Consider the following 144,179-nt stretch of genomic DNA (forward strand, 5'->3'; position numbering starts at 1 on the left):
TGCAATAAATTCAGTGCTTGTTAAAAAATAACAATCTGAAAATGAACACCATGACCAATATGGAGTTTTATTTCGGTGGCATTGTTCTATTAGCTTCTCATTATTAGGAAGCACTTGCACTACAAAAGGTAGGGCTGCATTTTACCAGAACTTTAGGCATGAGCTGGGAGTTGGAACAATGGTGCAGGAAGATGACGGATGACCTGTGTATCACCATCATCCCATTGTTATGGCATTTTGTCAGTGGTCAGAAAAATCCCCTCCATTGGTTGGTACCAGAGATTAAGTGGTGGATTCATCACCACATGGGGAGACTTAGTAAAGCCTGGCAGATTCCCAGCAGATAGCTGTGGTGGTGGGGAGGGGCTCGTTTTTTGATAATATGTGATCCCCAATGACATTAAGAATGATGTTACCTGCCTCTCTTAGTGACCTACCCCTTCTCTCTCACGAAGACATTCTTACCTGGACCCACTTACTTGACTTTGAGGATGTACTATCATCAAGGTGTTTCCATTTTGCTGCTACAGCCCCAACAGCAGCCACCTAAGTGATCCTGGTGCCCACTTAAATTAGGTAAATCTTTCCACCCCACTTCAAGCACTGGTAGAATGTGAAATTTAATTCACAGACTTGAAATTTTCCACTTCAGGTCAACGTTGAAGTCTTGTAAGATAGGCCCTCATCTTACTGAAGTGAAATAATCATACTAGAAAACATATTTCAAGTCTATGAACATTGGATCTCATGGCCAGTCAATAATGAGTATAATACTATGCTTTCCAAATCTGAAGGAATGAGACTCCGTAGCTATAATATAGACAATTTTCAGTGTCAAAGAGTCTGTTCCCAGTAATGGACAATTATTACATCATTAAGAAGGTACTTAGAATTTTGAATCACTGAAATTAAATATCTACGGCTTGTTTTGCCTGTATCGACTGTAGTTCAGCAACTTCATGATATTTAATGTTTAACAGTGGTAAGGTCGCTCAGGAAATTTTATTTCATGAAGCTGGTAAAGAATGGCTTCTTTGGCTCACTAAGGGCCTGTCAAGACAATGACTACCCCAATGATGCCTGCCTTCAGCTACCAGACCCTACTTCCTTCACCAAGGTCAAGAAAATCAAACACAGATAATGTTTAACACTTATGGGATGTGGGGATATGCAAAGGGTATGCTTTAAACCTGCCTCTTTAAGTGTGAGATGTGCTGGAGAGAAGGGCAGTACTGGTAGTGAGATCAAGAGACAGACTGTGATTCATTCACCTCAGACTCAGTGACTGGTGAAAACTTCAGTTTAACAGAAGGTCTTATGAAAATTAACACACATTGTAACTTATTCTCTAATTTTGATTCCCCCCTTCTGTTCTGTGGCAGGTTTTATAACTGCAAAAGAATGTCAAGGCACAAGATCTAGGAATGTAATTAATACTGAAGTTCACTTATTAATATAGAATGAATAGGTATATGGAATATACACAATCACCATTGGCATGGACTTGAGCAGTGGCTTCCTCTCTCAGGTCTGGGGGAAACAGGATGCTACTCTGCTGCATCACCCTGTTCACCAGGATCTCCAGGTTTCTGTTTGTAAACTGCAACACCAATTTCCATTTTCTGGCACAGTCAAGTTACTTGAAACATACAGGGCAGCCCCAGACTGACAGTGCTTGATCAGGTGCATAATGCCTTTTTAAAGGTGCTGCTGGCTTTGGAAATCAAGCAGTGGCAAGTACTTCTACCTATGGTCAGGCACCACTAGAGTTTAGGTGAGTTTGGACCAATAACACAGGAAAATTGATGAGGCCTCATAAAAAGAAATCCTCCACAAAAGACGCTAAAATAAATTACTTAGTTGATTTCTAGTAAGCGTTAGCCACTCATATTCCACCATGTTCCATGCGCCATCTGCTGGAAAAATAAAAACTACAACAGAACGCTGAATTAATGTCAGTGGATTTGTTTTAAAAGGAAGAGGTGAAACTAGGATAGATGATAGAATCACAGAATGTGACAGCACTGATCAAGCCACTTGGCTCAATGAGCTGATACCTGCATTTTACGAGTCACTACATTTTTATTCATTGTTTTTCTCTCATTGTAACACTACAAGCATTATACATATTCCAATATTAATAAGTTGGCCTTGGATTTCTCAACTGTTTTCCTCATTTGTGCATTAGTTGATCCAACAGGATTTCAGGCAGATAAGGAGGTCATGAGACTAATCTTTATCTCGGGAATGGAATTATTGAACAATGAAAACTGCAGCATAGCATTTAACACCTCAATTTTACCACAAAACTGGTCATGAGCATTTAGTGGAAGCCTTGAAATTAACAGACCTCATTACTCCCATGAATAACTTCATTATGTCAATACAGTTTTGTTGCATTTTTAAACTATTGATGGGAGGAGTATATGTCGATAAGCTCTGCTGACTGGTCCTTGATATTGAACAGCCTAGTCAGTGATTCAAGAAGAGACCATTGGAGGCTATTCTGTGCCAAGTACAGTGGGAGTGTTCCTCTACATCTCATAAGAATCGAACTTCCCTTTCTATTGCCTGGAACTCTGACAGTATCCTTCTCCTTCAATTCCTTTTTTACCCTCAAAATGCAGATGCTCCATGTTTCTGATTGGTGATGCACTTTCACTTAGCTTTTGCAGCTTATCCATTATATTTAAATAATGCCCATATCAGAAAACAAATGTCCAATCATGTCATGAGAAGCAGTGTATTTACTGTGTCCAAAGTGAGGAATTACATTAAAAAAATTATTCCAACAGATACTGAAAGAGCTGCAGATGCCACAGATGCTGCCAGGCCTGCAGTGTAGTCAAACAGCTGAAGGGGCACAGCAGTGTGATAGTGAGAAAGGGATTCACTGAGTTCATGTCTGAGGGAGGCAAAGAACTTCTTCAAACTCCTTTGAAGAGATTTTGCAGTAGTACAAACTTAGAAATTTTAAAAAACTGTAGACGTTGGAATCCAAATTAGACAAGCAGAAAACTAGAAGGACACAGAAGGTGTGACCAGTGGAGTGCCACAAGGATCGGTGCTGGGTCCTCTATTTTTTGTCATTTATATAAATTATTTGGATGTGAGCATAAGAGGTACAGTTAGTAAGTTTGCAGAAGACACCAAAATTGGAGGTGTAGTGGGCAGTGAAGAAGGTTACCTCAAATTACAACAGGATTTTGACCAAATGGGCCAATGGACTGAGAAGTAGCAGATGGAGTTTAATTCAGATAAATGCGAGGTGCTGCATTTTGGGAAAGCAAATCTTAGCAGGACTTAAACACTTAATGGTACGGTCCTAGGGAGTGTTGCTGAACAGAGACCTTGGAGTGCAAGTTCATAGCTCCTTGAAAATAGTGTCGCAGGTAGATAGGATAGTGAAGGTGTTTGGTATGCTTTCCTTCATTGGTCAGAATATTGAGTACAGGAGTTGGGAGGTCATGTTGCAGCTGTACAGGTTAGGCCACTGTTGAAATATTGCATGCAATTCTTGTCTCCTTCCTATTGGAAAGATGTTGTGAAACTTGAAAGGGTTCAGAAAAGATTTACAAGGATGTTGCCAGGGTTGGAGGATTTGAGCTATAGGGAGAGGCTAATCAGGCTGGGGCTATTTTCCCTGGAGCATTGGAGGCTGAGGGGAGACCTTATAGAGGTTCACAAAATCATGAGGAGCATGGATAGGATAAATAGGCAAAGTCTTTTCCCTGGGGTCAGGGAGTCCAGAACTAGAGGGCATAGTTTTAGGGTGAGGGGGGAAAGATATAAAAGAGACCTAAGGGGCAACTTTTTCACACAGAGGGTGGTACGTGTATGGAATGAGCTGCCAGAGGAAGCGGTGTAGGCTGGTGCAAGTGCAACATTTAGGATGCATTTGGATGGGTATATGAATAGGAAGGGTTTGGAGGGATATGGGCCAGGTGCTGGCAGGTGGGACTAGATTGGATTGGGATATCTGGTCAGCATGGATGGGTTGGATCGAAGGGTCTATTTCCATGCTGTAAATCTCAATGACTCGATGACCAGGCAGCATCAGGAGATGGAGAAGTCAATGTTTCAGGTGTAACCCTTTTTCAGAGTTCACTTCCCCATTTCCTGGCTTGCTGTGTTCTCCCAGCCTCCTATTTGTCTATAACAGACCTGTTGAGCTTTTCCAGCTATTTCTGTTTTTGTTATCCCAAGAGACAGTTGGCTGCTGGAACCACATTGAGAATTGTTGTAAAAGTATAATAAAGCACAAATGTCTAGAATCACAGCACTTATTGCATTCCTTTGAATAAAGAAACATTTTCTTACAACTTGGTTTGGAATAAGCAATATTCATTGGAACGGATCCCTGGCAATTGAACACAATGAACACTGAACATACTCCTGCCCCTAAATTCTATTTCCTACATATTTTACAAACAAAACAGCTGATGAAAGCCAGAGATTTTAACATAGTGCCACAGATCGAAGATGTGCAGGTTAATGTGAAGTGGCCATTCTAAATTCCCCAAAGTGTTCAGAGATGTATAGGCTAGGTCCATTAGTTAGGGAAATGTAGAATAACAAAAGGTAAAGGAATGAGTCTGGGTGAGATACTCTTTGGAAAGTCGGTGTGGACTTGTTGGGCCAAATGGCCTGTTTCCACACTGTAGGGATTCTACAGCTCTATGATAATCAAACCTATGTTATGGTTACTATTCTGTTGTGCACTCATTCCCACAAAAACAATGCATTCTTTTGAGTTCACCGTTAAAAAACACCCTGGACAGAACACGCAACAGTAAGAATTGGAGGAAGAAAAAATTAAAATACAAATGTTTTAACAACATGACATTAACCTGAAAAGAAATATCTCTCAGAATTAAGAAAACTATTCAAATAATTCAGACAGTAAGAGATTTAATCACATCATGTAATGTATGAAGCCAAATAGATAAAATATAAGATATAAAATATAATCAATTTGACAAGAACTTCTTTACATCACAGGTGCCCCCAGAAACTATGGAAAACTATATTGTACTCTAGCATTATGAACAGTCAAACCTTAAACAAGCAATACTAGTTTAAAAAAGTATATCATTCATTTTTAAATAGCTTTTTAAAAAAAATCCACTTTTTTGTTCTGTGATATTCTATGTACCATATCAGGAATACGTTTACAGATGCTCTTGTTTGCAAGCCAGCATTGTTGATTGACCTGTGATGGTATAATTCTTTTATAAAGAACTTTTAGGATTCCAACAATTGGGATTAAACCAATTGTTTAGGAAACTCACAGAAGTAAAATCTGCCTGGAATATTACAAATAGCTTTTACAAAATTTTCTGGCACCAGCCAGAGCCTTTCATTACATCAGCAACATGAACGGTGCAAGTAAGTAAATTGAAATATTCATTTCTAAAAGGCATGGGAAAAAACTTGCATGATCTTGTTTCAATAGTGCCTTATCATACATTCAAATATGCTTACTCAACTACAAAAACAAAACAATAAATCTTTATATCCAGCTGAATAGTTAAAATAGAAAAGCTATAATTTTCTCCATTTTGTGCATTAATACAACTACAATATCATGCAACTTAGAGTAGCTGTAAAATTTAAGCAATTAACTGCTCCAGGTAGGTGCTTCACCTTATAGAATTTTCCGCAAACATTACGGTTTTCTATATCAATAGAAAATTCCATGTTAGGAATTTATATCTTTCACATTTCAACATCAGTAAATCATTATTTGAAACAGGAGAAAGTTTCTTTCAAGTGGTTTTTTTTGGTGTAAGAAAATCCATTTCAATAAGTGAACGAAACAGCTTCTTCTGGTCAGGAGGTCCTTTCTCAATGGCACATTTGCGTAGTCATCTCCTTCTGTTAAAGAAACAAAATTTTTTTTTTAGTGGTCAAGATAGCCAAATAGCATTTATGCAAATCCTTTGGACCATGGAATATTTTCTAAAGACAGGAGTTGAATCACAGATTGTTTTTAGATATGTTGCCCTTAAAGGGCTCAAAGGAAGAAACCATGACTATGGACAGAGAGTGAAACAATACAATTTGCTTTGGATTACTGTCATAAAGAGCTGGAACAGGCATAATGGGATAACTAACCATAAGACCAAAAGATAAAAGGAGCAGAATTAGACCATTCAGCCCATCATGTCTGCTCCACCATTCAATCATAGCCGATATGTTTCTCAAGCTCATTCTCCAGACTTCTTCTCATAACCTTTGAAATCCCATTACTAATCAAGAACCTATATCTATTATAAATACACTAAATGACTTGACCACCACAGTCTTCTGCAGAAATGAGCTCCACAGATTAGTAATCATTTTGCTTAAGAAATTCCTCCTCCTCTCAGATGCACTGATTTGTCCCTTCACTGAGTCTATGCTTTCGGATCCTAGTCTCTCATACTAGTGGAAACACCATGTCCACTCTATTCAGGTCTCTCATTCAGATCCTCCTCATCCTTCTAAACTGCATCAAGTACAGACCCAGAGTCCGCAATCGCTCATTCTCTGACAAGCACCTCATCCTAAAGATCATTCTTGTAAATATCGTCTGGACCCCTTTCACGACCAGCACATCCTTCCTTAGTGGAGAGGCCAAAAACTGCTCATAATATTCCAAATGCAGTCTGACCAGAGCCTGATACAGTCTCAGTAGTACATTCCTACTTCTATATTCTAGCCCTCTTGAAATGAATACTAATATTTCTTCTGCCTTCATAACTGACAACTTAACCTGTATGTTAACGTTAAGAGAATCCTGAACTAGGACTCATAAATTCCTTTGTGCTTCAGATTTTCAAAGCCTTTTCCCATTTAGAAAATAGTCTATGCCTTCAGTGTTCCCAGCAAAATGCATAACCTTACCCTTTCTCACATTGTATTCCATCTGCCACATGTTTGCCCACTCTCCTAAGCTGCCCAAGTCCTTCTGCAGCCCAGTCCTTCCGCACCTCCTCAATACTGCCTGTCCCTCCAACTATCTTTGTGTTAACTGCAAATTTAGCAACGATGCCCTCAGTTCCTTTTTCTAGTTCAGTAGTGTTTAACATGAATAGTTGCGGTTCCAATATTGACCCCTGTGGAACTCCACTAGTCACTGGCTGCCATCTTGAAAAAAAACTCCTTTATGTCCACTGTTTGCCTTCTGCCAGTCAGCCAATCTTCTGTCCATGCCAGTAACTTGCCTCCAGCACCATGGCACCTCATCAAAGGAAATCCAAATAGATACCACCCACTGGTTCTCCTTTGACTATCTTGCTTATTACCTCCTCGAAAGAATTCTGACAGATTTGTCAGGTATAATCTCCTTCTGATGAAGCCCTACTGACTCAGCCCTATTTTACCATGCACTCCCAAGTATTCCACAGTCTCATTCTTAATAATGGACTCTAAAATCTTACCAATGGCCTATAATTTCCTGTCTTTGGTCTCCCTCCCTTCTTAAACAGGGGTGCTACAACAACTATTTGAGTACTCTGGGACGCTCCCTGAAAGATCACCACCCAATGCCTCCATAATCTCCTCAGCCTTCTCCTTCAGAACGGGGGGGGGGGGGGGGGGGGGTGTGCAGTCCATCCAGTCTGGGTTATTTATCCACCTCTGACCTTTTAGTTTCCCCGGCACTTTCTCCTTAATGATGGCCACTGAATTGTAATACAGTTGCATCAGATTCAAGCTTGTCTCTCTCAAACTGCACTGTGAATTCTGTCATATTACAGTCACTGTCCCCTAGGAATTCTTTCACCGTAAACTCCCTAATCAGATCTACCTCATTACACAGAAATCACCAAATCCAGAATTACTTGTTCTCTCGTGGCTCCACCACATGTTGCTCCAAAAAAAATCTCAGACATTTCATGAATTCCTTTCCTTGGGATCCACTACCAACCTGATCTTCCCAGTCCACCTGCATATTGAAGTTTATCATGATTATTGCAATAATGCCTTTCTTGCATATGTTTTCCTTCTCCCAATTTATTTTCTGCACTATATGAAGATTACAGCTAGGAGGCATGCAAGTAACTTCCATTAGTGTCTTTTTTTCCTTTGCAGTTCCTCAACTCTACCCACACAGATCCCTTGTCGTCTGACTCTCTATCGCTTCTTACTATTAATTTAATCTCACTACTTATTAACAAAGCAACCTTGCCCTCTGCCCACCTGCCTGTCCTTTCAATTGGATAGATATTTTTGGAAACTTAGTTCCCAGGCCTGATCCCCTTGCATCGACAAATGGTCTAAAGATAACTATGGTTCTTCAGTAAAAAAACAGAATTTATATTTTCTCAATAATTTGTGAAATGCTTTTTCATATGATTTAGTATTTGAAAATCAATCACAATAAAGAAAAATAATGTCTAAGCAGTAATTTCCAGAATTTTGTTTTGTTGATGTTAATAGAAAGTACCAACAGAATCACATGCAGGAATTTTGGCTTTCCTTTTTGCTGCATGATCTAACCAATGAAATAAGATATAATTATTATAAGGTATGATTGCTGTGAAATTATCCACAGTACATCCTGGCTCAGACTGTTATTAAAAGTTGTCAAATAAGACAACAAACACAAAATAACACAGGCAGGGACACTTATGGACAGTTACAGACAAATTCAGTCAGCTGGCAAAAAGAAAACATGTGTTACACTTTTTACCTGAAGGCTAACTAATGTCAGTGGTGGGGAAACTATCAGAAGCAAATTAGGGATAGAATTAATATGCATTAGGAGAGGCAGGGATTATGCTTATTACCTTCTCCAGGATACATGAACACCAACCAGCCACAAAAAGACATGACCCACTCTCACTAGTATCCTCACATACAGATGAGGAAGGACACCACTTTGACTGGGACAATACATCCATCCTAGGACGAGCCAAACAAAGTCATGCACAAGAATTCCGAGAAGCATGGCATTCCAACCAGAACTCTATCAGCAAACACCATCGAGTTAGACCCCATCTACCACCCCCGAGAAAAGGGACAGGAAGCGACTTCACCAAGGGAAATAACATCACTACAGGAAAAGACATCACCAACCCAAAGAAACCCAAACATATAAATAGGAAGCAGGAATTTTCAGCATGAGGTCAACTGAAGATGTTACCTAGTAAGGTAACGAAACGTCTGGAAATGAACCTTTCAGCTCAGTGAGCAAACCTAATCCAAAACCTCAACCTGAGCTACAAATCTTCTCAAAACTCACTAAGGCAGAGATTAATCAAGAACAGTCAACATGGTTTGTTAAAAGGCGGTCATGTCTGACCAATGTGATTGACTTTTTCAAAGAGGTGACCAGGTGTTGATGAGGGCAATGCATTTAAATTTGATGTAGTCTACTTGGACTCTAGCAAGGCTTTTAATAAGGTCCCACATGGAAGAATTAGAGCAAGGATGAGAGCCCATGGGATCCAAGAATATTTTGATGCTGGATGGCAGGAGCCAAAGGGCGATGGTCAAGGGGTGTTTTTGTGCCTGGAAACCTATATCCACTAGAGTTCCACAGGGACCAGTGTTGAGGTCCTTGCTGTTTGTGGCATCTCTTATATACTCCTGTAAAAGTCATTTTTTAAGGTTAAATTTATGAGGTCAACTGTTACATGGATACTACTTTTGAGAGGCTGAAATTCACGCACAAGTTCCAACAGGTTTATTTGGAAGTATGAACTTTCAGAATGCTGCTCCTTCGTCAGGTAACTAATTGGACTATAACTTGGTGTTGTGTGATTTTTTAACTTTGTCCACCCTAGTCCGACACTGCCCCCTCCACATCATTATAGAAGGATATAGACAAGTTGAACAGTGACAAATGGAATTCAATCTGAATAAATAGGAGGTGATGCACTTTGGCAGGACAAATAAGGCATGATAAATAGTTGTACTGTAGGGAGAACCAAACATCATAGGGACCTTAGTGCACACTTCCACCAATCTCTTAAGGTAACAGATCAGAAAAATAAAAATACTAAGAGGATAAATGGACACTTAAACTGAGGCATAGGATTTAATAGCAGTGAGGACATGCAGGAATGTATAAACCGCTGGTTGGGCCACAGATAGAGTACTGTGTTCATTATAGAAGAGATGTGCTTCCACTGGAGAAGGTGCAGAGGAGATTTACCAGGTTGTTTTCTGGGCTGGAGAGTTTTACTTAGGAAGAGAAATTGAATAGATTGTAGTTGGCTTCCTTGGAATAGAAGACATTATTGAGATGTATGAAATTATGTGGGGCATAGATAGGGTCAGCAGGAAGGAATCTTTCCCCTTGGTGAAGAGATCAATGACTAGAGTGCATAAGCTTAAGGTAAGGCACAGAAGGTTCAGAGGGAAATAGGTTAGGAAATACGTTTTCACTCGGAGGTTGTGGGAATCTAGAAATCACTGAATTTAAAACTGGTAGAGTTAGAAACCCTCATAACATTAAAGTAGTATTTAGCTGTGCACTTATGATGCCAAGGCATACAAAGCCTGGGCCAACTGTTAGAAAATAAGGCAGGAATAGTTAGGTGGTTGCTTTTGATCAGCACAGAATTGATGGGGGAGGGGAGCTTTTTCTGTGATGCCGACCTCTAATACCCTTGATTTGGAACCACATGCATTCATGTAGAACTCGGAGCTCAAAAACTGCATGAATTTATGTAAAACACCGTTATCTCACTTTTTAGATTAGAATCAATCTAAGCATCATGACATAGATAGAGAACACAGGGGGCCAACACCTTCAACATATTGTCTAGCTATCACCATTGTTAACAGCTAACCCAAGAATGCAACTTTTTAAAAAAAGGTTTTGTGATTTACACATGAAAGAAGTGAAACTATCACTGTATTCTAACAGATGAAAGGCTTAACAGACAATTTTTCAACATATAATTTCAGTTACATCACACTGTAAATTTTTGCTATAAATTCTGTTACGATTGAGCCCTCCACTATCACCTGATGAAAGAGCGTCGCTCCGAAAACTAGTGTGCTTCTAATTAAACCTGTTTTTAACTCTAATACCCTTATCAGCATTAAAGAAAGGAAACTGCAGAAGCAAGATGATGGTATTGTACAGCCATATATTACAGAAGAATTAACAAAGCTTGAACAAGAAATATTTTAATCTACAGATTTTTGTGGCCATCTCACCGTTGGGATTTTAATTAACATTTCGTTCATCATCTGGTACACAAAATGTTCCCAGAAAAAGAAATCTGAGAATAAATCTTGGCCAGCAATTTACTGTTAACAAAACTTATAATTAGCTGATGAGATAAATGAGAAAATCTGTCATTTGGATCTGAACAACAAACTTAAATTCTGGATTAAATATATACACTGATAATTTAAATCAATTCCATGGCTAATTCAGCTCCTACAGATTCATTAATTTCTATATCACAATAGTAGAACTCCTGTGACAAAACACTAGCAGTAATCTGTGAAAAGGCATATCTTTAACAGAAAGTATCATTTCTAAATTGAAATAATTAAAACTTCTTGCACATTCCTTTTCTTTCAATGCTGAGCTATCTATTCCTTATTCCCAGTATGTCCTTAATTTAAAATGTAACTATTGTGCTTGCGAACGTAATTCTGGAAAGCTTCCTATTTAATAAAAATACTTTGCAAATTATTAAAAAGCCCAATGAAACAATCCAAATCTCCATTTAATCTGGTTTCATGCAGCATCATTTTATTGCTTCAAAACAATTATGTAAAGAGAATTGCAAGCCTATCATTTGATATATGGGGGTACTCACACATTATTTACAGCAAGTAACCCTCCTTAATATTTTATATCAACTTGCACCAATGTTTACTAACGGAACTGGCTTCAGTGACATCCAACAACTTAATCAAGAAAAATAACTTTAATAAATGTTAAGATATACTAGCTTTGCTTCTTCATGGGATTACACAGAATCTGAAGTTCAGAGAGACTATTCCACATAATAAATCTATGTCAGTGTTTATCCTCTACCCACGTTTCCGCCCAATCTTATTTGAATTAACTCCATCAACATATATTCCTACTTCTATCTCTGTTGCTTCCCCTTAAATGTTCCCACAACAACTCATTATAGTAGCAAGTTTCACATTCTCCCAATCCCAGGGGTAAAGAAACTTCTCACAAATTCCCTCCTGGATTTACTAGTGACTCTTCGATGTTTATGGTTCCATGAATGTGATGAAATTCTGTTTGGTTGACAGTAACATGTTGTTGCACTGTGTTTTCAAAATGTTTTTAGAATTAATAAAATTTAGTGTTCCAGACTTCCAGTATTTAGAAGTTAGTGCAATTGTAATTTGTCATCGAGTTGAAATGAGCCACTAAGCTACTTTAGAAACCTGGGTCTCCGACTGGTCGAACCTGTAACATACATTATGCACCAATGGTTTGGTTGGTGGTAACCTGTACATTTTATGCAAATATTTGCCGCTCACCATACATTTATAATAAGGTTCTAATTCTTGCCCTCTGACTCATTCAAACATGTCTAGTGATCAACACCAGTATATAATTATGTAGTGCCCTCAACATAATATGTTCTTAGAGTGTTACCAAACAGAATTTGACACCAAGTCACATTTGGGAACATTAGGATAGATGGTTTCATGAAACCTAGACAAATGCAAACAAAAACCCCATCTGATAGATATTCAATAGTTCCAGCGCCTTTTTGACCAAAGGTTCAAATCTGTGCATGTTTAAAGATGAAAAAACATTTCCAAATCTGAAATCATTAATTTCTCAGAGTTAGTTAATCCAACCTTATCTTCCCACCAGCCTCAATGTTATAGTCTCATTTTTTACAGGAACCAAATTATTATCTGCCATTATTAACCCCAATTAAAATTACAAAAAAAAAAGGCTAATAGAACAGAAAGCTCTACTCTGAAAAGAAATCTATCAAATAAACCTCATTGTTAAACTGAGCTGTAAAGCAACATACCAGTGGTAATAATTCTTTGTTGTCTATTAGATGGAACTCTGTAACAAAGTAGTAAAAATGCTTGTAACAAGTATTAACGTGCGCCTCTGCACCCATTAAGTTAATCCGGTCAAAGTGGTGGATGTAGACATGGACAAAAACACGGAAAAGGCGAGAGAGGATCTTCTTGCAAACTTGCAGGAAATTCCTAGGAAAGGGGGTACCTAAGAGAAAAAATTATATATAATTTACATTTTTGTTAGTGTTAAATGGTGTCAAAAGCTCAAAATTTCTTTGTATAGACACGAACTTTACAGCATTTTAAAAATTCATGATTATCAGTATTTAGTGAATAACAATTGGAAATAAAATGTTAAACCTGCACTTTTCAAAGTAAATTTGCTTGAACTACTCTGCATCAGATCAATCTCTCAGTATTACATAAAACAGAATATTTGTATTGCTGGATTCAAATCTTAAAACATAAGAAGGATTTAAAAAAATAATTAGTAATTTTTTAAAAAGTAATCAGTAACTGTACATATCCAATTTTGACTGTATGGAAATCTGGAACTGCAACCCAAGTTGAGAGTAAGTTTGTTGAAATTTTCAAAACAATTTTTTTTATAAGAATAAGGAACATTGCAGAATTATGAGTTAAGAAGCAGATCAAACTGGACAATGGAACAGGCTTGAGGCTGAATGGTCTACTCTCGTCCCCTTGATTATGTTTTGCTATTATAGGTATTGTGCACTTCCAACATTTTCTTTTGCTTTGTCTCTATAGTTTACAGTCCACATACCATTTAGTATAGCAACAGATTAAACTGTCTGGCAAATGCAAAGTGAATTACCCCAAACTGTTTACAGGGCAGCCACCTTTTTTTAAAGTTACATTGCTTGGTTCCTCTGCTGAATCCAATCAGAATCCCGAAAGTGCAGAAAGAGGCCATTTGGCCTGTGGGGTTTGCACCGATTCTCGGGACAGCATCCCACCCATACCTACCCCTCCACACTCATTCTTGTAATGGGGTTTTTAACCATGGCTAACCTATCCAACCTGCATATCCCCAGACACTATGGGGCAACATTTAGCATGGTCAATCTACCTAAACTACATAACTTTGGACTGTGGGAGGAACCCGGAGTACACAGAGCAAATCATGCAGACACATGGAGAACATGTACACTCAGTATTGCAATGATGGCAAGTTGATCAACATTATTGAAATGTAAAACTTTCTTTCATCAGACATTGCTTCATCAATTAACATGTAGCTTATAGCTGCCCCCTCTTTTGCCCTACTATCAATTCAGTTTTAAATGGAATCAACGACTTACGTGATGTAACCTGATTGAACCACTTAATCATTTACAAAATAAATATCAAAAAAAATGAAGCTTTTTCTAGCTTGTTGATAAAAGCTGCGGTTTAGTTAGTAGTTCAAAATGACATTTACTCAGAGAACACTGACAAGAACAAATGAAAAGCAAACTCAGTGGTAGTATTTGATGTTTCAGCTCACCAACATTGGTTGGAAAAATGCTTTCGTTGTTCACTTGGGTTTCAATCCAATCCATAAGGAGACTCATATATTGCGGTGCTGACAGTGCAGTAGGCTTTTTGTATTTATTCTCATCTTGCCATCTGTATTCATATCTAGGTCCTCCTGACATTATTGGGCAAGTATCATTCGTACAGAATTCTGATACCGTTCCATAAATCAGATTAATACGGTTGAAAAAATCTACCACATGTACAGCTACCCAGTCATTGAGATCCTCGTTTGAAGGGAGCTGCACTGCCAATTTCAGATCTAATCCAGCATTCAGCGATGCTTGCGCCCTTTTGTGCAATTCAAACCTCTGCGTGCCTGGCTCAAATTTACGTTTTGGGCGAAAAGTCTTATCTTTATTGAACACCTGTTTCAAGGACACGGCCATAGTAAAGTATCTGTAAAAATGATCAAGAACAAGTCTTCACAATAAGATTGGCACTCAAGATAATTGATGTTGCTTGCAAATCCAAAATTTGTTGTAAAGTTGTTTGCATTCAACAAGCCTTCAGTTCTGTGAAAAATATAGAAGACAAACTTAAGTCATTTTAGAATACTATAATTCTAATTTAATTTTATCCCAGTCAGTGACACATTGAGAATTTAGATTGTAGTATTCTAATTTAGTCTTCATTTTTTTTAGCCCTTTCAGGACCTTAGAACAGAAGAACATACAAACCACACTAAAGAAATTATCGTCAGTGGACAAGTGTACATTACTTTTAAAAAATGATTTACTTGACAATATCACTGTAATAACATTAACAACAGAACTGCTTCTAAATAAATCAAGGTACCTGGAGATTAGAATTTGTTTCATTGCCAAGTTCTTAAACTGAACAAAAGCAAACAAGTAGACCACTGCACCTTCAAAATAAATTGGAGAGGACTTACACTCACTGTTGGTACTTGGAGCATAAAACTATACATAATGACAAAGGATTTAAAGATTACTGAATAACTGAGCTACTACAATGGAACTAGGCAATTTTCATGTCTTTTCTTCCATTTCATCTTATCTTTACTGAATACTGGGTTCCACTTCAGCAAATGATTCGAGTGGAAATTATACGAAGTATTAGTTAGACCGCAATTTGAACACTGCCTACAGTTTAGAGCATCGAATTTTCCCAACACTATCATTTACAGCTTGGTTCTTGAAAATGTTGGATTAATCAGAATACAAATATTTTGTTATGTGCACCAAGAGGCTTTTGAAACTTATTACAAATTATTTTAAAATATAAATAAAAAATGATTTACTGTACTCTTGAGGCGAGATGTTCATTTTACATGTTATGGTACATTAGGTATTTAGTGATAACTACTGAAGAGTCAAATATGTAGAAGTAACAATTTTAAAGTTTTTTTCTGGCAGATTAATTTCTACTTTTATAAATATTATGTTACTTTTGATAACTTTGAGATGTCTATTCCTTAAGCAGCAACTGGGTGCATTTTTGCACCTTTTATTTCCAGCCTATTGATTATTTAAAAAATCTCCACTAAATTACAAGCAAATCTTAAGAATTTACATGTTTACACAGCTTCAAAGCTTAATCCATTACGAAGTTCTCCCCAGGATTTTTAAACTTGCCCTTATCTTGTAGTCAAACGATGAATCACCGTTCTCCAGGCCATCAAGCTCTTTTTACTGGAAAAGCTAGGTTTTTGGTTAACAAGCAATAACAACTTTTTAGAGATGACAATAATATTTCAACATTAGAAATGATGCAACAAGCACCTACCTTCTCATGCAAATAACTCACTTTCCCTATCACCAGCATTTTTACAACAAAATTTAAATTTGAAAACAACATATTTATGTTTATCGTTTTTCCAAAGATTAATTTTACGTTCTGTTGTGTCCCTAAATAGAAGTTGTAATAATAAAGGCCAATCAAAAGGATGGAGCAAATAGCTCACACACTATGCAACTGCTTTTGACAATAATGTGTGGCCTTCCTGGTTTCTCTATGCTTTATAACTCTGATTCTCTTACATAATTATGAATGATGTAATATGGAGGCATGGAAAAACCCAGGTACCAGTTTAGCTTATTAATCTGGGGAAGTTAGGGAAATTCCCAGTTGAATTGCTTCTGAGAAAATTTCAATTATTTTCTTAAGCAGGTTTAGAGTACACTCCCAGTTGGTCTTTGTTGGCTGTATAAAATACTCAGCCCAATCACTAGGAGGAAACAGCACAAGTGTCTGACTACTTAGATTTATGGAATCATTTTTATATTGCGGACAGTTATAAAGAATACTTTAATCTAAATATTGTCTTAACAACCAATCATTTCATCTTGATCTACTTGCTAATGCATCAACAGCCTTGATATATTTAGACACTTGCTTGGTAACTGCCATGAGTTTTAGAGTCATATACGAGTGATTGGACAAGCTGAAGGAGCTATCAACTTAATGACTTCCCTCAGGGATCTGTTCTACCATCACTCCTTTTTAACCTATACATAAATGACCTAGCTGTGACCAGATTGTGGAGGCTACATCCGAGAAGCCACACTAACAACATAGAATTTACAGCGTAGTAATGCCCTAAATGGTGTCTTCAACCAAGTAACACAAAGATTGTATATTGTACTATATTTTTCACTTGTGTAATGTTAGTGCTTCTCAAGTACTCAGTCTAAGTGGTCAAATTCTTCTGACCATCTACAAAAACAAACTGAAAACTGCAGAGAAAGCTAATCGTCAACCACAAAGTTCTCCTGAGAGCAAACGTCCCAACATTCACTTGTGCAGGTTGTTATTAATTTGAGTAGTATTATGTTTTCACACTTTGATAGTGGATACAAAACTGTACATTCAGAGCATCTTGTGTCAGATATATCACAGTTGTCAGACTTTGCAGCAGCAAATACAAACCATGTTATTAGTCCAACCAACTGGTAACCAACACACTTTGATTAGATTAGATTACTTACAGTGTGGAAACAGGCCCTTCGGCCCAACAGGTCCACACCGACCCGCTGAAGAGCAACCCACCCATACCCCTAACCTAACGCTACGGGCAATTTAGCATGGCCAATTCACCTGACCTGCACATCTTTTTGGACTGTGGGAGGAAACCGGCGCACCCGGAGGAATCCCACGCAGACATGGGGAGAACGTGCAAACTCCACACAGTCAGTCGCCTGAGGCGGGAATTGAACCCGGGTCTCTGGCGCTGTGAGGTAGCAGTGCTAACCACTGTGCCACCATGCCGCCCACTTTACATTCGTGTTAACAAAATGTTTTAAGATGGATGGAATGATATGTTAAGTCTATATATGCTAAGCAAATCTTGGCAATAATCTAAGCAAGCGTATAGGCACTAGAGTATAGGGATTTTCTTTAAATTACTGAGAATCTTTTTATGAATCATAGGATTCCCCACACTTTCTAAAAATATTAAATTGATAAAAGTTTCACTTCACTGACAGGGCAACAAATTTCTGATCTCAGTAGAATCACACTTGCTGCAAACATATCAGTGAAGGGAGACAAAAAAAATGTAATCTCAACCAGATGATTTGTAGGTCAAAGATGAATCTGTAGCACTTGGTTGGTTACTGCAGTAAGAAAAACATAAAATCAATGGTATTGGAGAAAGGAATGAGAATCCAGATATACAGTTATTGTATATGTGCATGTAAAACAGAAATTTATATGCACATGAGTGTGTATTTTTGGGGGGGGTGGTGGGGAGCGGGAGGGACACACAGTGCAAAGCACAACTTACACTTGGGTTATTTCAGCATTCCAATAAAGCAACATCACTAAGTACCCAGCTCCTTGGTACTGCATTTTAACGGAAATTGCACCATTCCTCCAGTGCTGTGATAGTTAGTCCAAATGGTATAGTTAGCAAGTTTGCAGATGATGCCAAAATTGTGTAGTGGGCAGCGAAGAAAATTACAATGGGATCTTGATTAGATGTGCTAATGGGCGGAGGAAAGGCACATGGAGTTTAATTTAGATAAATGTGAGGGGCTGCATTTTGGAAAAGAAAATCTTAGTAGGACTTATACACTTAATGGTAACATCCAAAGGAGTGTTGCTGAACAAAGAGACCTAGGAGTGCCGGTTCATAGCTCCTTGTAAGTAGAGTCGCAGGTAGATAGGACGTTTGGTATGCTTTCCTTTATTGGTCAGAGTATTGAGTATAGGAGTTGAGAGGTCATATTGCGGCTGTACAGGACTCTGGTTAGGCCAATTTTGGAATATTGCATGCAATTCTGGTCTCCTTCCTATTGGAACAAAGTTGCAAAACTTGAAAGGGTTCAGAAAAGATTTACAAGAAATGTTGCCAGGGTTGGAGGATTTGAGCTATAGGGGGAGATTGAACAGGCTGGGGCTGTTTTCTCAGGAACATCAGAGGCTGAGGGATGACCTTAAGGAGGTTTATAAAATGGACAGAGTAAATAGACAAAGCCTTTTCCCTGGGGTGGGGGAATCCAGAACTAGAGGGCATAGGTTTTGGGTGAAAGGGGAAAGATATAAAAGAGACCTAAGGGGTAGCTTTTTCATGCAGAGGGCGGTGCTTGTGTGGAATGGACTGCCAGAGGAAGTGGTGGAGACTCGTATAGTTGCAACATTTAAAAAGGCATCTGGATGGGTATATGATTGGAAGGGTTTGGAGGGATATGGGCTGGGTGCTGGCAGGTGGGACTAGATCGTGTTGGGATAACTGGTTGGCATGGGCGAGTTGGACTGAAGAGTCTGTTTCCGTGCTGTGCATCTCTATGACTCTAAATAATTACCGTCAGTTTAAACCACGGATAGGCAATAGAAAGTAGAAACTTGCATTTATACTGTGCCTTTCAAAATCCCTGGATATCCTAAGCTGCTTTACATTCAATTAATTATTTTTAAGAATGCAGTCACTTTTGTAGTTTGATCAATAAGTAAATGGACAGGCGATGTAAAATCAGCAGTGGGAGCAAGAACTGAAATCAGGAATAAAAGTTTCTATGTAGCAGCCAGATTAAGAATAACAAAGCAGATAAAAATGTGTTAAATGAATTAAAAACAGATTAAATTATTTATACACACTAACTGAACAAAAATGAGAACTTTAGTGGATAAAGGTTCTACAATACTGATCTTTACATCGTTGCTTTTGGGAAAATGGAAAGAAGTATCTTAAAAGTCGACAATGTAACATAGGAATATAAATGGTATATAGGAAAATTGAGTTAATAGTGAACTATAATAGCCATAATGCGCTTTAGTAAACCAAGAATGATTTACAGACCAAGAGGTTGGGAAACAAATATTAAAATGGAATCCAAACAAGAAGTTCTATTGCAGAGACCATCAACTAAAATGCAAAGGAGAACTGATCAAAATAGAGAGCGAACAAGGGTAAATAATTAAGAACTTTCTTCCAAAGTATAGATACTTTTAAATAAGACAGAATTATCTTATAAAGGAGTTAGAAGCAGTTGACAGCCCAAAGTTCTTTCTATGCAGAAAATACCAGTTAGTGGGAGTCAAACATTATTTAAGAAAGGTGAAGGCTGAGTAAGATAGCAAGAGTAACAAAACTGAATTGTTACCCTTTTTGACGTATGAACTGATTCTCTGTGCAAATAAAGCTTGTGCCCGACATTAGCTATTGTGTGCTTAATTGACGTTTTTTTCTGTGAACCAAAGATGGAAGGAGGTGGTCTGAATACAGGTAAAAATATTTTGTTTCAATCCTACCCAATTCCTCATTTGTCCTGTAGGTCATAGGTGAAAAGGACATGCTCACTCAACAGTCAAAACAAATCATTATTGTGAAAAAAATGAACTTAGGCACGTAGCAGAACATAAAAACATTTTCTCCTGCAACTTGTTATGACATTGCTGTTATAACGCAGTAAAGATGTCGCAAAAGTGGTCAATAACCCCTTGGGACATCACAGCTCTAAGGCACACTAGAAACCTCCCAATGTAAATAGCAGATAAAAGCATTTCCAAGTTTAACATAGTACAAACAACATTTCAATGAACCATAGTATAAAGTCAAGGATAGAACTTAGCACTATTAAAACAAGGTCCTAAACCATAAAAACCTGATCATCCCTTAAATCTGTTGAATGTCTGTACTCTTCTTTACAAAATTAGTATAATTGCCCAAGGAATGACAAAAGACCTCCCCCCTGCAGTCCAATCCAACTTTCTTCTTTGTTCTCTGAAAGGCAGCCACGCGTGCCAAGTTGTAGACAACTTAAGAATTCTCATAAAGGGACATTTATCAAGAAGGTCAATTATTATGGGGAAGGCAAAATCTGTCTCCACCAAACATTCCATCATGAATGTTTCAGCTGAGGATACTGGATTGCAATCTGGATTGGAAACTGTAACTGGTACAAACCTCTATAATAAGAAGTAAAACAGAATGGATGCTGGAAATTAAAACTGAAAGTGCTAGAGGAACTTTGCAGGTCTGGCAGCAGTATTATTATTCCCTTTCAAACCTGTGCAGCCAGAAATCAACTGGCGATTCCTAAGCACCCAAACGCTACAGCTTCATCATGAGTTCAGAACTGACAGCAATTTCTACAGTACACACAAGCAACAGGAGCAGTAGAAGACCATACAGCTCGTGAAACCTGCTCTACCATTCAATATGATCACAGCTGATGTTAGACTTCTACTTCACTTTCGTGCACACTTCCCATACATTGAACATTTTCTGAGACCAACATTTTGTCTATCTCAGTCTTAAACATGTTCAATGATGAATCATGCACAACCTAAGGGTAGAGAATTCCAAATATTCATTAGCTATTGAGTCAAGAAATTTATCATCTCAGCACGAAGTGATGCTAGCTCACTGTGTTTTCGTCACCTAATAGAAACACCTCTTACCGTCTACCCTACCAAGCTGTTTCAGAACCACGTATGTCTTGAAGTGCAGAAATCTGGAAATTTCTGTTAGTGAATCTACACCTTTCCAAAGGGTGAGTCGTTGAGGTTCCCCGTCACATGGTAATCAATTATAAATTACTGAACCGAGAAGAATTTCCACTCGGGAGTCACAGTAAAAACCCTTGAAAAGTCACACTTCGGTTAACCATGTCTAACTGAGTTTTAAATGGGATACTAAATTTATTGTAACTCTAAGTTGCCTCACTGGTACTGAAACACTAATTACTCCACAATTATTTGGAAATTCCACATAATTAAACGTATTTTTTTGTGATATTTAGCTTCTATTTTTAGCTATGTATGACCTAATCATTTTTTCACGATCTACAAAATTCAAAACTTTAAAGCAAAAGGGTCTAAAAGTGGTTTGCACTTCCTGGTTTGCTGTCAGCGAATATTTCAATCTGATTGGCTAAAGCCCAGCTTCATGATGTCATCGCTGACCATGAAAATCAGCCGTTATTTCTGCAACATTTCAGAAATTCTCTTTCATACCAAAATTCTGTACTAATCAAGGTATAAAACTGAGCCAAGTAATGTAGAGATGTTCAGTGATAAGCAACTTAGATGCTATGTTTTTGAATCTTTTCTCACAACCCACTACACAGAACCTGCAGACATGCAACAATATATTATTTCTCCATTGTCATTTATTAATCATAAAGAACGAAGTGGTAGCAGAGTAAAAGAGAGCTCACTGGTATGTTTTCCCTGCTGCATTGAAAATCTCTTTTAATTAAGTAGGTATAATATTTAGGGTCCAAATTACTAAGCATCTGTTTGAATTTCCTCAATCTACATTTACGACACTTCCCTCTTACACACAGAACAGTGGTCATATTCATCTATATTGCTAATTACCATATTTATTTCAAGAGGAAGTGAACAAGTAAGTAAGGGTGTTATGTTTCAGTTAACAGGACATTGGTGAGATCACATCTCCAATAGTGTGTGCTGTATTCAGTCTCATTATTTAAGAAAATCAGAGGCGGTTCAGAGGAGGTTTACGAGATTGATCCTTGGAATGAGCAGATTCTCTTACAAGGAAAGATTGTACAGACAGGACTCTTTCCACTGGAGTTTAAAAGAGCGAGGAATGACTTGACTGTGGATTAGGCAGTCCCAAGATGTGAATGGGTCCTGTTCTTGAGTCCATTCATAAGTCAAATTTGTTTGCAAATTGAACACAATGTAAGTCAACATAAAATAGCTGTTCGTAAGTATGGATCTTTAAAACTGTACCCCTGTATGGGCTTGGAATTCATAAGTACGAGCATTTATAAATTGGATGTTCGTTAAATCAAGGACCCCCTTAGCATAGCATTGTGAATGATCTTGGTAAGGTTTAAACAGAAGGAATGTCTTTTCTTGTGGAAAAGACAAGAGCCGGAGACACTGTTAAAATCAGGTTGGCATTTTAGGATACATCAGATTTATTCTTTCTCTCAATGAGTTGAGAGACTATGGAACTGTGCTTCAGAAGGTGGTGGAATCAATGGTGTTGAATATTTTTAAGTAGGTAGGTAGGTTTGTATTGGGTATGTACAATTCAAAAAAACAACTAGATCAGCCATGATCCGATTGAATAGGGGCCAAATGGTTGTCTCCTGCTCCTAATTCCCGTGTTAAAGGGTAACCGCCCTATATAAGGAATTTTATTGTGTCGAAATCATTAAATTTATATTGTGATGCAGACTTGGCTGCATGGAACACGCTATGTGCACAACAGACCTAAAATAAGATAATGTATTGACAACATGTCAGCTTTACTCATCTGCAATAAATATCTGGACGTACTAATTTCTTAAAAATTAATATCAATATGTGTAAGATGCAAGTTAAATCACCAAAGAGTCAGAGTATCATAGGGCTGCTCTCATTTAAAAATAATCATTCATGGGATGCGAGTGTCACTGGCTAGGCCAGCATTTATTGTTCCATTTAATGCACAGAGAGCAGTTAAGAGCCAACTATAGGCCAGACCAGGAATAGACAACAGATTTCACAGAATTTCAACAGTGTGGAAGCAGGCTATTCTGCTCATCAAATCCATACTTACCCTCCAAGATACACTCTACCCAGACCACTCCCTATAACCCTGCATTTCCCATTGCTAACCCTCCTAGACTGCGTATCCCTGGACACAATGGGCAATTTAGCATTGCCAATCCACATACTGTGCACACCTTTGGACTGTGGGAGGAAACCGGAGCACCTGGAGGGAACAAACACAAAGAGAGAATGTGCAAACTCGCGCAGGTAGTCACCCGAGGATGGAGTCGAACCTCGTCCTTGCTGTTGAGAGGCAACAATGTTAACTGTTGAGCCACTGTGCCATCCTTTCCCTAAAGGACATTAGAGAACCAGATGGGTGTTTCCTGACAATTGGCAATGGTTATCATTAGACTCTTATTCCCAGATTATTATTGAATTCAACTTCCACCATTTGCTACAGCAGGATTTGAACCCAGATCCCCAAAATATTACCTGGGTCTCTGGATTAATAGTCTAGTGATAATAACACAATGCTATCATCTATCCTTAGAGAGAGATGACTGAAGGTCAAGGTGAGGGGAAAACTTGAGAAGGAAAGTCCTCATGGTAACATTAGCAAGTCTAGGATCTCAGTCCACATTGTTGACATCAGTCATCATCGCAAACCAGTTGTTCAGCCAACTAAGCTAACCAACCCAAGTAAAATACAAACAGATGTATAACAAAGCGGGGTCTCTTGTGACAAAGCTGTAAAATCCCTCTTTCTTGGCCAGGAGGCCTGGCTTCAAGTCCCACCTGCTCAAGTGATGTGTCATATGTATAAACAGGTGATGAAAAATATCTATAACAAATGGGGCACAAAGAGGAAACTAACAGTCCTTAAGATCCAGTTTTAAAGCTCAACTGGTTATTGAATTACTTCCACACACAACCATTGTGCATGTTTCAACTTCTATAATCTGTTATAAGGTGAAATAGAAAAGCAAGCACACAGTAAGATTAGATGGAACAGTAGGTTAAATAGTCACTTTTCGTTTAGAGTCACAGAGAAGTACAGCATGGAAACACACCCTTCGGTCCAACTCGTCCATGCCGACCCGATATCCCAAACCAATCTAGTCCCACCTGCCAGCACTCAGCCCACATCCCTCCAAACCCTTCCTATTTATATACCCATCCAGATGCCTTTTAAATGTTCCAAGTGTACCAGCCTCCACCGTTTCCTCTGGCAGCTCATTCCATACACGTACCACCCTGTGTGTGAAAAAGCTGCCCCTTAGGTCTCTTTTATATCTATCCCCTCTCACCCTAAACCTATGCCCTCTAGTTCTGGATGCCCTTCATGATGTTATAAACCTCTATAAGGCACCCCTCAGCCTCAACCTATTCAATCTCTCTCTATAGCTCAAATCCTCCACCGCTGGCAACATCCTTGTAAATATTTTCTGAACTCTTTCCAGTTTCACAATATCCTTCTGACAGGAAAGAGATCAGAATTGTACACAATAGTCCAAAAGTGGCCTAACCAATGTCCTGTAGAGCAACAACATGACCTCCTAACTCCTGTATTCAATACTCTGACCAATACAAGGAAAGTATACCAAATGCCTTCTTCACTGCAACTCTACTTTCAAGGAGCTATGAACCTGCACTCCAAGGTCTCTTTGTTCAGCAACACTCCCAAGGACTAACAAAACCAAATAAATAGAAGGAAAATATTCTCAACTGGTATCGAGCTACAATTTAACACTAGCATAAGAAAGCAATGATCTTTATGTGATAAGCTATTTCATTACTGTTAATATTTTGTACTAACTTTATATTTAAAGCAATGAAGGGTAAATATTCAGCTAATTTAGATGGTATCATTACTGAAGTCCATGCAAAAGATCCAATTAATCAGTTATTATTCACTTCTGTCTAATCATCGGCTTGTGCTCGCTGCTTGTTTATTTTATCAGAAAACGTTTTTCAACAGTTCCATGATCTTGATTCAGAGTATAAAAATTTCTATCTATTGGGATTTTGAAAATTTGCATCAGTCCTGTTTCAGCGTTCTCAATTTGCATCTCACAGCAGAGCATTCAATTGGGTCCAATGATAATCATTTCATGTTTCTTCCAAACTCCTGCATTGCAAATTACTATGGATTCCTATGGAATTGCTCACAATCCATTAGAGATTAGTCCATGAACACACAACCTAGTCTCTCCTGTCACTTAAATCAAAGCCACAAGTCTCGCTGGCAAATCAGTGAAGAGGTTATTCCTATCACAGACAGCCTCAGTTCAACCAAAATAGTTTACAGTATTTGCAAAGAGAAGTTGACTTATAATTAGGAGATGGTAGTAATTTAAAGTAAAAGTAGGGACTTTACATCCATAATTAATGGTGATGTCTGCATGTGACAGAGGTTGAGAAAATTCTGCAATGAAGTTTTGATGCGGATGTCTACATGGCACTGCCACAGGTTGTACAAAGTCCCTGGCACTGTCCATGGGTTGAATACGCAGTCCCTGGAACTACCCACAGGTTAATTATGGAGTAACAGGCACTGCCTACAAGGTTCAAACACGGTTCCTTGCACACATCACAGGTTTGTACGCCATTCCCTGACTGCCCACAGTTTACGACACACTCCCTGACACTGCCCACAGGGTAATACACACACCCTGGCACTGCCCATAGGTTTAACCACACAACCCCTGGCACTGACCACAGGGTTACACACAACCCCTGGCACTGCCCACAGGGATATACACAACCCCTGGCACTGCCCACAGGGTTATACACAGGCCCTGAGCCTGCCCACGGGGTTATACACAGCCTCTGGCACTGCCTACAGGGTTATACACAGCCTCTGGCACTGCCTTCAGGGTTATACACAGCCCCGGCACTGCCCACAGGGTTATACACTGCCTATGGGGTTACACACATGCCCCTGGCACTGCCCACAGGGTTCTACACAACCCCTGGCACTGCCCACAGCGTTATACACAACCCCTGGCACTGCCCACAGCGTTATACACAGCTTGTGGTTATACACAGCCACTGGCACTGCCCACAGGGATATACTCTGCCTCTGGCACTGCCTACAGGGTTATACACAGCCCCGGCACTGCCCACAGGGTTATACACAGCCTGTGGTTATACACAGCCACTGGCACTGCCCACAGGGATATCCTCTGCCTCTGGCACTGCCTACAGGGTTATACACAGCCCCTGTGGTTATACACATCCCCCTGGCACTGCCCACAGGGTTACACAAAGCCCGTGGTTATACACAGCCCCTGGCACTGCTCACGGGGTTATACACTTCCCCAGGCACTGCCTAAGGGGTTATACACATCCCCCTGGCACTGCTCACGGGGTTACACACAGCCCCTGGTTGTACGTGCAGGTTAATTGCTCAGTTGGACTAAGATGGAGGGAGGGAGGGACTGAGCGATGACAGGATGCACAACTTGTCTTAGTCACCTCAGGGTGGGGCAGTGCAGCTTGGATGGACGGAGCGAGACAGGAGGCGCCTGATTACATCCTCCTCGCCAGGAGCTCCTGCGAGCGTTAATGAAAGCGGCCGGTTACCTGTGACCTGTCCCGGGGGCCGGGGGCGGTAACCGCCCTCCGAACTCCAGCCTTGACACTCCCGCCAGAAACCACCCTCACTCCTCCTCCTGTGATATGGCGGAAAGCTGCTGCCACCACTTCTCATCATCATTAATCCGACGCAACAAGTCGCGGTCACCCCCTTTAACCTTCTGCCCCTCACTCACCCTTCGTCCTGTCCCTCCTCATGGACACTCCAGCCGCACCGGGCTCGCCGCACTCGCTACTGCGCATGCGTCTAGCCCCGCTGAACGCAACGCCCCCTGGGACCTGTAGTCCTCCGGTGGGAGTCCACCAGTGATGAGCCCAGGGAAGGGCCAAGTATGCCAGAGTTAACCATCTGTAAGGGATAATTGTGGCACAGTATTATTCTCACTACTTCTTTCCCCTCGGGTGAAGTTCCACTTCCTACTGAGATGCGTCATAATTTCTGAACAGATTGATGTAGAAATATCTGAAAGCAGAGCACCAACATGCTCAAGCCATCAGGTCTGCATCTTCTCCCCTATCCAATTTTGCCTGTTTGCAGAAGAGGCTATGGAACATCTCCCTAGCACAAGTTACTGAAACAAAAGACATTTTGAAGAAGTAATATATTTGAAAGAAAGGGGAATAAAGCAATTAAGAAAAAAGTCCTCACAGTTATTACAGCTGAACAATTACTAGAAGTGTAGTCACTCTTATGTTGTAAGAAATGCAACAGCCACATTTGTACACATCCACCAAAAAGCAGCAACATGGTTTTATGCTGCTGACTAAAGGACTAATATTGGCTAAGATAATACCCCTGCTTTGATCCACATTCATGGGAAATTAATGAAAAACTCAACATACTGAAAATTGGCAAATCCTGATGCTTTCATCCCAGAGCATCAGAAGAGATGGATGCATTGGTAATCATTTTCCAAAATTTTATAAATTCGGAAATGGGGTTTGGAAGGTAACAGATGTAACTCAATTCTTCACTAAAAGGAAAGCAAAAACAGGGATTTTCAGATTTATTGGCTTGTTGTTAATAGTAGGGAAAATGCTGGAATCTATTATAAAGGATGTGATAACTGAAAACAATGTAGTATTGGCACTCAATATAGATTTCTGAAAAGGAAATCACATTTGACAAGCATGTTGGAGTTCTCTTAGGGGAATATAGGAGAAACTAGGAGAATATATGAGGAAAAACCAGTGGATGTGTTGTATTTCAATTTTTAGAAGGCTTTCAGTAAGGTCCCACACAAAGGTTGGTAAACAAAATGAGATCACAGGATTGGGATCATATACTGTTATGGATTGAGGATTGGTTAATAGACAGAATGGAATAGGAACCAATGGGTGATTTCTAGATTGTCAGGTTGTGACAGAAAAATATTGCAAAGATCCCAGCTACTCAAAATCTATGTCAGCATTTTGGATGTGAAAAACTAACATCTTTAATATTTTCAAATTTGCTGATGACACAAAACTAGGTGGGAATGTCCATTTTGAAGATGAATGAGGCTTCCAGGGGATTTACAGGCTGAGTAGGGAGGAAGATAACAGATGGAATACAATGTGTAAAAATGTGGTTAATTAACTTGGTAGGGAATACAGAAATGAGTATTTTTTAAATGACTGAAGTTTGCAAAATGTCGATGTCCAAAGGGACCTGGTAGTACTTGTTTACATAATAACTATCAAATTACAGAACATATTCAAGAAAGAAATAGATTTTTTTAGATTCTAAAGGCATCAAGAGGTCTGGAAAGAATGTGGGAATATAGTATTGAAAAAAACGAATCAGCCATGTTCATACTGATTGGCAGAGTGGACTCAAAGGACTGAAAGTGTCTCTGTTTCATGAGACATTAAAAGTTAACATGCAAGAAATTTCCTAGGCGAATACTATAGATATTATTTATTTACATCTTCAACACCCAATTATGTCTGGTCCAAAAGCCCTACCTCTGGCTTCTTCAAAGCCCTCTAAGAAAAATCTACTGAATATTCAGGTACTTTACTGTAAAAGAACACTGGAGAAGTTCAATTATTGAATCAACACAGATCTGGTGAACAGGTAGAGATTGAAAAAATAACATACGAATCTTGCCAGATTAGGCATTTGATGTTTAGGAATGGCCCATTGGTGATAGTAAACCAGAAGCTGCAATCTGGGGCGACCTGAAAAATCAACTGAGCAAGCCAAACACAGATGGTCATCTCCTCAACTTTAGTTACAAAACATTTGAGATATTATGGACAAAAATATTACACTTATGTATCTTTAATGTTACATTGGACTTTATTATTGAAAGGCTTGAGGGGTAAAGATACCTTGCTGCAATTGTGTAGAGCCTTGGTGAGTCTGCACATTGAGTAGAATCCAGTTTTGGTTTCTTCATAATCCCTCCCACTTTGGTTATACTCTCTTCTGCCCTTTTCCATCAGGTAGAAGATATAAAAGTTTGAATATATGAACAAATAGATTCAAGAATAGCTTCTTCCCCGCTGTTGTCAGAGTTTTGAACAGACCTCTCACATTAATTCTGATATCTCACCCTCTGCACCTGTGACACTGTAGTCAGCATGCTGTTTTGCTATATTGATGCACTTTGTATAGTACAATCTGCCTGCATAGCATGCAAAACAACACATTTCACTGTATCCCAGTATATGTGACAACAATAAATCAAATAGTCATCTAAGGAAAGAAATGCTTGAAATATAGGGAGTGCAACAAAGACTCATTGCAGGGATGGTAGGATTGCCCTATGTGGAGAGAAGGTCTGAGATTAGAAGAATGATATAATCGCATTGAAGAATATAAAATTCTTATATGGTCGATATAGAAAGGATATTTCCCTGACTGGTGAAATATAGTTCAGTTCCATAAATTTTAGAGCACAGAAGCCCGAGGAAGGACCTGGCTGAGGCGTATTAGCAGCATGGACAGGATGACTAGGAAGCAGTTGTTCTCCTCAGTTGAAGGGTCAATAACAAGAGTTATTAGTTATAAGGCGAAAAGCAGGAAGTTCAGAGAGGATTTAAGGAAAAATGATTTCATCCAGAGTGGTGGTAGTAATCTGGACTGCCATCTGGTAAATCAGAAGCTGCAGTTGGGATAGCTTCAAAAATCCATTAAGCAGGTCAAACACAGCACAATCATCTCCTCAACTTTGGTTACAATAATTTTGAGAAACGATGGACAAACATGTTGCATTGATATATTATTCATGTTAGTAATATTAAAAATGAAGTTGAAATTCACTAACTACTATTGTAAATTTATCTAACAGTATTTAAAACTCAATTGGATTCATAACTGATCTCACAGGTACTAATTAGTGCATCTTTCAGTAAAACTCTCATAGAATGTAGAATCCCTACAGTGTGGAAACAGGCTAATAGGCCCAACAAGTCCACATCGACCCTCCGAGGAGTATCCCTACCCTATCGTACATTTACCCCTAACTAATGTACCAATACATCCTTGAACACTATGGGCAAATTAACATAGCCAATTCATCTAACCTGCACTTCTTTGGACCATGGGAGGAAACCAGTGTACCTGGAGGAATCCCCACGCAGACACAAGGAATATGTACAAACTCCACACAGTTAGTCACCCGAAGCTGAAATTAAACCTGGGTCCCTGGCTCTGTGAGGCAGCAGTGCTAAACACGAAGCCACCATGCCGCCCTCTCTAGAACATACTGCAAATTCAAAACTGTGAAGACTGGTGAATGCTGCTGGAATCTGGAACAAGACCTTTACCTGCAAGATTGTGACTTGTCACTGTAAAGCAAAAACATGAAACTTGCCAAAGCTGGTAACCTGCCTAGCTTCAGCTAGTTAACTGGTTTGTTTGAGGAGTTGAGTGTAATGATGGATTTCCTATTGTAAAAATGCTGTCACTTTAAAAAGCTTATTTTGTCCTTGGGATTTTTTCAAGAGAGGTCATAAAGGCAGAAGTGCTGAAACATTTATTTTAACAATGGCAGGGGAGCGACCAGTTGTCCCAGTTCAGGATGTTTCTAGTTTCAGTTGTAACAAGTGAAAAAGCTGTTGGGTTTAGCTAGAGCAGAGAAGCTCCTGCAGTCCAGAGAAGGGTTCCAAGCTTCAGCAGATGATTCTTGACTGATTTTTCTCTCTGAAATCTCTCCTGCCTGTAAGGACCGATGTTTGATTTTACCTTTAGCCCAATGTTTATTGGATGGTACGGGATTGGAACAACTCCTTAGTTAAGTTGCTGTGTTGGATCAGTTAAGTTTTCCAACAGTTGTTATTCGGTTTTCTTTTGTTTGTGTTTCAACATAGCATTAAACAAACTCTGTTTTGCTGAAAGGTGAGTGGTTTGACCATCTACATCACACTTGGAATATCCACTTCACATCTGCCTCTAAAATTTGCAAAAGTTAGGGTCTGGCTATGTTCTTAAAATAGTTTGAGGGGGTCTGGCCTGGTCTAACACGCTCTTGAATAGGAATTTAATAAATGACCATGTAATATTTGTTGGTTAAGGAGAGAATAGTCAGTCCACCAGAAGGCTATCCTTTTTATTGAATAGTGGATATGTTAAATTGACTGAAGTATATGGATGGTAAACGACTGCACAGTTCTTCTGAGAAATATAGTACCACCAGTTTACAAGATTTTAGAGTATGAGTAATGCTTGTGAAATGCAATTATTTTGAAAGTTCTGGTCTATTTTACTGATTTAACCAAGATCAACTTTCTTCATTCTCCATTACAGTTAAAGTTTGCACCAACTGTCCCAGTCATTTCTCCTCATCTGTCCTCTGAAGTAGTCATCCTTCATGCCTTGTTATTGACCTCAAGTTGGTGCAAAAACTCATCCATCTTTTTGAACAGAATTTCAGAAATCAGAAAACTTCGCTGTTTTAATGAAAAAAAAAGAGAGATTTAATTCGATGAGAAGGATGAAATACCCATGATTAACAAAAGTGGTACAGCATCCAATCAAAAACTAAAGCATATAAACAGGTGAAGCTAGTGGCCGCCAGAAAACTGGGAATCTTTTTTTTTTAAGATTAGATTAGATTACCTACAGTGTGGAAACAGGCCCTTCGGCCCAACAAGTCCACACCGACCCGCCGAAGCGCAACCCACCCATACCCCTACACTTACCCCTTCACTGAATCTTGTAGGAAGAAGCAAGGTAAAGTTGTCATAGCCTTACCAGACAATAGGGTTGCTCATTCATGAGAGAGAGATGACTAGCAGTGGTTTAACCTGAGAGTCACCACGCCTCAGGCGAGGGCAGAGGTTGACAATGAGAATCCTCATGATAACCTTAGTGTGGAAACTGAACCCATGCTGTTGGCGTCACTCTACATTACAAACTAGCAGTTTAGCCAATTGAGCCAAACTAACCCCAGAAACATGCAGTGGATGACAATAATGCAAACAAAAGAGGTTTAAAAAAAAGTAGTAAATTGGTAGGAAATATAAAAACAAGAGCTAGAGTAGGGGGCAGAGTGTGATGTATCCAAATTTCCTGATGATCCAAAAAGAGTTGGGAGGACTTAAGAATTCTGAAAGGGGATATGGATTGAGTGAGTTGGCAAAAACTGGCAGTTTAATGTAAGAAAATGCGAGGTTGTGCACTTTTAGCAAGAATCAAAATAATCTATTATTTAAACAGAGACTTCATAAAAGTGCTGTACAGAGGAATTTGGTTGTTCTTGTGCATGAAACAAAAAGTTAGCGCTTGAGTATAACAAATAACTAAAGCAAGTGGAATTCTGACCATATTGCTAGTTGTTTGGAGTTTAAAAATAGGGATGTCTTGTTAGAAATGTACACACCACAAGGCCTTGGAGCAAAAATAGGCAATTCGTCTAGAGTCTGCTCCATCATTTAATGAATTTCATGGCTGATCTGATAATCCTCAACTCCATTTTCCAGCCTTTTTCCCAAAACCCTTCAATCCCTTTGTGATTTAAAAAAAATGACCAGCCAAACCCTGAATACACTTAACAATATAACCTCATCACCCTTCTGCAGCAAAGAATTCCAGCTTCATGACACTCAGCAAAGAAGTTCCTTTCGTCTCAGTTTTAAATGGGTGATCCCTTAGTTTGAGGTTATACTCTCTGATCCTACACTCTTCTACAAGGAGAAACAAGCGTTCTACATCTACTTGGTCAAGCTCCTTTGGAATCTAATGTTTTAATAAAGATTTTGCTGAAGCTGCACCTGGGGTAGTGTATACAGTTTTGGTCTCTGTGCTTAAAAATACACACTGGCATTAGCAGTCCAAAAATGATTTACTGGGCTGATTCCTGGGATGAAAAAGTTGATTTATCAAGAACTACTAAATAGATTAGGCCTTTGTTCATTAAAGTTTAAAAGAATTAGTTGCTCAATTACTTTTGTAGATGGATGGCCCAAGTTAAATAATTTGTTTGTTTTCTGAACTTTGCTTATAAAGCAAATCACCACAGAAGCATTATTCAACAGCCATGAAAGTCTGTACAGAACTTAGATTAAGATTTACTATGACAAATTCCTTCAGGACAGTCGATTAGAATTACTCCTGGAATGCTCAACTTTTTCCTATTAAAAATACCTAGATTAAAAAAGTGTTTTAGGAAAATTAAAATTGTTGACAGGATGACATTTTATCTTTCAAAACATATGCACGGAAGCAACAATCCATTTCACTCTGTGTTTGGAGGTACACACCATGAATTTAGCATTGTGGTAGTATTCAGCATCACATACCTGTGGTTCTTCTCACCGAGGAGAAAATGAGGACTGCAGATGCTGGAGACCAGAGTTGAAACGTGTGGTGCTGGAAAAACACAGCAGGCCAGGCAGCATCTGAGGAGCAGGAGAATCGACATTTCGGGCATAAGCCTTTCTTCTTATGCCCGAAACGTCGATTCTCCTGCTCCTCGGATGCTGTCTGGCCTGCTGTGTTTTTCCAGCACCACACTGTTCTTCTCACTGACTCATTTTCATTCCCATATTTCCTTTATGCAACTATGAGTCTACAAAAAAACACACTAATCTCAGAATTGGTCAACCCACAGAGCAATTGACTTTTTGAGAAAATACTCTTTCACATACTACATTACCATGATAATCTTTTGGTTTAAAATTAATCTTCAAGTAGTCCAGATAATCATGGAGGAGTGGCACATTGCTGTATCCCTGAAAAAATTAATAAAGCATTGCTTTTCACAGCTTTAGTCCTTCAAATAAAACACATCACTGAGAGGTCTTCTTTGTTTAATGCCTTTTAAGTTATGTTTTTAATAACTGCATATCTTTTATAATAACCATATGCTAATATCCAATATATTAAACATCCTTTAATGACAGCTCACAAATTAATACATATATTTGAATAAATAAACTTGTTATTAAGTCTTGGATATTTTGCACGGCAATTTATTTGGCAAATGGTAAACAGGCAGATATTGGAAGTTTAGTCAGCAAGGGTCGTACCACCACAGCTATGAAGCATTTATGATACATAAGCACATAAAACGTCCCAGTTCTCAGTATGCACTATTTATTTGACTTTTGTAAATCTAACATGCCAGTTCTTTTCGGGGGGGTGGAGGAAGGGTGCATTATGCTTTATGATAAAACAACTATGTATCATTGAAATCTTGTAATATTGTAATCAGGTATTCATCCAATATTAAACAGTATATTTCATGTCTCTCTCAAAGAAGTCTTCTGTAATTCACAACACTTGAAAATGAAGTCTTTTACTGTCATGATAACATCACTACACTATAACCTATACCAGGTAACATTGAAATTCACCATAGTTAAAAAGGGGAAATGACAATGAAAGAGAAGGGAACATTATTTATGTTCATGTCCAACAACAGCTCCAAGGGTTTGGAACAGTTTAACGTAGTGTTCCTCTGACATTCATCAGATAGGTGAAAATCTAAACTGAAAATACTCAATCAATTGAATGCATTTCACTGTATATTCAGAAAAACTGCAAGTGTTTTTAAAACATTTTTAAAATTATAAGCAAGTTTATTCTGCACAGTCATGATCACTGGAAAAAAATCCATATTTGTATATTTAGATGGCTTGAATTAAAGGGAATCTATTCTATGTTGTCAAAGATAGATTTGAATGCAGGAGGGTAGATACATTACTTTCTACTGTCTGCTCTCAAACCTAGGCTTCATTTAGTGTAACCTGATGTAAAGCAAGAAAATGATGAAAAACTTTAATCTCAGTATGAATTTTTAGTGAATAATTATGCAAAGATCCCAAATTTCTTTTCTTAAAATATGAATGAAGTCATTTATAAATATTGTGTAACCAGTTTAGAACATGTGGTAAATATATTTGGACTTTTTCCTATTTTTAGTGAGAACACGTATGACTTGCAAGATTACAGTGCAATTCCAGTCTTCAAATATCCTTACATCAGCAAACTTGCAGATTTGTCATATTATATTTTGTTGTGTTATCCTGGCTGTTGTCTCAATGCGTTGTACGAGGTGCAGATAATAAAGTTCCAAGTCACATTGTGCAACACCACTTTTACCATTTTAACAGCTTTACTCACTTCAATTGACCATCAGAATATTCATCCACATATACAAATAACTTCAAAAGGTGCTCACTCACTATTACAGAACACAAAGCAGTTTTACAGCTCAACTGAAAATCACAGATGGTATTAAAAAAAAGTGTACAAAAATTACAGTCTGAGTAATAATTGCCACTCATGGTTAAAAATTCAAGTGCTTTTTGCCATCCATATTTGTACAGTTTGACAGAAAAGTATTTTCAACATTATAAGCAGCAAGACCTTTTAAACTCTGATACAATTGAAGTTCATGCCTCATTTGATATTTATGTCTAGTATTAAGAATTTTTGCCAATCATAATTTTAAATAATATAACGATTGGTGCAGTTCAACATGATGTTAACCCATCAAAGCCAGTCATTTTAACTAAATACTTAAGGGAAGAAATCTTCCTGCTTAACAAATTTGAAAATCCTTGTAATACAGTTACAAAATATATATATATATATATAGGCACACAGGAAAGCCTATTATTCAGGGTTTCTTTTAAACATTACACTTATCTCCATAATCAAGTTTTCTTTAGCATTCTCACTGCATTTCTCCAGAACTTTATATTCAATGTACATTTTTCAATACCAACAGAAAAATATTTACAGGTAGCACTGTGCATTTCATAGCTTGGCATTTCATTTCATCTGAAAGTTGCGGCTGGCATTTTATATAAACTGTACAAGCAAATTAGAATATCAGCACTTAAGTAGACCTTAATTCAAAACCTTTGGCAGTCTTTTCAAACAGTTCTTTGTAAACAAACATAATTGAAAACATACTTTAAAAATTCAACCTGTTTGGAATGAGCAGCAAAATCTTTACAACATCCATCCAAATGAAAAAAAATCAGTACCAGCATGATGCAAGTTTCTTGTATATTTATGGGACAGTTAGAATTTTCCCTATTTAACACAGTAATTTCTTAATCATCATCGTATTCTTGTGAAGAGATTCAGCACAGATATGGATTCCTGTAAATTGATTCAAAACAAAACTTAAGTTTCTGCATTCATAAACGTTTTTACCCCAAAGTTTTAATTATCTCCCTTTTATTAGTATTCCATTGGTTTGATATTCAATGTGTCTTGGTAGAAGATGTAGTTCTTTGTAGAACAATTGTCAGTAGCATATTTGTTCAGTATAAACCATTACATTATTTTAGAATGATTATATTTTTGCTTTTTTTCCTTTTCTCCTGCACACACATTCCTTCTTATTATAAAGCGCTTATCCCAATAATTTTGGAGAATTATCATCACCAGTAAGCAGAGCGCCTGACCAACCCGATTTAATTGAAGACATGACTTAATAACATGAGAAGAAGGATTCACATTTTTGGATCATTGGAATCTCTTTTGGGGTAGAAGTGACCTGTAAATGGAGGACAGATTGCACCTAAATTGGAAGGGGACTAATATACTGGCAAGGAAATTTGCTAGAACTGCTTGGCAGGACTTAAACTAGTAAGGTGGGGAGGTGGGACCCAGGGAGATAGTGAGGAAAGAGATCAATCTGAGACTGGAACAGTTGAGAACAGAAGTGAGTCAAACAGTCAGGGCAGGGACAAGATAGGACTAATAAATTAAACTGCATTTATTTCAATGCAAGGGGCCTAACAGGGAAGGCAGATTAACTCAGGGCATGGTTAGGATCATGGGACTGGGATATCATAGCACTTACAGAAACACGGCTCAGGGATGGACAGGACTGGTAGCTTAATGTTCCAGGATACAAATGCTACAGGAAGGATAGAAAGGGAGGCAAGAGAGGAGGGGGAGTGGCATTTTTGATAAGGGATAGCATTATAGCTGTGCTGAAGGAGGATATTCCCGGAAATACATCCAGGGAAGTTATTTGGGTGGAACTGAGAAATAAGAAAGAGATAATCACCTTATTGGGATTGTATTATAGACCTCCCAATAGTCAGATGGAAATTGAGAAACAAACTTGTAAGGAGATCTCAGCTATCTGTAAGAATAATAGGGTAATTATGGTAGGAGATTTTAACTTTCCAAACCCTCGATCGGGACTGCCATAGTGTTTAGATGGAGAGGAATTTCTTACGTGTGTACAAGACAATTTTCTGATTCAGTATGTGGATATACCTACTAGAGAAGGTGCAAAACTTGTCCTATTCTTGGGAAATAAGGCAGGACAGGTGACTGAGGTGTCAGTGGGGGAGCACTTTGGGGCCAGCGACCATAATTCTATTCGTTTTAAAATAGTGATGGTAAAGGATAGACCAGATCTAAAAGTTGAAGTTCTAAATTGGAGAAAGGCCAATTTTGACGATATTAGGCAAGAACTTTCGAAAGGTGATTGGAGGCAGATGCTCGCAGGTAAAGGGATGGCTGGAAAATGGGAAACCTTCAGAAATGAGATAACAAGAATACAGAGAAAGTATATTCCTGTCAGGGCGAAAGGAAAGGCTGGTAGGTATAGGGAATGCTGGATAACTACAGAAATTGAGGGTTTGGTTAAGAAAAGAAGGAAGCATATGTCAGGTATAGACAACATAGATCAAGTGAATCCTAAGAAGAGTATAAAGGAAGTAGGAGTATATTTAAGAGGGAAATCAGGAGGGCAAAAGGGGAACATGAGATAGCTTTGGCAAATAGAATTAAGGAGAGTCCAAAGGGTTTTTACAAATATATTAAAGGACAAAAGGGTAACTAGGGAGAGAATAGGGCCCCTCAAAGATCAGCAAGGTGGCCTTTGTGTGGAGCCACAGAAAATGGGGAAGATACTAAATGAATATTTTGCATCAGTATTTACTGTGGAAAAGGATATGGAAGATAGAGACTGTAGGGAAATAGATGGTGACATCTTGCAAAATGTCCAGATTACAGAGGAGGAAGTGCTGGATGTCTTGAAACGGTTAAAGGGGGATAAATCCCTAGGACCTGATCAAGTGTACCTGAGAACTCTGTGGGAAGCTAGAGAAGTGATTGCTGAGCCTCTCACTGAGATATTTGTATCATCGATAGTCACAGATGAGGTGCCGGAAGACTGGAGGTTAGCAAACATGGTGCCACTGTTTAAGAAGGGTGGTAAAGACAAGTCAGGGAACTATAGACCAGCGAGCCTGACCTCAGTGGTGGGGAAGTTGTTGGAGGGAATCCTGAGGGACAGGATGTACATGTATTTGGAAAGGCAAGGACTGATTAGGGAATAGTCAACATGGCTTTGTGTGTGGGAAATCATGTCTCACAAACTTGATTGAGTTTTTTGAAGAAGTAACAAAGAAGACTGATGAGGGCAAATCAGTAGATGTGATCTATATGGACTTCAGTAAGGCATTTGACAAGGTTCCCCATGGGAGACTGATTAGCAAGGTTAGATTTCATGGAATAAAGGGAGAACTAGCCACTTGGATACAGAGCTGGCTCAAAGGTAGAAGACAGAGGGTGGTGGTGGAGGGTTGTTTCTGAGACTGGAGGTCTGTGACCAGTGGAGTGCCACAAGGATCAGTGCTAAGTCCTCCAATTTTCGTCATTTACATTAATGATTTGGATGCGAGCATAAGAGGTAGAGTTAGTAAGTTTGCAATGACACCAAAATTGGAGGTGTAGTGGACAGCAAAGAGGGTTACCTCAGATTACAACAAGATCTGGAGCAGATGGGCCAATGGGCTGAGAAGTGGCAGATGGAGTTTAATTCAGATAAATGCAAGGTGCTGCATTTTGAGAAAGCAAATCTTAGCAGGACTTATACACTTAATGGTAAGGTCCTAGGGAGTGTTGCTGAACTAAGAGACCTTGGAGTGCAGGTTCATAGTTCCTTGAAAGTGGAGTCGCAGGTAGATAGGATAGTGAAGAAGGCATTTGGTATGCTTTCCTTTATTGGTCAGAGTATCAAGTACAAGAGTTGGGAGGTCAAGTTGTGGCTGTAAAGGACATTGGTTAAGCCACTATTGGAATGTTGCTTGCAATTCTGGTCTCCTTCCTATCGGAAAGATGTTGTGAAATTTGAAAGGGTTCAGAAAAGATTTACAAGGATGTTGCCAGGGTTGGAGGATTTGAGCTATAGGGAGAGGCTAAACAGGCTGGAGCTATTTTCCCTGGAGCGTCGATGGCTGAGGGGAGACCTTATAGAGGTTTATAAAATTATGAGGGGCATGGATAGGATAAATAGACAAAGTCTTTTCCCTGGGGTCGGGGAGTCCAGAACTAGAGGGCATAGGTTTAGGGTGAGAGGGGAAAGTTATAAAAGAGACCTAATGGCAACCTTTTCACGCAGAGGGTGGTACGTGTATGGAATGAGCTGCCAGAGGATGTGGTGGAGGCTGGTACAATTGTAACATTTAAAAGGTATTTAGATGGGTATATGAATAGGGAGGTTTTGGAGGGATATGTGCCGGGTGCTGGCAGGTGGGGCTAGATTGGGTTGGGATATCTGGTCGGAATGGACAGGTTGGACCGAAGGGTCTGTTTCCATGCTGTACATCTCTATGACTCTAGTGGAATTCAAATTCAATTAATAAATCTGGAATATGAAGCAAGTTTCAGTATTGGTGCATAACCTTGAAAATATTGCTGATTGTCATAAAATGCCAACTGCTTCATTAATGTTATTGAAGAAAATAATATTGTTCTTCTTACCTGGTTTGGTCTATATCTGACTCTAAATTCACAACAATGTTACTCTTAACTGCCCTCTGAAATGGCCTAGAATGCCACAAGGAGAACAAACACTAGTCTTGTCAGCAACCTTCATATTCCATGAAAGAACAAGTTTACATGAGCCATAGTTTGTATTTATCCATTAGCCTATTAATTGTCATGAAGGTCCCAATGAGTAACTTTATCTTATATGGTGCATACTTTAAATCCCAATGTAGACAGGTTTCATGTTGTGGTTTTTCACAATGGAATCCACTTTGATATCACAATGACTTATAGATAAGAAGCAATTGCACCTAAAATGTCACTCTGGTCTCATGCACAAAGCAAAACAGATTATCTTCCCTTGCCTCTGAGAATGTTGCATTACACGGATTGCTGTAGTTTTGACACATTGATGCAATTCTGTGTTTTTTTTCCAATCAATCACTCATCTAATTCTGTGGGAAACTCACAGGGAAAAACAGTAGGAACAAATTATGTTTTGTAATACCTTTAAGTAAAGGTGCAACAATCAACCAGATTGGCGACTCCTATATAGCATGATTTTATTATGAATCAAAAATACGATCTATTGATTCTTTAACAAAATCAAAGATTTCTGGTACAGCTTTAACATCATTGCAGCTACCCAAGGTATCATACCTTAGTTGAACGAGTTTTACTAAACACATTCCAGAATCGGAGTGTTTCATCTCCAGCTCCAGTTACAATGGCTTCCCCATCTGGTGACATTGCCTGTAGATTAAAAAAAAGAGAATTTGACTTCTTTACAATGCTTGTGAAAATAGTACATTTCTTTTGAAGCTTGTAAAAAAATATCTTGTTTCCAATATATCTGCATTTACTTTCTTTTTTCCCTTTTCTTCAATCTTCTCTGACAGGCAAAAGGTAATGAGAGACTGATTAAATTGATATTATTTAATAATGAGTTTGGTAAGGCAGAATACTTTCACCTACCTATTCAAATTCTACGTTCACCTACATAACAGGTATGCATAAAAAAGGTAAACACAGATACATTTTTTTTGAGGCTGTTATACTAATGATACCTATAAGAGAAATATATGTACACAAACTTTTTCAGTATGACTCTGACTATGTAATGACAGGCTGGTGCACTCCCCACAACAGCTTCCTGTATATAGGTCAGCAAGCCTGGACAAATTGTTTGGTTTAATGTTGTCGTGTTATCAGTAAACTACATGCTAGAGTTGAGCTAGGCTGCTCAATGCAGGCAACTCCCGAATATATAGACCCAGCATTCACCAAGTGTTAATGTTTAGGACTGTAAAACAGAATAAAGCACCTGGCAGGTCAAAACTGCATTTCAGAATGACTGGATACAGTGACATGAGCAATCACGTTTAGCAGTCTCTCTTGTTGGCCATTGTACACCCAGCGACATTCTGAAATGGAAAGATAAAATCTACCTGCAGACCGCCTCTTCCCCTAAAATCAGCCAAGATCTTCAGGCTTTGATGTTGATTTCTTGATTTTGCTGATATGCATAATGTATTCACAGCAAGGAAATACAAATTGGAGGAAAAGTTCCAGGGGAACTCTTCAGAATATTACAGAGTACTTGGAGATAGTTCTATAACTGACAATAGCTGAACAGTATTGATCTTGCTGGGAGAAGTGAAATTTATTTGAGGCAATTTTTTCTTAGTTCAAAAGTTTGGTATACATTTTTCTTACATTCAAGTTCAATACTCTTGGATTAAAAATAATGCAGTACATTTGCATTGAAAAGAGGAATCTGATTTTGTGAGAGGCATCCAGCCTACACTGATCCTTGTAGGGTACATATGTTTTGAGCTGCAGCTTTCATAGCGGACCAATATCATTATCAATGCCAACACATCATAGTTTAGATTAAGTAGATGGCAATAAATATGTAGGATTAGTTCATTGATATTCGAGACACATCTAAACCCATTGTCTGGCATATCCTAAACTGCCCAGACAAGGTCTTTGTCGGGCTGATGCCATTTCTATAATATTACATGCAAACTAACTTACATTACCAAATAAAGTTGAAATTAATGGGATTAATTAACAAAGCCTTTGTCAACTGTGTCTTAGAACAGATATCTTAACTAACATTAGAAAGCTGCAAATACTTAATGTCAATATTAGCAAAGTCGAGAAAGTTTGTCCAAAATTATCTTGAGTCAATTGGCCTTGTAAGCTTTTTAGCACTGAGTGCATACATAGTTGATTATAAAGTCAAAAACATTATGATTTTAATCCTTTGAGTTACACAATACAAATATGAAAACCATTATGACTAACTCACCAAATATAGCACTCTGTATGAATGCCCTGTCAGCTTGGCTACTTGTGTTAAAGATGGATATTTCCACACCAAGATTTGATTTTGTGAATAACCATGAGTACTCACCTACAAATAATAAACCTAATTTAGTGAAACTGATAAAAATGTACATAAAACCACTGTAGCACCACTTAAAAAAAGTGCATTAATATTCCAATTGTACTCCAGTTATCATTGTAACATGTTACACAACAGCACCAATATTCATAACAATGTATTAATCTTACATTTATTCTGGATTTCAACTGTTGCCCATTCCCAACAAGGCGCCTTTATCAACTGCCATAAAAATCTGCAAAATCTCTCAATAATTATGTTCTCAATGAATGGAAAGTTTTCCCCAACGACCAATTAAGTGAGATTGAGGAGAACATAATGATTTATTTGCTAAAACAATGGTCCAAATATTCTGATTACCATTGGTACAGACTTGACCAATAGTAATCCTTTAATATTACTGCTCTCCTGTTGATAGCTTGTCTGGCCACAATTCCATCAAATAAAAACACGGAGAAATACACTGAGTGCAGGAGTAACATTGTACATCAGTTTCGTACACAACTTACTGCCCAATTTCAGAAGTTAAAGGTCACCAAGACATTTTGAAAGTGACTGAAGAAAGCTGTGTATGTACAATAAGGAGAATGGAGAGAAGGTGGCAGCAGGTAGTAGGAGAGGGAGGGAGTGTAGGAGCCAGGTAGATAGGGTAGATGGTTTTTGGCTCCAGCAGGGTCAATTGGGAGGCAGGTCAGTTCACCAACATTTTCTAGGTTAATTTTAAGAGAGTCAGAACCCTCTGAATTCTCCAATGTTAAGGAGCTTTTTTATGTAGGGTTCCAGATGTAGAGGAATTGCTCATAGAAAGTTTAAATTTCCTAGACTATTCTCGTGGAGGTAACTGCATCAGGAATTCTGCATGGTCCCAATGCGCATCTCCAGTCTACTCTACTCCATTGACTGTATAACCATTGGAATAGCTAGACAATATTAAAACAATACTTGAATAAAATGAAATAATCACTAATTCCAGATTAAAATATACTTTGATCAATTCTCAAATATGCCCATTACTGATATGACCAATATTAATTATCACCTGTTGGACTGGTAAATGGAGTGGTTTGTTAGCAAGCATTACCACCATTAGTTAAGCCAGAACAGATAAGGATTGCAAGTTTCATTCTCAAAAATAACAGTGGTGAACCTCTAGAGACTTTAGAAATACTAAAAGCAAATAAACTTTTTACTTACTAGTTCATTTGCATGTTTGGACCAAGCGAGGTTGCACACCTGGGAACCTGTATCAATGCACTGCAAAGGTTGAGAGGTAAGAGTATTCCAGAACCGGATGCACCGATCAGCAGTTCCACCACCTGATGCAAGGAGACCATGCTGATGAGGGGACCAGGCAATAGCTTTCACTGCTGCAAGATGCTCTGTATACTGCTGTACTGGGCCTGAACTGGAATTGTTCCACACCAGTAACTAAATAACAACAAGTTATATGTAAAATAATCAGATTTTGCAATATGAAGTACAAATATTTTGTCTTTAAATAATCTTTGATTCACTTAAATCTGAGGACTCAAAGAACAATAGAACAAAAAAAAATTCAGTAAAACAAGTGAATTAGATCATTCCTGAATAATATCATAGTTTGTGTGCACATGCATTTGTCATACTTGACTACCTAGCGAAGGCAGAAGTGATTCATTTTTAAAATCTTAAGTTCAAATGACTAATTTTTTTTTAAGTGAAGTGTAAAGACAAGGTGATACTAATTATGTACAAGAGTGAATATGTAGACAGTTGTTTAGCTTTCAGCAATGCTGCTCAAAAAAAGCAGTTCCTGTAAGAAAACTGTCTTACACTTGCTACTCCCTCACAGCAATGCAGTTGTGATCAGAGAAGAGCTGACAAAGACAGAACACAAAATCAAATAAATATGCTGATAGTTTAATACCTAGTAACAAGTCAGATTACAGATGTTTTCCCAGTGCCCATTTTCTTCCTTATTCCTGTTCACTGTATTTCCCTAATGTTTCTAATTGAATTTCAGCATCTCATTCAAATGGCAATTACTGATATACAAGCTGCAAAATATATCTCATTGGAAGAAACACAGCCAAGGATGTTCTTGTTCAAGAATTCCCTTTCTTACCAAAATTACTTTATAGGGATCAGGAATGGCGGTCCCATTTCCTCTTCTGGCACTAAACAGCACTGTACCCAACTGTAATGCCCTTACGGTTACTACAGCTTAGATCAGTTACTTAGTTTTCATCATGTTTTGGTCTTCATACATTTCATTACCTTGTTATCATTTCCTCCAGAGGCAAGAAGCTGGTGATCTGTCGACCATTTCAAACCACAAACTTCCTGTCTGTGACCCTGAAGTCGGCGCTCTGATTGCAAGGGTGGCGTACGGATATCTCTCTGAAGAATAAGACGGTCCCTACTTCCTGATGACAGTTGATCAGCATTCCATGCAAGGGCCCCTATAAGCACAAATCAACCTTAGACTGCGTATCAGGTGGAAAACATAAAGAAAACTACTGACGACTTTGTTTTAAAGCTGCTTCAATTTGAATTGATTAGAAGACAATTTGCCTGCTGACAACAGATCAGCAAAAGTAAATACAAAGTTATTCTTTCATTTCCATCAAATATCAACCTTGCACTGAAAATATGGGATAGAGCATATAACAATAATGGCTTTAAAAAGTGTGTTAAAAGAATTGCCACTTGGAAATATTCTATTTCAAGTTTGAAAATTTCTGACTTGTAGGTTTTGGTGCTATAAATACTTTGATAGGATAGGCTTTTTAAAGGGTAAAGTTTTAAATAAAAAGGTAATTGTAATGGGACACCTAGCATTCGCATTCCTCTTTTCCGTTCTTGAATAAAAAGAAAATAAACCTTAGCTTTATAATTGTTCAACTTTGAGAAGGCAAAGTACAAATGAAAGAAATACTATTTTGGTCTAAGGCCTGCAATTCACTCTAAATACTGTTAATTTATCAAAATGAAAAAGAGCTACTCTATAAATGTTTTCTGTTATAAACAGAGACATATAAATACTAGACTGTAGAACACTAATGAAAATTTTACCCATTGGTTTGCATTAAGCAGATGATTTTTATGGTATCACACTGCAATTTGCTCCTTGTTTTGTCAAATTATACTTCCTTTTGCCAATAATTATGAGAAATTTTTGTATTCAGTTTTCAGTAACATAAGACACCTGGTTTATCACCATGCTATATTTCATGGAGGTGGTCAACACTTAAAGCTGACTATTTTTTTTTCAAATTCAGTGACAGATTATGCATTTATTTAAGCACTGACTGTCTGCAAATTCGGTTAAAGATTGTTCTCTTTGTACTGATGGCACATGCAAGCTCACTGATGGGAACAGATAAATTCTCTCCAACTGATGTTTTACCAAGGAAAGCATTTGAAAGCAAAATATCATATATCAGGTTGTAAGTTTGCTCACTAAGCTGGTAGATTTGTTCTCAGACATTTTGTCACCATGCTAGGCATCATCATCAGTGAGCCTCTGATGAAGCGCTGGTGTTCTGTCATGCTCTATATTTGTCTGTCTTGGTCTGTTGTGGTGGATGATACCATTTCTGGTTCTTTTTCTGAGAGGTTTGTAAATGGAGGCCAAATTCATATGTTTGCTGATGGAGTTCCGCTTTGAATACCAGGCCTCTAGGAATTCCTATGCATGTCTTTGTTTAGCCTGTCCCAGGATGGATGTATTGTCCCAGTCGAATGGTGTCCCTCTTCACCTGTGTCTTCTTGCAGACCAGTGTCTTCAGGAAACCAACACACTGACCAGATACTCAACCTAAGGAGAAATTATCCCAGCACCCTCAAATGGAGCTGTATCAGGACATTATTTAAATGAGCCACAACACACTGCAGCACCTAGGAAGTAAGAGAAGCTGAGGAAAAACACCTATGCAATATATTCAGCAACAACAGGTACCCAATAAGCGCAGTTAGTTAATTCCTATACAACAGACCTAAACAAGAAGACACAACATGCCCAGAAACTCTAGCCACCCTGCCATACATTAAAGATATCTCAGATGATTACCAGACTACTCTGGCCCCTCGACATCACAGTAGTCCACAAACCTATGGCCACACAAACAGCTCCCAATAAATTTAAAGAACCCTGCACCAACAACCAGCAGAACGAACTTCATATGCAAAATAACCTGCATGGACTGCACAAACATTACATTGGACAGACATTCAAGAAACTAGCCACCAAAAAACATCATCAACTATAAGTAGTATCCATACACACAGACAAAAAGGGACACCAGTTCAACTGGGACAATACATCCATCCTGGGACAGGCTCAGCAAAGACATGCAGGGGAATTCCTAGAGGCCTGGCATTCAAACCGGAACATATTGACTTGGACCCCATATCCCAAACTCTCAGAAACAAAACTGGAAATGATATCACCCACCACAACGGACCAAGACACACAAATAGCAAGCAGGACAGAACACCAGCACTTTGTTGGAAGCTCACTGATGATGCTACCTAGCATGGTGACAAACATCTGAGAACAAATCTACCAGCTGAGTGAGCAAATGTACAACCTGATCCACAACCTGAGCTACAAATCTTCTCCAAAATCTCAAGAAATGAAGTATAAGTTTCTTCAACATAAGTATCTTAATTACTCAACATGAGTTCAGATTATTGCTAAAAATGTAGATTTTAGAGAAAGGTGGAGGAGTAGAGCAGTTTAGGAAGTGAATTTCAGGTAGTGCTACACCTTAGCCGAAGATACAACTGCCAGAAGTAAGGTGAGAATATAGAAAAAGGCGCAGCTACAAAAACAAATGACCGAAGACAGTGAAAAAGAGAACTGGAAACTGGTCACTGGACTTGAAATGTTAACTCTTTGCTCTTCACAGATGCTGTGAGACTGAGTTTCTCCAGTAATTCCTGTTATTATGTATTTCAGATCTCGAGCAGCTGCAGTTCTTTATTTTATTTTGTAACTTAGTTTAATGTTTAATTGCTGTTGTAAAAAATAACAGTATCCTAGTCGTTTTCTTCATTGTCAGCTGTACCTGGATACCAACTTTTACGATTTACTAGAATACCTAAATCCCTCTGTACCTTGGATTTCTGCAGTTGTTATCCACTAAGGTATTCTTCCTGCCTACTTCACATTTTCCCACATTATACTCCACCTGCCGGATTTTTGCCCACTCATTCAACGTCTAAGTCTTTCTCTAAACTTCCGATATTTTCTTCACGATATGGTTTTCCTATTATATTTGTGCTGTTCCCAAATTCAGCTGCAATGCCTTTGCTGCTCATAACTACATCGGTGTAAATTGTAAAAAAAGTTACTATCCTGGCATAGGCCCCTGGAGGTCTCCACTCATCACATCTGGCTAATTAGACAAAGTCACAATTTGGCATACTGCTTTCTGCCTTAAAGCCTAACGCTATCCATACTAATGTGTTATCCCTATGCCAATAGCTTTTACTTTCTCCAATAACCTTTGGTATGGTACCTTATCTCATGTACTTTCTGGAACTCCAAATACAGTATGTCCACAATGTATGTTACCCCCCCCCCCCCACCCAAAGAAGTATAATAAAGTGGTTATATCCAAGATTAAAAATGATTCCTGTCTGAGGAATCAAGATTAAGTAGCATTCGTTTTGAACAAAATTGGATATAATCCTTATCGGCCTTGTACATCCAATTTTAAAATAAATGCTCACCTTCATGTTTATTATGTTGCAAAAGCTCTGGAGTGTTGCATTATAAATATAACAGTGAGGACATTATAAATATGGCAGTGAGATCATCATATCAGTGATGGATTCTTAGGCAGAAAAGGGATGGAAGAAATCTTCTGGGGCATTAAAAAATGCTACTATCTGAAGAATATAAAAACTGGCTGGAAAATATGATATTTTACTGAAAATGTGTGTTATCTTTCTGCTTCATATTATGAGGTTTAATTTGTTTTCCAACAACTTACCTACTCTAGCAGAGTGTCCTTCAAGTGTGGATAATTTTTTCCCTGCAGCAGTATCCCAGATCTGAACATATCCTTTGTGGGTTCCAACAGCTACCAGGTTTCCCTAGAAAACATTACATAACTATGATTTCTAACCTTTTTAATTTCTATCTGTACATGACAACCTTTATTGCCACCCATAATAGCTGAATAGTAAATCAAGACATTATAAAATTTATTTGTGCCTGACCTTTTCTAAAATTGTGGCGATAAAATTCCTATTTCTGAGCAATTTATGACCAAAGTGGCTTTGCTTTTACTATTCCCTAGTAAAGTTTAAGTATAATTTATAAAGAAAAGAATGTTATAGCTGCCTTGATACCACATCACACTTGAAACTAAAACATACTTCTCATACCATCAAGTATAAATTATGGACACTTACCTACAATGGTATGGGAAACAGTAATATTGATATCAAAATATTTTGTTTTTTTTCATTATTTTCAGAAGAGAATAGTATACTCAGTGAATATCACAGGGTTTGTTAATAGCAAATTGTCTCAATGTCCACATGCAACAATTTTTTATTAAGTTCCTTAATCTGTCCTTGAAGTAACAAATATAATACTGAACAGAATTTATCCAGTGTGGATGTTCGGTTACCTGCTTAGGGTAATTCATAGCCCAAATAGTATCATTTAATATTTACTACTACATGTTCTGAAATGCTGAATGAAATAAAAGTCCGTACCACTTCCTAAATTTAGCTTCCTCTTAACTAATATTGCAAAACAAAATTGTTCTCTGAAGTGTCTAAAAAACAAACTATCATTTATTTATATGGTGCTGTTTATAACTTTAGAATGTCCCAATTATGCAGTCTTCAAGAGTGGCCAATGTTCAACAGAAAAACGTGGCAACTAATTTGTACAGAACAGTTCACACAAATGACTGTGGGATAAGTGAATAGTAAAATTTCCTTTCAATGCTTGAAGCATTAAGACCTAACACCAGGAGAAAAACTGCTCTTTCTGAAGAGTGTTACTGGATCTTTTACAAAAATAATGAAAATCCAGCTTTAATTATCTCAATCAACAATGACTATTTTAGAGTAAAAAATGAGGTCTGCAGATGCTGGAGATCACAGCTGCAAATGTGTTGCTGGTCAAAGCACAGCAGGCCAGGCAGCATCTCAGGAATAGAGAATTCGTCGAATTCTCTATTCCTGAGATGCTGCCTGGCCTGCTGTGCTTTGACCAGCAACACATTTGCAGCAATGACTATTTTAGTGCAGCACTGAAAAAATAGCTTCAATAACGTGTTCTATTAAGTGAATGGGTCTAAAATCTGTGGTGTTCACAATCAGAAGCACGTTACAATGGCTGATAAACCTTCCTTTCATATGTTACAAATTCACAACACATTTACAAGAGTACTCAAAGTAACGGTAAAGTATACTGAATTATGGAATTAAGATCATTTTTGCTTGTTGCAGTATTTCTTACACCGAACAAATTAATTAGGAATAAAACAGTTAAATGAAATAGGTGTACTTAAATAAGACTTGAGCCTAGTTCTATTTTCACATCAAAAGAATGATATTTACCCTCTCTGACCAGCCAACTGATGTAACAGAATCTCCGTCAATAGAAAGGTCACACAACCTGATCACCTAAAAAAAAAACCACATTTAGGATACACAATTTAAAAATATGTACACAACCAGAGCATTAAACTTTTCTTAAAGCTGTGTTGAAAGCAAAAATTGCACAAAGGTACTTAAACAATTTATTCCAGACAATGATCTTTCTGATGCTGAGTTTTCAAATTACATATTTCACATTAATATTAGATTAATACATTGAACTCTCTTTGTACATTTCAATATTCTAAGAGTGAGATCTCCCTTCGCTCAAAAGCACAGGCTTTGATTGATTTCCAGACTGTGAACACTGCACATATACAGAATTTAACAGTATTGTCAGCTACACAGCGCAAATATTTTTCCCTTTAGCATCTAGGAATTTCAGGGGGAAGTTTTAATTCAGTTACATTTTTATTGAGCGTTCTAATATGTAAAATATTCACATTTCATTTTAAAAGAAGCTTTTTCTTTACAGGAGCGTCAGACTGATTGAACACTTGTTTTTACTATTTTGAAAGATAAAAACTTCAGTCATCATCTGGCTTCTCATTACAACTTGTTTCTTCAATAAAAGGCTACAGTACGTTGTTCTGACAATTAGCATGGCCTTTGATAATTCATGTTTAGTTAGAAAATGTGAGTTTGTAAATTTGAGAGGGTTCCGACATGCACAAATAATGGCTCAATCCAAAGTTACTCTTGGAATCTCTAAGGACAAATATCTTCCTTTTTACTTATTTAATGTTCATCAATGTATTTTCTTTGAAACTGTGTTGCAAATCAATTGTGTGTACAACTGTGTGTTGAATGTGACTGTTCTTAGAAGGTGCTGAGAACATTATGTAAAAAGACTAACAGTCTTGAGGTTCAGATGAAATATATAAACTCAACTAAACTTCACAATCCTAAAGGATAGGTGTTATTAGTCGCGGTTATACACCTTTGCAAATTTTAACTGTTAACCTACTTTTTGTTTGTCAACTATATTTTCAAGGAAATAGCTGAAATGAATGAATGAAGAGCGCATATTCTTTCAGTCATTCTCATTTAAAAAATTCATTTAATGAAAAGCAATATCAATGAGATGATAGTTCTTAGTATTTGGAAGCTGAATATCCTTAAGACTGTATTCTGGTCCATCAGTGTTCCAATGTAATTGACTTGCATAAATGTGATGAGTATTCTGCATTAAAAGGTAAGGTAAAATCGACACAATCTTACCAGACAGTAGAGCTGCTCTTTCATGATTAGTGAAGGTTTAACCTAGGGCCACCATTCCTCAGTTGAAGGGAGAGGTTGAGGAGAATCCTTCGTGGTAACCTCAGTTGGTGTGATACACTGTTGGCATCACTCTGCATTGCAAACCAGTCAACCAGCCAACTGAGCTAAACTAACCCCCCAGGGATGACAAATTATATAGTGGGAATAGTCCAGAAAAGTCAAGAGATAGACAAACTTCATAAAGACCTTTGCAACATGTTGCAAAATATAATTGGTGGAGCATGAAAATAATCATATGAATAAACAATTTGAAAAGATTGTGGACAATACATCCCAATCTAAGCAGTGACAGAATTTTGTTTTTAAAATTTGAAACAAACTTTGCTACAATATTTACACAAGTAATAATGATGTAGAACTAATAATAAAATCAAGCCACCAAGAAAGTTCTCTACAAATAACAACAATGGAACAGAAATATGTGCTCTATTTTTCTAGAAAGATAAACTGGTATTCCAGTGCAGGTGGAAGGCAGGTGAGCAGCATGAGAACCTCAGAGGTAATTGTTTTAATGCTTACTACAGTAATAACAAAAAAACAAATCACCATGACTTACCATTCAGCACATGATTTCTCAGAAATATTGATCAGGCTCAGCATCAGGGTTGTGAGGGAAGCTGAATAAAAACTTTTAAATTATAAAAACCCCTAATGATTTGAACTAAAAATGTCTGCTATTTTAAATAACTGGTTTACTCTTTCAATTATTAAATCATCATAGAAGACAGAAATCATAAAATCCCCACCGTGGAAGCAGGCCATTCATCCATCGAGTGCACAATAACTGTCCAAAGAGCATCCCACCCAGACCAACCCCCTACCCTATAACCCTACACATCCTACATTTCACCTACATATCCCTGGATACTATGAGCAATTTAGCATTGGCAATCCACCTAAACTGCACAGGAGGATACCAGAACACTCAGAGGAAACCCATGCAGAGATGGGAAGAATGTGTAGGCTACACATAGACAGTTGCCCAAGGGTAGATTTCTGGCACTGTGAGGCAGCAGTGCTCACTATGGGCAACCAAACCGTCTAGTTATTAAAACATACATCTTGAGATAAACATGCATTAATTAGATTTTCATTAGATGTGGCCAGAAAGAGACTGGAATCCAAAGACTCACCTGGCTAGTACAAGCACTCCAAAGATAGACACACGTGCCAAGTCCAACACTTAATACATTTAGAGAAGACCAGTCCACTAAGTTTAAGTAAAAGTCATCCTGCAGTTCTGGTGCATCAAGAACTTTAAACGGAATCTTTGAGATTTTTCTAGTCGGCTTTCTTGGTGACCGCAACAATTTTTGGCTGTTTGAGACAGAAGAATACAAAATTAAATACCAACCCAAAATTGTTCTGCTCAGTTTTGGAAAAGGCAGAATTATTTAGCACATCACTGTTATACTTTTCTTGTGACCATTCATAAAACATTAGAAATATTAAAATTCTTATAACAAACAGCATGAGGTACAAGGCTACCTTTTATTACTAACAGGAGATAAGGAGTAAGGCGAAATGTCGTTTCCATCATCAGGACTTGCCCGTTTAGTGCTGAGCGAGTACTACAAAGTAAAATCAACGATTAGATATGTTAAAAACATTTTTAAAAATTCCATATGTGGGGAACATAAAGTGTTTTCATGTATTCTTTAGCAAGAAAAAAATGACTCAAGATCTGAATTTACAATCAACTCAGATTTTCATTTCAGTGATGCGATCCAGTCAACTTTATTCTATCATTAGAATCATAAATGTAATTATGAACATAGACTTTATTCCCATTTAGTTCCAGAACAAAAATGGCAGCAAATAAAGTTTGAGAGTAAGGAATGTAAAGTAAGCATTAGTAAAGCACTGGACAAATTTATGGGACAAATTCCCTGCAGAACAGATTGTAAAACTTGTTATAAAACAGATCAAATTGTTCAGTGATTAGAAATTCATACCTTAAATAAACTTTTCTTTTCAGGCGTTGATGGCTGCAATCTTCTGTCTTCAGTTTGAGGGTCTTGAACTTTTTCAATTCCTGCCCCAAGAAGCTCATTTTTAAGTAATGCAGAATAAGCAAGCCCATCTGTCAAAAAGGCCAAAGGGAAACACAGAAAAGCTTAAAATAAAACATAAGCTGATGGAGGAATGCAGTTCTCATTTCAATCATTTAACCAGTCTTAATTAGTCAACGTTTTATGATTCTATATTTTTCAAGACAAATGGTTAAATAACTTTAAAAGGCAGTGGGGTGATTTATCAACATTACTTATTAGATTGATGTGCATAGTGTCTTCCAGTACAGCAATATTTGTTAGTAGCAATTGATATATTAAATGATATGTGACATTGAAGGCACAGTATTGTGGCAGTGAAGAACAGCAGGTTTTTTTTGTGATCAAATTAATTTACTTGAGATAATATAAGCTTCATTTATCAAGTCTTGCACTTTGCCTACTGCTTTTATCCTTGTTCTAAAGACAGTTAAGATAAAAGCATAGGGCACTAAATGTGACCATTGATTAATCCACCAATAATTTAGGGTGACCAAGTGCAACAGCTGTGAATTGGATAACAGATTGGGATATTACAAATGATATAATATTCTAAACTGTACCTAATCAGTAAACATTATCATAAAGAAACCTATTTTAGCTCTGTGTTCTAATTCGCCTACAATTGCAAGTGAATTATCTTGAAAAAAGTTTAGTTTTGTACCTCCCCATCCTACAAATTAGGTTGTAAATTTTTTCATGGAATGTGGTCACTGCTGCCATTATTGCCCATCTCTTACTGTCCTCGACAAAATGGTGGTGAGGCAAATTATTCAACTGCTGCAGTCCATTTGATACAAGCTTAGAGCAATCGAGTGGGCAGTTAAGAATCAGACATCTTGCTTGTGAGTTATCTGCTGATAATTCAGGCAATAATGGCAGAATCTTTTTTCTATGAAGGACATTTGTAAACTAGTTGGGTGTTTAATGACAATTGAAGATAGTTTCATCCTCATGATTTCTGAGGCGAATTTCATTAATTATTTGAATTAATTCATGAAATTTCAACTTCTACCCAGGATTTGGGCCCTCGACTTCCAGCTTTATCCTTGGGCTCTGGATTACTAATTCAGTGACATTACCACTATACCATTGTCTCTGTATAAATGCATACAGCAAATGATAGTTTTTATACAACAAAAGTTGAAAGCTATTACAGTAAAAAAGTGAACCTTCAGTGGTGTTTCTGCAATTAAATTAAGACAGCACACATCCATCAGATTGCATTAGTGATGCTGTTAAGAATGAAGATCAGAAGCTCCATCTAATGGTAGAAGTTTGCAGGTGAAAGTATGACTGGCCACTGGTCATACATGCACTAACATCCCACAGTCCAAATCAGTAAGATGGTCTTGTATCCAAAGTCCCACAACCTGTCACCATAGAGTAAAAAGTGAGGTCTGCAGATGCTGGAGATCAGAGCTGAAAATGTGTAGCTGGTTAAAGCGCAGCAGGTCAGGCAGCATCCAAGGAACAGGAAATTCGACGTTTCGGGCTAAAGCCCTTCATCAGGAATCAGGAGAGTGTCACCACAGTCCATTTTACCAGACCAACTAGAATGCAACAGGTTGGTAAATGGCAGATCAATGCAGGAAGGCAACAGAGTTCTGTAACCCATGTTTTGAAGGTTTAGGCTATAGCCATACCTCAAGGGCAAAATTAGTGCGTTGAAAGTAAAACAAAATTCAATCAAATAACAAAAGAGATTATTGGTGTTAGGTCAGCAGCTTTTACATTATGCACCTGTGTGCAATTATCTACTGAAGAACCATTCCTGAAGAATGGCTCATGCGTGAAACGTCGATTCTCTTGCTCCTTGGATGCTGCCTGACCTGCTGCGCTTTTCCAACAACACATTTTCAGCTCTGATCTCCAGCATCTGCAGTCCTCACTTTCTCCTGCAATTATATACTAACAGCCAGGCTCCTCCGTACCAAGATTCGGTCATTAAAGATACAAAGCTGTATTCTTGAAGTTCTGCATATCCAATTAGTGATATCTTCATTCTATTTGGTATGATGCAACCACATGGATCAGTCTCACATCTGGTATCTGCCCAGAAGGCTCGGTCAATGGTTTTGAATTGATTAACAGCCATATTTTGGATCTTATTGTAAAGATTTCTATCCTGCCATAAATTCATCTTCCATAAAAACTCAAATAATAAGAAATGTAAGCTATTTAATCCCTCCAGCCAACTTCACCATTCAATAGGATTGAGCTGATTTTTTTCTTCAACTCCTTCTTGCACTATTCCATCTCAAGTTTTAAAATAAAATCCTATAACCTGGAATAGATATTGGCCAGGACACCAATGAATGTGCCTGCTCTTCTTCAGATAACCCCACTGGAACTTTTACGACAACTTTAGAGTACAGGCATACTGCAATTTAATGCTTCTAACGACATTGCTAATAATCCAACCTTTTCAGTTCTACTTTGAAGCATCAATCCAAATTATGAACCTGACTTAGTGTTCTACTCTACTGTCTTCATTCTTTTCAGGATGAAAAGCCTTTTTATGTTAATCTTAATTTTAAAGCATTACAATTTAATATTTTGCGCTTTCGGCTTTCAGACATTGAATGCTTTCCAAGAGCTGTGCTAGCAGAAATCGAGAAACTTTTAAAACACAAAGATTAGGTGTTATGTACGTGTTCTTTTTTCAAAATAATAAAGGACTGCAATTGACTACTTTATAAACAGTGTGGTTCTTCAGAACTACCCATCCAAATGCCTGGGTACATTGTTTCTTTTGTATTCCCCAATACCTTTGTGAACGTTGAGTGAAGGAGCAATGGCCACAATGTTGTGTCATTCATGCACCTATCTTAATTTGAACTATTCCAGTAGTTGATCTCTGACTATTTCTCTAAAGTAGAGGGAGAAGGGTAGAGAATAGAGATGAACAAACAAAGCAACACCGGTTATCTCTGACCATTGTAATTATTTTAAACTACATTACGTGCCCTAATTTTCAACTCAACACTAAAGCAAATTAGTTCCCACACAATAATCGAACATTGTTTTGCATTTAGATTACTTTCATTTAGTTTGGACATATCTGAAAAACTTCCTCTTCATAAAATTTCAGTCTGCTTGACTTAAATAAGACATTGAGATAGCTAAAACTGTGTGTACAGAACCTTTGCCACTGTCAGAGGTTGCATCTTTTGCTTTTCTGTTTTGGCTGGGTGACTTTTCATTCTCCTAGAACAGAGAAAGAATCAAAACATTTATGTTCAGTTATATGCATTCAATGTTCAATTTATGCAGGTCATTTATGTAGCACCATCTGAGAATTGGTCAATAGATCTATTTATGAATATTTTCAGATAATTCTTTTTTGTCACAGACAAAATGCTCTTAATGCTAGTCCATTTTTCTCGAATGCAGATTATTAGTTTATGGATCTATGAACAAGATAGTTATTACTGTAAAATCATATATGCTGTATTTTAAAAATATTTTTGTATAGGATATGAGTATCCCTGGTAAGGCCAGCATTGTCTGCCCATCAACTGATTAACTGCCGTCTACAATGGCATGAAGAGCCAAAGAGACAACCACATTAAAGCGCATCCGGAATCACTTGTAGACTAGATAAAGTAACAGCGACAGATTTCCTTCCTTCTCTCAAGATGATTAGTGAACCAGGTGAGCTTTTAATGACAACGGTCACCGTTAAACTAGCTTTTAATTAATCAGGCATGGTAGGACTGGAATCCATTCCTCCAGAACATTAGTCTGGGGCTCTGGATTACTAGTCCAATGTCATCATCACATTGCCACTGCATCCTCTAATTTGACAGAGTATAAAAGAAAACTTGGGGAGATATGCTCAATTTCTTTTGAAAATAACAACCATTTAATTCAACAGAAATAGAGATTCCCTTTTAAAAGTTCAGTGACAAGATTCAAGCCATATGTTTATTAGGTCAGTTAATTAATAGCTGATATTCCGCTAATGTCCAGGTTGTAGAGCAGCTCTGTAAAAGTCTAGAAGTTTCAGCTTCAGACTGAGAAGAAATGATTTAGGAATGCAGCATTCCTCAACCCAAAATCCACAATTCAGGGAATAATACAATACCTCCTAATAACTATTACTTGTAAATAGGTTGTCATTGTTCCAGAGGATAATAGGCTGCTTGAAAGAGAGAGAGAGAGATGAATGACAGTGAGTTTAATCTAACGCTCACTATGCCTGAGGAAAGGTGAAATTGAGAAGGGACCTTCATGGTAACCTTAGCATAGACAGAAATTGGACTCATGATGGTGGCACATCACATTTAACAAAACAAACTATTGCAAGGCACTTTACAGAAGTATTAGTAAATAAAAGTTGACAATGGATGCAAAGAGAAATTAAAATCAAATGCTAAGTTAAAAAGGTAGATTTTAAATATTATTCCAAATAAGGAAAGATGAAAACGGGTCTGCGAAATTCCAAATCTTTCCACTTTGAAGTCAGCGCCACCATGGTTAAGTGATTAAGGTTTGGGAAGCTCAAGAATCAGAATTGAAAGAATGCTGCTTGATGCAATAAAAATATTTTACTTGAAGTGTTGGTTGACAGAATGTTAAACATACAGATCACAGAAATGGCATCATTCTTCACTCTAATAGGACAGGATTTACTTGCAATGAGATTTGAGCTATTGAAAACCGGAAACATTTACTATTTAATAACTAGCAGCATGTTGACTAGTCAGATGATGGTTTTATTGTTTATTATGTAACTACATTAATATATAAACATAGTTTCTAACATATTTTATCAATCACACTTTGCTACAAAGCTATCTCATGGAGAACACCAGTCAGTTAATGCCCACAACTTTCAAGCATTTTATAAATCACTGTATAAATAATAAACTTTGATTAAGTCAAAGACTATTTCTTTCACAGCAATTATATTTTGAAGCCTCAAAAGAGCAGAATATTATAACGTATGGTATACAAGATGTCTATCCTTAGTAATCTATTGCATTACATAAAATGTCAAATAAAAGTTCCACTAAGAACAAAAAGCTTCTGGAACACAAAAACACTTGAGATAGTGAAGCCCTCTATACAGGTTGTGGCACATTCTTACCTAGACAATCATGCATACAAACTACATTGCACATGGTCTTTTACCTTATTTATAAACATTTAAGGTTCAATATATGACCACGGAAGAAAAATGTTTCTTAGCAGAAGCAAATTTTGACAAAGAACAGTATTGTTTCAATGGCATGACATTTATTCTGTTGAATCTGTCCTAATATTTCCAATTCGGTTCAGTGTTTATTCCAAATCTTGACTTTATTTACAAAGGATTTAAGTTTTAAACTCCAGACCAGTCCAAATAGAGAAGGCTGCTAACCTTTGATTCAGTGACAGTCACTCATTGGCAGATCTTCTGCAAAATTGGTTGAATGCTACTCTTTTCTGGATTAGTGGTGCTGGAAGAGCACCACTTTTGAGGCAAGGGATGAAGGACACAGTATCATCATTGGATCGTTAGAGGTCGGGTGAGTCAGATGCAAGAGGACAGGGGTAGCTTTCACTCCTTCATGATGTTGGGTCTTACAAGAGGTCACTGTTTTTAAACAAGGAATCCCATCTTTCCTCCACAAAGATCAAAAGCAAATCTGACAGGGATTGCTGGGCATCATTCAGCAACTATGGCAGACCGATGCAAGTCCTGTTAAATCCCTGAGCTATGAATAAATTCCAAGGATTACAGATAATTGGCTTTAATAAGCTTAAGTGACACCCCTTTTTGCTTCTTACTCTATCTGAAACAATTTTGTTAGTGCTAGGAAACAACCTCAGCGACTACTGACAGAATCTACCTCACCCTGGCAACCAATACAGAGACATCCTTACATTCCATTCACTGCTTGGCAATTCATAGTTAGTTTACCTGCATTCACAAAGCAACTGTGGAAGAGCAAGCAGCACTATGTATCTCAAAAGCTTTTGTAAAAATCCAATACAAGCTATGGTAACCTGATATTCTATTTGAATGTGTAGTAAGCTAACAATGAATTAGATTTTTGATTTACAGTGTTTTGGTGGCACAATAAGGGCAGGTAATAAATGCAAACTTAATGTCAACTGAATATTGGCCCAGATCTTCCAGTTTCCAAATAGTTGGACAGTAGATGTAACAGCGAACTGTTATCCATGTTAAATTCCACCAGGCAAATTTTGGCCCATTCACTGAGGTAATTCATATTCACTTGTAAAGTTATTTATTCTTCATTGCAACTTACTATCCCACCTATTTTAGTGTCATCTGCAAATATGACTATAACACCTGTCACTGCATCCAGGTTTTGAATATATATTTTAAATAGTTCAGGTCCAAGGAACTCTATGCTTCTCCACTAGTTACATCTTTCCAACCAGAAAAGACCTATTTATCCCAACTCTCTGCTTTCTGACGAAATGTCTGACTCAGAACTAAAGTTGGAGACTTTGGAGTGTTCCGACTTGCTTACGTGGATAATTACCCAGAAATTGTCAGACTGATCAGAACAACAAGTTTTAACTTGTTGATAATTAAACAACTGGTTCTGGATCTCCATCTCAACCACATCTCTGACACTCCAACTCAAGCTCACCATCCTACTCACTCAACCATCTATCACTCTACCCCCATCTCAAATGAACCATCTTACTTGCTTATATACTTTCAACTACACATTGCATTAAAATGAACATGTATGAGTCAATGGGAAGTTCTAGGTCATTTGAACTTTACTTCCCAGAATATGGCAATTATAGCCATGTAAGGGGAAGATCAGCATTGTTTCTGTGCAGATCCTCTGCAAGATTTCCTGTGCAATGCGTCAGAAGCGAAGGATTCTCCAATGGAAGGGTACTCATAAAATTTGGAGGAAAGTGAGTGGGTACTTTTGTTTGTCTGATCAGGGTCACTAAGGGTCTCTAATCCTAATTGGAAGATCTGGGACATTATATGGGCTATGTTGAATGAGGAACAATGGAAGAACATAAATCCACATTAAAGCAACAATTCAATGCTATTCCAATCTAATTCTGAATGTCCAAATATTTTCTCTGCAACATGCTTGCATTATTGAATGGTTTCAGCAATAACATACATTAATTCTGTGAAAGTTTATACTCCAGTTTGCTGCTGCTCTTGAAGGGATAAACCGGTCTCCACTTTTACTTGGTGATGACACTGGTGAATTTGAAGGTGTTAATGTTCTTCTAACTTCTGATATCTGAACAAAATCCAGAAAGAGAACATGTTGTTAAATTAGTAATAAAAAATCTGAAACAAAATTAGAGTACCCCCAATTTATTTCACAGGAACTTCAGGACTCTCAGCACTAATTTCTTCTGTTTTTGTAGTTGCTGGTGAACATAAAAATTAGAAGTAGCAATTTGGCTCCTCAAACATGCTCCTTCGTTCAATATAATCATGGATGATCTGATTTTGGCTTCAATTTCACATTTGTATCTGATTGCAATAGCCACTGACTTATAAATGACTGGATTGAGTCAAAAGAGTCAGCATGGATCTATTGTGAACATTGTATATAATGAACTTTTGAAGGGGTAACAGAGAGGGTTGATGAGGTGAATGGAATTGATGTACCCAGTATACATGGACTACCACAAGATGTTTGATACAGTGTCACACAACAGTGCTGTGAGGAATGTTATAGTTTATGGAATAAAAGGGGTAGTAACAAAATGGATACAAAATTGTTTGAGGGGTAGGAAACAGAAGAATGGTTAGTGTTTTTCTTTGGATGGTAAAGTTCGTAGTGGAGTTTCCCAGGGTTCTGTATTAGAATGTGTTTTTCCCAAAAATTTAAATGATTTAGATCTTGACATGCAAGGGACAGTTTCAAAGTTTGTGGCAACATACAACTTGGCAATTGTACAAAGAGCACAGAGAGACAGCATTAAATGAAGGATAGTAAAAAGTGAGGTCTGCAGATGCTGGAGATCAGATCTGAAAATGTGTTGCTGGTTAAAGCGCAGCAGGTCTGGCAGCATCCAAGGAACAGGAAATTTGACATTTCGGGCATAAGCCCTTCATCAGGAAGGGCTTATGCCCGAAACGTCGAATTTCCTGTTCCTTGGATGCTGCCTGACCTGCTGCGCTTTAACCAGCAACACATTTTCAGCTTAAATGAAGGATACCAAACAAAAGTGTACAATAGAGCCTAGACAGTGGGTGCATATGTACACAAGGAGAAAGCGAGGACTGCAGATACTAGAGATCAGAGTCGAGAGTGTGGTGCTGGAAAAGCACAGGCGAGGCAGCATCTGAGGAACAGGAGAATCAATGCCTCGGGCATAAGTCCGTTTTTCCAGCCACACACTCATATGTACACAAGTCATTACAAGGTGACAGAATAGATAGACAGGACTGTTAATAAAAAATGCAAAATTCTAAGCTTCATAAACAGGGATGTATTTTACAGAAGAAGGGAGGCATGATGAACTATTAAAGCATGTTAGACCTCAGCTGAAGTAGTGTGTACAGTCTGGGTGCCCCGCTTTGGAAGGTTGTAAATGCAATGGAGTGCAGAAGAGGTTTACAAGAACGGTTCCTGAGAAAAAAAATTCAGTTTTGAGAGAAGACGAGAGGTTGGGACGGTTTTACTTGAAGAGGAAGAGGAGGTTAAGAGGAGATTTGATAAAAGTTTTCTAAAACATGAGGAGTCTGGACAAAGTGGATAGGGAGAAACTATTCCCACTGAAATGGATCGAGAACCAAAGGCCACCATTATAAAATGATTTGCGAAAAAAAGGTAGGTTAGCAAAACTTTCTACATAGAAAATAGTTACAGCATGAACGTAGTGCCTGGAACTGTTATAGTTTAATGAGGCATTCAATAATTAAATAGATCCAATGTGGAGGATTATGGCGGAAACGTTAAAGGCAGTTGTTGCAGGCATGATCGACTGAATGGTCTCGTTCAGGTCTATAACAATGCTGTGGCTCTGCTTTTTAAATATTTGTGCTGGTTTTTCATAAAGAGATAACTGTAAGGTTGTGTTCTCATGGGAGATTACTACTTACATTAAGAAACAAATTAAGCTCTACGCCATTGTTTATTCCTTCTCCTAAGCACCCAGAATGCTAAAGGTCCTTAGCTTTTCACTAGCACCCAGAATGCTAAAGGTCCTCTTTTAAACAGCAAAGAGTTTTAATCATCTTTAAAAGATAGGATAAATATTTAAGTACAAATGAGAATTATGGAAAATTGTTTACTACTTATGTAAATATATTCAATGGTACTTGGACTTGCAGGGTTTCTCTTCTGTTTTTGTAATAGTACAGTGCACCTTTTACACATGACGTGGAGTAGCTGACAGGCTCACTTGGAATGTGGTTCACTCTAGAAAAACATTTTGGAAAAGAATTTTGCTAGTGTGATACATCAGCAATCACCCTAGTTACAGTATTTTGGTTTTGTACAGCTCAAGATATTCGAGTTGAAGTCACAATAGTTACCATTTTTGATTTACATTGGTACAGAGATTAGTGATAAATGCTCACGTCTGCAGGAGCGCAGTACATTGAGATGACTGCATACTTTTTGTCTTAAGAACTGTGGTCAAATTGTTAACCTGACTTCCAAATTATACAGTGAACTTCATTTACTGCATACCTACATGTATTGACTTTTATTGGCTGTTTAATGCAATTTTATGAGAATCCCAGTTGCAATAATTAAATCTATTCTCAATTAATGATCAAAACCTAATTCTAAGTTGGACATCTAAGCTGAAGTCACTGTTCGTGTTCCTTTTTGTTTGCAGCTATACTATTTCTCATTTTAGAATTCAATAATGCAGTCAGAAGATACTATAACCCAACAACACAGCAGAGAACACCACATCACCTGTGCCACTTTGGTTACCTATTTTTCACTTTATAAATATACTAAAAGGCATAAGACTGACTCTCTACAATATTTCTCATGAAATATAAGGAATAGTCAAGAGAACTGGTTCATTTTTCAAACTTCTGGAAGGAGGTATTCACCCAGGACAAGGATATAGACACTAGTGAGATTTGTTTGGAGCATGCTAATAGGCTAGGGGTATTTTGAAAGCAAGAAAGAAGTGGTGTTGGATCTCTTGGAGAGCATCAGGGTGGATTAGTTGCCAGGTTACTGGGAGAGGTAAGGGAGGAGGAGATTGCTGGGGCCTTGACCAAGAGTATCCTCATTAGCCACTGGAGAGGTCCAGGAGGACTGGCGAGTAGCTGATGTTATTCCTCTGTTCAAGAAAGGAACTAGGATAATCCAGGAAACTAAAGACTGGTGAATCACACATCAGTGGTTGGGAACCTACTGGGAGAGAATGCTTAGGGATAGAATTTATGCACATTTGGAAAAGCATGGCCTAATTAGGGACAGTCAGCATGGCTTTATGCAGGAAAGGTCACATCTTATTAACTTGATTGATGCTGTGGTTCTGTTCACTGAGCTGGGAATTTGTGTTGCAGACATTTCGTCCCCTGTCTAGGTGACATCCTCAGTGCTTGGGAGCCTCCTGTGAAGCGCTTCTGTGATCTTTCCTCCGGCATTTGTAGTGGTTTGAATCTGCCGCTTCCGGTTGTCAGTTCCAGCTGTCCGCTGCAGTGGTCGGTATATTGGGTCCAGGTCGATGTGCTTATTGATGGAATCTGTGGATGAGTGCCATGCCTCTAGGAATTCCTTGGCTGTTCTCTGTTTGGCTTAACCTATAATAGTAGTGTTGTCCCAGTCGATCTCATGTTGCTTGTCATCTGCATGTGTGGCTACTAAGGATAGCTGGTCGTGTCGTTTTGTGGCTAGTTGGTGTTCATGGATGCGGATCGTTAGCTGTCTTCCTGTTTGTCCTATGTAGTGTTTTGTGCAGTCCTTGCATGGGATTTTGTACACCACATTGGTTTTGCTCAAGCTGGGTATTGGGTCCAATGTAGTGTACAAAATCCCAACACTACGACCTGGACCCAATATACCGACCACTGCAGCGGACAGCTGGAACTGACAACCGGAAGCGGCAGATTCAAACCACTACAAATGCTGGAGGAAAGATCACAGAAGTGCTTCACAGGAGGCTCCCAAGCACTGAGGATGTCACCTAGACAGAGGACGAAACGTCTGCAACACAAATTCCCAGTTTGGCGAACAGAACCACAACAACAAGCATCCGAGCTACAAGTCTTCTCACAAACTTTTAACTTAATTGAATTTGTCAACGAGGTGATGAAGGTGATCGATGAGGTTACAGCAGTAGTTGTGTTTGCATGGATTTCAGTAAGGCCAGAATATTAAGACGCATGGGATCCACGGTGACCTGACCGTGTAGATTCAAGATTGACTTGCCATAAAAAGCAGAGGGTAGTGGTGGAAGAGTGTTTTTCAGGTTGGAGGACTATGACTAGTGGTGCCGCGCAGGATCCGTCCTAGGACCTCTGCTGTTTGTGATATATATAAAAACTTATTTATATGAAAATGTTTTTGGTTGGGTTGTTAGTTTGCAGACAATACAAAGATTGGTAGAATTGTGGATAGTGTAGAAGGTTTTCAAAGGCTACAGCAGGGTATAGACCAGTTGCAGATATGGACAGAGAAATGGCAGATCGAGCTTAATCCAGAGATCAAATGTTAAGGAAAAAGTACAGTTAATGGCAGGACTCTGAACAGAATTGATGTACAGAAGGATTTTGGGGCTCAAGTCCATAGCTCCCTGAAAGAGGCCATGCAAGTAGATATGTGGTAAAATGCGGCACATGGCATGCCTGTCTTTCTTGGTTGGGGAATTGACTACAAGAGTCAGGATGCCATGCAGCTTTAGAAGATTGCATTCAGTTCTGGTCATCGTATTACAGGAAAGATGTAGAGGCTTTGAAGATGCTGAAGAGGTTTTCCAGGACACTGCCTGGATTAGAGGGTATGAGATATAAGGAGACGCTACAAAAACTCGGGTTGTTTTTTCTTGAACAGCAGAAGCTGACGAGAGACTTGACAGAAGTATATAAAATTATGATATGCGTAGACAGGGTTGACTGCCAGAATCTTTTTCCCCAGAGTTGAAATGTCCAATACTAGGGAGCATGCATTTAAGATGAGAGAGGGAAGTTCAAAGAAGATGTGAGGGGCAAGTTTAATGACACAGATTGAGGTAGGAGTCTGGAACACACTGTCAGGATGGTGGTTGAGGCAGATATAATAAAGGGCACTTAAGGGACTTTTAGATATCATATGAATATAAATGAAATGGGGGGAAATGGAACAAAGGTAGGTATAATGGAATAGTTTAATTTGGCATCATGTTTGACACCACATTGTGGGCTAAAGGCCCCATTCCCTGCTGTACTGTTCGATATTCTATGTTCTAAGTTGACACGGTGGCACAGTGGTTAGCACTGCTGCCTCACAGTGCCAGAGACCCAGGTTAAATTCCCGCCTTGGGCAATTGTCTGTGTAGAGTTTGCACATTCTCACCGTGTCTGCGTGGGTTTCCTTCGGGTGCTCCGGTTTCCTCCCACAGTCCAAAGATGTGCAGGTTAGGTGAACTGGCCATGCTAAATTGCCCGTAGTGTTAGGTGTAGGGGTCTGCGTGGGTTGCTCTTCGGAGGGTCGGTGTGGACTTGTTGGGCTGAAGGGCCTGTTTCCACACTGAGTAATCTAACCTAGACAAACTGTCATGTATTTCCTAGTCACTTGGCCTTGAGAATTTGAACCCTTGCATCTTGCTTTACTGGCAATAAGTATTAAGGCCATAATAGATTAATGCCAAAAATGGATTGACTTATTTTTGTTCATATTATGCAGATGGGCATAAAGCAGTCTCTATACTTTACAAGAAAATAGTTTATCATTTATAAGCACCACTTATAGATAAGGCCAACCTCACTTTAAACAAACGTATCGATAAAGTTGTTTGGGACAATACCATGTGGGTTTCACAGTGACATAAAAATCAGTCAATTCAGATTGATAAGAAGATCTCTTATATAATATTAACCGTTAATTCAACACTGTTGTCAGGAGTTTATTAAGTGCAATAAAAGATGTGTAAAATCATTACACTATATTTATCAAAAACAGTCAGTAGTATAATTGCAAATGTCATCATCCAAAATGTGGGTTATATTTGGATTCAGTACTTGTATTGGAGCCAAATATTGAAGGAAGGGTGTGGGAAGCAGTGCTCATAGGTAAGGATAATGTCAACAATTTGCTAAGCTTGATATGTCAATGTGAGAGATTGAGGACTGAGAGCCCAGACATATGTGCATTTGCTGAGATTCAGGACAGCTAGAGTTCTCTTAACATTTTCTAACGGAATTTTAGCATACCCAGTGAGAGAAGCAGTGATGAAGCTAAAAAATGTGTTGCTGGAAAAGCGCAGCATGTCAGCCAGCATCCAAGGAGAAGGAGAATCGACGTTTCGGGCACAAGCACTTCTTCAGGAGAGAGGCAATGAGGCAAGAAAACAATAGTGAATCAAAGCACAATATGAAACCCAACAAGAAATACTCACACAAGGGACTTTGTTTTCATTCTGAACATTAATTTGTCGTAAAAGTCGTCGTTCATAATCTTGATCCATGGTAAGAGGAGTTGAATGTGATTAAGGCTGAATCAGGAGTCAGCACTGAAATAAGGCAAGAATCAATAATCAGTAAATGAAATCTTCAATACTGTGCAACTTTTACACTAGTAGTCAGCATGATAAATATACAAAACAGCAATTCATTGATTGTAATTCAAATAAATTTTGTCTGAATGTTTGAATCAGAACTTTGACAGACTAACTTTTTGGAAGTGTCAGCACAAAATGAGTGAGACTGCGTATCTTTTTTATTATCGCAGTGAGAACAGAAGAGAGATCAGATAACATAACCAAAACTCACTCTCCAAGGTCCAAACTAGATTAAACACGCTCCCAATGAAACCTGTCTTTGCTTTTTTTGTTGTTTTTGAAGAAAGACGTTATGATGCACTATCAAGCTGACCACTTAGAACCATTGGCTTGCACTTGTAACATAACTATGCATTCAAAGGCATAGTGCAGGGGAGTGGTGGAAATCTAGAGAGAAACAAATATTGTGCTATGGAGGAGAGATTTGGGCACAACAGTTGGTACAAGGAATCTATACCATTGCCCACTCAATGCCAGGAAAGGTCGGTATTGAGAAACCTTTTTCAAAAAGCTGGGATTAAAGCAACTTGCAAGGATATTGGCTAGAACTTAAAGCTTGATTTTCCATAAAGGTGTAAAATAAACTGTTTGCACTATTGGCATCACTTATTACGGTCACAGAGTGAGATATGGCAACAAAAGAAAAACAATATTCAGACAAACCATAATTCATAATTTGTTATCTTGCACTTCACAACAAAATTCCTGAATTTATCAAAAGATCATTCAATGTACTTGTTAAGTGCAGAAGATAAAGCTGTACATTATGGTAGAACCCAGTTATTTTCAATTCACATACGAATCCAAGATTGAATACCAGAAGAATCTTCTTCATTGCTGCATTCCAGTCCACACACCAACCTAGCCTAAATAATTCAGTACAATACCAAGGAATTGTTCGACTTTCCAGCTTTCTCATGAGATGTTAAATCTGTATGTTAAACTTTCTTTTGTTCAAGAGATCCCAGCACTGCGTAATTTAAGACCTACAGAGTTCTTCTGATATCCTAACTAAAATATATCCTTAACGCTGTAAGTTCCTGTAAGATTCAATGAAATGTTCTATGTTTTTTGCAATTGTATCTACTTCATTAAAAATGACAGTGTTTTAAAAAATAAATTTGATGGTTTTTGATACTTTGGGAAATATGATGCTAAAAATTAGATCCTCTATATTGGAATCTTGTACAATTAAAATGGTACCAATAATTTTTAAAAACCAAAACTGCAGGCCTAGCCTGGCCATGCTCCAATCTGTCTAACCGCAAGAATGAACCATAAAATCTTCAAACACTGAACTCACCTCCCCATACCCTATACTGAAAGCTCCTTTTCAACACATCTAACCTTTCTGCTCCATTCTGCTTTTCCAATTACTGCTTAGCCATGTCTTTCATTGAAGACCATCACTTAGTCTGCTTGAACTATCTTACCTTTCCTTCTGTTTTTGAAAGGCCAATTAAAACACACTTCTGATTTATAATCAGAAACATTTTTAAATGTTTGAATTCCACAAAAGGCAATATATTATTTTATGAATTCAAATGGAATTCAAGGTTTGTCTCATTTGTGAGAAGACTATTCAATATGCAATGCAATAACAAACATCTATTCTGCAATGTAGTTGTTTCTCTGGAATAAATCCCCCCGCCATTCTTGCGCACAAATCATTTGAGAAAAAATATTTCTATTCCTAAAAATAACATACAACATTTCATAATGTGGATATTAGTGATATTGACGGAAAGCTGCATTAAACTCAAATAAAACATATAACAAGGAACAACTGGAAGGTAACAATGAACTAGCACAGCAAATGTAATTCATAACTCGACAAAAATAATTTCATTTTGAACTAACTGATAAAGCGGTTTCTATTTGATATTATATGATACAGCGTTTGAGTATCAAGCTTAAGCTTTTGGAAACATGAAGTGTCTTATCTAAAGATACATTGCATGCTAATACACAACTGTGATACTATTACAACTTGTAGAGCAACAACACTAACTGAAATTTGAGCTGCTTTGAAAGTTACTCAAGGTAATGCATCTGTATTACTGTTCAGCCCACTTAGGGATGCAGTGTGTTTCTCTCCTACAGGAAAAAAAATAGGTTGATGGTCATTGATTGTTGATTAATCATAGCAATCTGTTATGATTCTAACATATAATCACTACAATAGAAGACAAATTAAATGGCTTTAGCAATTTCTATTTTCCTGCTTCATTGGATTATAACAGGTGTAAAATGTTGATATTCTTAAAGATAGCTATTGGATAAAACAAGCTTGAGTTCTGAATTTACAAAACAAACTACATCCTTTTAAATGGGAAATACATTAGGAGAGACCCTCTGAGTTGCATAACAGTTAAGTGTTATTGAAAAAATAGATGATATCAACCCGAACAAAGGAAAAGTTAGAATTAGGCATAGTTACACTGAATTGTTGGGAAGGCAATGGTATTATCATTGGATTATAAAGCTACAAACCCAAGCAGTGACCCAGGTTCAAATGCCACCATTGCATGGAATTTGAATTCAATGAAAATCTGGAATGAAGAGCCTCATGATGATCATGAAATCAGAGCTGATTGTGAGAAAGGCCCATCTCGTTCACTGATGGCCTTTAGGGAAAACAAAAAATCTGCCTTTGCGACCTATATGTAACTTCAAACCCACAATGTGGTTAACTCTTAACTGACCCTAGGCAATAAATGCTGGCCGAGCCAGTGCCAGCCCATCCTGTAAATGAATAGGTGGTGTGCTTCTCAGCAATGCAGTCCATAACAATCTTACTTCACCTTGTCCAAACCAGAAAAGTGCTCGCCTTTGAAAGGGCATTAATTTTAAATTTATCTATAGAAGCAGTATATCTCAGACGAAGTTATTAATCTATGGAACAAGCCGCCTAGCATCACTTGGAAGACATTAGTATTATTTCATTACAAACAAATTAGGTAGGTTTACTTCAGTAAACAACTTTTTGGGATACAATGTGCACAAATTGTTTGAGATACGACATGTGTAGTCTGTGGTTCTGAAATTACTGAGGTTTTTCCTCACAATTTACAAAGCAAGTGATTGATTATTAAAATTAATCAATTACTTTATCATAACACCACACAACTGCCCGGGTGATAGGAGTCAATCTTATGAACAATGATCCTCCATCTCTAGCAATTCTTTTGTTTAAAAGTGATGGGGCAATGGTTGCAGCAATTGGTTGCAATGAGAGGAATCCACACTCTAAGGCACACTTTAGGCCTTCTACTTTCACCAACCTTTTGATCATCATGTGGCTTGATGTCATATTTAATTTCATAATTTTCTGCGAAGCACTCTTGGATGTTAACTTAAAGGTATGATATTTTTAAAAGTTCCTGTTGCTGTTACTAATTATTAAAATGCACTGGCTCTTTCCAAAGCACTACTGATGGCAATACTACTTTCTCAAAATGATTGACTAGATTTTAAAATCAGGTTCCTACTGGTACAGAATATAGTCATAAGAGATCTACAGCGCATAAAAAGATCCGACAGATCAGAGTCCATGCTGGTCACAAACAACCACCTAACTATCGATTCCCATTCTTCCAGCACTTAGCCCATAGTCATGTATACCTTGGCATCACAAGTGCACGTCAAAACACTTAAATGTTTTGAGGATTTCTGTCTCCACCATCCTTAGAGGCAGTGAGTTTCAGATTCCCACCATCCTCCTCAAAATTCCCAGTCACTGATCCTTTCATCAAGCGGAAACTTTTCTTCATATCTATACTGTCTGAGCCCCTTCATAATTTTATACATTTCAATCATTTCCTTAGAAGGGATAACAACCCTGGTCTGTCCATAACAAAAACACTCCAGCCCAGGAAACATCCTAATAACTTTCCACTGCAAGCTGAACAGTGTTACCATATATTTTCTTTAATATGTATTCCAAAATTGCATACAATAATCTAGCTGTGTCCTTAACAATGCTTTATACAGTGCCAGCATACTTTCCCTGCTCTTAAACTGTATGCCTCAACTAACAAAGACAAGTATCCCACTGGCCACCTTGACGGTTTAACGGACTGGGGTACAGAAGAATCTCGATTATCCGTATTTAGGACTACTTGAATAAGATTTCAAGACCCTGATGCTTGGCTAAACTGTGTTACCCCAGCATTGAATTATCCGAACAAAATACTCCCCACCCATGATGTTCGGACAATTGAGGTTCCTCTGCACGTGCACATAAAAGTGCTTGCAGTTCATTCTGAATTCTCTTGTCTTGCTGGCCCTGCCCAAAATGCATCATGTCTCATTTACCTGTTTGGAATTTCATTTGCCACTGATCAACCCATCTGACCAGCCTGTCTATATTCTCCTGTAAACAAAGGCTGTTCTAGCTATTTACCACCCCACCAATTGTTGTATCACCTGCAAACTTACTGATCAATCATCTTGCATTCAAATCTAAATTGTTTATTTATGTAAACCACAGACAAAAGGGCCCCAATACTGACATATGTGGGACCCCACACGACACAGATCCTGTCAGTAAAACACTCCTGAACCATTAGTGTTTCCTGCCACTCAGACAACTGTGGATCCAATTCACCAGATTTCCATCGATCCCATGGGCTCTTACCTTTGCTATGAGTCTCCCATGTGGGATCTTTACCAAAAGCCTGGCTGAGGTCCAAGTAGACTACATCAAAAGCATTGTCCTTATCTTCATGGTCACCTCTTCAAAGATGTCAATTAGGTTGGTAAGACATGACATTCTCTGAACAAAATAATGCTGATTAGATTAAATTACTTACAGTGTGGAAACAGGCCCTTCGGCCCAACAAGTCCACACCGACCCATTGAAGCGCAACCCACCCAGACCCATTCCCCGACATTTACCCCTTCATCTAACATTACGGGCAATTTAGCATGGCCAATTCACCTAATCTGCACATTTTTGGATTGTGGGAGTAAGCCGGAGCAACCGGAGGAAACCCACGCAGAAATGGGGAGAATATGCAAACTCCACACAGAGAGTTACCTGAGGCAGGAACAGAAGCAGGTCTCTGGTGCTGTGAGGCAAATCCCTTGTTCACCAAATCAAGATTAATTTTGTCCCTTAGAATTGCTTCCAAAAGTTACCCCTCCAACAAGGTTAAACTATCTAGCCTATGGTTTTCAGGTTTATCCGTTCCTTCTTTCTTGAATAATGATACCACACTGTCCTCAAGTCTTCAAGCATCTCCTGTGGGCAGAGAGGAATTGAAGCTTTTTGAACATCTTAATATTTCCTCCCTTTCAGGTCGTAAGCGTGCTCGCTAAGCCGGAAAGTTTGTCCTCAAACATTTCGTCACCAAGCTAGTAACATCATCAGTGAGCCTCCGTTGAAGCACTGGTATACTGTCCCATTTTAAGACCATAAGACATAGGAGTGGAAGTAAGGCCATTCAGCCCATCAAGTCCACTCCGCCATTCAATTATGGCTGATGGGCATTTCAACTCCACTTACCAGTGTTCTTCCCGTAGCCCTTAATTCCTCGAGACAACAAGAATCTATCAATCTCGGCCTTGAAGAGATTTAGCGTCCCGGCCTCCACTGCACTCCGTGGCAATGAATTCCACAGGCCCACCACTCTCTGGCTGAAGAAATGTCTCCGCATTTCTGTTCTGAATTGACCCCCTCTAATTCTAAGGATGTGTCCACGGGTCCTAGTCTCCTCGCCTAACGGAAACAATTTCCTAGCGTCCACCCTTTCCAAGCCATGTATTATCTTGTACGTCTCTATTAAGTCTCCCCTTAATCTTCTAAACTCCAATGAATACAATCCCAGGATCCTCAGCCGTTCCTCATATGTTAGACCTGCCATTCCAGGGATCATCCGTGTGAATCTCCGCTGGACACGTTTCAGTGCCAGTATGTCCTTCCTGAGATGTGGGGACCAAAACTGGACACAGTACTCCAAATGGGGCCTGACCAGAGTTTTATAAAGTTTCAGTAGCACATCTCTGCTTTTATATTCCAACCCTCTTGACATAAGAGACAACATTGCATTCGCTTTCTTAATCATGGACTCAATTTGTGTGTCTTGGTCTGCTGTGGTGGATGGTCACTTCCAGTTCTTTTTCTGAGAGGTTGGCAAATTGGGTCCAAATTGATGTGTTTGTTGGTGGTGCTCCAGTTTGAATACCAGTCCTCTAGGTGTTCCCATGCATGTCTCTGGATGTGTTATACCTTCTTGTAAACATCTTGCAGATGATGACCACACTACTCCAGCCCCATGGCTTTGTGGTAGCCCCCAAACCTTCCAAAACACTGAATCAACTCTTTATGAATCTAAAGTACTAACAGGGTAAAAATAATGACTGCAGATGCTGGAAACCAGATTCTGGATTAGTGGTGCTGGAAGAGCATATCAGTTCAGGCAGCACCCGAGGAGCAATAAAATCGACCTAAAGTACTAACAACCAGCAGAACAAACGTCATTTACAAAATATCCTGCAAGGACACTAGCCACCAGGACACACTAGCACCAACTAGCTACCAAAAGACACAACCAACTATCACTAGCATCCTGACACACAGACAAAGAGGGACACAGTTCGCCTGGGACAATACATCCATCCTGGGATAGGCTAAACAAAGACATGCACGGGAATTCCTAGAGTCCTGGCATTCAAACCAGAACTCCATCAACAAACAGATCTACTTGGACCCCATTTACCAAACTCTCAGATCCTCTCAAACCTGAACCATAACCTGAGCTACAAATCTTCACAAAAATCAATTTTCTCCTTTTTTTCTCTCAACAACCTGTAATTTCATCTGGGCCTGGATATTTGTCAAATTTATAAGACTGCCAGACCATTCAGATCTTGCTGTCAATGGTAATTTGTTTAATTGTATCACAGATTTTCTCCCTCATTTCTATACTCATGTCGGCCCTCTCACTAGTCAACGCCGACACAAACCAGTCACTTACAATTCTACCAATATCCTCTGCTTCCAGGCACAAATTACCACAATGGTCTACAATGCACCGTACTTTTTCCCTTGTTACCCTTAAGGTACCTGCAAAAGAATTTAGGATTTACTTGGCAGTAAGTCTGTTCACTGAGCTTGAAGGTTTGTTTTCAGACACTTCGTCACCATAATAGGTAACATCATCAGTGAGAGCCTCCGGTGAAGCACTGATGATACGTCCTGCATCTCTATGTCCAGGTCTTGGTTTCTTAATGTGGGTGCTGTAATTTCAGGTTCATTTTTTTCAAAGAAAGGTAGATAGGACCTAAATCAATGCGTTTATTGATGGAGTTCTAGTTAGAATACCATGCCTCGAAGAATTCTCATGCATGAGAGAGAGAGAGGGAGGGAGATGGAACATAGCATCACAGACCCTCACTGTGGATGTTACCTAGTATGGTGACAAAACGTCTAAAAACAAACCTTCAAACTGAGCGAGCAAACTTACAGACGTATCATCAGCCTGAGCTACAAATCTTCTGAAAAATCATATACTTGACAGTATCATTTCATGTCCACTTTTAGCTCTAATCCCCTTTTTATGTTCCATCTTGCTACTCCTATACTCCTCTAGGGCTTGTGCCATTTGAGCCCTTGGTACCTGTCCCAGCCCTACCTTTTTCTCTTAACCCAATGCTATATATCCCTCAATATCTAGTGTCTAGCTTTCACCACCTGCATTTTGCCTATTGCATGAAGACTGACACAGTATTAACTTTCATTCATCAGTTCTTAACAAGTGCTGTATTACAAGCTGTTTTGGGAGTTTTTTTTCAGACTACCAACATCCGCAGTTTAATTTTTCATCTTTAAAATAAGGCCTCATCTGCATATTAAAAAAGCAACACTACTAATGGCAGCACATTCCCTTACCAATGATGATATCTTAATGCCACATAACTAAGTTCACGATCAGTAGTCCCAATACTGGCGATGGGGAAAAGCACAACCTGATTGTTGCATGTGCGTATAATAGTGGCACTGTAAGATTAGTTACTTTAATGTGGATGTGAAAAATGGTTGGGTCATCTTAAACACATGAATGAATCTAAGTTACCTCTGACATGTTTTAAAGAATTTAAAACATGAGAGACAGAGAGCACACAGAAGCATTGGCCAAGACACCAAAGCAAAACACACTCTCATGTTTGCAGTGAAGCTACATTATTCTTCATCAAGGACAACCCCAAATCCAGCAAGAAGTGCCTTGCACAACAGCTTGAAGAAAAAAAGGACTGAGATCAGCAGGATCGAGAAGAAACAAAGCCTCGAGCACTGACCATGAAGGAATGTGGCCATCGGGCACCTTCATGGAAAGTCAGCAACCGGCGTATTCCCCTCCACGCCCACAGTAATCCTCACTCCCCCTCCACCATACCTGCAATGGAAGGTGAGAGAGGGCAACCTCCACAAAACGGCACGATGAAAACTCGCAGTCACGTAACCATCCGTGTCACTGATTCCCGGTTGAAACATCCACCTCTCGGATCCCCCTCCTCACCCAGCAGCTCCGACCGTGCACCCCTCTGCAGCCCGGACAATATGGCGACCGCACTTCCGGCGCCGGGCGACCGTTACCATTGTGACGTCACGCGAATTCAAACCTCCACAGGAAGTGCGCTGTTGCCACGGCGACGCGGCGAGTCTCCATGGTTACGCGATCACAATAAACGATATTGGCAAAATAATATATAATAGGCTTTCCGGCGCGCGGATCCCGCGGCCCGTATTGGTATGTCCAGCTGTAATGAAGGGAGTGTGGTTCCGATCCGGAATGCCGAGGTGGGAGTGGGCTTTTCGGGGCTAGCGGGAGGGGGTGGGGGCCATTCGGACGTGAACACTTCCCAGGTCAGTCAGTGAAACATGGCGGAGGAGACGGTGGTGCCCATGATGTTTTTATTCCTCTTTCTGTTAATGAAACGCCGCGCTGAGTTTGAGGGTGCCAGCATCGAGAGGAGGAACGACGCCCAGCGGAGGCTGAGGTTGAGGCAGTATTTCCAACAGCGGCAGAGGAAAATGATTTTGGTACGGGGGAAGGTTTGAGGGGAGGGAGGGAGGTGGTGGGATTGAAAACAGAACGAAATGTGCGCTGCGACACAAAGGGCAACAGGGGAAAAAGAAGTTGGACTGGCGACCGCGCGTTTAATCCCAACGTTTAGAGCTCTTGTCTAGAGGACTCGAAAAAAATAAACAGAAGAGGAGCTATTTAAAGCGGCGATGTTTGTCCACACTCACTCGTCCACAACTTGAATCCCGACAGGAGTTTGTAATCTCACTCAGACCTGCAATATCCGAACAAATGGTGTAAAGTGAATTTGGCGGGCAGATGAATTTTGCATTTTTGGATTCCGTTACTTAAGAGAGGAGAATCTCAACTGAAATTATTGATGAGATTAAAATACCGTAAGGTATGAAACACATTTAGCCCTACTTTTGACATATTCCGCAATACCCGATAAAATTGAGATTTAATCGTTGATTCCAGATCAGGAGGTTTTTTTTGTTAAGACGGCGGGCTGTTTGGAGAACGTTAAGAGTACCTCATCAGAAAGATATCATGGTAGCTTTTGAATAGGAATTCGATAATCATTCGAAATACAAACAAAATATGTGGGGTAAACAGAGGAGTGGGATTAGGGCTTCTTGAGCTGTAAAATTGCAACATTCTTTCTCAAATGTCTTGTTTGCGTTTATTCAGAAACTGCATGGACGGTGGCGAAAGAGTGGTTATATAAACCAACTAGCTATTCTCAATTACGATAGGATTTATTGCATGCTGACTGTAATGCTTGTTTAGTTGGGATGCTCTAAACTTCGGTTACTTTTGTTCCGTAAACTTGTTAAAACGTAGATAATTTAGTGTTGCAGTTGGCTTTGATCTGATAACTAATTCTGACATGTGAATGCACTAATTTCCCTTCATCAGTGCAGACGTTCAGATCTAAAACCTAATGTGAATTTTAGCATTTGTGGAAAGGAACTGAAAAGGAGTCTATTTTTCCAAACAGAAAAACGTGATTTGAAACTTGTCAAGTCATGAAGATGTACAGCACAGAAACAGACCCTTGGGTCCAACTCTTCCCTGCCAAGCAGCTATCCTAAATTACTCTAGTTCCATTTGCTAGCGCTTGGTCACATTCCTCCAAACCCTTTCTATTCATATACATATCCAGCTGCCTTTTAAATGTTGTGATTTTCCCAGTATCCACAACTTCCTCATACCTTTCATGCACCAGCTTCTACGTGAAAAAGTTGTCTCGGGTCCCTTTTAGATCTTTCCCCTCTCATCTAAACCTATGCCCTCTAGTTTGTGGGTGGCACGATGGCACAGTGGTAAGCACTGTTGCCTCACAGCGCCTGAGACCTGGGTTCAATTCCCGACTCAGGCGACTGACTGTGTGGAGTTTGCACGTTCTCCCCATGTCTGCGTGGATTTCTTCCGGGTGCTCCGGTTTCCTCCTACAGTCCAAAGATGTGCGGGTCAGGTGAATTGGCCATGCTAAATTGCCCGTAGTGTTAGGTAAGGGGTAAATGTAGGGGTATGGGTGGGTGGCGGGTCGGTGTGGACTTGTTGGGCGGAAGGGCCTGTTTCCACACTGTAAGTAATCTAATCTAATCTAGTTCTGGGCTTTCACACCTTGGGGAAAAGACCTCGTATATTTAGCTTGACCCATGCCCCTCATGATTTTATAAACCTTTATAAGGTCACCCCTGATTCCTGATGAAGGGCTCTGGCCCGAAACGTCGAATTTCCTGTTCCGTGGATGCTGCCTGACCTGCTGTGCTTTAACCAGCAACACATTTTCAGCTCTGATCTCCAGCATCTGCAGACCTCACTTTTTACACCCCTTAGCCTAATTAGACAACTAATTGTCAAAATTCTTTTTTGGATTGGAAAGTAATTGTGAATTTTGAAATAGTTAAACCCTAATATTTGGACCCTAAGCAAAATTCCAAAGGCCTATTTCGTATGCCAAGCTAATGTATTTTTCTTTTAATCGTATTTGTGTTTTGATTGAGACACTTGAGATGGCGCCTGTGCCCGTATGAAATGACCATCCATACCTGATTGTAAATGTCTGAATGGAAGTTAATTAAATAGAATTCAGGTTAATTCTGTCTAAATTTGTTTTTCTAAATTTGAGAAAAAACAAATTTACATTCTATTGCAAGCTTAAGACCTTACTGAAAAGTATATACTTTGTGAGATACTGTTATGCTTCCTAAAGTGGTAAAATCTTATTATGTTCCAGTAGCCCCTTTCTTTCATTCCAACACACTTTGCTGTAGTCAATACTTCTTTAAAAAAAACCCTACAAAATGTGGGTTCATCCATTCTGTGAATACACACACTCCTTGCTATGTTGTTTTATTATTTGTTCTGGTGCATACAAGTTGCTTTAAATTAGCTTCGCTTGTTTCCCCTAGGTATAATAATTTAAAACCTCATTTCTAGTGACTTAAATAGGAAGTTAGTAAGATATTCATCCAAAAGAAATTTTTGGCAACAGTTGTGTTATCATAGCTGAAGTGTGTGTTTCTTTGTAAATGTCTGTCATGTTCATACATATTACAATACCATCATATATCAGGAAGCAGGTGCTGGCTATAACAACCTATGTACTTTATACTATAACTTTTAAATAAAGATAGCTCAAGTTCAGCAGTTTCACTGGATAACTAAGCAGTGCAATTGTAATAATACTTTCTTTGATATTTGCAGATGGTGATGGCACGCGGAGGTTGTAGGTGTAACTGTCGTACAAGAATCTGGTGTAAGCCAAGAACTTCAGACTGGTGGGAACGTGTGGTTATGAAGGACTTTCAGCCAAATGATTGGCTGGAAAATTTCAGAATGTCTAAGGAAACATTTTTTCATATTTGTAATAAGCTGAAACCCATGGTTTCTCGTCGAAACACTCACCTTCGTCCTGCACTCCCCTTGGAAAAGAGAGTTGCAGTAGCATTTTGGCGACTTGCTACTAATGTAGAATATAGAATTATTAGTCATTTGTTTGGGATAGGTCGATCAACTGTCTGTAAATGCGTAAGAGAGGTTTGTCATGCCATTGTGTCTCTCTTAAAGCCTCTGTATCTCAAAATGCCCTCTAATCAAGAATATGAAACAATAGCTCAGATGTTTGGTCGAAAATGGGACTTTCCCCAATGTGTAGGTGCCATTGATAGTTGCCATATACCTATCATTGCCCCTCCACAGTATCACAAAGATTACCTAAACAAACAAGGGTGGCATTCAGTTGTGTTACAAGGTGTAGTTGATGACAGTGGGAAATTTTGGGATGTATGTACTGGATTTTCTGGGAGTTCTCTTGATACAAAAAATCTGAGGAATTCTGCTCTATGGAGACTGGCTACTGAAGGAAGGCTGTTCCCTGACTGCTCAAGAGATATTCTGAGAACACCAGTGAAATACCTGCTGATAGGCAGTTCTTCATATCCACTACAGGAGTGGCTCCTGAAGCCATATTCTGAAACAGCAAAACTAACACAGCATCAACTTGTGTTTAACTACAGGTTAAGCCAAGCTCACACTGTGATAGACGATGCATTTGGACGACTCAGAGCTCGTTGGCAATGTCTTCTCAAGAGGAATGACTGTAGCCTTGAACTTATTCCAACAATGATCACTGCCTGTTGCATTCTTCATAATATCTGTGAAAAGCATAATGATAGTTTTAATAATGACTGGAGGGGTGTTCTTAGGCAGGAGGAATTTCCTCAGCCAAAGCAAGTAATGTCAGATAATACAGTCGATAGGCAAGCCGAAGAAATTCGTCAGGTATTGTCTACATACTTTATGAGTCAAGGGGAGAGCTAACTGTTAGCTTGAGTTTGTCACAATAGCATTTATGTAAATAATGTAAGATATATTTTCAATATGATTTTCATCATTGGTTAGGAATGCCTTGGTATTGTATACTGATATGCTGTAGCAATAAACCTGTAATGCTATTTCCTTTTTTATTGTAATCATGGTAAAATCTATTGTGATTTTTATAGTACTACTGTCAGCCTTCAGTAAGTTGGTTAAATGTAGAGCTGCTGAAGTCTGAATAGCTGTTGAGGTCTTGAAGAATATATTTTGTTTGTGTACTCGGTTCAAGGATTTTCAGTCAAGCTCAGTTTAGCAACTATTTTCTCATACTTGAAACCAGTTTGTACAATTATTTGCAAAAGCCTTTAAACAGAAACTTAAAAATCAAAAGATAATGATGAACCTTTGTCCGGATAAAGTGAAAAATCAAAAATGCATAAGTAAATACCAAAGAAAAATATACTTAGCACAAAGGTTAGTTTAATACCTCAGATTAAAATCTTTAAAAGCCATCATTAAATTACAGCAAAAGACCATATTAGAAAGACAAGACAGAAAAATTTGCAGAAAAGAATGAAAGACAAAAGTTTTCAGGAAGTAGATTGTTGAGAGTAATCATCAAATTTCCAACTGTAACAAATATTTTTAATTTAAAAAGTGTTTGCCAAGTTTGTGTATACTCATCTAATTACATGTGGATGATTTACCCTGACAGCATGTACTGAATTTAACAAGTAAGAGGTTAGTTTTATTGTGCAAAAATGCACCCAGGTAAAAATGTAAAAATATGTCCTGAATCTCACAACTTGCAAGAAAATGTATACACGTCAACCAAACATACAAAATAGAAAATACAGAACAAATGAGATTAAATTGGCTAAGTTAAAGATCAATAAGAATAAAATCATAAGAATTCACTGGTTCTGAATGGCTATCTGCTCTGGCTGTAGCTGTTCAATGACTTTGTTTCATGGCCAGCAGTTTCAGGTTGTACATGATGTCTTTTCTTTCTGAAAGTGCTGCTGTGGAAGGTGAAGTCTTTTGAAAGTTCTCTGCCTGCTTGCAGGAAGACAAATGCAATCACACTTTGCAGATGGGGTTCAAAGCTTAAATGGAAGGTTGGGGAGAGAGAGATGGCATCTGTTCACTCTAGCAGATGATGTGATGTCTGTCCAACTCCCAAATTCAGCAACCACAAAAAAGTTGCAATGTCACCTCTATCCACATTTTATTTTTAGACATTCTGTATACAGCCAAGATAATGTTTTTTGTAATTAGGGTGGCATGGTGACTCGGTGGTTAGCACTGCTGCCTCATAGCACCAAGGACCTGGGTTTGATTCCAGCCTCTGGTGACTGTGTGGAGTTTGCACATTCTCCCTATGTTTACTGAGTGCTCTGGTTTCCTCCCATAATCCAAAGGTGTGCATGTTAGGTGAATTAGCTGTGCTAAATTGCCCATAGCGTTGGGGATATGTAGGTAAGGTGCATTTGTCAGGGGTAAATGTAAAGTAATAGGATAGGTGGAATAGGTCTGAGTGGGTTACTCTTTGGGGGTTCGGTGTGGACTTGTTGGGCTAAATGGCCTGTTTCCACACTTTAGGGATTCTATGAAAAGAATTTCAGATGCTTGCCCATGCTTTATTAATAGCAGCTGCAAATGTGTTGCTGGTCAAAGCACATGCTGCGTGGCCTGCTGTGCTTTGACCAGCAACACATTTGCAGCTGTGATCTCCAGCATCTGCAGACCTCATTTTTTACTCACTTATTAATAGCAGGCCAACAAAGGCTCAGGTCTTCTGATTAATGTGATGATGTCAGTGTACATTGCCATATCAATTATGGGATCTCACAAAAGTGTGGGAGTACCATCTACTTGGGAATTTTGCAGGAAGCTTCAACTTCAAAATAAATAAATAATCTTTGAGAAATGTGAAGGACTCCAGCCCAAATTTTGACACTGCCCTTTTTCACTTACCGTGTCCTGGAGTTCCATGTTTCTGACTTGAATGTCTAGTTCTTGAGAAACATGGTGCATACCATGGGAGTTTTCTGTGCCAGCACAGGATCATCTTTGGAAGACAAACCATGCCCCCTTTTTACTGCAGTTACTGCCATACTTGAATGTGTAAAGGTCTAAAGCCTATTTAAGAAAGTATGGAGAGAAGGTAAAAAAATGTGGTGCTGGAAAAACACAGCAGGCCAGGCAGCATCTGAGGTGCAGGAGAATCGACGTTTCGGGCATAAGTCCTTCTTCAGGAATGAGGCTGTTGTGCCAACCGGGCTGAGATAAAAGGTGGGGGGGGGGGGGGGAGTGAATTTGGGGAAGGGACATTGGGAATACGATAGGTGGAAGGAGGTGAGGGTGATAGGTGGGTGTGGAGAGGTCGGAAAGAAGATTGCAGGTTAAGAGGGCAATGCTGAATTGGGTTGGGACTGAGTTAAGGTGGGGGGAGGGGAAATGAAGGTGGAGAAATCTGCATTCATCCCATCTGGTTGGAGGATTCCTAGGTGGAAGATGAGGGGCTCTTCCTCCAGGCGTCGTATGGCCAGGGTCTGGCGATGGAGGAGGCCAAGGGGGAATTAAAATGTCCAGCTACGGGGTGGTTGGGTTGGTAAGTCCAATTGCCCCGTGGCTGAACACTTTAACACCCCCTCCCACTCTGCCAAGGACATGCAGGTCCTTGGCCTCCTCCATCGCCAGATCCTGGCCACACGACGCTTGGAGGAAGAGCGCCTCATCTTCTGTTTAAGAACCCTCCAACCATATGGGATGAATGCAGATTTCTCCAGTTTCCTCATTTCCCCCCCACCTTATCTCAGTCCCAGTCCCTGGATTCAGCACTGCCCTCTTGACTTGCAATCATCTTCCCGACCTCTCCGCCCCTACCCTATCACCCTCACCTTAACTTTCTTACACCTATCGTATTCCCAGAGCCCCTCCCCCCTACCTTTTATCTCAGTCTGCTTGGCGCACCAGCCTCATTCCTGAAGAAGGGCTTATGCACGAAACGTCGATTCTCCTGCTCCTCGGATGCTGCCTGGCCTGCTGTGTTTTTCCAGCACCACATTTTTCAACTCTGGTCTCCAACATCTGCAGTCCTCACTTTCTCCATGGAGAGAAGGTAAGTACTGTATATACTCGAGTAAAGGTTGATCTCATGTAAAAGTTGATCCCCTTTTTTGGCCAAAAAAATCTGGAATTTTCCATATATCTTGTGTAAAAGTTGACCCTAGTTCTTCACAGATAACAGATCAACATTGGTAAAACAAGGTATTATCCTATATATAAATGTTACGAAGAGGAGATGAAATGTTTTCTCCTGCTATTATGTATTTTGATGCATGATTCACACCAGATTCACGTGTGAATGTTTAAGATGCATCAGGTCAGAGTCGGGTGACAACCTTCCTTTGCGTGCAGCTCAGCTGAACTCAGTTCCTCTGTAGCATTCATGAAATACAATCATATTACTGAAATTCGTTTTTTTATTTATTCATTTAGAAATCAGTTGGTTTAATTATACGGTATTTTGGACTGGAGCATGAATTTCAGCCCCTCAAAAGCAGTATCCATGTAATAGTCAACTACATAGATTTTAAACTTAAAAATTATTCTAAAAAGTTAAACTATTACACGAGTATATGTGGTATGTAAAAGGTTAGGATTAGTTAACTGTTTTAGGGGTTTGGCTGGAGTAAGTGGAGTAGATTTATTTCAAGTGGAGAATTTATTTTAAATGAGAATGTAACTACAGGATACTAATCTAGTTGTGGGTGGCACAGTGGTTAGCACTGCTGCCTCACAGCGCCAGAGACCCGGGTTCAATTCCCGCCTCAGGTGACTGACTGTGTGGAGTTTGCACATTCTCCCTGTGTCTGTGTGGGTTTTCTCCGGGTGCTCCGGTTTCCTCCCACAGTCTAAAAAAATGTGCAGATCAGGTGAATTGGCCATGCTAAATTGCCCGTAGTGTTAGGGGCAGGGGTAAATGTAGGGGAATAGGTCTGGATGGGTTGCGCTTCGGCAGGTCGGTGTGGACTTGTTTGGCCGAAGGGCCTGTTTCCACACTAAGTAATCTAATCTAATCTTAATCCAGGTTGTGATATGGTCACCTCATGTTGGAACTCTCTCCTGTCAGGAGTAGCAGCAGTTGCCGGGGAGCCAAGGTTTAAGAATTTGCCTCTGCACTGATATGGTTTTCAGGTCCTGGTGGTGGAGAGGGCTCACTCAGGCAACCAGGGTAATCAGGTTCTGATGTGCAGGATGGTGGAAGAGGCTGGAGGATTCCACAACAACAATACATATATATTTTGATATTTATTTTAACATTTAGATTTCTGGTTTTTGAGTAAAGAATGGGTTTTTCAGTGTGTTCAAAATTTATGATTAACTTGTAAGTATAGTATTTCATCTAGCCATTGTGATTTCTTTGAAAAATAGCTTTTGAGGCCTAACTTCAGAATGACTGGGTCTGTGTCTAGAACTAATGGACTTTTATTCATTTTAGATTGCTTTGCAACCTAGCAAGCTATATAATTGAACCTCAAAGTTTGTTGGAGATTCCTGAAACTTTTTTTTAAACTTAAGAGGACCACCCATTGTTTAGAGAGTGAAGTTTATAAAATACTTGGGAAGGTGGAGCAATGTCATTGAACAAACAGCTTCTACATATATTGTTATATTTATCATTAAAAAAAGTGGCTACATTTCAGAAATATTTATTGGCTGTGGAGCATGTAGGGATGTCACAAAGATGAGGAAGACGGTATTTAAGTATTGCATGTGTCAAATTTCAATTTTTAAACTATGATGGTTTTCCTTTTTAATTTTTCAAAGCATGTGAGCGTCATTCACAAAGCTAGCATTTGTTGTACATCCCTAATTGCCCTCCAGAAGGTGACGGTGAGCTGTCGTCTGAACAGTTGCTGCCCTACTCATGTAGGTACATTGTTGTGCTGTATGGGAGTCCCAGGACGTTGAACCAATGATAGTGAAGGAACAGTGTTATAGTTCCAAGTCATGATATTTACCTGCCTACCTCCCTTGTTCTTCTAGATGACTGGTAGACATATTTTGCAATGTCCAGTCTACTGATGACTGTACACCATCTGCCAGATCAAAGCTCATCATGCAATGTAGTATAGTCCTCTAACCTATGTGACAACTACTACTTTAATCAATATGAAGTAAGCCTAATCTAGGGATCGTCCAAACTTTCGCCGGACTGAGTATCAGTTTGGAATGAAGAATAAGTGAGCAATAGTGTCCTGCCTTTTTCCACTATGCATGGAAGATTTGGACTGTATGTTAACATCACGCAAATAACTTAACCAATTTTACTTGAGTTGCTTTGGAGGCTTATGTAGCTAAGATGGGACAAAACACCAGTCATTGAGGGATATTCATGTGCCAGAGTGGAATCTCGTTCTACCCAGCCTTTAGGCTGCATTTTATAAATGAACACACTTGCACAAAGTATTTTAACGAGCTTTTGTATGTACTGAATTTAAGATAATTTTCCCAGGTGTCGGAGAACGTGCTTCAACGCCACACAAGGCACAGTAGTGATATAGCGCTGGTGTCCCTGCTGTTAGGCTAATACTGTTCACTGGAACAAGACCCACTGTCTCCAGAAGTGTGTAACAATGTATCTGAACAGGTTGATCAGAAAACGGAGGAAGAAGTTACACCACGTCAGCTCGATGGAGTCGTCAGAACTCGAAACATTAGCTTGCTCTCTCTCCGTGGATGCTACCTGACCCGCTGTGATTTGTAGCATATTTTCTCTGTATCTTCAATTCCACCCACCAGTCCCGTACAATGGATTCACCCGGGATCCCCCCGCCCACTCTACCCCCATGGATTGGCCCAATGGGCCCCAGAGGATGATGGGTGATTTGGAGTCACGTGGTGGCTGGTGTCGGTCATCCGGGTGTGAAAGGAGTCGCGGCGCCCGGTTCACAATGTGGGACGACAAGGCGGTGGAGGCGATCGGGCGGATCTTGGTGGATGTGTCGAGGCCGCTGAAGGAGCGTTTCCGTGCGCTTTTCACCCTCCGGAACCTGGGCGGCCCGCTGGCTATCGAGTGGATCTCCAGGGGCTTCGGGGACGAGTCGGCGCTGCTGAAGCACGAGTTGGCCTACTGCCTGGGCCAGATGCAGGACCAGCGGGCTATCCCCATCCTGACCCGGGTACTACAGGACCACAGCCAGGAGCCGATGGTCAGACACGAAGCAGGTGATGCATCGGCGCCCGACCGACCTTAAAAGCGCCGAGAGGCTCGAAATAGACCATTTAAAAGCTGTGTCTACGATTCTGATATCAAGCCTAAATACTTGTAGTTGCAGGAAATGTGGAATTTTATTTTAAAAGGCGCTGGCAAAGAACTAGATGATGTTTATTAGAATTTAGAACAAGGCCAGCCAATAACCCACCTAATTTCCAGAGACCAGCTGTCATTTAAAAAAATACTTTTATTGAGCAGTCATATTAAAGGGGCAGTAAACATGACTTTTTCCCAATTCTGTTCCAATTATTCCAAGCTTAATTCAAACATCGTCTGTGAGCGAAACAGCGTTGCTGTTAAGTAACTAATAAAATCATCAATTTAAAAATGAACCCTGCAGGAAAATGCTGCAAATATGGCTTCATGTAGATCTCTATCCCTTAGCTACGTCGATGTCTGCAGTCATTCAGCCAGTTCACAATCTGCTGCAACAGAAAAATGTCAGATCCATTTAATTGCATTTTATGCTGTTATTTCAGGTGAAGCACTGGGAGCTATTGGAAAACCAGAGGTCCTTGAAACATTGAGGTATTACTCACATGATCCAATAATAGAAGTAAGGATAGTTTAATTTCATTTCTTATGAATTAGTTAAAATGATCTTGAGACACAATCATCTCTGTCTTATTTCTATCTCTGTATCATTACCCAACAGCATCCCTACCTCTTATCTGCAGCTGAAACTGCATCCTTGCTCCCCTTGATCCTGACTTGACTATTTCACTCACTCGTAGAGTCACAGAGACATACAATGCATACAGACCCTTCCATCCAATTTGTCCATGCTGACTATATATTCTAAATTATTCAAGTTCCAGTTGCCAGCACTTGATCCATATCCCTCCAAACCCTTCCTATTGATATACCCATCCAGATGTTTTTTAAATGGCGTAATTGTGCCAGCCTCCTCTACTTCCTCTGACAACTCATTTCATGCACACAGTACCTGTTGCATAAAAAAGTTACCCCGGTCCCTTTTTAAATCTTTCCTCTGACACTCTAAACTTACACTCTCTAGTTCTGGACATCCCCAACCCAGGGAAAAGGCCTTGTCTATTTACCCTATCCATGCCCCTCATGATTTTTTAAACCTCTATAAGGTCACCCCTCAGTCTCCAATGCTCCAGGGAAAAAGAACCCCAGCCTATTCAGCCTCTCCAACCCTGGCACCATCCTTGTAAAATATTTCTGAACTCTCTCAAGTTTTACAACATCCTCCCTATAGGAGGGGGACCAGAATTGTATGCAATATTCCAAAAGTGGTCAAACCAATGTCCTTGCAGCCTCAATATGATCTTCCCACTCCTGTAGTCAATACTCTGACCAATAAAGGAAAGCATACCAAACGCTGCCTTCACTATCCTATCTACCTGCAACTCTACTTTCAAGGAACTATGATCCTGCACTTTAAGGTCTCTTTGTTCAGCAACACTCCCTAGGACCTTGCTATTAAGCGTATAAGTCCTGCCAAGATTTGCTTTCCCAAAATGCATCACCTCCCATTTAGATAAATTAAACTCCATCTGCCACTACTCAGCTCATTGGCCCATCTGATCAAGATCCCATTGTAATCTGAGGTAACCTTCTTCGCTGTCCACTACACCTCCAATTTTGGTGTCATCTGCAAACTTACTAAGTTTGCCTCCTATGTTCATATCCAAATCATTTATATAAATGATGAAAAGTAGTGGCCCCAGCACTGATCCTTGTGGCACTCCACTGGTCACAGGTGTCCAGTTTGAAAAGCAACTCTCCACCACCCACTGTCTTCTGCCTTTGAGTCAGTTCTGTATCCAAATGGCTAGTTCTCCTTGTATTCCATGAGATCTAACCTTGCTAACCAGTCTCCCATGGGGAATCTTGTCGAATGCCTTGCTGAAGTCCCTATAGATCACGTCTACCACTCTGCCTTCGTCAATCCTCTTTGTTACTTTTTTAAAAAACTCTACGTAGTTTGTGAGAAATAATTTCTCATGCACGAAGCCATGTTGACTATTTCCTAATCAGTCCTTGCTTTTCTAAATACATGTAAATCCTGTCCCTCAGGATTCCCACCATAAACATCAGTCTCATCTGGTGAGCCAGTGTTTTGATCTTTTTCCCCAAAGTTCCAAGACAATGCAACAACCTAAAAAAACAGTAATTACTGTTCTTGGAATTTGAAGAAATCATCTCCAACACCTAAGATACCTCAAAATAAGAGAAGCTCTTGTAGCCACAATTTTTTTCCTGTCCTCCATCTTCATTCCTGTTTACCTTTTTGCATTCTACTCTTCATAAGCTTGATGCTATCCAAAACTGACTGTGGCCTAACCTGCATAAAGTTCTGTATCCCCTTCACCCTATTTTTCGTTTTTAAAAAAAGTGCAATGATCTAGCTGACGTTTATGATAATTTAGAACTAATCTGCCATTAACCTAGTTAATTTTGAGGGCCAAGCCGTCGTATTAAAGAGACAGAAGAGCTGGAATGTTTTCAAATATTAAGCTTAGTTTAAAGCATCATCTGTGAGAGAAACAGTATGGCCATTAAATTGAAAAGTTGGCTCCCAATAAGTGAAGTAAAATCCTCTTCTCCCCTTTGGTCCCTTCAACCAACAAGACATAAAACGCTAAACCTTTTCTCTTTACACCTCTCATTTCTTCTTTAAAAGACTGTTTGCTTTTGCTCATCTATTCTCATGTCTCATTGTGCAACTGTAAAATTTATGGTGTTCGTGTACAGTATTTTGGAGTGTTTTATGTTTAAAGCACTATATATATGCAAGTTGTTACACTCATTTTTCTCTCCTTTTACTGGATTTCCAAAACTCGCTTCAAGATTGTTTTAAATTATAAATTTCCCTCTAATATTTTTCCTTTTCGTGACATGTTTTTCTCTGCTCCTATTAGGCCTTTGTTCAGTTCTGGCAGAGGGTACATGGAGTAAAAATCTGATGTGACATGGGTTTGAGGTAGGAGTATTCATTGGACATGAGACTCATTTGGTTCTCTACAAAAACTGCCAACCACTGTTCTAGATTACATCTATTGGAATTTAGAACTGGACCAGCCGGTAACCCAGTTAATTTCTTGTAGAAACTAGAAAAGAGGGGTAGAACACTCCTCGTATTTCCCCAATGCATCTCCAGCTCTTAAGCTTTGAAAGATTGGTCACCTCTGATCTTGAAATGTCAGAAAATGCTAACAAAAGCAAACCAAGTCCAGGATTTATCATGAAGGCAAATGGAAGCCTTTCAACAACAAAAGCAAACAATTAAGAGATGAAAAATAATTGGATGAACATCTAATTTGTTAGAAGTTGGAAATCCAGAGTGGGAGAAACTAACAGTGTTATATCAGTTTATATTAATCCATTGCTTTCATTGCTTTCGAGCCATTATAATGAAAAGGTTAAGTTGGAATTAAATAATCTTTATCTAAAATATTCTCCTGGTTTCCCTATTTATCACTCCCCTTAAAAAGTATTATTTTGCTTAATCAATTCTACTTATAGGTGTACAACAGGCTTCCGAAGTGTGACAAAGATCTGCTAGTCTAACAGCTTTCTCCTTTATGTTTGGGATTATGCTGAAAGTTATTGATTTCTGTATCTATCTTCAGGTTACTACAGTGCATAATTTCCAAATTACTGTGTTCAGATTGGATGAGCCAAGGTAATGAAGGAACCTTCACAGTTGCCTTCAGACTGGAGTGAAAAATTCAAGTCTCCATTCTCTCTTCAGAATGCTAAATGATAACAGTAGTGTACAGATTTCAGTTTCCAGAAAAATCTTCATGATGTAATTCGATTTCAAATGTGTTTGTATCTGGTCTAAATGTGAAATGCAGTTACATCTCCAGAATTTGGGAAAGTTGTTACTAGCCAAGGCAATGGTAGTAAGTTTCTTTAACAGCAATGTGGCTTTCAAAAATAAGTCTTAATTGGAAGATTTCGACAAGTTCTTTTGCAGTCCTATCAGGCAGTAAGGAATTGACATTTCTGTTCAACACCACAAGGTTTGGCAGATAACTTTTAAATATAACAGCAAAGAGGTGCAGTTGTTTTATACAACATTGGTCAGATTGGATACCAAGTCTGCTTTGCTTTTCCCATTTTTTATGGACAAGATCATATCCCCTCAAAACATGTCAAGGACCCTAATTTTTTTCTTATTTTAAGGACAAGTGCCAGGTGTTGCATTCCTGATGCAATTTGATTGGTCATGCTATCAGGCTTGAAGCAAAACACATTTTATTCATATACTATAGTTAAAATGCAGACAAAATAAAAATATTGGCTTAACTGTTACCCTATTGAAATATTTTAAAGTAATAAACTGCTTATTAACTGTTCTCATATAGTAACATCCATAAGCATACCCCTGGCAAAGGCAAATTCAATAAAATAGATGGTCTCGCATGCAATATTAGCAGCAGCAAGAGAACTTTGGTCTTTGCTACAGCTAAAACCTTAAGGATGGATCAGTGGTTAGCACTGTTGCCTCGATGCCAGGGACACAGGTTCGATTTTAGCCTTGGGTGACTCTTTTGTGTGGAGTTTGCAAATTCTGTCCATATCTTTGTGGTTTTCTGCAGGCTGCCCTGGCTTCCTGTCACAATCCAAAGATGTGCAGGATAGGTGGATTGTCCGTGCTAAATTGCCTGTAGTTTCAAGGGATGTGCAGGCTGCGTGGATTAGCCATGGGAAATGCAGGTTTACAGAAGTAAGGGGTGGGTTTGGATGGGATGCTATTGAGAGAGTCAATGTGGATTTGATCGCCAAATGGCCTGCTTCCACCTGGAGGGGATTCTGTGATTCTAAGAGGTGTAGCAGTTGAGGTTGTGAAAGCTGCTACTGAAAGCTAAAACTAAAATCCTGTTTCTATGGGAGGTTGGACCACCCATTCAGGCTGCTTCTGTTGTTCCAATGTTTATTAAAAGGTCCCTGTTTACTTTGTTGACTTGAAGCAGACTGATTGTCACCTCTGTCTCAACCTCTCTTTGCTTAAAAAAAGGACAACCTGCATCTTTTATAGCCATAGTATTGTCCCATATATTTAAAATGTTTATGGTGTTACTTTCCCTTTTGGAAAGTGTGCTGATTATCATTCCCAATGACTCCTGGGGTCACCTCAAAAGCTTTAATCAAAGCAAGCAAAATACTTGATTTATGTGTTTGGAGTCAAGTTAACAAGAACAGTTGCTTATTAAAAATAAGCAAATTCTAATTTCAGGTAAAGCTATGAAATATCAATGTATGGCTCTACTAGTTAAAACTTTTATCCCATTTTACAACCCTGACACATTTATACAGACAGAAAAATCCTTAGTTTTGTGAATGATGGGAAGCATTTCAATAGCACCAGTTCATTGTTTGTTAAAATATACATTTTGGCATATCAGGACTTTCTATTCTTTGGATTTCCTTTCTCCAGGTTCTTTTACTTCTTTATAGAAGACACAGGCTGATTGTAACACTAATTACAAAGTCTTTTAGTGTTGGGGAAAATAAATCTTTTGCTGAATTGTTTAAAACAAAATAGTCAGGAGAGGAGACGTTGAGCAATTAACCAGCTTTATCATGACCATGGGGAATATGTCTTTGTTCGAAGAAGTCTCCGACACATTCCGATGAAGTGCAGGATATTAAAGGTTATATAGTATGTTCCAAACCCACTGCCCATTAATTACGCAACTTTGGGGCAGTCGTAAGGTCTACCTACATTGTCCAGACCTACATTTCGTAATGTCTACAAAACTGAATGTTATCTTATATCGCAGGTTTAGCTAGGCAGGATTATGAGCAAGCTAAGGCAACTTTCCCAGCATTTGCTCCAGTCGCGTTATATCTGGACATTGTTGGTAAGCAGCTGATAAGCAGATACAATAGGTTGTTGCAAAGAGAAGAATGGCTCCATGCAAAGAGAGGAATTTGTTTATCAGGTATCGACACAGCTGCAAGGCCAACCATCTCCTGCACGCATGGGAAAAAAGACTTTTAGCAGGGCAGGCACTGAATGTAAAACAAAATGTTCTCCAGGCTTTATTATGTGACAAAAATGGCTGCCATGATCCTAACAATTCTTGCACACTTAGTTACTGCCTACAGCAGCCTCAGGTTTTTTTTTGAGGGATACACACCACCTGCCCTTCCAGTGGTCCAAAGACACTGTGTCAAGCTGTTCAAGAACCAATCCGATGTTGTCAAATTGATGACCTTTGGCAAGCACAATTGGTCATGATTGAAGGAACCAATCAAACCAGTTGTTGGCTAAATGGTAGTCATATGTGCACACACTCCGATGCTAGTCTCTCAAACATCAATTTCCATTGCTTGAACAAAGCAGCAGTTTAAGCACCACACAATGAGTTTCAGTAACTTCTTATATGTCCAGCAATTTTTACCATAGACTTAAAACGGTTCTTTTTTTCCATCTTAGTCCACAACTAAAAACATAAGAAATAAACTAACTGCCTTAACAATAGGAAAATTGAAGTTTAGATTCAGAAGGAGAAAATAGAATGAATGCAGACAATTAAGATGAGATTTGTGAAAACAAAGGCTGTGTTCACCACATAGAGTGGATTAGACCAGTTAACAGGTGTATTGTCATCAGCATTGAATTCAGTTGTTGAACCCATAGGATCTCAATCTTCAGGTAATGTTGGAGGCTGAATGGAAAGTGAAAAAAAATGAGTTTGTGTGTGAGCAAGGATACACAGCATGCAGAATACCCATGTAAATGTATATTCAATTTTCTGTCTAATTTTGAATTTTAAACAGTTTGTTTTTATTTTAGGAATGAGCAACTACAAAATCATGGCCTCCAACATAATAGTTAAATATTAGGTTAACTGTTAACTACCCACTGCAGAAAATTATTGTCCAAACAGTAATATACTCAATCACTCATGAGGTTCTGGTGAAGCCAAGAACACACAGCGGTTTATGTTGGATTTTGGAGGCTCTGGTTTTTGATCCATTTTGGTAACTTCACAGTCTGGTTAGGTGGCTCTCCTATACTTTATTTTAATGGTTTATTTGTATTAAAATGTTTAGGTTGCTGAAACTTGCCAGCTGGCAGTTAAACGAATTGAATGGCTTCAGAACAATAAAGACCAGAATGAAAGCCAATACTGTTCAATTGATCCTGCTCCCCCAGCTCTGGAGAAAGATCCTAAGAAATTAAGAGAAGCTCTCCTAGATGAATCCTTGCCCTTGTTTGACAGATACAGAGCAATGTTTGCCCTGCGGAATATTGGAAGTAAAGAAGCAGTCTTGGCATTAGGAGATGGTATGTATTTTATTGAGACTTTTACATTAGGCAATTGATTACAGTAGAATTTGATTTTGGCACATCATAGTAAAATTGTGAATTGTTTTTGAGCTTTTAAATCACAATGTTGTAAGTTCAAGCCTCTTTCTTTATTAATATGTGAGATGTAGCTGATGCTGTTTAGGATAGAGAGCCAGCCCTTTAGGGCGGCACGGTGGCACAGTGGTTAGCACTGCTGCCTCACAGCGCCAGGGACCTGGGTTCAATTCCTGCCTCAGGCGACTGACTGTGTGGAGTTTGCACGTTCTCCCCGTGTCTGCGTGGGTTTCCTCCGGGTGCTCCGGTTTCCTCCCACAGTCCAAAGATATGCAGGTTAGGTGAATTGTCCATAGTGTTAGGTAAAGGGGTAAATGTAGGGGTATGGGTGGGTTGCGCTTCGGCGGGTCGGTGTGGACTTGTTGGGCCGAAGGGCCTGTTTCCACACTGTAAGTAATCTAAAAAATGTGGGTGAGCTACTATCTTGAACTACTGTGGACTTTGGTTTGTAGGTACGTCCACAGTGCATTTGAAAGGAAGTTCCAGGATTTTGAATCGATGATCGTGAAAGAGCAGCAATATATGCCTTGGCAGACACCTTGGAGGTGATGGTATTCCCACCAATCTGTTCTTCTCCTTCCAGGTGGTGATGGTTGTGGATTAGGGCAGTGTCAAAGGAGTCTGGATTTGTTGCTCCAATGTATCTTATAGAAGTACACAGTGCTCCCACTGTGCTTTGGTACTGGACGGAATGAATGTTGAGGGTACTGAATAGAGTGCCATGCTGCTTGGTCCTGGGTAGTGTTCAGCTGCTTCAGTGTTGTTCAAGTTGCTCTCCCCCAGATTAGGAAAGACAGTTGCATTGCACGCAAGTTTCATGCCTTGCTGATAATAGACAGGCAGTGGTGTGAATTACCCAGAGGATTCCTTGCCTTTTACCCACTCTTGTAACCATAGCATTTATATCACAGACACAGTTCAATTTCTGGTAACTTTCCATGATGTTTGTGGATGATTCAGTGATGGTAATACCATTGGAAGGACCCTTCAAGTTTCACTTGCATATGCTAGGTGAAGCATATATTAATACTCAGTGTACTTTATTGCAGATAAGAGAAAAAGGCGTGCACAATGCCTGTTCCATCTCAACAAAATAGATGACAGCCCTGACCAATGGGAGTCATCTTGCCTGGTTTAAAATTTAAACCAGCCCGGAATGTTAACTGATTCAGTATTAATGAGCGCATTCTCCATGGCAACAGATCTACAATGAGTTCACTTGCCAACCAATCACCAGTCTTCTCTCATGCAGTCCGAGTGTTGGTTTCTGGCTTGAATTTATATTCTTGTGAATTGTCGTGATGAATGTGAGTCAAAAATCTTAAACCATGCTCAAGTTCTCTACTAACGAATAATTATATATCAGGAAGTTGGCTTATAGCTTAATCAGTAGATTTTCCAGTCTTAATTTTGCCAGATCTTTTCGAAGTATTTGCTATTTTGATTTGCATTTGGGTGAAGATATTTCATCTTATGTATATTTCCCTCAGGTTTGCAGTGTGAAAGTGCCTTGTTTCGTCACGAAATTGGCTATGTCTTTGGCCAAATGCAGCATGATGCCAGTATTCCACAACTTATAACTGCATTGAAAAAACTGGATGAAAATCCCATGGTCCGTCATGAGTGCGCAGAAGCTTTAGGATCGATTGCCAAAGAACCATGTGTGGAAATATTGAAAGAATATCTACATGATGAAGAACGTGTTGTGAAGGAGAGTTGTGAGGTAGCACTGGACATGCTTGAATACGAAAATAGTCCAGAGTTTCAGTATGCAGATACATTGATTAAATTGCAAAAAACGGAGTCCGGGAATAGAACATTGCCTTAATGGAGTTTCTTGAACTGTTGAAAGATTGTCAAAACTTGATGTTGAGTGCACTAATCACAGATGTTATTTTCTTCTGTGCTGAAGTTGTGCATTTTCTGATGCCACTTTCCCCTATGTTGTTTAATTCCAAGTAATGTAGAATATGTAATGAGATACATCATGCTTTATTTATTTTGTACATATGACAAATTAATATTTAACAAAATGCTTGATTCAAGTTTAGTCTTCTAAAACATCACTTTGGATTTCATTTAAGTATTATTACCTGCTAGCTTCAGGCTATTTAGGATGTCAAATCTTATCACACCAGCAATATTGTGTAAATTAGTAAGTGAACACCAGATTTGTCATGACTTGGTAAGAGCATGATCCCTCCATCAGTTTAAAAATTTTTTTAAAAATGATTTAAAATCTTTAGTGCTGGAAATATTCAAGTTGGGACGGCATTCACTGATTATTTTTAAGATTTCTGCTTCTTTCACATTTCAAACATTTATGGTATTTTTGTTTTGGTTTAAACTTAGTTAATCCAGTTGATTAGGGAAGTACTATAAGTTACATGATTTTGACGATTAAATATTGTATGGCTGGGTTTGTCGAATATAAACTTGTCTTCACTAAAGAAATTTAACAAAATAAACCAGTCGCTTGGTGTTTTATCTTGACTGTTTATAATTATTTAAAATTGAATTTGCTTATATCTTAATTATATATATCAGAGCTCTGGACATGCACTAACCATCGAGTGTATGCCGAGCTGACAGTCCACATGGTACAATGAAGTGCTAACATTTTAGAGCTGTGTTGCTGTTGTAGGAAGTTGGTATAGAGGTCACGTCAAATACTTCCTCTGTACTGGAACTATTCTATGAGATACTATTGGCAGCCCTGGTTTCAGAAGAATAGCTTCCTGTGCCTTCAGTTGTTTTTGGCTTGCCCCATTATATTCAAATAATCCCAGATGAGGGTATCTTTAATTAACCTCCGTCGTGTATATCTGCTAAACTGAGGAGCTGTTATGATGCAGTGTTTGTATTTCTACCTTGGAGGTCTGAATTCAATCACACCTGTGAGGTCTGTAATACTTTTTTGAGGTTATTTAGAAGTATTCATATCTGTTAAACCCATCTTTGATGCAAGTAGAATTTAGTGTGGCTTTTATGCATCAAATATTTATTTGGGGTGAGTTAGTTGGTGGGCTTCAAAATATTCAGCAACCTTTCATTATGTGCTATAATTAAAAGCATTAAAGAGGGACTATATACATGTAAAACACCTTAAGTAAGGTGCTATTTTTGAAAAGGAAAATATAGCAGTTTCATTGTTTGAATAGTCATGTCATGATAATAAACTTCATCTGATTTCAATACCTGAAGCCTTCATAAAGTAAAGTGCCTTAAAAAAGAGATCAATGCTGACCATAGATTGAAGCAACCTTTGCGAAATTGTAGGTATGAGACACCTCTCTGCATTAAATGTACCACTCCATCCAAAGACAATGAATCCAGACAATCAAGTGAGCAAGAAGGTATTTATAACCTGTTTAATTCACACATGTTCACATTGGGGAGATGAAAGCCTTGTTTTCCCCACCTTGGAAAACAGTGAGAAGTTCCAGGGATGTATAAATGGACTTGTACAAGCAGCTGCTTGGGGTAGCAGAGCAGTGACCAGAAAAAATGGATTCCAATTCCTCCCCTCCCCCCAACACCGCCAACCCTGATAGTTTATCTATCCTGACTTTTCAGTTAATATCTTGACTGATCAGATCACCCTTAATCTTTTAAATTCTAGAGAAAACAGGCCTAATTTGTATAACCATTCCTCATGACTTGATCCCTGAAGGCCATCTATCATTCTTGTAAACCTATGTTATACTTCCTCCAAGATCAGTATATCTACCTGAAGATGCAGTGCACAGATCAGCTCACAGTACTCCCAAGTGGGGCCTAACCAAACAGCAGTTGAAAAAAGTGACCAATTTTCCCTCCTTACCTGATCATAACATCATTTAATAGTAAATATTTTTTTTCAGCAATCATTTCAGTTTTCCTCTTCCTCAGTCTGACTCTTTTTCCTTTTCAGGCATAAACTTATTTTTTCATCAAAGCTATTGCAGAAACTACCTCCATCAGCAATTTTACCTCACTTATTTTGTCTAATAATATTGCTACAAAATAAAAAAAATACTGCTGTAAAGAAACTTCTGACGACACAAGATTGTATTCCTCACCCACCCTTGACTAAGAGGAAATAAACTTGCTTTACTAGTTTTGGATCGTCACATGTATCTAATGAGATTAACTGCAGTTATATTTACAGTAGCAACGCAGTGTTCTCCATAAAACACTTGTCAGCTCACCTCCCTGTACTCCATTTCAAAGTCCATTCATGTTCCAGTTCTACGCAACCTGCATTCTCCCTTGCAGGCCTACTGTGACTCTTTCAGTTGGCTTCTGCTCAATTTCAAAGCAGTATATATGAGTTTTAAAATATGGTAAAGCAGCATTGTGGAAGATTTACTAGTCTTCATTTAAAGCAGAAATAACAAAAGTATGCACTATTTTTCTACCTGTACTGTGATATCTTTTACTTCAATTTTTTTATTATTTGCCCTTGTATGTATTTATAATCATTATAAATCATTAAGGTTTCAATCATACATATGCATCTCAATTTTGATTAAGTTTGCTAATGTATACATTGAACAATATTGGATGTAATTTTGCCTTTGATAGTCACTTCTGATCTCTCTGGATCAACTGCTTTTGACCACAATTCACTTGATGCAGTATTCAAAGTCTCAATTATTTTATTCTTAACATCATAAAATTAACAATTATTCTGGGGTAATCAACTTTATTTTGAGATTTCCAAAGGGGTAATTTTTGTCCTTATTCAAAGTAACAGTTGCCTACAAAAATTGATTCAATAAAGGAATACTGGTTAAAAGCTATTCTTTGTCAGTAAAGTTGTAAATTGTTCCAAAATCAGGCTGGTGTGTCAAATTACAAAACAGCTGACCATATTCAATATTGCAAATTTTATGTGTGGCATTTAGGCTTCACAAGAGTCATTTCCCATTCCTTATCATCTCAATCTATGAACATAGCCTTTTCACCTTCATGCTTATGTAGTTTTTTAAACACACTTCACTACTACCCCATGCCTCAACTACTCTTTAAAGAAACTCTTTGCAGCTGCTCAGCTCAGTCAGTAAAGAGTATATTTTTCTGCATTCCTTTTTGGTTAATTTATTGTACCCAATTGAGTCATATTGGACATGGCAAACTCATGCTACCTCAAAGTCCACTGCAGCACCTGAATTTCGCAGCTTTGAACTCCTAGAATCATGGAATCTCTACATTGCAGAAAGAAGCCATTTGACCTATCGAGTCTGCACCGACCCTCTGCGCACTCCATCCGGTCCCCCACACTAGTCCTGTAACTCTGTATTTACCATGGCTAATACACGTAACATGCAAATACCTGGACACTACAGGGCAATTTAGCACAGCCAATTCACCTAACTTGCGTATCTTCGGACTGTGGGAGGAAACTGGAGCAGCCAATGGAAACCTACACAGAACGTGTCCATACACAGTCACCCAAGGTTGGAATTATGCCTGGGTCCTTGGTGCTATGAGGCAGGAGTGCTAACCACTGAGCCACAGTGTCACCAACAGCATCAATGAGTAAATAGTGTTTTACTGAGCCACTTAGATGAGCGTCTATGTAATTCTTAACTACAACTGACCACCTTTCAGGTCAGAAGAAGATTAAAATTGAAAACCAAAACTTTTAGCACTAGTTGTCCATCATTTGGGAATTTAAGCAGCTGTACATGGTTATGGCATGAGATAACATAATACAATTAACATTGTAAAATTTTGTCTGACCATACTTCTGTAAATGTAATCAAATATACAGTAAAGGGGAAAAATAAATGGACTTGTATTTGGATAATGAAAGACTTAAATAAGGAAAGCTGCAAAATAAATACATACCTAGGTACATGGAAAATACATGATTTTGCCCCCCAATTCTAGGTATACAGTGTCACTGTTCTATCTGCTTGTCATGTGACTGCCATCAGGCTATATCACTTCCAGACCAAAAAAAAGTGTACTGTTCTGCTATTTGGGCATTTTTCAACATGAATTGGCTATAATGTGATTGAAAAATTTAGACCATTATTTGTAGAACACGAATGTTTGTTTACCTGTATTGGCTGTAATCTGATTCCGGCCCCATTGGTTTAAATGGTGCTGCTGTTATGTGATTTTCTTGTAATGGGGGATTGCAACAGATTGTACCTTGATTCCTTTGTGACACCTTTTTAACCTCTTAAGCTGTTAGGGAATATTCAATTAGATTTTAGATGGAGTTCAGACTTTGGCATTTATTAGCACAAGAACACATCCCTTAAAGATTTAAAGTTTGCACATTATCGGTTCAATTATTAGATGTGCCTTAAAATCTAAACCAACAATTTTAACTTTTATATCCATTGATAGTTCATAGCCTACTTAGAAAGATGAATACACTATGTGCAGAATTTCTGTGAAGTATTTCTCTTACAGATTCTTCCAGAATTTGTCTTTAGTGTTTGCTACTGCTATAGATTTTGAGTTTCTGGGATTTCATATCCTTCTGTTCAATGTATCAAAATTATATTTGCTGACCTTTGACTAAAGTATTATAGCTAAAATGCAGATAGACTTCATTTCTGTGATTTCACATTATGGGTAAATTGTGCAAACTAATTAGAGATGACTCGCAAATGAGTAGAAGTGTCTCATTAGTTTCTTTAAGAGCTTTCACCTATGAATCTATTTAATACCATTGTGGGAATGGAAACTGTGAAGGATTAAGAACAGCAGGGGATAAAGCACATGATTTATTAAAGCCTGAGAGAAGAATTGGCTGCAGCACAAGGTTTAATCTGCAGAATATGAATTTAACAATGCTACCTCTTTTGTAATTCACAAGACAGCTGGAAGGTGAAGTGATAGAAAATACATGAACATTTGTTCACACATAGATCACCAAAAATATGTCTAATCTGCTAGATGCAGTAGAACACCCTTCGTCCACTGGAGAGGAGATTGTGTACAGGGATTATAAACCTCCTTCAAGAGATGCCATTCATCTTCCTAAACATGTTATATATTTATTCATGGCGGCTGTAATTGTTGTGGCTGTAGCATATGCTATTGTAGGACATCTTATCAAGGACTTGTTTCATGATTTTGCAGGTAAGTGTCATTTTAAGATTGCCTCTAATTATAAACAATGAAATGAAGAAGCAGCTCAGGAATCTGTGAGACGTTTTTCAAAATGTCATTTTAAATTTATCATGAGTAGAGCAGAGATGAAAAGCAGAGATCTGGAGAACTGTAAATGTCAGCCTAATGCCAATAGTGGGAAAACTTCCAGAGATCATAACTGGGGACAAAATTAATTTTCATTTGGAAAACATGACAGTCAGTATAAATATGTTAAAGATAAATTGTGTCTAACAAATTTGATTGAGGTCTTTAATGAAATAACATAGCAAGTTGATGAAGGTAGTAGCGAAACATTTCAGTTAATTTGAGAGGGGTGTAACAATAGGATTAAACATTAGGGAGGAAAGCAAGGTGCACAGATAGACACCAAAAAAAAAGTTCAAAAGTAGGAGGGATCAGAAGGGTTACACCCAAAACGTTGACTTCGCCACCTTTTGATGTTACCTGTGTTCTTCCAGCCTCCTGATTGTGTACCTTGGATTCCAGCATCTGCAGTTTTTTTGTTTCTAACCTGGAATCAGACAAGTGGCCAATGTGGGGCAACCTAAGATTAGTTTGGAGAAGGTTGGCATAAATGCATGTAATGTGATAAATAAATCTGGTGTGTTCCAGGCAAAACTCACCATGTGAGGCTGTAATATAGTGGCAACAACAAAGATCAGGCTCAAAGAAGGAAGAATTGTGAATCTAATATTACAGGTTATAAGACATTTGTAAAAGAAACAAGGAGGGGAAAAAAGAAAGTGGCATTTTGATGCATAGATGGTGCAGGTGTGGGGGGAGGGGGTTGAGGACAACATCTAGTTGGTCCATATTAAGGAGCAATTGAAAGATTTATGTTTAGTATGGCTGCTATACACCACCACATAGAAGAAGGCAGAGGTACAAATATATAGCCAAGGTACAGGAAAATGGAAGCACTACAGAATAATGTTTGTTGGGAATATCAATGATCCTAATATAGACTTGGAGGTGGTGGTGTAGTGATAACATCAGTGGACAAGTAATCCAGAATTCCAGTCTAGTGTTCTGGGATCATGGGTTTGAATCCCAATCCCAATAAATCTAGCCTAATGACAACCATATAACCACTGTCAATTATCCTACAAACCCACTTTGTTCACTAATGTCCATTAGGGAAGGAAATCTGGCTGAAATGTAACTCCAGCACCACAACAGCTTGCTTGACTCCTGACTGCCTTTTGGAAAATTAAGGATAGGTAACAAATGCTGGCCTGAATGACTAAAAGACAGTAGCAATGTAAAAGGTAAAGCTGTAGAGAATTTCCTGAAATCCTGTTTCTTGATCATTCCAATCCAATGATAGAGAAAGCAGTGCTGCATCTAGTTCTGGGAGAGTCAAGGGCCACAAGGTATAATCCTAGAATAAAAGCTCCCACATTTAAGAAAGAGATGAAGTGGATTTTTTTTCTCTCAGAAGATAATGAATATGTGGATTTCTTTACTGTACAGGATATCAAGCTTGGGGTTGTTAAGTGTATTCAAGGCTAAGGTAGATATATTTTTAATCAGTGATGGAATCGAGGCTAATGGGGAAAAGGCATGAAAGAGGTGCAAAGTGTTATTAGATCAGCCATGATCTTATTGAATGATGGGACAGACTGGATGGGCTGAATGGCCCTATTTTCAATGGTCCAATCAAGGACAATCTATTGATTCAATAAATTTACTATAATACAGTGATGGGGAAACCACTGTCATATTTAGACAACAACAGGATCAAATCAAGCAGTATTGGGATTGGCCTCTCCAGATTCTCATCTAATTCTGTCACAAATCTTGCCATAGCACATGTTGCCCAGACCTCTATTAGATGCCACCTTACATCATGAAGTAGAAAAAAGTCAGTTCCCAGTATATGGCTTATATTCTGCTAGACTGATGAATTGTTCAGGCTTTTGGTTCTTTGCTGATGTGACATTCCTCTGGAGATATTACCTGTAGAAATTCAGAGGCTAGAATTGCCTACATAGATGAAAACACAAGGCTCAACAAACTCAAAGCTTCGCTGTTGGATTTGGAGTGGACAGAAATAGAAAGAGACACTTTTCCATATTCCTTTTGTTTCATTCTGGTTAACAAGCAATTTGCCCCGTTTTTACATAATTGCACTAAAGGTAGTTGCTCGCAGGTGACTGGCACTTAAAGTGCAAAGTCTTGGTCCCAAATAAGGCACCAGGGTAATTTGTGAAGTGGTTAGATTCACACACATCTGAACTGAAATATTTGTAACAAGATAGGTGTCAGTAGAATTTAATTTATACAATGTCTAATAAACATTGAGTCAATATCAGAGAAGAATTCTCATTGTTTTTGAAGTTAATCCTTGATATTCATGAGTGTGAAAATCCACAGAGCCTTCAAAGTACAGGATATCTATTTGTAGTTCACCTTGGGACTTCCAGAAATTGCAAAATGCTCTGTTAGGCATGTTTGAAACCACAATGTCAACTTATAAAAGTTTAACAAATGAAACAAGTTGATGAACATTATTATTTGATATAGCACATCCTCATAACAATTGTTTATTGATAATACTATTGAGATGTACAGGCGATCGGCATTGTTAGATTAAGGACAACAATCACAGTGGCACTGTCCCTATCTTTAGGCCAGAAAATCAGTGAGTTTAATTCCCATCCATCCTGGAGGTATGCCATATTACATCTGAAAAGGTTGATTTAAAATATATTTGAAGAGAATCATCTCGGACACCTGGGTAATACTTAGGAGGTAATAGTCGGGCTGCATCCTGTAAATAAAGTTATTAAGAAAAATAATTGTGCATTTCACCATCTGACTTGAATCCATGTAACAACAACTGTTCATCCTCTACCATAAAAATAAGTAACACCAAAGTATGTGGTAAATTTTAAATCTACCTTTGTGTCAACAGATTGGATCCTTGGACCAAATCCTGATCAAGACGACTGGCATTATGAAATTACAGATGAAGAAATAGTTGACCGGATTGAAGAAACAGAACTGGCTATAAAGGAAGACATGATGGATGATATCAATGTGATGGTTGATGTGCCTAAAATTTGTGTGATATCAAGTCAAAGAAATTCCTTTGCCATCACATAAACACACAACGCAACTGAATACTTGGCAGGATATGCAGATAAGCAGAAAGATGTGTGACTTGCAACTTTAAGAAAAAAATGGAAACCATGGCTAAGAATGGCAAAAATCTGTGAAAGGATTACTCCATTATTCATTCAATGTTGCTGTGGTTAAGTAGCATTTAAGTAGCCAGTGTGCCATTTTGGACAATTTTATTAAATCAAATGCTTTTTTGTTGGCTTATAAAATAAATGACCTTTTCTTAAAGTTCTTCTTTTCCTGATGACCTGCTCTATTTGAAATGGAATGATTTAGAATATGGCCAATGATTATGACTTGACAAAATGGCAAGTTTTTTCTTTCCCTCCTGTTGAAGATTTTCAACAAACCCAGGTGGCACAGTGGTTAGCACAGCTGCCTCAGTGCCAGGGATCCAGGTTTGATTCCGGCCTCGGGTGACTGTTTGTGTGGAGTTTGAATATTCTCCCTTTGCGTGGGTTTCCTCCCACAGTCCAAATAAAAGTAGGTTAGGTGTGTTGGCCATGCTAAATTGCCCACAGTGTCCAGCAATGTGCAGGCTGGGTGGATTAGTCAGGCATAAATGTAGAGTAATAAGGTAGGGGAATGGGTCTGGCTATGTTACTCTTTGGAGGGTCAGTGTGGACTTATTGGGCCAAATGACCTGTTTCCACATTGTAATTCCTGTAGGGATTCTATGAAATGCAGCGTTACAGGGATAGAGTAGGTCTGGGTGGAATGCTCTTCAGAGGGTTGGTATGGAACTCAGCAGGCCGATTGGCCCTCTTCCACATTGTAATGATTCTATGAAACCCAGGGAGAAACAGATGCTACCTTTTCCAATACTTGTCTTTTTGTGCCTTCAAAGCACTAACTTGTTGATCCCCATTAAGAGTCGAGTTTCAAATCTCCTGTCTAACAATGATTCCAGCTCAAGATGGTAAAATGTCTGGTTCAGATGCAAACAGAGGTTTAAACAAGGGGCATGATCTAGTTGGAGGCTTGTTCAAAGTTTTGTGATTTACTCCATCAGCAATGATTGTTACTTTTCTCAGGTGAAAACCTATCCAATCACTTTGCAGGAGCCAGTGACAGTCATTTTTGCCATCCAATTAATAATTCAGTGCTTTTTTTCAATGGTGACTCTAAGGATGCTTCAGAACATGAGGACATCACTACCAGAACACCCACTGATAGAAGCCTTGAGCTTTAATATCGAACAAATCCTCTTTTCTGATTTTTCAGTATGATAAGATTGGACTGTGTCAAATATTGCAAATGGCTATAAAATAATTCTGGAGAAATTAATTCTGCTATCATGCAGATCAATGACCTTTAAACCAGTTTCCTCTGCATTTATATACAAATAATTACACATACATGTATATGTGCATGCAGCTCTTACATGTTTAGATGCAGTGCAGTCAGTACTTGTACCATCAGAATTGCCAATTTAGGTGCATTCATAAAACTCTGAGACATAGATGGAGATTGTTTAATCTATTGTGTCTTTGCTATCTTTTAGAACATGCCATCCAATTAAAACCAAGAACTGCAGATGCTGGAAATCTGAAACAAAAGCAGAAAATGCTGCAGAAGCTCAGGAGGTCTAGCAGCGTCAGTGGAGTAAGAAACAGAGTTAAAGTTTCTGGTCTAATATGATTCATAGAGTCGTAGAGACATACTGAATGGAAACAGATCCTTTGGTCCAAACAGTCCACGCCAACCATGTTCCCAAACTAAACTAGTCCCACCTGCCTGTGCTTGGCCTATATCCCTCCAAATCTTTTCTATTCATGTCTTTCGAACGTTGTAACTGTACATGCATCCACCACATCCTCTTGCAATTCATTCCACACACAAACTACTCTGTGTAAAATTATTGCTCCCCATATCCTTTTTATATTTTTCTCCTCTCACTTTAAAAATATGCCATTAGTTTTCAACTCCCCCACCCTAGGAAAAGATCCTTGTCATTCACCTTATCTATGCCCCTCCTGATTTCATAAACCTCAATAAGGTCACCCCTCAATCTCCTATACTACAGTGAAAAATAGCCTTTCCAGTCTATTTTTATATCTCAAACCCTCCAGCAACACTGTGGTAATTTTTTCTGAACCCTCTCCAGTTCAATAATATCGTTCCTATAACAGGGCAAACAGAGCTACACACAGTACTCCGGAAGAGGCCTCACCAATGTCGTGTACAACCTCAACATGACATCCCAACTCCTCTACTCAAAGGTCTGAGCAAGCATGCCAAATCCCTTCTTAACCACCCTATCTACCTGTGACATGGATTTCAAAGAATCTCTTACCTGACTCCCTAGGTCTCTCTGTTCTAAAATACTACCATTGATAAGTCCTGTCCTTGTTTGTAATACCAAAATGCAATACCTCACAATTATCCAAATTAAACTCCATCTGCCACTCTTCAGCCCATTGATCCAATTGATCAAGATCTCCTTCTTCACTGTCCACTATAACCAGTTTTGTTGTCATCTTCAAACTTATGAACCATGCCCCTATATTCTCATCCAAATCATTTCTACAAATGACAAACAAAAGTGGATTCAGTACCGATCGTTGTGGAACACTACTGGTCACAGGCCTTCAATCTGAAAAATGAACCTTCACTACCACCCTTTGTTGCCTACTGTCAAGCCAATCTTCTATCCAACTGGCAAGCTCACCCTGAATACCAGGTGATCTAACATGCGGGACCTTGTTAAAGGCTTTACTGAAGTCCAAAACAACAGTTTCCTCTGCTTTGCCTGCATTAATCTTTTTAGTTACTTCACTAAAAAAACCCAATCAAATTTGTGAACCATGATTTTCCTCACACAAAACCATGCTGATTATCCTTAATCAGTTTTTGCCTCTCCAAATGCATCTTTCAGAATTACCTCTAATAACTTACCTACTATCGATGTCAGATTCTCAAATCTACAGTTTCCAGAGTTCTCCTTACAGCCTTTCTTAAACAATGGCACAACATTAGCTACCCTCCAGTCCTCCAGTACTGCATCCATATTTATAGGTGATACAAATATTTCTGCTAGGGGCCCAGCAATTTCCTCCCTAACTTCCCACAACATCCTGCGATACACTTGATCAGGTCCTGGAGATTTATCTACACTTACACTTTCTAAGACCTCCAGCATTTACTTTTCTATAATGTGAACTGTTTTCAAATATCAATATTTATTTCCCTGTATTCCCTTGCCTCCAATTTCTTTCTCAGCAGTAAAATCTGATGCAAAATATTTATTTAATATCTCTCACATCTCCTGACTTCATTGATTTTTACGGGGTCCTATTCTCTCTCTGGTTGTTCTCTTGTTCTTAATGTATTTGTAGAATCTTTTTGGATTATCTTTAACCTTACCTGCCAAGGTCATCTCATATTCTCCACTTTGCCTTCCTGATTTCCTTCTTAAGAATGCCCCTAAGCTCTTTATACTCTTCAGGAGATTCAGTTGATCTCAGTAGTCTATATCTAATATATGATTCTTTTTCTTTTTGACTAGAGCCTCAATATCTTTATTCATCCATTGTTCCCTAATCTTACCAGCCTTGCCTTTCACTCCAACAGGAACATAATGCCGCTGAACTTTTGTTATCACACTTTTCAAGGTCTTCCACTTGTCAGTCTCCCCTTTACTTGCAAATAGTTTATTCCAATCAACTTTTAAAAGTTCTTGTTTTATACTCTTAAAAGTTGCCTCACTCCAATTAAGAACTTTAAGTTTTATGGAAGACTTTTCCTTTTCCATAACTTTTAAAAACTAATAACATTATGATCACTAGTCCCAAAGTGTTCCTCTACTCACACTTATTTCCCAGACACCAATTTCCCAATTTCCATATTAATCAGAAGTCTCCAACATCTGAAGATATACCCCACGGGCAGGGACCATCTGTATACCCCCATCCTTTGAGGTTGGCATCTGTCACATATTTGCCTCAGCACAACATCTCCAATTCATTATGGTAATACACTTTTGAATGCACAGCACAACAGACTGAAAGTGTCTCGGGACATGATCACAGAACTATGCCAACTGCTGGAGTGGAACCTGAAGGTGTAGGTGGCTGCCATTCCCCATCATCATCAAGCAGACAGCTACATTACATCTTATGTAACTGGCTGCTTCAAAGAATTCACATGAACTATCATTCAATCTGATCCCTGTTTGAATGTTAGGTTTCCAAACCTTGGAAAATTCAAATAGACAGCACTAGGTTCAAATCATCATGGAAACTAACGAATTTTGCCTAATTTAGATAATTTAAACATCAAAAGCACTCTTTTCCTTTTGAGAGGTTGTTACTAACAAGCCTCCAAACCTATGGTCCAAAAGGAGGTAACTGCTTTACTGTTTTAGAGTTTGTTACTTTAGCAACAATCTTCTCCCTGCAGCTGACATTCCACAACCCATCATGACAGGAAGTATGCATGTGTGTGTGTTTGAGGGAGTGGGTGTAAGGGAGTGGAAATACAAATTTCCCTACAACTTTATGATAATAAGTAGGCTCTCCTGAAGACAGAACTATAGACTTATATTTCTCTGTTCCTACAAATTGATTTGTTTACATTAAGCATTGTTCTGCCATAGCCCCACTCGGTTAAAATTGAGTCTTAAGTGACTGCATTCCTGTAATGAAGTCATATCTTATCTGGACTCTTTTCAAGGTAAAATTACTGTGATCATAGGTCACTTGTGGCATCATGCATCTTCAGAGTTGCAGATCTATTGTGATGGTACTCTGCCAGTATGGTCAAAGAAATCGCGACAAAAACACGCCTGAGGTTTTGGAACATGTCAAATTCAATTAAGATAACAGAAGAATTTAATTCCAGTTTGACAAGTTAACCACGTATTTCCACATAATAATAAAGAAAAATCTTTCTCCTCTCCTGCACTTTCAAAGCAAGTAAATCCTCGCTCAACAAAAGTTGGATGTAACCATCAATGCAACTCTCAATATTAACAAATCCAAACCATTAATATTAGAAGCAGAGGTACAAGATACAATTGAAATTCTGAATCTATTCCTGATAAAACTGCATAGGTTATTCATTTGATGGTTATTTATATTGATTATGCAATGAAAAGTCTAAAGATTAATTATTCTAATCATTTTATTATTACTAATGACATTATAACTACCTGAGTCAAGTTTGCAAATCAGAATTGACTTTCTACTGCAAAAAGACTATCAAAACCTCAGAATGTCACTTCATAAAACAATTATTAGCAGTTCAAACTTCAAAGAAATAAACATCTCTCATCATGTACATTTAAATCCAAGTACATTGTTTTCACTGTTCATTCATCAGGATTCAATAGTATTACTTTGCAAAATGTTTTATGAATGGCTGTTTACTTTTGCGTGATCATTTATGCTGGGAAAGGAAGATTCCCACCCAAAAACCATAATATATGATACTTGTTGTTGACTCTTATGTATGAACTTCCAACATTATGATATGTTACATCAAAGGCAAAAGTTACATGTGGTACATACTAATGAATTTAAGGAGTCAATAGAAGGGGAGGCAGTGGTGTGGTGGCATTATCACTAGACTATTAACCTTGAAACTCAGCTCATGTTCTGTGGACCCAGGTTCCAACCCTGTCATGGCAGATGCTGGAATTTGAATTCAATAAAGAATCTGGAGTTAATGGTCTAGGGTTTTTATGTGGGTGTTTCACACTGGCCATCTAAAATAAATCTGAACATGAGTCCTCAGAGTAATCATGGAGGGGTCTCCACAAAGCAATTTTTTATAATCCTGGTGAGTTCATTCTATGTTTGCTTCTAATGGGACTCTATATGAAAGCAAAACCAAGCCTGCCTGAAGAGAGTGGCTTACCAGTTTCAATGTGAAGACAGGCCAGTGCATACATGCCTCTCTGCAGAAAGATGATGCAGGACCAAGGTAAATGTAAAATGCATCTCAAGGTGATCTGACAAATCCTTAGGGCATTATACAATGATATTGATCTCACTTTATACCTTCATATCCGAAACATAAAGTTTCAGTCTCTACCGTTAAAATTTCAAGTATTTTTTCAGAAGTCAATATCTTTTCAAATAACTGAGTAGTTGTAAACATTCATGCAATCTATTGGTGTAATAGCATATGACTAACTGAGGTATTGCCTACGTAACTCAGTACTTTGATCCTCCAGCTGCCATTAACTTAGAGTATTGCAGTCAATTGTATTCATTTTCAAGCAGCTGAAGAAAATGACTTTTCATTGCCGAGTCCTCATTGCTTTACTTTTAACTAATGTAGTAAATGCACAGGCTGGTAAGTGTTGTCTTATCATTTGTTTGTACACTCCACTTGAAAAAGAGGAAAAGATACAATATGAGATCTCAAAAATCATGTTAGCTGCAATCCAACGTCTTTTAAAGTGATATCAACTGTTGGCTTGGTCTAATCTGCTGCAGGCTGCTTTTCTCTAGTTTACTAAAATGAACGATGGATTGGGGGAATGAATCTTGCTGAAACATTTCAGATGTCAGAATAATAAAAGGTTATTGTGTTGAATGTTTGTACACTGGAGACTAACAAAGTTTACCCATTTCCACTCCATTTGCAGTGATACTGCTTGAAACTTTGTACCATCAGTAATTGAGATAGCTTGCAGTACTTGTGTGTTTATGTGTTATTAATGTCACAGTTTGTGTTTAGTCGGTTGATTGCTGCAAGGAAATAGGATCTTATCCTGACTGTGTTTGGTTATTATAGGTAGAACTTTTTTCATTTGCATTTAGAGTGTTTTGTCAAGTGAGATTCATGGCACTGGGTCCACTGCGCAACTTCTCTCATGCAAGCCTCCCCTCTTCACCTCATTAATTACATAACTGAGCTCTTGGGCGCCTTCTTTGGGGAAACGGCAGGAGAGGTGGAATCATTCACAACCATTGGGATCTTTTGTCTTTCTTGCCTCCGCTGCCATATTTAAAAATGAGTGCATACCACTTCGGATATTGTGTGGTGAGAACTGATCCTCACACCGATGGCTGTTACCCAACAAATACAAGAGGAAAGGAAAGGTTGCTCGCTGCTTTATAAACAGGGACCTGGAAGTGTTAGTGAATAGGGTAATGGAGATAGGGCAGTCCTTTTTCTGCAGGAGACCCTGCCAGCAGACCAGGCCAGCCTGGATACAGATTGTAGCCCAGGTTAATGTTGTACCATGGGTGAAAATGAATTTCCAGCAGTGTTAAAGAAAGAGTAAAGATTGGCTCTGCTTCATAAAAATAAGTGTTAACATCGTTTCTCTGCTGCCTCACACTCGCAGAGCCACCACTCACTCTAAATCGACTCTTGTACACACATCTCACAAATACTCATGGATGACAACTTTGCATTGCATATACGATATCTGTTCAATGGCTTTCATCCAACACATCTTTTCAAACAATTCATGCTTCCTGCCCTCTGCACTTTCTCCTCACTCATGGGGACACTTCATCACATCTCCTGATTGGCTGTCACCACTAATCCATTTTACATTCACTTCCATTAAACTCAATCATTTGTTTTGTCTCTTTGCAGGAAATATTGCCCCCACCCAGACTGACAGCACCTTGATTGACCCACCTATAATCCCTAGACTACAGAACTGGCTGTGGCCCAATCCCTGAATTGCAAGGGCATGGATCCTTAGGCTGTCGTAGGTACCTGAATGATAGTGACCAATCCCTTGTAGTGCAATTGGATGAGTCTCTTGACTGAACATGGAGATGGCCCATTACTAACTGTAGTAACCATTGGCTCTATTGAACAACTCTCCTCTTCGACATTCACAAATGGCATTTGCTTGAAGCACAAGCAAAGTTTTTGCCGCATGAATGGCTGGCACATGCTGCAGGGTCAAATGTTGTGATAGGTGAATGTGTAGCATACATAGAGTCATTGAGTCATAGAGATGTACAGCATGGAAACAGACCCTTCGGTCCAACGCCGACCAGATATCCCAACTCAATCTAGTCCCACCTGCCAGCACCCAGCGCATATCCCTCCAAACCCTTCCTATCCATATACCCATCTAAATGCCTCTTAAATGTTGCAATTGTACCAGCCTCCACCACTTCCTCTGGCAGCTCATTCCATACACTTACCACCCTCTGCATGAAAAGGTTGCCCATAAGGTCTCTTTTATATCTTTTCCCCTCTCATCCTAAACCTATACCCTCTGGTTCTGGACTCCCCCACCCCAGGGAAAAGACTTTGTCTATTTATCCTATCCATGCCCCTTATAATTTTGTAAACCTCTATGAGGTCACCCCTCAGCCTTCGCGCTACAGGGAAAACAGCCCCAGCCTGTTCAGCCTCTCCCTGTATCGTCCAACCTTGGCAACATCCTTGTAAATCTTTTCTGAACCCTTTCAAGTTTCACAACATCTTTCCAATGGGAAGGAGACCAGAATTGCATGCAATATTCCAACATGGCCTAACCAATGTCCTGTACAGCCATAACATGACCTCCCAACTCCTGTACTCAATACTATGACCAATAAAGGAAAGCATACCAAATGAGAGACATGGTGGTTGCAAGCTGCTCTGATTTACGTCAGAAATTTATACCATCTGGTTTCTCAGTGAACGAGAAGAGAATTGGAAGTGGCATATGAATAAGTCTTTTAACAAAATGCAAATGCATGGAAATAAGTTATTTACTGCTGGTTGGCCAGATTCTGACATTGTCATTTATGGGTTGAGGGCAAGATCTGGAAAATATTATCAATGCCAAGAATCCAATCTGTTCATTCGCATCATATTTTCCCACATTTCTCATCATTACTTATGCTACACCAGGGTGGGGAAAATTCCATCCTTTGGGTATGCATATTTCATTATCTCTGTGTAGGTACAAAAATAATGGCTTATTGGAAAGGTATCCCCAGAAGAGAAGTTGTGATCCTGTGCTGAGTGGATCACATTATAGGGTTAAGGGGACAGTTGATATGAGCGATCTGTTGTAAAGGTAATGCTTCTGAATAAGTTATTGTTCATGTTACACTCTGCTCTGATCTATTCAAATCATACAGTCTTTGTAGTAGCCATTTGAAGTATGCACATGTACCCAAAGGGAACAGATGTATCCTTTGCAGCTCCTGAAATTCCTTTGTAATTATTCCTAGCAGGTTAATACAAACCATGCCTACCACTATCATACAGTAAAGTACCTTGTTATATATGCCTTATCACTTACAATTAGACACGTCCTAGATTCAGCAAAAGAAAGGAGGAACTACCCAAACCAGAATACCACTTGGTGGCAGCACTGTAATCTGAAAAATTGATAGTGTTTGATTATACAAACACCTTCCTCTTCCCTCACAAAGAGTGGTCTTTAAAGCTATTGTCACTTTGCAGTAGCTGTCAGTTTTCCCAAGGCTGGTTGGGCACAACTATCTCTTGTTTTAGCCTTATTGTTTACTTTAGATTTAATCCCTCTCACTCAACTGTGGGACAATGGGCAGCAAATCTCTGCCACTGGGTTTGCTCCGTCACAATCTCTTCTGCTCCAGCCCTGTTCCTGTTCTTGAAGGACCTATTAAATGTACTTAGCAGGTCTTCTTTTCCTACATGGTGATACGCATTCAACTGTCATTCTGGTAGGGTGCTCATTTGGAAGTGAAGGCTGCGTCAATCACCTGATGAAGGAACTCTGAAAGCTAGTGCTTCCAAATAAACTAGTTGGACTATAACCTGGTGTTGTGTGATTTTTAACTTTGTACACCACAGTCCAACACTGGCGTCTCCAAAGCAATAAATGTTGGCTCTGGCAAGGTCAATTACATCCCATGAATAAAAAAATAGAGCAATTTGTAAAACTAATATTTATTATTTGGAATGTAACCCATCTGAACATAAAATTAACATGAAATTTGTTTCTTATTCCAGAGGTTGACCAATGTCAACCATAATTGCATTTTATAACTATGCGTTGTAAATAGCAACAATTTTCTAATATCACAATCTTTCTCTTTCCATTTATGCTGATTAGCTATCCCAAATGGAAGAAACTGGTAATGAACCAAAATAGAAAAATGCCATCTTTAAAAAAAACTTCTGAATGTTTTTTGAGAGCATACATAATTATGCTAATGATCCAGCTATGATTTACCAACTACTATTGCTGGTAACTTAATGAAGCAAGAATAGATGAATTTTCTCGATAAAAATGGGCAAATTAGCTTACATCGATCAATGCTGTTACGAAGTGCTGCCTTCGTAAAATCTGGAACCTAGAGGCCTCACATTTAGTCTTGTAAATAATTTATGAGTGATGTTTTAGTCAAGGTAAAGTTGAATCATTCTATGTAATTAGTTTTATTTGTATCACTGTATTTATTTTGTATTAATATTAACAACTATATCTGTTCTGAGGCAAGTGGTATTATGAAAGAATAGTGCTGGTAAAGGGGGTGTTAGTACAGATTTCTCATTCTCAACAGTCTCTCAGCTCTCAGGCAATTCTAAAATGGAGTATAGAATTCCCGGTTACTTTCTCCATTATAACATTGTGGCAAATTCAGAGTTAACTTGTCATACTTTTACCCCCTTAATAAAACAGTTTGTAATTATTTGGAATTTGGCACTGCTAGGTTTGTCCTGATGTGCGCAAAGTGAAAAGCTTCAGCAACTTGTCTTCCTTTTCAGCAATTCTCTAGTTTAACACTACCTAGCTAAACCTAGCCAATAACTTTGTTGTTTCCTCCATTATATACAAATCAATGGGCAAAGTCTGCATAAATAATAACCACCAGAAATACTTAACCTGCATACTGTATTTTTGGCCAATGACATGAACAAAGACAACACTTTTATCACTCGTACTTCTGTTCAGCAAATGGTAGAAATGCAGTTAAACTCCTATTTTTCTTCATAAGCAATAGCAACAAGAAGATTGAAATATTCAAATTAGTCAATGATCCATCTTGGCATCCTATTAAGATGTCCAAATCCACAGATGCAAATGCAGTCTAACCATATGAGATTAACAAAATGGCTAAATGCATTGACCACAGCAAAAACTATGGGCCTGGCAATATTGCAGCTTTAGCACTGACAACCTGTGCTCCAATACTAGCCACACCTATAGCCACACTGTTTCAGTACAGCTAAAGCACTTAGTATGTGACAATGTTGAATATTTATGTCCTGACAAGAAAATAAAGCAAGACAAAGCCAATCTGGTTGATGTTGTTGCTTCATCAGTTTATCCTCAGAAAAGTGATCGAATGTATTACCAAGACTCAGCTTGGATTTCACCAAATACCCTCTCCTTCAGATACCATTTCAGCTTTGATCTAAACATGGACAAAAGAGCTGAATTCCAGAAGTGAGCTAAGAGTAACTGCCTTGTAATTAAAGCAGTATTTTACTGAGAATGGCATCAGGAAGTCCCAGCAAAATTGAAATCAATGGTAATACACCCTCACTGGCATCATACCTAGTACAAACGAAGATGGTCATGGTTGTTGGAGGCCATTCATCACAGCTGCAGCCCTGGCAGCAGGAATTCCACATGGTAGATATTTTCCTAAACAACCTATTCAAAGCTGATATTACAGAAGTAGGGCTGGGACTTGAATCCATCTCTCCTAGACCAGAGGCAGGGACAGTACATTATGCCTTGAGAGCCCTAGCTCTTCAGGATAGTATCCCAGACCAAACCATCTTCAACTGCTTCTTCAATTATCTTCCATACATCATAAGCTCAGCTATAAGAATGCTTGCTAATGCCAGGCTGGTACACTCCAGAGCATTCACTCTCATTAGTCCACTCCAGTAAAGTTGAACTACACAGTGTCTAGGACATTCACAACTTCTCAAACACATCAGCAGTGTGTACCTTTCTACAGAAACATTGGAAAATGTTCAGGCACAGACCAATGTGTGGCAAGTAATATTCCCTCCAAAATGGTTCCCATCAATGAAATTCTCCAGCAAGAGAGAATCTAAGCATCTCTCTTTTTTGTTCAATGGCATAAACATGGCTGAATTCCCCACTATCAACACCCTGGGTGATCAATATTCATCAGAATTTTAGATGGAACAGTCATTTAAATGTTATGGTTACATGAGCAGGTTGGAGAATTCTGTGGAATTCTAACACATTTCTTGACCCCACAAAAATCTGCCTCTGTTCTCCAAAATCATGGTGTAAATGTCACTGGTTCTAGTTATCTAGAGATTATTACCATCAGTATTCTGGGGATAAGGGTTTGAATCCCACCTGTCAAATAAATTTTAAAAAGCTCTCAAATGAGGAGCTAATCTAATGGTGACCAGATAACTACTGTTGGTTTTTGTTAAAGAAAATCTGCCATGTACTGCCTAAAGGTGTTAAAGCAACTTCCGACAAATTGGACTGTGATCACTTGTGACTACAAAGATAACCAAGGCCTGCTTAATAACAACCTACTCTCTGCAGATTACATCTCAAACTGCAAACACATACTTTTGAAGCAGATAGGGCTAACGAGCTAGTTTCAATTTTATTGGAGTGGACTGATGAGAGAGAATACTTTGCAGTGCACTAACCTGGGTATGTGTTAGTGTGCTGTGATACTCGTGGTCAAAGAATATTCCCCCATTTATCCCTGTGTTACAGGTAAAAACTCTTCTGTAATGCCGAGTGCTGCATAATAGTTAAAAAAGAAATAGCATAACACCCTGAAAGCTGGAATTAAACCATGGACCCAAAGGTATCAGAAGTTAATTCAGTTTACAAAGCCAGGAATCTCAAACAGTGTCTGTTCAACTGTCAACTTCAACACTACCATTAACCATCCCTCATAAAGGTTGCAACATTCAACTATCTGTTCTATCCAAACAATTCAGAGACTGATTCATATATATTTTAAAAGCCTTTTATCTTTTTGGATTTACCTGTTACTTCTAATCTGTGTGTATATTAGCATTACCATTTTTTTCTCATGTTTAGTCATTTAAAAAACTCACTTGCTTTGTTAAATCAAGAAAGCCTGATTAAACTGGCTAAAACATAAATTCTTTTGGGTCTGGGTGCAAAACATATAGAAGGCAAAGAAGTCTTTCTCAAGTAATTTTGTTGCAACCATTTGAGGGGGTAGATGAATAAAAAAGGACAGCCTCCCTCCCCTGGGAGCTGAGCAGGTGGGCTATCCTTTTTATTGCTGTAAGAAACTGGGAAACCTCTAGTCATTACAAAATCTGCAGTTAAATAGCTGAAATAAACAGAGAATGCTGAAAGGTACAACAAGACTGCAGTCACCTGAAAAGAGAAAGAAAGTAGTTATCCTTTTGGGTGTAAACCCTCTATCCGAGCTTGAAAGCATCATATGTCCTTTTTTCTTTCAAATCTGTTGTGCATTTCTCGTATTTTCAATTTTCATTTCAGATTTCCAAAATCTGTAGATATTTTCTTTCATCTTGAAACTCACACATAATCTCGCACATATAGTTTGTCCTTACCTGCTTGAATTAGATCTGCACAGCTTGTATCATGTTACTTAACCAGGCAACATATACACTGTATGATTTGAAGTATATAATACACTAAAATGATATTCAACACAAGCTAAAACTATACGATCTCAAGTAGGAGTCGGATATAGCACTTTGGGTTAAAAGGATCAAAAGATATGGGGGGGCAAGCAGGAACAGGATATTGAGTAGGATGATCAACCATAGTCATAATAAATGATGGAGCAGACCTGAAGGGCTGAATGATTTACTCCTGCTCCTATTTTCTATGTATTGCCCAGATCCTTCATGAAGTGTTAATTGTTGTCTGATTGCCAAGCTTTCGTCTGCCTGACTGTTGCTTTGTTGGGTCCTTTGAGCCCAGTATGATGTCCCTTGAAGAACTTTATTGTAGCACAGTAGTGTCTGGAGGAAGGCAAGACAGCCATCCCCTCTCTTACAGCACTAGCTGCTATTGTGCAACTTGAAAGATCCAAACTGAATGTTAAAGAATAGTAATTGGATGAATGAGTGAATCGGTAAGATGGTGGTACAGGGAGGTGGGTAAGTTAAGTGGGCACGGTTTTAAATGGGTAAGGTGATGGGCAAGTAAGGTGACAATTGGGTGAAGTGGGTAGTTGGGTCATCATATTGGGGCTAAAGGTTTGGTTGAGGGGAAAAGTTAAACAGAAAGCCTGGGGGTAATGTCAACAAGGGAGAAGTCAGTTTGGAACAGGGAGCTAAGAGGTAGGCAGTGATGTGTAGTTGAGGGGGTTTAGTCAGGGGATATACTCAAAGGTCAGGGAGGGTATAGTCATGGAGTCAAAGGGAAAATCAGGGGGTCAGTGTAAGTGTTTTGGGGTCAGCTGTGTATTACTCAGGACTTAGACCAGGACTTTTGTGTCTAACACTAGCTGGTAACTATTCAGGTAAGAACTGTCCTAAGTCTCTGAGTCAGGAATGGAAACTTCTGGGACAGTTCCCATGGAGGCCAATGCATCAGAATTTCTATGGCATCCCCAGACATATCTAGAGTCATGTGCCCAAGATTTAAGCTTTTGAGTGCAACAAGACAGAAAATGTAAAATTGAACATTCGTTTGTCAGGATATTTCTTACTTTATAAACAAGTATCTTAAACTATTTCTAACTTCTTCTTCTTTCAAAGGCGCACCAAAAGCAACCTCCAGCGGAGGCTGGGAGCCTTGGCTAATTGGACTCACTGCTGTCACTGTGTTCATTTTCATCGTCTTTGTCCTGTTGATAATGAACAGGACTTTTTGTACAAAGTAAGTCAGTGGTGCTATACCAAATATTTATGTCTTTTTATCAAATGTCAAAAATCAGTATGAATTGAAATGGAGATTTAGAGAGAGAAATTTACTGTCACATGTATTCAGTATAAAATATTGTGAAAACTGTGTACTATAACTGTATATGAGTGCCATTTACGTTAACTTAGGGTAAAATAAAGAAAATATAACTTAAAAAGAGTCCAAACTTCCTTTGTGCGAAAAAAGGTAGTTCTTTAAAGAGAACAGCTGACAAACTCTTGCTTCCTCAGTTTTTTGATGATGGAGATATTTTCAAAGCATCCTTTCAGCTATTTGTTTTTAATTTTTACTAAGCGCTTTCTGCAATTTTACACATTCTGAATGCCCTTTCCTTATCTCAGCGATGTGTCCCATTTTTGTTTTCTCTTTGTTGCTCTATCACAATACATTTGTTGCTTCCTAGCCTACATTTTATTCTTTCTAAATCTAATTTGACCATCTCTCCATTTAATTTATATACCTGTGTCTCCCTTTTATGTAAAAGGTGCCCCTCAAAATTGAACCTGTGACATTTTGTATGACAGAATTCTACCTGTGACTCGTTATAAACAGAAACAATGAACTGTGGTAGGCAAATTGGGCAAATCATGTTTGCAAGAGAAGATAAGAATAATGGCTATGCTGTACTATTACTAGCACCTTAACCTCAATATATAAGAAGGTCACTGTGACAAAGAGAATCCAACCCACAACAGTTCATTTTTAAAAGCCACGATCATGAACTTGCACTGTTCATATCCTGCAGGTTGGGAAGGGTGACCCAAATCTAAGTATTGAATACATGTCCATGACAGTAAAATATTTTCATGGATTCCAATATTGGTGGCTCAGTGGTTAGCACTGTTGCCTTATGGCAGTGGGGACCCGGGTTTGATTCTATCCTTGGGCAACTGTCTGTGTGGAGTTTGCACATTCTCCCCGTGTCTGCGTGGGTTTCTTCCCACAGTCTGAAAATGTGCAGGTTAGGTGAATTAGCTGTACAAAATTGTCCATAGTGTTCAGGGATGTGTAGGTTAGGTGCATTAGACAGAGGTAAGTATCAGTTAGGGGGAATGGGTTACTCTTTGAGGGGGTCAGTGTGGACCTGTTGGGCCAAAGGGCCTGTTTCAACACTGAAAGATTAATCTTGTAGACGAACATCACTTTTTAAAATTGGGTTGATTAGGTCCGAATGGGCCATCTGCCTGAGATGCAAATGAAGATGTTCAATGTTAATACCTAAATGGACCTTCATTTCATAGAATCATAGAATCCCTACAGCGTGAAAGCAGGTCATTTGGCCCATTGAGTCCACACCAACCTTCTGAAGTGCATCGCATCTAGACACAGCCCCCACTGTATCCCTGTAATCCTTCATTTCCCATAGATAGCCCATTTACTCTGCACATCTTTGCACTGTAGGAGGAAACCCATGCAGACACAGAGAGAATGTGCAAACGCCACACAGACAGTTGCCCAAGTCCTTGGTGCTGTGAGACAGCAGTGCTAACTACTGAGCCATTGTACCATCCATTTAATAATAACAGCTTGGTTATAGTCTAGTAGTGGAAAATATGATTATGAAAGCTCGTGGATTTTTGTAAAGATCCTACTGGATCAACAAGTCCTTCAGGAAATAAATCTGCCCAGACCTCTTCTGACAAAAATGTGACTCCAATATCACAATGTTCCTTCATGCCTCCTGAAGAGTCCTGGTAAGTAAATCCATTGGGGAAAGAATTACATGGCGAATGCATCTTGGAGGCAAGCTGCTAATGCTGCTATATCCTAAGAGCAAGATCTATGATACAGTCCTTAACAATGTATCCTAGACACTGGTAGAAGGACTGCTATGCTAGTATTGATCCAAGTGTTACTTTTTGTAGGAATAAGAATCAAGGGGACTCTGACAATAACCATTCTGGCGGTGATGAGTAAGTATTTCGTTGTCATATAAACACTCATTTCTTTTAACAAATTGTTATTTTGAGTGAACAATAATGATTTATTCAATTTCTACTATTTCTTGTAAAATCACAACAAAAATATAAATAAACTAATGTTTTAGTTAAGCTATTGATGTTTTATTGTGTTAAAGAGACTTCTATATGCAATGCTAGACCAGTCAGAAATGCAATGTTTATACTCAGTATCATTCAAATGTGCTCTCACTCAAGATTTGCTCTCAAAGCCACGTTCCCCTTACTGAAGCTCACTAGATGTTGGCACAGGGTGGCAGAAGCTAATTAGTCACCCAAAGTTCAGGGCCCATCTCCATTCTCCACAACCATGCTGGAAATTAATAATAGTTTTTCCTGTAGTTTGGCAAATAATTGTCAAGGACTTGACTTTGGGCAGGATGTCAAGGGAAAGACATACAAACTAACCAACCATTTCTAGAAGGGATAGATAGCTCAAAAACTCCTGAAAACATATGAGATTGATCCTCAATAAATGATAGCCCCCAAACAGCAGGTCAATGATGATTAAATTGCTATCCACATCTATGGGGACAGGCTAATTTGAAGTGCATGAACGAAACTGATTGAAGAAAGGATGCTGGTGAAGGACTGACAATGATGAGATAATTCTGCAGTAACTCAGCTACCAGTGAAACTGATGATTAATCATCATAATCTGGATGGGTTAGGAGTCTTTATTGAGTACTGTAGGAATAACAAAAATCAGCTCAAAGTCTGCAAGTGAGCAGGCTAGGTATTGTTAGTAAGTGTGCCTAGATGTAGCAAGACAGTGGAATGACGAGTTTTGTCATTTATCCTCCCCTAGAATTGTTACAAAATGGGACATAGTCTCAGTGTGGAATGGAGTCCTTCCCCCTTCGATTCCCATAGTTAGCAATTCATACAATATAGGCCTTGATCTTGATTGAAATTTGGGATTAAAATGTTCAATAGGAAGTTTAGTCTAATATCTGTTTCATTGTTTTTAGCTATTACCCAGGTAAATTGTATTAAATATTGGATGTAGCTTGTGAATGCTGCCATATCCTGAGATTAAAAAAAATCAATGGGTGTAAGATCTGCAGTAAAATACTTAATTATGCATTTAAACAGCATTGGAAGGACTATTGTGTTGTATTGACCCAAGTGTTATTTTTTATAGGCGTGTGAAACAGGACATTGAACTATTGCCTGAGGATAGGTAGGTGTTTCTTTGTCATACAAGCATAGATGTCTTTTCACAAATTGTTGCTATTTTGAGTGAACAATAATAATGTACGTAATTTCTAATACTCCTTAAAAATCACAGCAAAATATAAGTAAACTAAAGTTTCAGTTGAGTAAATGTTATTTTATTGTATCAAAGAGACTTCTGAATGCAGTGCTGGACCAGTCAGAAATGCAATGATTGCACTCAATATCTTTCAAATGTACTCTCACTCAAGAGGTGGTGACATTTAATTTGCTCTTAATGCCACGTTCCCCTTACTGAAGCTCACTGGATGTTGGCACAGGATGGCAGGAGCTCATTAGTCACCCAAATTTAAGGGCTCACCTTCATTCACCCATCCATACTAAAAAATAATAACATCTTTTCTGTAATCTGGAAAATCATTATCAATGATTTGAATTTGTGTGGAAACTCAAAGGGAGGATATCCAAAAAAACTCAAGATTAACCAGCCATTAATGATGATTGATCATTTGTTTTTACTGGTAGCTGAGTTGTAACAGAAGTAACCCATCATTGTCGGCCCTTCTTCAACATCCTTTCTTCCATCAGGTTGGTTCACAAACTTCATATCAGCCTGTCCCCAGAACCTTCTCAATTGCGAGCACATTTGACCTGCTGCTTGGGCTATCACACATTGAGGACCAATTTCACATGTCCTATGCTTTCTAGAGATTTTGAGCCATCAATCTATGAAGGATTGATGGCTCAAAATCTCTAGAAAGCATAGGACATGTGAAATTGGTCCTCAATGTGTGATAGCCCAAGCAGCAGGTCAAATGTGCTCACAATTGAGAAGGTTCTGGGGACAGGCTGATATGAAGTTTGTGAACCAACCTGATGGAAGAAAGAATGTTGAAGAAGGGCCGACAATGATGGGTTACTTCTGTTACAACTCAGCTACCAGTAAAAACAAATGATCAATCATCATTATCTGGCTGGGTTAGGAGCCTTTATTGAGTACTGTAATCACCAGCTCTCAGTCTGTAAGTGAGCAGGTGATGTAATGTTAGTACGTGTGCCTAGATGTAGTGAGAAAGCTGAGTGACAAGTTTTGCCATTTATCATCCCCTAGAATTGCTGCAAAATGGGACAAAGTCTCAGTGCGGAATGGAGTCCTTCCCCCTTCGATTCTCATAGTTAGCAATTCATACAACATAGGCCTCGATCTTGATCAAAACTTGGGATTAAAGTGTTCGATAGGAAGTTTAGTCTAATATCTGCTTCATTGTTTTTAGCTATTCTCCAGGTAAATTGTATTTAATATCGGAAGTAGGCTTGTTAATGCTGCCATATCCTGACAGCAAAAGAAATTTAATAGTCACAAGATATGTGGTACAGTCCTTAACAAAGTATCCTAGACACTGAAGATGGACTGTTATGTTAGTTATAAACCAAGTGTTACTTTTTATAGGAATAAGAATCAAAAAGACTCTGACAGCAACCATTCTGGTGATGATGGGTAAATGTTTCACTGTCATATAAGCATTAATGTCTTTTTACAAATTGTTGTTATTTTGAGTGAACAATAAAGATTTTTTCAATTTCTACTATTTCTTCCAAAATCACAGCAAAAATGTAAGTTAACTAAAGTTTTAGTTGAGTTAATGTTGTTTTTTTGTATGACGAATACTGCTTCATGCAATGCTAAACCAGTCAGAAATGCAATGATTGCACTCAATCCCACTCAAATGTGGTCTCACACAAGAGGTGGTGACATTTAATTTGCTCTTAAGGCCATGTTCCCCTTACTGAAGCTCACTGGATGTTGGCGCAGGATGGCAGAAGCTAATTAGTCACCCAAAATTCAGGGACTGCCTCTATTCCCCACACCATGATGGTAATTAATATTTTCTTTTCTGTAGTTTGGCAAATAATTGTCAAGGACTTGACTTTGGGCAGGATGTCAAGGAGAGGACATACAAAAAAAACTGAAGACTAACCAACCATTTCTAGAAGGAATAGATAGCTCAAAAACTCAAAATATGACATATGAGATTGACCCTCAATATGTGATAGACCAAGCAGCAGGCCAGCAGTGCTCCCAACTGGAATGATTCAATTCCTATCCACATCTATGGGGACTGGCTGATTTAAAGGTACGAACCAAACTGATGGAAGAAAGGATGTTGAAGAAGGGTCAACAATGATGAGGTATTTCTGCAGTAACTCAGCTACCAGTGAAACCAATGTTTGATCATCATAATCTGGATGGGGTAGGAGCCTTTATTTAGTACTGTCAGACTAACAAACATCAGTTTGCAGTCTGTAAGCAAGCAGGCTAGGCTATATTACTAAGTCTGCCTAGATGTAGTGAGAGAATTGAGTGACGAGTTTTGTCATTTATCCTTCCCTAGAATTGCTGCAAAATGGGATGAAATCTCTTTGTGGAATGGAGTCCTTCCCACTTCTATTCCCATAGTTAGCAATTCATATAACATAGGCCTTGATCTTGATTGAAATTTGGGATCAAAGTGTTCAATTGGAAGTTTAGTCTGATATCAGTTCATTGTTTTTAGCTGTTTTCCATATATATTGCATCAATATTTCTTTTTTTGGAATTACAAAATAGTAGAAGTAGTAATAAGATAGAAATTACTGAACAGTTTGTGTGTACTGAAAGTGAAGCTAATTCTTTTCAGCAAATACTCTGATCTCAGTGACGAAAACACTGAACTAAACCTGCTAATGCATCCACACCAGTACCTGTCTACATTCATGGGACACCACCAGCTGCAGGTTCTCCTCCAAGTCACACCAACAGCCACGTGACATTATATTGCTCTTCTTCACTGTCACTGGATCAAAGTCCTTTAGCTCCCTGCTCAACAACATCATGGGTGGACCTACACCATGACAGCTGCAGCAATTCACCTTCTCAAGGACAATTAGGCTGGCAATTATGAATCTGAGATTCAAAGTGACCTTTGGTCCTAAAGTGTCTGTGACAACCTCCTTAATATCTTCTATTGCCTGCTGCAGCATTACACTGAATAAGATGGTGAATTAGTTATGGGTGAGCCCACATTCCTGCTTCATATTGAAGGTTTGGAAGGGATTCCAGAGGCTGACCTTGTGCTTGATTTGTCTGTACTAATTTTTGTGAAACTATTTCAGTGTGGCAGGATGTAGGTGGGCAATCAAGTTTATTCAGGATTTTCCAAAGTCCGTTTATGCTCACAGTTTTGAATGCCTTGGTGTGGGCTGAGAAAGAGAGGTAAAACCCTTTTCTTGTATCTTTACATACCATGTCTGTGTTGCCTCTGCTTGCTCTGAAACTGCACTGGCTCTCTGGCAGATTTGTTTCTTCAATGACAAGAACAAAAGTGTTCTAACCAGCAATTGAATGGAGGGTGATTGCACGGTAGCAGATGCAATGTGACTTCCCCCCTTTCCTTTTGTTGGTTTTGATGATAATAGCATCAGAAATACCCTGCATAAATCTGTCCTGTTCCCAGCAGGCCTTAGAAAGTCACAGAAATGTCAAGTAGTGTTGGACATTCTTCAAAGTTTCAGGAAGAATTCCATCAAATTCAAGTGTTTAGTTGCTCTTTATCTGGTTGATAATGGTCACAGTTTCCTTGACCAATTTGGTTTGACTTGATATAGTTGATTATAGTATTATGCACTTGACACTGAAACATTCTGACCACTGATCCAGAACAGACTTCTTGTTGGTGTGTTCCAATTCTGCTGAAGGTGGTTTTGCTTTGATACTGTTATGACACACGGTACACCTTCCTGCTTAATGTAAACCAGAAACACAGAAAAGATTTATCCCATGCAGTAATCTGTGAAAATTCAAGAGGCCAAGGACTATTTAAAGTAAAAATTAACAACTTTATTTCTTAAGGTAATAATTAACTAACAACTATTTACGACTGACTGTGTGGAGTTTGCACGTTCTCCCCGTGTCTGCGTGGGTTTCCTCCGGGTGCTCCGGTTTGCTCCCACTATCCAAAGATGTGCGGGTCAGGTGAATTGGCCATGCTAAATTGCCCGTAGTGTTAGGTAAGGGGTAAATGTAGGGGTATGGGTGGGTTGCGCTTCGGCGGGTCGGTGTGGACTTGTTGGGCCGAAAAACCTGTTTCCACACTGTAAGTCTAATCTAATCTAAAAAAAAAACTCCTTCCTCTAACCTATCTTTTATCTTCCCCTTCTACAATACTAATCTAATAAACTCCCCCCCCACCCGCCGATTAAGATTTATCAAAAATTCAAATTTTCAAAACTGTCGAATCTTCTATTTGGATCTTCCTGTGTCTTCTTTTCTTCTTCTTAGGGATTATGCTTCACAAGTCACAGATTGATAAAGGTACCTATTAGAGAGCTATTCTCTGAACAGTCTGCAAATGTCATTGGCTTGGCAGTTCTCCTCCAACTGTTCAACTTTTCCCGTTCTTATACCCCCAAAACACCGAATTGTATCATTGGCTTTTAAGGTTGTCAATATACGAAATTCAATCTTGATTGGAGTTTGGTATTTTTTGGGGGTTTAATTTAAACTGATTTGCCAAATTTGAATTTGTTTTTGTCATCTTCAGTCTACTCAGCTAATCTAGCTTTCGACCAAGTGTTATATTGTTACTTTTATTCAGAACACTTGGTGCTGTCAGGTAGTTCTGCCAGCTTTAAACTCTCTTAAAGGTATAGTGCACCCACATCTTCATACTAATGCACTAGTCTACATACAGATTTTAGCGTTGCCTTGAAGCTTTTTATGTCATCAGTATTAGTGTACAGATGAGGTTTTTCTCCAAGTGTGATCCACCAGTCATTTTGGATGTTCCTCAGTTTACATTAAAGTATGCTGCACACCTGACAGTAAGCTATCTTTTTCTCTTGGCTAGTCAGCTGAACTTAGTGAGTCTGATGAGCCGATTTCTTAACTGCCAGCACATTTTGGACTTTATCATTTTCATCAAACCATGTCCTTTTCTTCTTATTGCTGAGTCTATTGAACTTGTTGGACGTATCCAGTTCAGCAGCTTTGATGTATTCCCAGAGTTCTTCTGGAGTGGAGTCAGCAGTGAGAGCAGAGTGTTCCAGTCTGTGGGTAAAGTTACTTTCTTATATATCTCGTCAAAAGGAAGAAGGTAGCTTACATAAGGTGGAGGAAGCTAGGGTCAAGCTCAGCTCTAGAGGATTACAGGCAGGCGAGGAAGGAGCTCAAAAATGGTCTGAGGAGAGCCAGGAGCGGGCACGAGAAAGGCTTGGCAGAACGGATTAGGGAGAAACAAAGGCATTTTACACTTATGTGAGGAATAAGAGAGTGGTCAAAGAAAGAATAGGGCTGATCAGGGATAGCATAGGGAAATTATGTGGGGAGTCTGAGGAGGTTGGGGAAGCCCTAAATGAATTTTTTGCTTCTGTCTTTATGAAAGAAATGAACGTTGTAGTGAATGAAACCTTTGAAGTGCAGAGTTAAAAATCACACAACACCAGGTTATAGTCCAACAGGTTTAATTGGAAGCACACTAGCTTTCGGAGCGACGCTCCTTCATCAGGTGAATCACCTGATGAAGGAGCGCCGCTCCGAAAGCTAGTGTGCTTTCAATTAAACCTGTTGAACTATAACCTGGTGTTGTGTGATTTTTAACTTTGTACACCCCAGTCCAACACTGGCATCTCCAAAATTTAAAGAGCAGGTGTGCATGCTGGAATGGATCGAGATAGAGGAAGCTGATGTGCGGAAAATTTTGTCAAACATTAGGATTGACAAGTCACCAGGCCCAGACCAGATTTGTCCTCGGCTGCTTTGGGAAATGAGAAATGCAATTGCTTCGCCATTTGCGAAAATCTTTGCATCCTCGCTCTCCACTGGAGTCGTACCTGAGGACTGGAGAGAGGCAAATGTAATTCCTCTCTTAAACAAAGGAAATAGGGAAATCCCCGGCAATTACAGACCAGTAAGTCTCACGTCTGTCAACTGCAAGGTGTTAGAAAGGATTCTGAGGGATAGGATTTATGACCATCTGGAAGAGCATGGCTTGATTAAATGCAGTCAACACGGCTTTGTGAGGGGCAGGCCATGTCTCACAAACCTTATCGAGTTCTTTGAGGATGTGACTAGAAGAGTTGATGAGGGTCGAGCTGTGGATGTGGTGTATATGGACTTCAGCAAGGCATTTGATAATTTCCCATGCTAGGCTCATTCAGAAGGTCAGGAGGAATGGGATACAGGGGAACTCAGGTGTCTGGATACAGAATTGGCTGGCCAACAGAAGACAGCGAGTGGTAGTAGAAGGAAAATATTCTGCCTGAAAGTCAGTGGTGAGTGGTGTTCCACAGGGCTCTGTCCTTGGGCCTCTACTTTTTATTAATGACTTTGTAATTTTTATTAATGACTTGGATGAGGAGATTGAAGGATGGGTCAGCAAGTTTGCAGATGACACAAAGGTTGGAGGTGTTGTTGACAGTGTAGAGAGCTGTTGTAGGCTGCAGCGTGACATTGACAGGATGCAGAGATGCGCTGAGAGGTGGCAGATTTATTCAACTTGGATAAATGTGAGGTGATGCATTTTGGAAGGTCGAATTTGAAAGCTGAGTACAGAATTAAGGATAGGATTCTTGGCAGTGTGGAGGAACAGAGGGATCTTGGTGTCCAGGTACATAGATCCCTTAAAATGGCCACCCAAGTGGACAGGGTTGTTAAGAAAGCATTTGGTGTTTTGGCTTTCATTAACAGGGGGATTGAGTTTAAGAGTCGTGAGATCTTGTTGTAGCTCTATAAAACTTTTTGGTTAGACCGCACTTGGAATACTGCATCCAGTTCTGGTCGTCCTATTATAGGAAAGATGTGGATGCTTTGGAGAGGGTTCAGAGGAGGTTTACTAGGATGCTGCCTGGAATGGAGGGCTTATCTTATGAAGAGAGGTTGACTGAACTTGGACTTTTTTCATTGGAGAAAAGGAGGAGGAGAGAGCACCTAATTGAAGTATACAAGATAATGAGAGACAAAGATAGAGTCGATAGCCAGAGACTATTTCCCAGGGCAGAAATGGCTAACATGAGGGGTCATAGTTTTAAGCTGGTTGGAGGAAAGTATAGAGGGGATGTCAGAGGCGGGTTCTTTACACAAAGAGTTGTGAGAGCATGGAATGCGTTGCCAGCAGCAGTTGTGGAAGCAAGGTCATTGGGGACATTTAAGAGTCTGCTGGACATGCATATGGTCACAGAAATTTGAGGGTACATACATGAGGATCAGTGGTCGGTACAACATCGTGGGCTGAAGGGCCTGTTCTGTGCTGTACTGTGCTATGTTCTATTTCTATAAAGTGAATTTTACAAGATGCTGCTTTGAAACACTTTGATGGATTGTCTCTAGGTCTGTTCTCAGATTAGGCTCAGTATGAAAGTTCAGCTTTGAGTGAATGAATAGTTGGCTGCATCACAGCCAGCACTGGGCATGACTCAAGTGTGCAAAATGTCTACTGATGCACCGGGGGTAGTCTAACAGGCGCCAATGTTTTCAGCAGGGTCTTGAGCAATATTTTTGTTGAAAAAAGATCTTGGTTATGGTCAGCTTTTTGAACCACAGAATTTGATTTTCAGACACTCTGCATTTGTTGCTCAGGTAAATACCAACGAAGTTCCATGGTAACTATTGAATGAATCACATATATGTTATATTATTGTTAAAGTGAAAATATGAATAAAATTTGGTTTTCTGATTTTCATATGCATTTTGATTATAGAACTGCAGGATCCAATGAATATTGCAACCCTGCAATCATTGAGGATGGGAAACGGACAAACCTATAAAGTTCTCCGACTTGATGCTCATGCATGACTTCAATTGTCTTCAACTGTCTTCAGTTTCCCCCAAGTATAGAATTATTGCTTAGTTGCTGAAAGGTGTAATTCTCTGTAACAGAATGCTGATTATTCTTCTAATACTGAAGTGGAGACTAACATAGCCATGCCCTTCTCAATGGTAACTAGAGATGGACAATAAATACTGACCAGCCAGAAACATCCATGTTTAATGAGTGAATAAAACAAAAACATGACAAATAAATTGTAATCATTTTTGATGTTTTGCAACTTATGAAAATGTAATTTGCTACACGTAAGGTATTAGTGTATTTTTCTTCAAGAATTGGTAAGTTCTTTATAAAAGATCGCCAATAAATAATAATGGAAATCTTCTGATTTGTCATTTGAATCTGTATACTTCCAATGTGATGTCTGTTGAAATATTATACAGATGTGAATCTTTTATATATAACAATGAGTCCCAATGAGTTGGTGAATAAAACAGCTTACTTTCAAAAGGCTAACCTACTGGGAGCAGGATGACACAGTGATATAAAATTTCTGCTTCTGTTTTTAGGAAGGGTGATAACTCCACTTTTTAACATTATTATTGATAAAATCCTTCTGCATGGAACTGCCTATGTTTTTTATATTTGCCATTTTGGCATTATTGCTAGTACAGAAATTTCATAGGTTGAGTTTTAAGAACAGAACAATATAACATGGGAGAACAAAGCAATGTGACCCAGTCTTAACACAATCTCAAAATTGTGATGGTGCTGAAGGATGCCATTCTCTTGCCCTTTCCCTATAGCCCTGTATATTATTTCTATCTAAATAATCATCTAATATCCATTTGACTAACTCAGTTGAATCTGCCTTCATCATACTTCCAGGCTGTGCATTCCAAACCCAAACCACTAGCTGTGTGCAGAGATTATTTTCTCACATTGCATTTATTTCTTTTGCAAATCACTTTCAATCTGTGTTCTTTTATGAGCAGGAACAGTCTCTCCTTGTCGGCTCTGTCCAGAATTCTCATGAGTTTGAAAACTTCAAACAAATCTTCTCTGCCTTTTCCTCTTCATGAAAGCAGCATGAAATTCTCCAATCGGCTTTTGTAATTAAAATTTCTCACCTATGGACTCATCTTGTAAATCTCTTTCACACTATTTTCAAAGCATTCACATCCTTCCTATAGTGTGGTGCCAAGAACTGTGCAGAATACTCCAGCTGAGGTCTAACTACAGTCTTATATAGTTTCAGCATAATCTCTCTGCTCGTGTACTCTATGCTCCAATTAATAAAGTACAGATATTGGATTCTTTATTTACCATGCTTGCCAGCTATCCTACAGAAATAACCAGATCACTTTGCTGCTGTACAGCTTTCAGAATAGTACCTATTATTTTATTTTGTCAAGTTCTTTTGAGCAAAATATATCACCTCACATTTCTCCTCATTAAACTTTATCCACCACCTGTATGCCTACTCCAGCAACTTGTTAATATCCTTTTGCATTTCTATGCTGTTCTCTTCATAGTTTACAACATATCCAAGGTTTGTGTTGTTTACAAACTTTAGAATTATCCCCTGCAGTTCAAACCTAGATAATTTATTTATCAGGAGAAGCAAGAGTTTCAAATTCCTGTAGAGCCCAACTACAACTCTTCTTCCTGCCTGAAAATTATCCATTAACCATTACTCTCTGTTTCCTATTCATCCAATTCCATTACTACTGTCCTTTATATCCCATATCCTATAACTTACAAATCCATTGTGTGGTACCTTTTAGAAGTTCATATATAACACATTAACAGCATTAATCCCCATTAAATATTTTTGTTATTTCTTCAAGGAACTCCAGCAAGTTAGCTAAACACAATTTCAATCCATGTTGGTTCTCTCATTTGTCAATATGACTATTAGTCCTGAATTATTATTTCCAGAAATTCCATCGTCACCGTTAAGCTGACAGCTCTGTAATTTATCCTTGCAAACTTGTTTTGAACAGGGGCATAATGTTTGCAATTTTCCAGTCCTCTGACACCACCCCAATTACAGGGAAGACTGAAAGATTAAGGTCAATGCCTCCACATTTTCCACGATCATTTTCTTCAAAATCATTTGATGTATCTCACCTGATCCTGGTGTCTTGTACAAAGCAGTACAACAGTTGTTGTGGTTCTGTTCGCCGAGCTGGAAGTTTTTGCTGCAAACGTTTCGTTCCCTGGCTAGGGAACATCATCAGTGCTATTGGAGCCTCCTGTGAAGCGCTGCTTTGATGTTTCTTCCGGTATTTATAGTGGTTTGTTCTTGCCGCTTCCGGGTGTCAGTTTCAGCTGTAGTAGTTTGTATGTGGGGTCCAGGTTGATGTGTCTGTTGATGGATGTTCTTGCCGTTTCCGGGTGTCAGTTTCAGCTGTAGTGGTTTGTATATGGGGTCCAGGTCTATGTGTCTGTTAATGGAGTTTGTGGATGAATGCCATGCCTCTAGGAATTCCCTGGCTGTTCTCTGTCTGGCTTGTCCTATGATGGTAGTGTTTTCCCAGTCAAATTCATGTTCCTGGTTGTCTGAGTGTATGGCTACTAGGGATAGCTGGTCGTGTCGTTTTGTGGCTAGCTGATGTTCATGGATGCGGATTGTTAGCTGTCTTCCTGTTTGTCCTATATAGTATTTTGTGCAGTCCTTGCATGGTATTTTGTAAACTACGTTAGTTTGGCTCGTGCTGGCTATTGGGTCCTTTGTTCTAGTGAGTTGTTGTCTGAGTGTGGAAGTTGGCTTGTGTGCTGTTATGAGTCCTAAGGGTCACAGTAGTCTGGCTGTCAGTTCTGAGACGCTCCTGACGTATGGTAGTGTGGCTAGTCCTTTTGGTTGTGGCATGTCCTCGTTCCGTGGTCTATCTCTTAGGCACCGGATGATAAAGTTTCGTGGGTATCCGTTTTTGGCGAATACCTTGTATAGGTGTTCCTCTTCCTCTTTTCGCAGTTCTGGTGTGCTGCAGTGTGTTGTGGCTCTTTTGAATAGTGTCCTGATGCAGCTTCGTTTGTGTGTGTTGGGGTGGTTACTTTCATAGTTTAGGACTTGGTCTGTGTGTGTTGGTTTCCTGTGTACCCTTGTGGTGAATTCTCCGTTGGGTGTTCTCTCTACTAACACGTCTAGGAATGGGAGTTGGCTATCCTTTTCCTCTTCTCTTGTGAATCGTATTCCTGTGAGTGTGGCGTTGATGATTCGGTGTGTTTTTTCTATTTCTGTGTTTTTGATGATTACAAAGGTGACATCGACGTATCTGATCCAGAGTTTGGGTTGGATTTGTGGTAGGGCTGTATGTTCTAACCTTTGCATAACTGCCTCTGCTATGAGTCCCGAGATTGGTGATCCCATGGGTGTTCCGTTGATTTGTTCGTATATCTGATTGTTGAATGTAAAGTGTGTGGTGAGGCACAGGTCTAGTAGTTTAAGTATGCCGTCCTTGTTGATAGGTTCGGCCTCCTGTGTTCTGTTATGTATGTCCAGTAGGTTGGCTATTGTTTCTCTGGCTAGGGTTTTGTCAATTGATGTGAACAGTGCCATCACGTCGAATGATACCATGGTTTCTTCTTTGTCTATGTGTGTATTCCTGATGATGTCCAAGAATTCCTGTGTTGATTGTATGGAGTGTTTGGATCCGCTGACTAGGTGTTTCAGTTTTTGTTGTAGTTCTTTGGCCAGTTTGTATGCTGGTGTCCCTGGTAGTGATACTATGGGTCTGAGTGGGATGTCTGGTTTGTGTACTTTGGGTAGTCCGTAGAATCTGGGGGTGTTGTTGCTTTCAGGTTTCATTCTTTGCTGGTCCGCTTTGGTTATCTGTCCATTTTTATGTAGATTCCTTACTACTCGCAGACAACAACACCTACCAAATGAAGGATTCCGACCCCACACCACAACTCACCGATAGAATAATCAACACACTAAGGAATCTACATAAAAATGGACAGATAACCAAAGCGGACCAGCAAAGAATGAAACCTGAAAGCAACAACACCCCCAGATTCTACGGACTACCCAAAGTACACAAACCAGACATCCCACTCAGACCCATAGTAACACTACCAGGGACACCAGCATACAAACTGGCCAAAGAACTACAACAAAAACTGAAACACCTAGTCAGCGGATCCAAACACTCCATACAATCAACACAGGAATTCTTGGACATCATCAGGAATACACACATAGACAAAGAAGAAACCATGGTATCATTCGACGTGATGGCACTGTTCACATCAATTGACAAAACCCTAGCCAGAGAAACAATAGCCAACCTACTGGACATACATAACAGAACACAGGAGGCCGAACCTATCAACAAGGACGGCATACTTAAACTACTAGACCTGTGCCTCACCACACACTTTACATTCAACAATCAGATATACGAACAAATCAACGGAACACCCATGGGATCACCAATCTCGGGACTCATAGCAGAGGCAGTTATGCAAAGGTTAGAACATACAGCCATACCACAAATCCAACCCAAACTCTGGATCAGATACGTCGATGACACCTTTGTAATCATCAAAAACACAGAAATAGAAAAAACACACCGAATCATCAACGCCACACTCACAGGAATACGATTCACGAGAGAAGAGGAAAAGGATAGCCAATTCCCATTCCTAGACGTGTTAGTAGAGAGAACACCCAACGGAGAATTCACCACAAGGGTACACAGGAAACCAACACACACAGACCAAGTCCTAAACTATGAAAGTAACCACCCCAACACACACAAACGAAGCTGCATCAGGACACTATTCAAAAGAGCCACAACACACTGCAGCACACCAGAACTGCGAAAAGAGGAAGAGGAACACCTATACAAGGTATTCGCCAAAAACGGATACCCACGAAACTTTATCATCCGGTGCCTAAGAGATAGACCACGGAACGAGGACATGCCACAACCAAAAGGACTAGCCACACTACCATACGTCAGGAGCGTCTCAGAACTGACAGCCAGACTACTGTGACCCTTAGGACTCATAACAGCACACAAGCCAACTTCCACACTCAGACAACAACTCACTAGAACAAAGGACCCAATAGCCAGCACGAGCCAAACTAACGTAGTTTACAAAATACCATGCAAGGACTGCACAAAATACTATATAGGACAAACAGGAAGACAGCTAACAATCCGCATCCATGAACATCAGCTAGCCACAAAACGACACGACCAGCTATCCCTAGTAGCCATACACACAGACAACCAGGAACATGAATTTGACTGGGAAAACACTACCATCATAGGACAAGCCAGACAGAGAACAGCCAGGGAATTCCTAGAGGCATGGCATTCATCCACAAACTCCATTAACAGACACATAGACCTGGACCCCATATACAAACCACTACAGCTGAAACTGACACCCGGAAACGGCAAGAACATCCATCAACAGACACATCAACCTGGACCCCACATACAAATTACTACAGCTGAAACTGACACCCGGAAGCGGCAAGAACAAACCACTATAAATACCGGAAGAAACATCAAAGCAGCGCTTCACAGGAGGCTCCAATAGCACTGATGATGTTCCCTAGCCAGGGAACGAAACGTTTGCAGCAAAAACTTCCAGCTCGGCGAACAGAACCACAACAAAGGACACCCGAGCTACAAATCTTCAACCAGACTTTAAGTACAACACTTCTTCCTTATCAATGTTAAACCCTTCTGGAGACTGAGTTTCCTCTTCTGTCAATCTGACCTGGGTAACAGCTAATTCCTTGACAAAATATTAATTTGATACCTCAGTCATGCCTCTGCTCCGTGTACAAATTTTATTCCCTAATTGGCCCGACTCCTCCTGTTACCACCCTTTTACTATTTATGTGCCTAAAGAAGAGTTTGGGATTCCCTTGCATGTCAGCTGACAGTCTCTTCCATGACCTTTCTTTGCTTCTCTTATTTGCTTAATCAGCTCCCTATTGATTATTTTGTACTCAGCTTGCTTCTTAATTGCATTTTCTATTTGCACCTATTGTAAATACACCTCTTTACCTTAATTTCTAACCCCTTTTTCATCCAAGGACCTCTGGATTTGTTTGTCTACCTTTCCCTTTGGAGAAATGCATTTGACTTTACCTGAAACAGCTCTTGTTCAGCTATAGTTTTTCCCACCAACCTTTGGCAGCAAGTCTATCTAGTCCAGATCTGTTCTTATCACATTGAAGTTTGTTCTCCCCAGTTAGTTATTCTTAATCTGGATTGTCCAGCACCATTTTCCAGCATCCTAAATCTTATTATAAATGATCATTATTCCCTACATGCTCATCCACTCCCCACTGACACTTGATCTGCGTAGCTCACCTTGTTCCAAGAACCAGATCTAGCGATGCCTCCTTTTCTGGTGTACTTGACACATACTGGTGTAGAAAATTCAATCTAAGGTTTTTTGTCACTCTCAGGCCGTAACACTACTACTGTCCCAATCTAAACTCAGGTAATAAAGTTTCCCATTATAACGACTCTACAATTCTTACACCATTCTGTAATTTTCTTACAGGTCTGTTCCTTTACTTGTATCCCACTAATTGTCTGTGGACTATACCAAACAATGTAATTGCACCTGTCTTGTTCCTTAGCTATATCCAAACTGATTTTGCCCTTGAACCATCTGAGCCAATTGCTTTCTCCAGTACTATAATACTGTACTTAACTAAATATGACATTCCTCCTTACTTCTTCCTTTCCTATTTTTCTGAAAACCCTAGAGCCCTACATTGAATATTAACACCTAGTGCCTTTCTTCATTGAGTCAGGTCTCTGTCTTTGCCACAACATATAAACTATAATCCGAACATTCACACACACACAGTGTAGCCCTGACTTAGAATGTCTTAATTGCTCCCTTATTCTGACTTCACCTATTAACTTACCATTTCCTATGGTAGTGCTGTCTCTCAGTATTTTGTGCACCCTGGTATCACTCTCCAACATTCTCTCCTGGTTCCTGTGCTACTGCAGAATTATTTTAAAGCCACCCAAACAGCACAAGCATTTCCCTAACTAATGAGTTCTTTCTTTCTATCTCTCATCTACTCTTCTTCCTTCCTGGCTCTTCAGCTGGTCCATCCATGGTGCAACTGATCTGAAGCTTTTTGCACTCCTCTGAGAATTTATATTTGTATTTGTACATCACCAGCATTGGTAAAGAAAGTGAACTCTTAGGGGACTGCTTGATTCTCTTTGACTGGCTGGTGGTCATCAGTTCCTTACCCAGCTGTATGCCTCTAACCTATGGCATGACCACTTTTCCAACTGTGCTATCTTCATAACTCTGGATAACTTGGTGGGTACACCATCGTGAATCCAGCTGCTTCTCTAGTTGCAAGACCCAAAGCTCAAGCTCCTGCAGCTGGTGCGACTTCCTGCACTTGGCTTCATCAAGGTCAAGTGATGTATGTACCATTTCCCTCATGGCCAAGCTGCCCTGCCATGAATTAAGCTTAGTTTTGTAAACTTAAGTATAAGCTGAAGATTAATGATTAATGAACATTGTTATCCTGTGATATCGCTCTTTTGTTATGATTTTAAACTCAGCCCTGTGGTCAGCATTTCAACTTTTGGATGCTGATTAAATATACCCAATCTCAATGATTTCCCTCACTCATTAAACTTGCAGTGATTCCACTCTGTACTTTGCACTTCTTTAATCTATTCTATTCTGATTCAGATGAGTCTACTATCTGGCAGTTCCAAGAAATAGTTTAGAAAAGTTACTTCAAGTAGTTGATCTCACCTTCTCTGCAACAGAGAACTTGACTAGCTCCACGCAAGCATTTAAGAAACTTAAAGCTTAAAAGCAGTGAATTTAAGATACCAGTTACTAGCAGTAGTAGATTTCTGACAGAGAAATTACCCCACAAAAGTTAAAAATACAATTGGTTACCAAGTTTGAAGGAATTCCATTCTTAAACCCACAGCACTGCAATAGGATCATGGCTAATTGCCTACTTCAAAACATTTTAGCTATATCTATATATCCCCTGATCCCCTAAGTGTCTAAAGATTGCATGGAATGTGAATAATATCTGGACATTCACAGCCCCCTGAAGTACAGAACTCTAAAGGTTCACAACTCTGAAGAAATTTCTCATCTCAGTTCTACCTTATTGAACCGCTGTCAAAAGAATATGAATTGTAGTTCTCAACTTTCCAGCCAGGGGAATGGATGTTTAGCATTTACTCAATTAACCTCGACATATTTTACACTTTTCAAAGAGAACACCTCACTTTTTTAAACTCCAGAGAGTATAGATTGATCTTATTCAATCTGTCCTCAGAACAACACTCTAACTCAAGATGATGTCATGACGAACTTTGTTGTCTCTTCTCTAAGACAATTACATCCTTCCTTAGGAAAGCTATCTTTAACTGTTTTCATTACTCTGGATGTGATCTGACAAAACTTCATACAACAACAGTATGATTTCATTACTTTTATAGTTCAACCACCTTGCAATAAAGACTAACTTACCACTTAGCTTCCTGGTTGCTTACTGTCGCTGCATGGTAACTTTCCCATAGTTAATGTACCAACCAGTCCCAGTGTTAACTACTTCTTCACCTTTTTAAAAAATGCTACTTTTCCATTCTTCTCACCATATAAGAAGATGGTTGTGATTGTTGGAGGTCAGTCATTTCAGCTCCAGGACACCTCTGTAGGGAGTTTCTCAGGGTGATGTCCTAGGCCCAAGCATCTTCAACAGCTTTATCAAAGATCTTCCCTCCATCATAAGGTCAGAAGTGGGAATGTTTGCCAATGATTGCACAAAAACAAGATTTCCTTCAAACTTGGTGACCAATTGTGTTTTTAAATTTTGAGGGGTAATTTCTCTTTCAGAAACAATATCCATGCTTGGGCTGACAAGTGGCAAGTAACATCTGTGCCAAACAAATACCAGGCAATATCCATCACCAAGAAGAGTCAATCTAACAATTACTTCTTTACTTTCAGTGGTATCATCACTGCTGAATTCCTTTTTATTCAATCACAGGATGCAGGCTTCCTGTTGGCTAGGGCCAACATTTATTGCCCACTCTAGTTGCCCAGAGGGCAATTGGGCATCAACCACATTGCACCACAACTATCAACATCCTGGCAGTTACTATTGACCAGAAACTGAACTGGACTGACCATATAAATACAGCAGCTTCAAGAGCAGTTCAGAGGCTAAGAATACTTCTGTAAGTAATTCTTCTCCTGATTCTCCAAAGCTTGCCCACCATCTACAAGGCACAAGTCACAAGTCACGAGTGTAATGGAATGCTTCCCACTAACACAATCACACCAGCTTGACACCATCCAGGACAAAACAGCCCGCTTGTTTGGCAAGACATAGAGAAACATCCATTCCCTCCACCATCAATCCTCTGTACCAGCAGTATGTACAATCTACAAGATGCACAGCAGCACTTTGCGAAGACTCCTTAGACATACACCTTCCAAATCCATGACCACCCAGAAGGACAAGGAGAGTAGATACATGGAAACACCACCACATGCAGTTTCCCTTCCAAGCCACTCACCAACCTGACTTGGAAATATACTGCTGTTCCTTCACTGTCAGTGGGTCAAAATCCTGGAATTCCCTCCCTAGGGACATTGTAGGTCAATCTATAGCATGTGGACTGCATGACTTTGAGAAGGCAGTTCATCACCACCTTCTCAATGGCAACTAGGGATGGGCAATTAATGCTGACCCAGCAAGCAATACCTATGTTGCATGAATGAATAACAAAAGGATAATTTCACATTATTCTACATTACACTCCATCTGTTGCTTTCTTGTCCAATTATATATGCTGGTAATTTTCCTTTGCATCCTTCTCATAGATTCTTTTACCATATAACTTTGTATTTTTAATGAATATGGTTACATTGCACTTTCATTAGAGTAGACAATTTAGCATCTCAAGCCAGCTCTGCCATTTAATACGATCACAGCTGATCTCATCTCAGCCTCAACTCTACTTTCCTGCCTATTCCCCATAATCTTTGAACCATTATTAATTAAACATCTATCTCCTCCTTCAATTTGTTCTGTTATGATCACTGGCATTTTGTTACCTTTTAACTCCATTACTTTTCCAAGGACATTTTCCTTCCAAATATTAATCACATTCTATTCCTCCATCTGATTTGATCCTTGCTCTCCCAATATATTATTAATGACTTCTACTGAAAAGACAAACACTTGTTTAAAGTTCCTGCTGTTTCCTTAAGTCCCACATAACTTCTCCTGTCTCTGCCTCTTAGAGTTACATGTTCACTTTCACTGATCTCTCTCTCCCTTTATCTATAAGGACTTGTTGGGGCTCTTACAACATGTTTTTATATTTCTTCTCAGTTTACTCTCATTTTCTATTATATCTCTTTTTTGCCACTCTTTGCCAATTTCTAAAATCAACTTAATCCATTTTATTGCCTTTTATTACATTTTTTGGTGACACTGCAAGCCCCATTTTCAGTTCAAGTACTATCTTTAATTTACTACAAAAAACAAAACACTGGAAATATTGCAAATATGAAATAAAAACAAAAAGTACATTAAATATTTAGCAGATCTGGTAGTGTGCATGGAGAGAAAAACAGACTTCATATTTCAGCTCCTATTACAACCTTTTCCATTTCTAGTTAAAGGTCATTGACCTCAAATGTTAACCCTATTTCTCTCTCTGTGTGGATACTACCAAACTTTTTGGGTATTTTCAGAATATTCTGTTTTGATTTCTATCTTAAATGTTTACAGTTAGCCACTTCTGCTGGACATCTTTTCTTGTGGAGGTCATATTTTTCCTAGAAACATACTTGAGAATTTGAGAATGATTAATCATTTCTTTAAATGTTCACCATTGCTTATTTACTGTCACATCTTTCACTGTAATTTACTTTAGTCAACCCAAACTTCATACGACCTGTGGAAGTGGCATTGTTTAAATTTAAGACCTCAGTTTTGAATTTAACAACGTCAGTTGTTAAATTCAATATGAAATTCTGTCATATCATGGTCAACCTTATCCAAGAGGATTTATTACTATAGATTACTAATTAATCTTGTATTATGTCATAAAACAAGATTTAAAACTATTAAACTGGAACCTTGACCTATTGTTCTAGAAATCTATTTCAAATCCATTCTCTGACTCATTATCCAAATTGTTTGTGCTAATTATTACAATATATATAAAGATTAAAGTCTCTCATGATAATTGTGGCCTGATACAAGTGCCTTTATTTTCTGGATTTATTTTCGGACAACATAACTTTGGTCTTGGGCACCTAAGAATTTTTTCTACAAGCTGTTTTTGTCCTTTGTTTATCTCCACCCATATTCTTCTGGGTAAAGCATTTTGTTTTTCTCACTATTGCTACCTTTCCACCTTTTTCATTTTGCCCCTCTTTTCTAAATGGGGTTTGTCCTGGAATATCTGGTTTCGAATCTCAGTTTCCCTGCAATCATGCTATTAGGCCAAACCCATTTATCTCTATTTGTACCATTTTTCTTGTGGTGAATACATTTTTCATTCAAGTATAGAACCTTTGACTTTAACTTATTGCTATTTTTCCCTGATGTGACGTTTATCAGTAATACCTTGTATCTTCATGAAGCTCTTTGTCTCTTCCTAACACGATGTGACAGCTATTCTCTTCCAGAAACATGACTTTTTTCTTTACACTTCTCTTTACCCTTGCTTGGAACTTCCCCATTCCCCTTAGTTACCTGGGACTGTGCCAATTTGCCATTTCTCAATTGGATTAAAAATCATCTAACAAGATATAAGTGTCACCTATGTTTGTGACCCAGTAGCGGTGTAAATCCAAAGCTAACATGTTGCAATTGTGCAGACAAAATGATTATTGAACAGATGGTGTTCTGTCTGAGCTGATGCATGTGGTGCTGGAACACAGAGAGGCTCTTTTTAGATTGGCAGAGCCCAACATCACCAGGGCAAAGTGACAGCATGTCTGGCAGGAACTTACTAAATGTGTGAATGCTAAATCCCTGAAAGGAAAATACAGCTGCCCAAAGAAAGACGATCACTTACTAACTTAGCTACAGTATTCCTACTGGTTCCCAGACAAATTGACCTGGCAGAGCAGTCACAGTGGGCACCTCACTCAGGAGTGGGTGAAAATGCCATCTGTATGTCATGGGACTCTAACTTGTATTTGATTAATAAGGCTCCTGCTAGAGTCCAACAGCAGGCACATTTGCTGCCAAAACTAGTGGTTTCCTGCCCCCAACGTTTCTTGAAAAACTCAGCAGCGTGATTAACCATTTCTGTGTTTCAATGGATAGTAATACTGGCAACAAATCTCTTTAAAGGGGATGGTTGACCTCAAAGCTACCACCTTCACTGCCCCTGATTTCCACTTCACAAGAGTTAGCTAAAGGTCTTTCAAGATACTGTTCTCAACTCCACAATAAATATTTTGTGAAGTCCTCACTGCCTGGATGTTGTCCAGGTATACAAAGCAGGTTCATGCGTATGCCATGTGCTGAGTACAGTATGCCTGTGGTAATTATTCACAGCATCAAGGCAGCATAGATTTCAAATAACACACACACTGTCAAACTGATGAAGCCTATTAATGCTTCCCGTTAGTCAAAAACAACTCAACATTTCCAGCACTTGATTAACAGGAAAATGCCCCAGTAAACTTCAAAAGACCAAAAAAACCAAATGTGGATATTAGAAGAGGGTTTGAGAAGCTTGGTTAAAGGAACGTCCTTTAATGGTGTTGGAACATTTTCCTATTTTAAATGAGTTCTGTAAATGCATGGTGTTGTTGCTGGGTGAGAGGGAGCTTTAACAGGGCTGTTTGGTCATGACAGAAAGTGCTAGAAAATGCTTGTTGCAGGCCAGGCGAAGTGGAAAGTGGAAACAGAGGTAACCATTCGGACTGCTGGTCTAGAATGAGAAAACTTTAAGGGATGTAGCAGATTCTAAGCAAGCCGAGGGACAAAGAAAAGAGGAAGTTGGGGGAAGGAACCAAAGTTTTGTGTTATGGTGAAAGGCAGTAGAATTTAAATGGATGGCAGCTTCATTATCACAATGTACTGTTCCAAAAAAAGGGAGTAGTCATTAGGAACTGAAGTTGTTCAACTCAATGTTGAGTCCAGAATTCTGTAAAGGTCTTAAAAGGAAGATGAGGCACAGTTACATGAACTTCCATTGAGCTTCATTCAAACAGTGTAGGAGGCTCCCTATCGCTTTGCCCTACTTTTCTCATTTAATGTGAACCATTGTCATTTAGCCTTGTCTTTTGTCTTTTTCTACTCTCCTCCACTTGACTTGCCTAAAATATGTATTTCTACTTTTCCCCGTTCTGACCCAGGAGGCTAACTGTTTTGAATTTAACAAGATCAATATTAAATTCAATATGAAATTCTGTCATATTATGATCAACCTTACCCAGAAGGATCTATTACGAAATAATCCTGTATTATTTCATAACATCTGATTTAAAGTAGGTAAACTGGTGATCTCTCTTCATAGATGCTGATTACTTGTTATCGATGTTTTAAAATAGAAAAATAGAAATCTTGTGCTTTGCACTTTTCCAAGACATTTCCCATGGTTCCCTAATAGTTTGATTCATTAAACAGCTACAGGTCGTTCTGCTGCAACATGCGTTTCATTAACACAAATTTGCTGTAACAGTTGACGAATTGGGGTCACTGTTTCTAAACCACGAACTTTTAAAATGTGTGTTGGACGTAATGAGATTGCATCGCCAACACTTTCAGCACTATTTCTAAAGCACAATTTTTCTATAATGCAGGATTGCACAAGAATGCAGCCATCTGTGTTGTAGAACTACCTGTATTTGCAACACAGATATCCTGACCTCTGACCTCCAGTGGGTGGGGCTTAGGCAGCCTCTTTGGAACCATTCCACAATCACAATTCAACATTTATAGGAACCACCAGCAGAGGTCAGCAAACATTTGTGTTTGGAGCAATAATTGCTCCGGTCGTGGTTCAAATATCAAGAATCAAACTTGCATAACCTAAAATTATTAATGGAACTTTGAGATATCAATCCACTCAATATTACAGTCAGTATTTAACTCAATCCAGTTACAAGGTCAAGACAGTGACTTAAAAGGCCTTCCAACGATTTGAGAAACCCAATGAGATTATGCCAAGGTATTTTGAAACTGCAAAAAGCTTCTTCATCAGGAAATACCTCAATAGCTCTTAAAAATCTTGCAATTTCCTTATGCTACTTTTAACTATGACTGCTTTCATGCTAGGTGTGGACATGTTTTGTCAAGCTGAACTTTCATTCATGCATCCAGTCATCTTTCTGAGTCACATTTTCTGCCAACCATTTCTCCTTCTGAACTTGATACACGAGGATGTTGATTGCCTCCTGTGATTCAATGAATACCAGTTGGCCAAGTCTAGATTTTCCCTTACAC

At 38.9% G+C, this 144,179-nt stretch overlaps 4 protein-coding genes across 9 annotated transcripts; 2 read left to right on the top strand and 2 right to left on the bottom strand.

Moving 5' to 3' along the window:
* Positions 1-4,894: 4,894 nt before the first annotated feature.
* mob3a (MOB kinase activator 3A) lies at positions 4,895-27,256 on the bottom strand. 4 transcript variants are annotated; one of them, XM_060845946.1, is made up of 4 exons: positions 27,195-27,256; positions 14,471-15,014; positions 12,966-13,168; positions 4,895-5,877 (listed from the first exon to the last, which is right to left on the bottom strand). In XM_060845946.1, the coding sequence occupies exons 2-4, from the start codon at positions 14,886-14,888 to the stop codon at positions 5,848-5,850; spliced, it is 651 nt and encodes a 216-aa protein (XP_060701929.1). In that variant the 5' UTR covers positions 14,889-15,014; positions 27,195-27,256; the 3' UTR covers positions 4,895-5,847. The 4 variants fall into 4 exon arrangements, with proteins under 4 accessions (XP_060701929.1, XP_060701930.1, XP_060701932.1 ...); XM_060845947.1 differs by having other exon boundaries at positions 14,471-14,898; positions 27,195-27,248; XM_060845949.1 differs by lacking the exon at positions 27,195-27,256 and adding an exon at positions 26,899-26,915 and having other exon boundaries at positions 14,471-14,898.
* Positions 27,257-34,382: 7,126 nt separating this feature from the next.
* Positions 34,383-75,812, bottom strand: fzr1a (fizzy/cell division cycle 20 related 1a). Its single transcript, XM_060846171.1, has 14 exons — positions 75,634-75,812; positions 67,073-67,186; positions 60,667-60,792; positions 56,698-56,761; positions 53,456-53,583; positions 52,989-53,071; positions 52,634-52,817; positions 50,181-50,246; positions 48,593-48,695; positions 44,868-45,052; positions 43,806-44,039; positions 42,516-42,620; positions 40,859-40,951; positions 34,383-36,562 (listed from the first exon to the last, which is right to left on the bottom strand). Exons 2-14 carry the CDS (start codon positions 67,139-67,141, stop codon positions 36,521-36,523), a joined length of 1,482 nt encoding a protein of 493 aa, XP_060702154.1. The 5' UTR covers positions 67,142-67,186; positions 75,634-75,812; the 3' UTR covers positions 34,383-36,520.
* An 83-nt stretch (positions 75,813-75,895) lies between these two features.
* On the top strand, positions 75,896-80,239 carry LOC132829101 (uncharacterized). Of its 3 annotated transcripts, XM_060846419.1 has the most exons (3): positions 75,896-75,987; positions 76,516-76,663; positions 78,979-80,239. In XM_060846419.1, the coding sequence occupies exons 2-3, from the start codon at positions 76,643-76,645 to the stop codon at positions 80,092-80,094; spliced, it is 1,137 nt and encodes a 378-aa protein (XP_060702402.1). In that variant the 5' UTR covers positions 75,896-75,987; positions 76,516-76,642; the 3' UTR covers positions 80,095-80,239. The 3 variants fall into 3 exon arrangements, with proteins under 3 accessions (XP_060702402.1, XP_060702400.1, XP_060702401.1); XM_060846417.1 differs by lacking the exons at positions 75,896-75,987; positions 76,516-76,663 and adding an exon at positions 76,084-76,280; XM_060846418.1 differs by lacking the exon at positions 75,896-75,987 and having other exon boundaries at positions 76,342-76,663.
* Positions 80,240-85,986: 5,747 nt separating this feature from the next.
* dohh (deoxyhypusine hydroxylase/monooxygenase) lies at positions 85,987-96,171 on the top strand. The gene is made up of 4 exons (XM_060846175.1): positions 85,987-86,328; positions 86,857-86,933; positions 93,419-93,653; positions 95,222-96,171. The coding sequence occupies exons 1-4, from the start codon at positions 86,055-86,057 to the stop codon at positions 95,557-95,559; spliced, it is 924 nt and encodes a 307-aa protein (XP_060702158.1). The 5' UTR covers positions 85,987-86,054; the 3' UTR covers positions 95,560-96,171.
* The last annotated feature ends 48,008 nt before the right edge of the window (positions 96,172-144,179 follow it).

Source organism: Hemiscyllium ocellatum, chromosome 28 (genome assembly GCF_020745735.1).
Source record: "Hemiscyllium ocellatum isolate sHemOce1 chromosome 28, sHemOce1.pat.X.cur, whole genome shotgun sequence".
Lineage (NCBI taxonomy): Eukaryota > Metazoa > Chordata > Chondrichthyes > Orectolobiformes > Hemiscylliidae > Hemiscyllium > Hemiscyllium ocellatum.

Excerpts from the sequence above, each read along its gene's own strand:
- dohh (XM_060846175.1), top strand. The coding sequence starts at position 86,055 with ATGTGGGACGACAAGGCGGTGGAGGCGATCGGGCGGATCTTGGTGGAT. Across the intron at positions 86,329-86,856 it reads GATGGTCAGACACGAAGCAG|GTGAAGCACTGGGAGCTATT; the intron begins GTGATGCATCGG and ends CTGTTATTTCAG. Across the intron at positions 93,654-95,221 it reads AGTCTTGGCATTAGGAGATG|GTTTGCAGTGTGAAAGTGCC; the intron begins GTATGTATTTTA and ends TATTTCCCTCAG.
- mob3a (XM_060845946.1), bottom strand. The coding sequence starts at position 14,888 with ATGGCCGTGTCCTTGAAACAGGTGTTCAATAAAGATAAGACTTTTCGC. Across the intron at positions 13,169-14,470 it reads CATTTTTCCAACCAATGTTG|GTACCCCCTTTCCTAGGAAT; the intron begins GTGAGCTGAAAC and ends TTTTTCTCTTAG. Across the intron at positions 5,878-12,965 it reads ACAAAGAATTATTACCACTG|AAGGAGATGACTACGCAAAT; the intron begins GTATGTTGCTTT and ends TTTCTTTAACAG.
- fzr1a (XM_060846171.1), bottom strand. The coding sequence starts at position 67,141 with ATGGATCAAGATTATGAACGACGACTTTTACGACAAATTAATGTTCAG. Across the intron at positions 44,040-44,867 it reads CTGGAGGAAATGATAACAAG|TTACTGGTGTGGAACAATTC; the intron begins GTAATGAAATGT and ends GTTGTTATTTAG. Across the intron at positions 36,563-40,858 it reads GTAAAACTCGTTCAACTAAG|GAATCCATATCTGTGCTGAA; the intron begins GTATGATACCTT and ends ATCAATTTACAG.
- LOC132829101 (XM_060846417.1), top strand. The coding sequence starts at position 76,119 with ATGGCGGAGGAGACGGTGGTGCCCATGATGTTTTTATTCCTCTTTCTG. Across the intron at positions 76,281-78,978 it reads GGCAGAGGAAAATGATTTTG|ATGGTGATGGCACGCGGAGG; the intron begins GTACGGGGGAAG and ends TGATATTTGCAG.